This window comes from Microtus oregoni, unplaced genomic scaffold (assembly GCF_018167655.1).
Source record: "Microtus oregoni isolate MIOR12 unplaced genomic scaffold, Mior012 000079F_ref0000094, whole genome shotgun sequence".
Taxonomy (NCBI): Eukaryota; Metazoa; Chordata; class Mammalia; order Rodentia; family Cricetidae; genus Microtus; species Microtus oregoni.
The window spans coordinates 3,905,618-4,049,796 of record NW_024544537.1 but is presented as its reverse complement, the minus strand read 5'-3'; the positions used below and the strand labels follow the sequence as shown (position 1 = coordinate 4,049,796).

General features: G+C 37.3%; 1 pseudogene; it reads left to right on the top strand.

Moving 5' to 3' along the window:
* The first annotated feature begins 38,726 nt into the window (after window positions 1-38,726).
* LOC121441595 lies at window positions 38,727-141,744 on the top strand (annotated as a pseudogene).
* Window positions 141,745-144,179: the final 2,435 nt, after the last annotated feature.

Here is a 144,179-nt window from a genome sequence, read left to right as displayed (position 1 = left end):
TGGTAATGAACTTAATACTGTCACAGTGGTTATTCTTTGCTCATAATGTTAAACAGTACATTTATAAAATGTATAAGTTCAGAAAAGCATAGTAAATACAAGCAGGAGATTGTATAGTAATTACAATTCATTAAAGTAACATATTTTAAATATTCATATCTGACTCATGATTTCCTGCAGCTTGTTTATGAATTTAGAAGTTGATCCTACACCCACAATTTCCTTGCCATATTGCTTAAAAATTCCACGGATGTCCTAACTTTAATAACTTTCCCATGGGCTCCCAGAATATTTTATAAAATTCATGTAGGAAATTGTTTCATGATCCTTGTAGTGTACTATGTTCCTGTTGTTTTTCACAAAAAAATGCATTAGTCAAAGATTTAGTGGAAAAAGATAATTTAAAGTTGTTTTTATTTAATACTATGATAAAGGGAGAAGAAAATACATTCTGTGGGTTGGTGGAAATGTAATACTTTATTTTTTCCTATTTTATCAGTAGAGTCTTGTACTATGATAAAAATGTTAATAGCTCAGAAGACTTTCCTCACATTGGCCTAATGTCACTACTGAAGTCAAACTAATCTATTATTGATGACTTTTGGTGCTTTATTATTTGTCTATGTTTCAGTACTTCTGAAACGTTGAGTAAAGCCTATTGATTCATGCAGCTTTGGCTTTTATAGTAATTTACAAAAAGAGACCATTGAAGAAAGCATACAGAAGGAGTGAACATTTTTCAGTTCTTTACTAACTGGAATGAAAGAAACATAAAAGGTCTATTTTCTATCGATGAATTATTTTATCTGGGTTTAGTTTACTATGGGTGGTAAGGGTTCATAGAAAGGAAAGAGAGTGAGAAATAGAGTGTCTCTTCAATTATTTAACATTTAATGCAAAAACTAAGGTGTTCACTTTAAAAGATAAAAGCATTAAACATAAAAAATAAGATTCAAATTAGTTCTTCATTACCTGTAAAAAAATCCTTTTAAGATGAATTTGTGTGTTACCTTCAGGGTTTATTAAGTGGCTTATATTATAAAATATATTGTGATTAATAATTCTCCTATTTTGTATCAGAAACATCTAAAATTAAAAGAAAATATCTTATTTATCTACCGTGGCTTTTCAGGTAATTTGGTAATTTATTTTGAATGACTCTAAATTGTTGAGCACAGGGAACACATGCCCCTCATGAGACACCAAATTGAATTTTTATGTGTGTTGTTATAGATTGACTACATTTGTCTGTTTTTATCTCTGCTATGAAAAAAAAAATTACTTAGTTTTATCTTCCCCGTGGGAAATAGAAGAAACAATATTTTCTTCCATATTGATATGTTTCTTCCAGAAAAAAATGCAAAGAAATACGTTAATTTTAGGCATCAGATAAGAGAATATTGAACATTGAATAAAATTGATGCCCAGTGAAGAATAATCTGAAAACTGGATAGACTACCATGATGTATCAGATTGTGGATTAAAGAAAAAATTATTGTTGTTTGATGAGAAACAATTGAATAATGACAAAAATCAGAAAGATTTTGATTTTATCCATTATCTGGTGCAAGTTCTCTAAATTTTGTTACTATAAATCTAGTCCTTAGGTTTCTTACAGAAAAAGAGCAAATCACTGGAATATCAAAGTATTTCTGGGAGTTAACTTACTGAAACAAATTCTTGTATGCTTTACAAGTATTGTGGTACATTTGAACCCTTAAATTCACCTTTAATTTTAATAATGTGAGATGATCTGAAAATTAAGAACAGATAGAGAAAGGGGATAAAACACATTACAATGCCAGAAGTATTACTTTAGTGGATAATGAAACTTGTGGGTAAAATATTTAGAAAATATTTCCTTTATTAAAGATGGAAAAACAGCATAGGTTCATAGGGAAGCTATGTAACTCATTTCTGAGAGATGTCAAGTTTTACTTTTATTTTATGTATGCAATTATCAATGTGGAGTTAAGAAATTGATAATGCATTGTTTACAAGTGATGAGAATTATTGTAGGGTTAAGCCCAGCCTTAGGGGGGGCGTGTCCGCCTCAGGCGAATATTTACCTATAAATCTGCTGGGCTTGCGCACAGCTGGCCCTTCTGTTTCCTGTTCTCCTCGGGAACCATGGTAATGTAAGTCTAATTTCACCATTAAAGCTGTGTAATTTTTTTTACAATCTGTCTGCATTCATTTACGCCGCTACAAATTATTAAGACATAAAGGCATATGTTAGAAAAAAAAATTAAAGAACCATCTCATCAAGACAACCTGGCAAAGTAAAAGAGGAACAAAACTATGCACAAGAATCAGAGACACACTCAGGAGTTCCATAAAAATACTAACATGAAAGTTTTAACATACACAGAAGACATGGTTTTGTATAGGCTCTGTTCTTGCTGTCTTCTGTCTTTGTAAATTTGCATAATTCTTGATTGGTTTTGCATGTACGATCTCTGCAGTAGCCATTTTAAATGGATGGCATTAGGGCATGAAAATTATGTCTCAATAAAAGTATTAAAATATACTCTGAGCTTTTAAAAACTAACTTTCATTCTAAAGCAAACATTTTTCATTTGGATCAATGTTAACTAGTAAGTACTAAAATGAATGGTTTGGATATACTACTCACATGTAAAATCTTTTCTTAAAAATGTTAGATAGTTCAAGGCATTCAAATTCTTACCAGTCTTAGTCATATTTCAGCTGTTCATTGGCCACACATTTCCACAGAATACAATATTGAACAGTGAATCTATGAAATATTATCTATTCTCAAAGTTTCATCAGATAGAACTTAGTGTGGATGAATTTTTTTTTTTCTATTGTGATACAGATTTGATGAAATCTTCCCACAATTGAATGGGAAAGGCTGAGGCCAGTTTTAGGAAGCAATCTCTCACTTCTCGTTTAAACAGGAACCTTCAGCAGTATATCCAGGTTTGTACTGATTGTATATATTGCTTTGCCTTTTGCTTTATGTGTGAGAAAGCTCACTTGCTGGTCTTAGTGCAGACAGCAATTTGCCAGCAAGAAATCCAAGGGTAGAGAAACTGTCATTACAGGGAGGTAGGAGAGATGTATCTAAAGAAAACAAATAGAAATCATCCATGAAATAAAGAAAAATGTCATCATTTTGTTTTTAACCTCTTATTCTGGTCACTTTTTGTCATATGGTAAAGGAAGCAAGATATTCTGTATTATTCCTACTCCAATACTGACACAAAACAGAAAATATATCTGATTGTTCTATCTATTCTCATAATAAGTTCAATGGGTTTGTTCTCAATTGCAAAATTCTGTTGAAGATTACATGTGCAAACAGAGAGACACACCACAGTAAGCATAAAAGTACTTAACATAATTTCATTGTTATTCAGAAATTGTATTGAATTAAATATTTTGATATCTTTTTCAAGTACATTTCCTCAAAAATATTTTTCAATATTTTTATATTTGAATTTTAAATATTTTAAAAATTAAAATATTCAATTACCTTATTTTGTTATGAATAACATGGTAAATCTATTAGTTACAATTGAAATAAAATATTATTGCCAGAAATAAGTATATATTTATTTTTATAAAGCCATTATAGTTGCAAATGATAATCACCCTTAAAAATGCTCTTTGAATACAATTTTACCCTTAGGATATTCGTAGTTTGTAATGATAAATGACTTCCTGACATTGACAAGCCATTTAGAAATGTTAATTTATTCATGATTCAAAATATGTTTATACATAGACATTTTCTTTTAACAAAGCCTTATTAGCTTTATTAACTGGAGTGACTCTCAAAAGTCAAAATGCATTCCAAATTACTTTCTTCTCATACTCGGTTCAAGAAATTGAAAGCACATCTCAGTTCAAGGATGTAAATTCATATGGAATTCTAGTTGATATTTGACAGTTATATCACAACCTGCACTCTTAAAACTGTTGCACTCCATCTAGTATCCAATGTTAACATGACATGACCTGTAATCACATTTGACATTGCAGATGGAAGCTGCTGGGCAAAAGAAATGAGAAACTCAGTTATAATTTGCTATATCTTGTCAGCATGGATCTGTGTTCAGATCTGTGAGGTGAATATTTACAAAAGTATATTTACCATACCTGAGTATGAATAATTAATTTGGCTAGACTGTATTCTCTTGGCTATTATTCAGAAAGAGTTTGGGATGCACAAATACTTAAATTGAATACTTTTATCCAGTCTGTGCAACCCTTGGGTGTGTGTCATGCCTAGTAAATCAATCACACTCTAGGAAGGCCACAATTAGTAATCTTATATATAAGGTTATGGTTGCATTTTATTTTTTTTAATTAGTACCAATTTGGGGGTCAAATTACTTTTACAAATTTATTTTATATTTTTTTACTTTTATAAGCATGAGTAATTAGCATGGAAATAAATGTAAAACATGAAATTTGGTATATTGGGACAGGAGATATGGCTTAGAGGTTAAAAACACTTGCTGTTCATGCAGAGGATCCAGATTCACTTCCCATCAACTCCATGCTGGTTTACCACCATCCACAACTCCAGTTATTCACAATACAACCCCTCTTCTATATCTTCAGGTAGCAGGGCTGCATATAGTATACATAAATGCAGGCAAGAAAACATAAACTAAAATAAATCTAAATGTTTAAAAGATGAACAATATATTTGCAGCTATTTTAGTATAATCTGTTGCCCTCAATCACTGAGAATGATTTCAGTTTAAAATGCATAACTAATATTTAGTATTAGTATTCACTTTCTTAAATCATATTAATAACTAATAGTGATATGTTGTATAATAACACTCATATATTGTTGGACTGGATTAATGTGTTAGACCTGGGATAACAATAGAAGAAAATTTCCCATCCATATTTTATAAAGAAAAATTCTATAAAGTTTTGACTGAAGTAAGATATAGAATGAGTAAAACAATCTTAACAAATAAATAGAGGTGATTTGACCAATCTAATATTTCTTTCATATCTTGTACCAGTGTTTGACCAGGAGGCCTATCACTGATACCTATAATCTTAGAAAGCATAATTATAGTTGTAAGTAATACAGACATTATGAAAACCTAGGTTTCAGATCTTATCATTGTCATATAAATGAAATTTTATCCTTTCTCTGGTTATTGAATAGAAATGCAAATTAAACACACCAACAAAATTATTTTATTCTAAAAATATTAAGGCTCAATATCTATAAAGTTTTTGGCTTTATGGACCTCATTTATATCCACTATCAATGGAGAAAACAAGACATTCCAGGATAAGAACAAATTTAAACAATACGTAGCCACAAATCCAGCCCTACAGAAAGTAATAGAAGGAAAATCGCAACCCAAGGAATCCAACACTACCAACACTGCCTACAATAACCCAGGCATCTAGTGACCCTTCACCAGCACATCTCAAAGAAGGGAGACACACAATCTCTACTACCAAAAGCAATAAGAATAAATGGAGTAAACAACCACTGGTCATTAATATCACTTAATATTAATGGTCTCAATTCACCTATAAAAAGGCACAGGCTAAAAGATTGGATACGAAAACAGGATCCAACATTCTGCTGTTTGCAAGAAACACATCTCAACCACAAAGACAGGCACCTACTCAGAGTAAAGGGTTGGGAAAAGGTGTTTCAAGCAAATGGTCCTAAGAAAAAAGCAGGTGTGGCCATACTAATTTCTAACAAAACTGACTTCAAACTAAAATCAATCAGAAGAGACCAAGATGGTCACTTTATATTCATAACAGGAACAATTCATCAGGATGACGTCTCAATCCTGAATATCTATGCCCCCAATATAAAAGCACCTACTTATGTAAAAGAAATTTTACTAGAACTCAAGGCAGACATCAAACCACACACACTAGTAGTAGGAGATTTCAACACACCTCTCTCTCCAAGGGACAGGTCAATCAGACAGAAACCTAATAGAGAATTAAAAGAATTATTGGAGGTAATGAAGCAAATGGACTTAACAGACATCTATAGAACATTCCATCCAAATAGGAAAGAATAAACTTTTATATCTATTTTATCCTTTATCATAACTAAGAAAAACTATAATTATAGCTATCTATTCTTCAACTCCATCAAGAACCCCAGAGGGAAATACCTAAGTAAAGAGGAAGTACATTGTAAGCAACTTCCAAAGCTCTAGACATCTCATTGCTTGAATAGTAACCCAGAAATCTTTTGTAACATTGGGACATCCATTTTAGGGTATACGTCCATGGTATCTGACATTTTTCTATGAAGCAAAAAATTCAAAAAAACCTATTCTGCCTTGGACTGGCAAAGTTCATTAGTTGTTTTTTCTGTATCCTGCAGAATGTCTGGCTGTTTCTACTGTAAAGCAGGAAACCCGAAGGACAAACCATTAGGTTTTTTTTTTGTTTGTTTGTTTTGTTTTGTTTTTTTATTGAGAAAAGGAAAAAAAAGTATCCGCCTCCTCCTAGCCTCCCATTTCCCTCCCCCTCCTCCCACCTTTCTCCTCCTCCCCCAAACTCCTCTCCCCCTCCCTCTCCAGTCCAAAGAGCAGTCAGGGTTCCCTGCCCTGTGGAAAGTCCAAGGTCCGCCCCCCTCCATCCATGTCTAGGAAGGTGAACATCCAAACTGGCTAGGCTCCCACAAAGCCAGAACATGAAGTAGGGGCAAAACCCCGTGCCATTTTCCTTGGCTTCTCATCAGTCCTCATTGTTCGCCATGTTCAGAGAGTCCGGTTTTATCCCATGCATTTTCAGTCACAGTCCAGATGGCCTTGGTGAGCTCCCAATAGATCAGCCCCACTGCCTCAGTGGGTGGGTGCACCCCTCGTCGTCCTGACTTCCTTGCTCATCTTCTCCCTCCTTCCGCTCCTCATTGGGACCTTGGGAACTCAGTCCAGTGCTCCAGTGTGGGTCTCTGTCTCCATCCCCATCCATCACCAGATGAAGGTTCCATGGTGATATGCAAGACATTTGTCAGTATTGCTATAGGATAGGGTCATCGTTGAGATATCATCTTACACCTGTCAGAATGGCTAAAGTCAAAAACACCAAGGATAGCCTTTGCTGGAGAGGCTGTGGAGGAAGGGGTACCCTCATTCATTGCTGGTGGGAATGCAATCTTGTGCAACCACTGTGGAAAGCAGTGTTTCGGTTTCTCAGGAAATTCCGGATCAACCTACCCCTGGACCCAGCAATACCACTCTTGGGAATATACCCAAGAGATGCCCTATCATGTGACAAAAACATTTGTTCAACTATGTTCATAGCAGTATTATTTGTAATAGCCAGAACCTGGAAACAACCTAGATGCCCTTCAATGGAAAAATGGATGAAGAAAGTATGGAATATATACATATTAGAGTACTATGCTGCGGTAAAAAACAATGACTTCTCGAATTTTGCATGCAAATGGGTGGAAATAGAAAATACTATCCTGAGTGAGGTATCCCAGACCCAAAAAGATGAACATGGGATGTACTCACTCATAATTGGTTTCTAGCCATAAATAAGGGTCACAGAGACTACAATTGGTGAACCTAAAGAAGCTAAGTAAGAAGGTGATCCCAAGGAAAAACATATAGTTATCCTCTTGGCTATGGGAAGTAGACAAAATTGCCGGGGAGAAAATTGGGATCTTGGGGGTGGGGTGGGAGGGGAGTAAGGGGAGATGGGGAGAGAAAAGTGAGAAGGGAAGGGGGGGGGAACTTGGGGAAACAGGAGGATTGGGATAAAGGAAGGTTGGACAGGGGAGCACGGAAGCACAATTCTTAGTTAAGAGATCCACCTTAGGGTTGGCAAGAGACTTGACCCTAGAGAGGCTCCCAGGAGCCCATGGTGATGTCCCCAGTTAGTCCATTAGTTTTTTTGAAATGTTCAGCAGTCACTTTTCTGTTGATCCTGCATGTCCACTTCATACAGCATTCCATTTGGTCTATGAATTCTTAAACACAGCAGCATGATGCTTTGATAGATATTTTCATTTAATTTCAACTGAAGAAATTTAAAGATTTCAGCCTTGTTTCTAATCAATATTACATTGGTTTTTAATATTCTTTTTAAGTTTTATTTTTAATTACTTGTTTTTATGCTACATGACAGAATACATACCATGTCTACGTGGGTGACGTTATAGGCCAGAAGATGGTGTCATGTCTTTTGAATATGGAGTTACAAGTAGCTTACACAAGTGCTGGAAATTAAACTAGATTTTCTGGTAAACTAGTATCTTATTTACTATTCTATTTGCCATGAGAGACACTATTACCAAGGCAACTCTTTTTTATTTTGTAAATCTCTTTTATTAGTTTATATACAAGGTCAGAATGAAGATTTTCATTCTCTTTAGCATGATTGTCTGGGGTGTGTCTCTGAAACATATGAGGGACTATTCTCTCTAATTCTGGTGTCTAATGTAACATAACTTGATTTTCTTCACTTAAGTTTGGACACACTTAAAATTATTCATGATGCTCCCCATGCTGCCTGAAAATATGAAAAACCTTTTAAAATATAAAAATAAATAAAAGAAAATTGTATTTTATATGATCAAAAGAATAATAAAAATTGTTTATTGGGTATGTCTTTTTAAAATTTTCTTTCTTTTTTTAGCCAGGACAAACCTTTCAACTTTTTAATTTTTGCAAAGCATAATTTTTTTTCTTGTCTGTGTCTCCCTTTGATAGTATCTATTACCCTATTTGCTTCCCTGTAAACCTGCAACTCTTATAAAGAGATAGATTTAATTGTGTAGAAAGAAGTTTCTGCCCACACAGTCTCTCAGTCATTCAGTCCCCAAGAAACACACAGATGCTTATTTTAATGATAAAGTGTTTGGCCTATTCGTCCGAGCTTACTATTAACTAGCACTTACAACTTAAATTAACCCATAACGCCTTTGTGTAGCCACATGGCTTGGTACTTTTTTCTCAGTGAGACTTATTTTGCTTCCTCTGGGTTTGGCTGGTGACTGACTCTCTGCCTTTCCTCTTCCCAGAATTTGTTTATTCTGGTTACCCCACTTATTTGGCCTGTCTGTCTACTGGCCTATCAGTGTTTATTAAAATAATATGCATGGCAAATTATCCCACATCTTAATTGGGGCTTGCTTGTAGTTTTAGAGGTCTAGTTCATTATCATGATGGAGAAACGTATGGCACCAGGCAGACAGCCATGCTGCTAGAGAAGTTGCAGAACTTTACATCCTGATCTACAGGAAAAGAAACAGTGAGAAAGAGAGAGCGAGAGCAAGAGAGAGAGGGAGAGAGAGAGAGAGAGAGAGAGAGAGAGAGAGAAGGGGTTTGGGTGGACTTTTCAAACAGCAAAGCCTGCCTCTAAGTGACACACATCCTTCAATAAGGTCACACCACCTCCAATAAATACTTCATACACAAAGTTATTGGGGAATAAGCATGTAAATATATGAGTCTATGTGGGGGCATTCTCATTCAAATCATCACAAGTAGGCAAGTGGTTTTAACTGGTAAGCCATCCCTCTATCCCTCATTTTATGTTTATATGAATTAAAAATTAACTTTTTAAAAATATAATTTATATAATAGAATATACAATAATATTAGAAGTCTTTACACCTTCACCTTCATAATAATTTCTATTATAAGTTATTTGAAGATTTATATATTTCCTTCTAATTATATATAGATAAATATTTTATGTAAATTACATAGAAATACCAAAATTAGCATATTTGTTATTGGAACATGCTATAGAAATACCAAAACTCTAAAATCATTGGAGAGGTGGCTCAGCTCTTAAAAGTTAAGTTCACAACAAATGTTTCTGTTGATGGAGATCTGTAATACTACATTTTAAAATTTTTGAGTGCTTAGAATCATTGTCTATGCATGTAAAAGAGGTCAGAAATTAGGTAAAATATTAACAACTCAAAAGAAGATTGAATTAGCACATAGCTTATTATTCTTGAAAAATTCAAGTGGCTTTTTTCTAGAACCATCAGAACTATACAGAGAAACCCTGTCTTGAAAAAAACAAAACAAAAAATAGATAAATTAAATTCTCAATCCTTTTTATATCTCTTACTACTCAAATTGTTAATTTCAGAAATCCATTTTTGAATATAAAATAATTTTCTAGATTCAGTCCATTTTCTTTGAACCATCTACATAGATGAAATTTACTTCCCTCCTAGAATATATTTTCAGGTAAGAGGCAATGTGGTACTTAAAACCATAACTAACAAGAAAACTCTCTTCTTTCAGAGAAGGAAATGTGACAATTTAGGGGTTCACTTAACGCAATTACTTTTTATGATCATGTCAAATTACCCAAATGTTAGACATATTAAGCCAGAGTGGCATTGCTCCATGCTTTTTAAATTTTGTTTTACTTCAGTGTTGTTAGAACAAATTCCCACCCAAGGTGTATTTTTAAATGCATTCTTCTGAAAAAAGTGCATATAAGTTTATGCAGATGAATGTTTGGGAGTATCATCCCAGGAAAGTGACAATAATTGTTGTAGAATATTATTTAAGTTGTGTTCCTTTTGTTGATTCATTATAACATTTGATGGTGCGAAGACTTCTTTGATTAAATAAAATTCACCTTTGGTCAGGGGGTTGAGTCAGCAACTAGCTGACAGGAAGTGGTAGGAAGGAGCCAGGTAGAGAAGGGATTTTAAAGAGGGGTGAAGAGAACAATCACAAGGTCGTTTGGAGAGAGGCAAGAGAGGGGGTGAGTTACTTCCTATTCAGCCTCTCCAAGGAGCAGAATTCCACCTCAAACCTTGAATATTATTATTATTATCATCATTATTATTATTATTACAAATTTTCGCCTCCTTCCTTCTTCCCATTTCCCTCCCCCTCCCCCCCCCTCCGTCTCCAGTCCAAAGAGTAGTCAGGGTTCCCTGCCCTGTGGGCAGTCCAAGGTCTTCCCCCCACCATCCAGATCTAGGAAGTTGAGGATCCAAACAGACTAGGTTCCCACAAAGCCAATACGTGGAGTAGAATCAAAACCTAGTGCCTTTGTCCTTGGTTTCTCAGTCAGCCCTCCATGTCAGCCACATTCAGAGAGTCAGGCTTGACCACATGCTCCATCAGTCTCAGCCCAGCTGGCCTTGGTGAGTTCCCATTAGATTGGCCCCACCGTCACAGTGGATGGGTGCACCCCTTGCGGCCCTGACTTCCTTGCTCGTGTTCTCTCTCCTTCTTCTCCTCATTTGGACCTTGGGAGCGCAGTCCAGTGCTCCAATGTGGTTCTGTGTCTCTATCTCCATCCATCGCCAGATGAATGTTCTATTATGTCCTTCAATAGAAGAAGAGATATAGAAAGTGTGGAATATATACACATTAGAGTACTACTCAGTGGTAAAAAACAATGACATTTTGAATTTTGCATGCAAATGGATGGAAATAGAGAACACTATCCTGAGTGAGGTAACCCAGACCCAAAAAGATGAATTTGGTTATATACTCACTCATTGGTGGATTCTAGCCATAAATAAAGGACATTGAGCCTATAATACATGATCTTAGAGATGCTAAATAGGAAGGTGTACCCCCTCAAAAAAACTCGTAGTTATCCTCCTGGATATTGGAAATATACAAGATTTCCAGGCAAAAATTGAGAGCTTGGGGGTGGGGGCGGGACAGGTGTAAGGGGAGATGGGAAAAGAGAAGTGAGAAGGGGAGGATGGGGAGAGCTTGGGGAAATGGGACAGTTGGGATGGAGGAGGAGTGGATATGGGAGCAGGGAAATATATATCCTAATTAAGGGAGCCATTTGAGGGTTGGCAAGAGACTGGACTCTAGAGGGGTTCCCAGGTGTCCAAAGAGATGTCCCCAGCTTGTTCCTTGAGCAGCTGAGGAGAGGGCACCTGAACTGGCCCTATACTATAGCCACTCTGATGAATATCTTGCATATCAAACCTTGAATCTTGAGTTCTTCAGTGGGACAGAGATTTAGTTAATTCGCTTCATAGCTTTGAAGGAGTTATTTCTTGGGGGAACAGAATTCCCTCAGGCTGCAGTCCTCATGACCTAAGCACTGCTGAGAGCAGCAGCATTGCAGTTGCTGATTCGGACAGCTATGAATTAAAAGGCTGCAACAAATTTAAAAAAGTAAAACAAATAATTATTAAATTACAGCATGAAGCCGGGTGGTGGTGGCACATGCCTTTAATCCTAGCATTAAAGAATGAGTCCTACAGTATGAGTTCCAGGCCAGGCATCAAAGCTACACAGAAAAACTCTGTTTCAAAACAACAACAACAACAACAAAATTACAGAGTACCAAATATATTTACAAAGCATGATGAGTTAGTTGAATTGCAAATAAGAAAGCTGAGTTATATTATGGAAAAATCTAAGAAGATCCTAGGATAAAATTATACTGTTTCATTATTTTAAAAATCCAAAGACTATGTTTATTTATTCATTTCCCTTCAAATTAGAACATTTATGAGTTAAATCTGATTTTATTTGGAAATATTATGTTACCATTAATCATCATAATCACAAACACATTAGCATCTCAATTTGTGCTAAAAATTGTTCTAAACACAGTTTCTGAATTGCATCATGTACTTCATACCATTGCCCTGTGACAAATAGGCATCATTTGTGAAGAATAAATTTCCAAAGAGACAAAGAATGAGAAAAGTATATAGGTACATATTTCATTGAGGTATAGTAAGATTAAACAAAAAAGGAAAAATATTTGACAATGACAGTTGCTTCTCAGGGTACTTTGGGAGTGGTCTCAAGAAAATGATACAGATTACTCACACTAAGAGTTTGCTAAAGTATACTTCAGAAGCAAGTTTATCTTTGCAGTTGGATTCAATATATCTTGTGTTCATTCTGAGAATTTGCAATGTTTTCTAAATAGATGTAAAACTTGATCTAAGGACCAAACTTTGGAAATATTTGAATGAGTTGTGCCATCTGATGGAAATATGGTTGTAGTATGACTTTACAGATTCATTTCATCATCATTTCTGGATGAAAGTTGTTCTGTGGAACATATTATTTTATTTTTGTTTTTTAGAAGAAGACAAGGCATAAACTGTCATTTCTAGACTGGATGAGTTAACCCGGTAGGAAGAAAAAGCTTCCAAGAGCAGGTAAAAGAGTCAGAGACACGCACACAGCCTTAGTTAGGAGTCCCACAAAACCACCAAGCTAACAGTCCTCACATATATGCAAAGAACCAGGTGCAGATCATGCAGGCTCTGAGTGGAGGGACCCAATGAGAACCTCCAATGTATGCTTGCCAAGTAATGTTTGACTGTGGGTCAGGTCTCAGCTGCACCTTCTCCCATCTGCTGATGGAGGAAGGCTCTCTGATGATAGTTGGGCAGGTTACAGATATCTGAGTATAGGGAAATATCATTAGGAATCATTTGGTTGATTTTTTTGACCAGTTGGGTTTGGTTCTACCCTAGGTCTCTAGGCTATTCTGTCTCTGGTTCTTGGACATCTAAGTGGTATCTTGTATGAGCTCTCTCTTATGGTATGGGACCCAAATTAAACCAGTCCTTAGTTGGACACTCCCCTAAGTTCTATGCCACCATTGCCACAGAAATCTTAGCGGTAGGACACATTGTAGGTAGAAGGTTTTGTGGGTACATTGGTCTTCCTGTCACACCACTGGGAAGCCTTGCCTTGAATCAAAAGATGGCTGCTTCATGTTTCTTATCCTCCAATAGTAGAAGTCCTCATTTCTATCGCCCTTATAGATTCATGGAAATTTCTACTGCACTAGGTTTCCATATTGTCCCCCAATTCCATCTGTCTCTCCCCAGACTCTGTCGCTCCATGCCCCCCACAAGATGCCTTATGTTCCCTGTCAACCCCCAGTCCACCCACAAAAATCTATTCTATTTCCTTCGCCCGCAGAGATGGATGCATCCCTCTAGAAACCTCCTTGTTACTTGGCTTCTCAGGGATTGTGGATTGTACTATGATTATTCTTCACTTAACAGCTAATATCCATACATACCATGTTTGTCTTTCTGAGCCTGAATTGCCTCAATCAGGGTGATTATTTTCTTTTTATTTATTTTTCTCTCATATAATATATCCTAATTGCAGTTTCCCCTCCCTCCACTGTCCAGTCACTCCATTTCCCCTTCCCAAAGATCTACTGCTCCTCCATGTCAATTTCAATTTAGAAAAAAAAAAACAGGCCACCCAGGAATATAAGACAAACAAGATGGCAACAAGACAAGGTAAAAAGCCTCATATCAAAGCTGGATGAGCCAACTCAGTGGGAAGGAACACGTCCCAAGAGCAGCCAAAAGAGTCAGTCATGAACCTCCCAGGGCTAGGAGTTCCACAAGAACCCCAAGGTCAAAAACCATAATATATCTGCAGAGTACATAGTGAAGCCCCATGGAAGCTCCATGATAGAGGCTTCAGTCTCTGTGAGCCCCTATGAGCTGTTTAGTTGATATTATGAACCATGTTTTTTTCTGGTGTTCTTGACCCCAGTGTCTGTAGGTTCCCTTCTATAGAAGATACCTCAACTAAAATCATAGAGCAGTTGTCAGCACAACAGCCATGCCACTTATGCACATTTGGCATATCTTGATTCAGGAGTAGGGCTCAAGGCTTAAAGAGACCAATAAAGCCTTTTCTCCTGCCGGTAAAGCACATTCTGGCACTATTTAATCTAGCCAGGAGGGGGCAGCAGTCAGCCCAGTTTCAGTTTGAATTTTCAGTTTCTTGTAATCATACATGATATGTGGTTTCAGCAACAGGTTCTGTCTTAATCTGATTTTTACTGCTGTGATAAAGACCATGAACCAAAGGATCTTAAGATGCAAGGTTTGTTTCATCTTATAGCTTATAGTAAATTATCAGAGACAATCATGGCAGGAACCTGGAGTCTGGAACCAAAGCAGAGACCATTGAGAAGCACTGTGTACTGACTTGTTGTCTATGGTTTGCTCAGCCTTATGTCTTATTCAAGCCAAGATTGCCTTCCCAGGGATAGCACAACCTATGGATAAATGTGACCTCCCACATTAATCAATCAAGAAAATGCTCCATATACTATTTGCATATAGGCCAATGTGAGAGTCATTTTCTCAATTGAGGTATACTTTCTTCCCAAATGATCCTAGCTTTTGTCAAATTGACAAAAAACTAACCAATATAATTATCCACATGTAAATTTAATACACAAAGACATCACTACAAAACTATAAACTTTTTTCTAGTATGTCCTCAAGTTGTAATGTTATAATATTAATATCATAAAATAAAAGATGATGAGAGTTTAAAAGTCCAAATCTTTAATTTTTCTCAACAGTTTAAAAGTTCAAGTTCTCCCTAAAACACATGTCTCTTTAAAACTCCAAATTTCTCTAAAATATCCAAGATCTCATAACTATAGGTTTCTGTAAAATCAAAAATCAATTTAAACATTTTTTTCACTATAAAAGGAAAGAACCATGTCATATTCACAATGAAATCAAATCAGAATCAACATGTAGCTGTATATATCTAATTCTATAAATGAATGTCTGTAATCTGGGATTTTCTTACAGTATTTTGGACTCCAGTGGGCCTCTTTATATTTCCATCTTTTTGATCTTGCCATTCATAGCATACATAGCTGGTCTTAAATATGCAAATTGGCTCCAATCCAGAGCTGTTGCTATCCTTGGCAGTTGTCTCACATTCTTCACATCCCTAATATACTAGGGTCTCTTCCGGCTGATCCTTTACCAACTTCTCTCCTGCTGTCTCATTATGCCCTCTCCATATCACGTTCAACAGTTGGTTTACCCAGAGCAAATGCAGATGCATCTTCACTAATGGACTCTCACTGTGCCAAGTATCAGCTGTTGTCCATGATCCTTTCATTCTTTCAAAACCGTTACCACTCGAGAAATTCTTACACATATCCAAGTTTGACTGTCAGCTTGAAATGAAGCCTCGGCATCCTCTGAACAGTATCTTCTTTGTTCTGACCCTGAAGATTTCACCACCATGATACAGCTCCCCCCTTATTTACAAGTGATTTCCCCGCTTCTGTGCATCCTTGTCAATTGTCCCAGGAAAATAAATATTTCACTTCAGTGGTTTTTTTGTTTTTGTTAATCAGACCTGATTTCTCCAACCACAGCTGACTAGACACCATAAATTCTTAATTCAATATATCACACAAGCAACACTGATAGTCTTTGAGTAGCATTCAAACTTCCCTCTGAACCTTCCCAAGCCAGACTTCCAGGAAAGATGGTCTTTCCTGCTCTCAACAAGCTCACACAAAAGAATTCACTGAGCTCTGAATATTCTACAACTTTTGCAGCCTGAAATTTCAAATGCCTCTGCAACCCTCCCAAAAACAGGTGGCCAAGTCTGTCACAACATTACACTCCATGAATCTGGTAGCAGCTTATTAGTATGTTTTATATTTTTAAAAATAATTTGACCAAAAGCAACTTGGGAAGAAAAGGTTTTTTCAGCTTACAGCTCATATCTGTTGTGAAAGAATATCAATGCAGGAGCTGAGGGCTACAACCTGGAGTAATTGAAGCAGAGACCTTAGGGAAAACCTCTTATTGGTTTGCTCCCAATGATTTTTTCAGCCTGATTTCTTATACAGCCCAGGTCCACCTGCCAGGAGTAGGTAACACCAACCATGGTGAACTGTGCCCCCCCCATATTAATAACTAATCAAGAAAATATTTTAGTTTGTCTTGTCTAAATCTCCCTAATAGTCAACTATATGAAATCACTGCATATTTTAATTTTCTTAACTTTCTGAAAACTTTCAAAGTGTATACAAAAATCACATAAAAGCTAGACAATAAGCTGAGTGGTAAACTGTGTCCTTAGCACATATGAGGCTAACAATTCATCAGTAGAAGCAAATATAACAATGTGTGTAAAGGCAGGCAATAAAAAGTAAATGCAGGCATTTGTGAGCAACATACAATGATCTATTCACATGAAAATGGCATCATGAAACCTATTAATCTGTATATGAACTAAAAAGAAGGAAAGAAAAACGTTTGTACCTTAAGTATATCTAATTTAAAGATAAAATGCTTAATATTGAGAACTGACAGGATTGTGCAGTACATAAGGGTACTTGTAACCAAACCTGATGCCCTGAATTCATTAACCAGGAACTAGATGTTAGAGGGAGATAAATAATGGCTAAAACTTGTATAATTTTTTCACATTTGCTGTGGCATATAAATGCCACTATACACATAACAAATAATGTCTATAATACACAATATAAACTAGTGACTTTGTGTGACATATATTAATTAAAAACATGATTACAAAACTCAATAATGCAGTGATGGAGGAAATGACAATCTGTCTGTGTTACTTTCATTGGTTAATAAAGAAACTACCTTGGCCCATTTGATAGGCCAGCCCTTAGGTGGGTGGAGTAGACAGAACAGAATGCTGGGAGGGAGGGAGGCAATCGCCATGCCTCTCCTCTCTGGGTCAGATGCGATGAAGCTCCAGCCCAAGATGGACCCAGTTCAGACATGCTGAATTCTTCCAGTAAGACACCACCTCGTGGTGCTATACAGATTATTAAATATGGGTTAAGCAAGATATGAAAGTTAGCCAAGAAGACGCTAGATATAATGGGCCAGGCAGTGTTTAAAAGAATACAATTTGTGTGCTGTTATTTCAGGTGTAAAGCTAGCCATGCGGGAACCGGGCAGGACAAAAAAGCAGGCCTGCCCTCTGCTCCTTCTACAGTGCAGTATCTCATATTTGACAATTAAACTTACATATCTTCTAGTTACTGAAATTTACTACAGTACCAGAAAAGGGTGCTCCAAACTAGAGGATTAGGGCAAACTAGTAAACCACTAAAAATTTAATAACACAATAGGTAAATTGCCTGACCATTAGCAGCACCAACATAAAGATCTGGGTGCAGTGATATATACTTGCAGTCCCTTTATTCCACAATAGGAGACAGTACTTCCCTGGTACTCACCATGCAGCAAGTCTAGCTCATTTTGCAAGTTTTAGATTAGTAAGAATCCATGTTTAAAAGAAGCAAGGTAGACACTACCCGTGAAACAACATTCAAACACAAATTTGATTTCTGACCTATATCTGTATACCCACATAAACATGTGCACGCTCCCATACATGTATAAGCATATTCCCTGGAAAATAGTGTTTCAAAATATCTGTAAGTGCTACTGAAATACTTTCTGATGTAGCATATATATATACACATATATATATATGATATTCTATCATATAATTGCAATAAAATTCAGTAATTTTAGAAGCGATGTTGAAAATTCAGCTATTTTCTATTAAAGTAAAAAATACAGAGATCTTTGGGGAAAAGGGTGAAACAATTATCTGTATTCTAAATAATTTTATTTTGTTTTAAAAATGTATCTCTTTTTCTACAGCTATGATATTAATGCTAAAGCATTATTATATTTACTAGACTAATATGCCATTTTATTTTTATTCATAGAAATTGCTCAATCTGCTGTCACACTTATCAAAGTACAGCAGATAGCCTGTTTCTTATATTCCCTATTCTAATATGTGTTCCTTTCTGTTTTCTAATTAGCAATTTTTTTCCATTCATCAAGGGTCAGACAAAACATTTAGATTTAGGCCTTTTCTACACCTCCATAATTTACTGGATTCAATTTCTGACTTTTAGTACATGGTTTCTGGAAATTTCAGCTTTGTACCATATCTGGTATCTTGCCTTTTCCTAGGTATGTACCTTAGAGAGAGAAAATTTGGCCTTAAGCAACTTTGAATCTACACAATAGAGGTGTGTCCATGGAAATTACCAAAAGGTATGCCTAATGAGAGTTTTATAGTAATTTATATTCAAAGTGAAATAACTCAATAAAGAATTCACATATTTTCTTATCATTGTTGAAATGTCATCACATTTCTGTAAGCAATACAGGAAGCATTACTTCTTTACTGTAACATTATTCTCTAACACATTTGTTAATTTCTTTTGTCTTCTTGAAAGCTGAAAGCCATCAAACAAACATTTTCAGTATACTTGAGCTTGCTTTATATTAGTCTGGAAAATCTTCATCAGTAGTTTGCATTACTGCATCAGATATTGTCGACCTTAAGCACTTTATGTGAAAGGTGATATCCAACAGAAAGACTCTGTTTCTACACAGTCAACTTGAACTTCATTTTGTCAGTCTGGCATAATATTTCATGGGAACAACATATTTTCCAAGTAAACTGTCATTGACCACATCACATAATCCTTAAATTTTTCTCAATGCTTGGTCTCTGTTTTATATATTCCAATAGTTTGCTACTCATTTGCCAAGTGATATAGTTTATATCATACTTGTTTTGATTATTAATATGGGTTATAATGACCATCACAGCTATAAATCACAAGAGAAGTAGCAATGTATGACCTCCCAGAAAAAGTCAGAAGGAATAATACAGCATCTCCCTGACTCTCTCTGTTGATACCCCTGGCCTTGCTATCTAGTCATTATGCTGTGAGGAAGAAGAACCAAAGGTTTCACCTAATCCTCAACATCCCATGAGTCAACAACAAGCAAAAATTTGTGAGCCTTGTAAAACTACACTCTCTTGAAGTAGATTATCTATTACCCTGTCTCTCAATTCAGCCCCTTCAACTGATACCAAGTGAACTGCCATTAGCCTTCTGTACCAATCTCTGCTCTAACAATAGAATTATGATCATAGTAATAATTATCATTTTAAGCTATTAGGTTTTTGATTATTTGACACTCACGAATAAATAACAGGAAACATATTCAAATAGACAACAATATTCAATAATAACACTATGGGATAATGAAAGGATTTATTCTGTTTATTGTCAGAAGAGAAAATACTGTTTAACTTAATGTCTGTTTCCTCTTCCTCTTTCTCTTTTCTATTTTTTTTTTGTTTTGTTTTTTTGAGGCAGGGTTTCTCTGTAGCTTTCATACCTGTCCTGGAACTAGCTCTTGTATACCAGGAAGCCGCAAACTCAGAGATCCACCTGTCTCTGCCTCCTGAGTGCTGGGATTAAAGGCATGTGCCACCACCACCTGACTATTTCTCTTCTTTACTATGAAAAAAAAATGTATGAATTTTTAAAGGATTATATTCAATATTTTTCCTTTACGTATTATTTTCTAAACTTAGATTCCATTTCTTTCTAGTCTTACTGACTGTTGGCCTTTATTGACCTTTGTTTTACTGTTTGTCAGCTCTTATGCCACCTTGGTTTTCTGTCCTTTCCCAAACAACATATCCTTATAACCAGGGCATAGAAAACATTGAAGTAGAAGTAGTGAAAAAAAATATTGTAATCCAAAAATGCTGTACTTTTATGAAATATACTGCCTTTTTCTTCATGTAATGTGCAGTATTGTTGGTTAACACTAAGTATCAGAAAAGTCTGACTTCCTCTTTGCTTTATACAATGGATAGTGAGCATAAATATTGAATGATTAGCTGAGTATATTTGCTTGAAGAGTCAAAAAAATAAAGAGCCAAGATAAATAAAAAGACAGGAATAAGACAGGCATGGTGTTGGAGCAGTATCTGAGAGCTTTGCATCCTGATCCACAGGCAGCAGGCAGAAGACTTGGCTTCATAATATATCTCATCCACCAATACTTCCTAATTCTTGCCAAGGAGTTTACCAGCTGAGTACAAAGAATTCAAATGTATGAGCCTATGGGGATCATTCTCAATCAAAGCACCACACACAGATATGTATTAAATACAGATTGCTAAATAAATCCTATTCAGGGCTAGTTATATGTATGTTTTCAGGGATGTCTGGCCCTGGACAACCAATTGATAAGTGTTTTCCTAAAGAATACTAACTCTCCCACTGCAAGTTTTCATTAGTTGTCTATATTTCTTTGTGTAGAGTTGAGAATTCATGTTCTTTTCTCTGCTTTGCCACATACGTTGATATTGTCTTTGTACAGCCAAATTTAAGTACTCATGTTGGTAAGACTTCATATGTATAGATTCTGATTATTTTTTCCTTTTATTATTACTTGCACTTTATTTTTTTTTAGTGTGGAATAGGGTGTCATGATACAGTAATGGCTACCCTGATATTCACTATAGAACTCAGGCTTCCAAACTGACTATCAGCATTCATCTGACTCTAGATTGTATAAATATGCTACCAGGCCTCAGCAAAGATTACACATTTTAAAACTAAATGATCATACTCTTTTTGGGAAGAAGTCAGGTGGATAGGCTGAGAGAAAATATAGTCACAAAATTATTGATAGTAGCATAAAATCTACTTATTATGACAATAATTGAAACTATGTATTAATTATTTTCATAATTAATTACAAACAATATTATGATCTACACCTTAGGGTTCTTTGAATATAGTGGAAAGAATTAACTTTTATCATTTGCTTTCAGTTTGATTGTAAAAGGGAAAAGTTGGAATATAAATAATTCAGACACTGTGAAATGTTAAAGGAACTCTTAAATATACATTACACTAGCTTTTGTTGGTTTAACTGAGGAGCATATTGACATAGTGATAGCATACTCTATTTCATTGAATTATTCAAAAAATTCAGTAGTCTTTTCAAAAGTTGTGTCTTCTGTCAGGATGGAGCTAAGAATTTTCGAATTTGCTGATTTTATGAATATTGATTTGTGTTTTCAATTTTATTATCTACATTTGAATTTTTTAAATATTGAAGAATATGATTCTCATAATCTGGATTTGAGTGAAACCCTCTTTCATTATAATCAGATATGTACATGTTTTAAAAACTTTTCATACAATAATTTTGTTATTGTATTTTGAGACAGGGTTTCTCTGTAGCTTTTGAGCCTGTTCTGGAACTAGCTCTTGTAGACCAGGATGGTCTCAAACTCACAGAGATCCACCTGCCTCTGCCTCCCTAGTGCTGGGATTAAAGGGGCATGCCACCATCAACCAGCTTCATACAATACTTTTCTTTTTTGTGATTGTTTTGTTTTGTTTGAGGATTATTTTCTTTTATCTTCTTTATATTTTTATTATTTAAAACAATTTTTAAACTTAAGTATATTTTGATCATATTCTTCCCCTCCCCCAAGTCCATTGAGATCCTCTACATCTTAACCACCTAAGTGCAAGTTCACTTTTCTTTCTTTCTTTCTTTCTTTCTTTCTTTCTTTCTTTCTTTCTTTCTTTCTTTCTTTCTTTCTTTCTTTCTTTCTCTTTCTTCCTTCCTTCCTTCCCCCCTCCTCTCTCTTTTTCTTTCTCTTTTCCTTTTTCTTGGTTTTCCAAGACAAAGTTTCTCTGTGTAGCTTTGGTGCCTGTCCTGGAACTAGCTCTTGTAGACCAAGCTGGTCGTGAACTCACAAACATCCCCCTGTGCCTCTGCCTCCTGAGCACTAGAATGAAAGGTATGCACCACAAAAAAACTCCAAAACAATAAAAAAATGACCCAAACCTAGAAAACAAATTATATTACCTCCCCCTTCAAAAAATACCTCCAAACTGTAATTAAATAAAAAGCACACAAAAATGTGGAGTCCATTACATGTTGCTTAACTTCTCCCGAACATAAGGCCTGCCCTGGAAAGGTTGATATACTCAGTGTGACTCCATTGTCAAAAATGGATGTTTCCAATCACAGGAGGTAAAAGTGACAGTTCAGTTACTATAGGTTTTCATTCATTCATTTTTAATATAACAAAATAAAACATAATAAGGTAAAACACAAAATACCACATTGAAGTTGAAGAGAAAGCAACAACAGGAAATCAGCCAATGAGAAACACAAGAATCAAAGCCCCACTCATTCACATTCTTCAAAATCCCATAAACTCACAAACTAGATGCAATAAAATAAACACAGAGGACCCAGAGCAGACCCATGAAAACCCTGTACATGCTGCTTCAGTCTCTGTGAGTTCATATGAGCTTTGTTCATGTTGATTTAGAAGGCCTTGTTTTCTTGGTGTTCACCAACCTCTGGTGTTTAACCTATTTCTGTCTTCTCTTCCATGGGATTCCTTTAGCTTTGAGGGGGTGGATATAATGGAGATATCCCATTTACGGCTGAGTGTCACAAAGTTTCTCAACTAACTGGGTAATGTCTGAATTTCAGTCTCTATATTTGTTGCCATCTGCTGCAGGAGGAAGCATCTCTGATGATGAATAAAATGGGCACAGATCTCATATAATATGTTTTGATTATGTTTTTTTCTCCCCCAGCTGCTCTCAGATCTTCCCCATCTACCCATCCACCCAAAACCATACTTTCTTTCTCTTTCTCATTTGAAACTAAAAAGGAAACTAATGTTTGAGACACCACAAGGAGAGATATAAGTTCAGAACTATATAGTCCATCAATAAGTAATTAGTGCTCAGAAATTGTTTGTGCCTAGTTATGTGGCTATCTTTACAACACAGAGACAATTTCTGAGAGAATTTATGTAATGTGAAATCGCATCACCAGAACTACTTTCTAAAAATTTTTTATTTTTTATATTTTTTAAAAAGTAAACAAACTTTTTTCATTTTACAAACCCATCCCAGTTTCCATTTCCTTTCCTCCTCTCATTCCCTCCATTTCCCCTGCACTCCACCCCCTATCCACTCCTCAAAGAGGGTAAGGCTTATTGCTTTGAGGAAGGTCCAATGCCCTCCCTACTATATCTAAGCTGAGCAAGATATCCATCTACAGAGAATGGTTTCCAAAAAGGGAGTTCAAACAGTAGGGATAAATCCTGGTCCCACTACCAGTGACCCTGCAGTCTGTCTCAGCCATGCAACTGTCACCCATAGTCAGAGGGTCTAGTTTGGTCCTATGCTGGTTCCTTCCCTTTCTGTCTGGAGTTAGTAGGCTCCCATTAGCGCAGGCAAACTGTTTCAGTGAGATTCCTCAACATGGTCTTGACCAATTTGCTCATAGTCACACTCCTTCCACTCTCCAACTGGACTTTGGGAGCTCATTCCAGTGCTCTCCTGTGGGTCTCTGCCTGTTTCTGTCAGTTGCTGGATGAAGGTTCTACGGTGACATTTAAGATAGTTAACAGTTTGACTACAGGGCAAGGCCAGTTCCGACACCCTCTCCACTATTGCTTAGAGTCTTAGCTGGCATTATCCTCATGGATTCCTGGGAATTTCTCTAGTGGCAGGTTTCTTGCTAGCCCCATAATGGCTCCTTCAATCAAAGTATCTCTTTCCTTGATCTCCATCTCAACTATCCCATTCCCTCAAGTTCTCCTCCCCCTCCCCTTCTTTCCTCCTCCTCTTCTGCTCTCCCTTCTTGCCCCACCCCCATGATCCCGATTTTGTCAGGCAATGTTATCTATTTTCCCTTTCCTGGAGAATCTGTATGTTTCTCTTAGTGTTCATCTTGTTACTTGGCTTCTCTGGGATCGTGGTCTATAGGTTCATTATCCTTTGCTTTAGAACTAGTATCTATGAGTGAGTACATACCATGTTCATCTTCTTGGACTGGGTTACCTAACTTAGGATGGTATATTTCTAGTTCCATCCATTTGCATTCAAATTTCAAGATATCATTGTTTCTTTTAATCACTGAGTAGTTCTCCATTGTGTAAATGTAACGCATATTTTTAAATTCATTCTTCAGTTGAGAGACATATAGCTTATTTCCAGGCTCTGGTTATTACAAATAATGCTGCTATGAACATAGTTGAACAAATGTCCTTGTAGTATGACTGAACATCCTTTGAGTATATGCCCAAGAATGGTATTTCTGGGTCCTAATGTAGGTTGATCCCAATTTTCTGAGGAACTGTCATACTAATTTCCAGAGTGGGTTTTACAAGTTTACATTCTAACCAGCAATGAAAGAGTGTTCCCCTCACTCCATACATCATTTCCAGCATAAGCTATCATTAGTGTTTTTGATCTTAGCCATTCTGACAGGTGTAAGATGGTATCTCAGAGTTGTTTTGATTTGCATTTCCCTGATAGCTAAGAATGTTGAATATTTCCTTAAGTGTATGTCAGCCATTTGAGATTCTTCTGTCTAAGATTTTGTATTTAGATCTTTTTCGGGATTTAATGAGATGACTATGTTTTTTTTTTCTTTCAGTTTATTTATATGTTGGATTACATTGATAGATTTTCATATGTTAAACCAGCCCTACATCTCTGGGATGAAGCCTACTTGATCATGGTGGATTATTTTTTTTTTTTGATGTGTTCTTGGATTCAGTTTGCAAGAATTTTATTGAGTATTTTTGCATCCATGTTCATGAGTGAGATTGGTCTGTAATTCTTTCTTGGTTGAGTCTTTGTGTGGTTTTATTATCAGGGTTACTGTAGCCTCATAAAAAGAGTTTGGCAATGTTCCTGTTGTTTCTATTTTGTGGAACATGGTAAGGAGTATTAGTTCTTCTTGGAAGTTCTGGTAGAATTCTGCACTGAAACCATCTGGCCCTGGGATTTTTATGGTTGGGAGGCTTTGGTTGACAGCTTCTATTTCCTAGCAGGTTATCGGTCTATTTATATTGTCCACCTGGTCTTGATTTAATTTTGGTATGTGGTACCCTATCCAGAAAATTGTCCATTTCTTTTACATTTACCAATTTTGTGGAGTACAGGTTTTTGTAGTATAACCTAATGATCATCTGTATTTCCTCAGTGTCTGTTGCTTTGTCCCACTTTTCATTTCTGATTTTGTTAATTTGGATGTTCTCTCTCTGCCTTTGATTAGATTGGATAAGGGTTTGTCTATCTTGTTGATTTTCTCAAAGAACCAGCTCCTTGTTTCTTTGATTTTTGTGTTGTTTTGTTTCTATTTTATTGATTTCAGTCTTCAACTTGATTATTACGTCTTCTGCTTCTCCTAGGTGAGTCTGCTTCTTTTTGTTCTAGAGCTTTCAGGTGTGCTGTGAAATCTCTAGTTTGAGATTTCTCCACTTTCATTATGTAGGCACTTAGTGCTGTGAACTTCCCTGTTAGCACTGTTTTCATAGTGTCCCATAGGTTTGGGTATATTGTACCTTCATTTTCATTGAATTCTAGGCAGGCATGCAGGGTCTGATGGTTGTCATGGTGGTAATAGGGCAGCCTATGTGCAAGAAACTCTCCTGCTGATGGCTAGAGAAGCCAAGGCAGGAGGGGCTCAGGGTTTTGCTCAGGTATAGAGGGCCTAGAGAGTGGCATGTCCTGCCTGTTGAAGGGGGCAGGCCACTCACATCTTGGTCCTCTTTGTGTAGTAGTAAGCTGTGTGTCAAACTTTTTTTGAGGTTGCAGAAGATAGAATGGTTTGGGGTCAGAGTGAAACTTATAGCTTAAAGGGTCTAGTGAATGAGATTGGGGTGTTGGAGCACCTTGTCTGCAGGAAAATTGTCTGCCTGCTTGCTGGCTAGAGACACTGGTGGGGTAGGGGCCCTGATTTTCCCCTGGTTTGGAGGGTCTAGAGAGTGGAGTGCCCTCTGGGTAGGTAGTCACCTTTTGGTCCTCTGTTTATTTGCAGCCTGTGTTTTAGAATTTCTCTGAGGTTGCAGGAGATAGGAGTGTTTGGGGGTAGAGTGGGACTTGTAGCTTACAGGGTCCGATCAATGGGATGGGGGTGTTGGAGAAGCTTGCCTGCAGGAAGCTTGCCTTCTGGCTGGCTAGAGAAGTTGAGGCAGGTAGGGGAGGGACCCTGGGTTTTGTCCTAGTATGGAGGACCTAGAGAGTGTGGTGCTCTACTGGGTGGGTGGTCACTCACCTCTTGGTTCTCTCTGTGTAGTTGCCGCCTGCGTTTCAGAGTTCCTCTGAGGTCAAAGTGGATAGGAATATTTATGGGTAGAGTGGGACTTGTAGAATGGTCCAATTGATGGGTTGGGGTATTGAAGCAGCCGACTTGCAGGAAGCTTGCCTGCTAATTGGCTAGAGAAGTTGAGGTAGATGGAGGAGGGGCATGGAATTTTGCCCTCCTATGGAGGACTTAGAGAGTGGGGTGTCCTGCTGGGTGGGTGGTCGCTCACCTGTTTGTCCTCTCTGTGTAGTTCTAAAACTACTTTTTTATTTTTCTGCTTATCTTAGAAATGTATGTGAATCCAAATGAAATAATAAATCTGCTCTATACATTTTTATAGTATTCAGAACTTTTTCTTATTCTACCATTTAGTTATCCTTATTCATTTTGGAATTATAGAGAAATTTCATATTCTCACGTTCAGAATAGCATGTGATAAAGCAAAGAAATAAAATATGTTTAGCATTCTTCAAGAACTAGTTCATGGTCTAGAATTTGTACCCACAGTATTAAGGGCATTATGGCAGGTTTCCAATAGTCAGGGAAATCAAGATTTATGAAATGACAGAGCTCATAGTTTTCTGTAAACTAACAGTAATTTTTGCAGCTCACAGCTATCTTATTTTAAGTTCAGAAGTACCTCTCTTTTTTAGTGATATGTCAATTTGATTTGATCTGGCATCCTAGTACTCTGAAATTAGAACTGAACATTTTCATGTTGACACTAAAAATGGCACTAGAAAGGAAACACCTGTTCTTACGTAAAATATATTTATTTTTAGAACATCTGTTCTCTTTTCCCTCTGTAACTCTGTGTTGTTGTAGACAGTAAAAATAAATTTAACTTCACTGGTGTCAAAGTATTTTATATAGAAAGATTTTTTAATCACCCACATTGAACTGAACCCTCCCATATGAGTCAATCAAAAATGCACCACAAGATTTCTTATAAGCCAATTGATGAGAACATTTTTTCAGTTTCGGTTCCTTCTTCCAAAATGATTCTAGCTTGTATAAAGTTGATAAGAAAAAAAAAAAAACAGGAACAACAGTAAAACCCCAAACAAAACAAAACAAAATGAACCAGTACCACCACCTTCTCAAGATTTCCCAAGCTACCTTTTTTGTAAAAAAGAAAAAAAGAAAAGAAAAAAGAAAATGTTCCTCTCTCATATATTATATGCTAACAACTGTTTCTCCTTCCTGCATTCCTCCAAGCTCCCCCGACACCCCCCTCTCCACCAGATCCACTCCTCCTCCATTTCCCTTCAAGAAAGGGCAGGCCTCCAAGGGATAGTCACCAAGAGCAAATCAACCTCCATTGCATATCAAGTTGCAATAAGAGTAGGCACAAACCCTCATATAAAAACTGGAAAAGGTGACCAATAGGAGGAAAATGGTTCCCAAGAGCAGGCAAAAGTGTCAGGGACACCCCCCTTCTTGCACTGTGTATGAGTCCCACAAAGTGCTAAACTAACAACCATAATATATATTCAGAAGATGTAGATTAGACCCATACAGGGTTCATGATTGTCATTCCAGTCTCTAGGAGACCCCATGAGCCCTTGTTAGTTGATTCTCTGAACTTTTTTCTCATGGTGTCCTCAATACCTGTAGTTCCTATAATTCTTTCCCCTCTTCTCCAAGTTACCTTCTTAATGGCAAATATTTATAGTTCCTTGAATGACCCCAGTGAAAACTAAAAGAACCATGTCATTGACCAAGAGACAAATAAATATATCTTTTAAGCCACTGAGTTTGAACGACTTTTTAATTTTGGTTTTATTTTACTTTATTTTTAAATATCTTTTTTTAGGTTGAAATTGCATAATTTTCCCCTCTCTGAAACCTCTTATATACTTGAAATTTACTATAAAGTATATTCGCAGTCATGTACATGAAGATAGCATTTTCAAGACAAATGCATTATGACACATAACAGTTATAATGGTAAGTTGTTGACTTGGCTGAGGGAGTGTAGCATGCTGAGGAGAAAATCCAGAGTATTTTACCTCCTAGGTAAGCACTCTGCCACCAAAGCACATCCTGGCCTACATCATCTAGTTCTACTTCTATAATTAGCACATTAAAATTGTATTCCATATGTGGATCCTCTGTAGTATATGAGAGGAATTTAGTCTTTGGAGTCATAAAAATATAATTCAATACTCAGTTCTAGTCACATTCATTTTTCTATTGTTATGTTTGTTAGTGATTGTTGCATCAAAAATTACTTCACGCATAGCAGCAATTAATGAAGAAAAAGGCCATGAATTGGAAAGAAGGCAAAGAGGAATATAGAAAGACTTTTAATGGCGATTTAAATTTGAAAAGTAAACACTGGTAATTAGGAAAAGTAACTAAACTAACTCTATGGGATCTATTAGTGTTAGGAAACAGACAAATATAGATTTATATGAGTTGAAGGGAATATATGAAGCAATAACTAGATAGAAAAGGAAGGAGGAGTGGATGGAGAAAAGAGAGTGAAACAAAAAAAAAACCAAAAATAACAAAAGAATGAGACTGAGTACAGAGAATGCACCAATTCACTTATTAAGTGCATTTATTTCTCCATGAATTTATTTATTTTGGAATGTAGACAATGACTCAAATGATCATATATGCAGGAGCTGAAACTAATCTTGGAGCTCTTTTAAGATTATTATCAATTAAAGGCTGCACCATATTATTTAAAATTTCTACACAAAATAGCATCATTTAAAAGTGAATAAAATAATATCTGTGTTGCACACAAGAGAATATGAAGAAATTGACAATATCCCAATATCTATATTGAAACTTTAAGATGTTGAAAAAGTACACTTTCTGTGTCTTAGATGCATGACTGTTGTAATACATCTGTCACTGAAGAACTATATCTAATATGGGAATGACATACTGTAATAAGTTCGTGACATGCAGAGAAGACAGGAGAGTTTATCAATGACACAGACAGATAAATAATGAAACAGAAGGTGATAGAAATAGACAAGAAAAACAAGGAATACTGATGAAACAGGTTTATTAAAGAAGACACCCAGAAATTGAAAACTGCAGACCCAGCTGCTCAAGGTGATGCTAACACATCTTTGGATTAGATATGGTTCATACTATTGAGCTCTTTAAAAATTCCTTGTATACAAATTGGAACAAACAAAATGGTTTTTTAACTGTTAAATATAGAGGATAATGTTAGAAATAAATAATCTGAGTAGAAATCTTATAGCACTGAAGACCCTCCACTCCATAACTTCAGGCTCAAATATGGACAGCAGTAATATTCACTAGCTCAATTGCCTAGTCTGACCCAGGACTCTCCACATAGCTTCTGCAGGCTCTAGTATGAGTCACATGTACAAACACTTTTTGAGAGCTTAATGAAGTTCCTTCCTCCCACATCAGCACCCTCAAGGTCCATGCCTAGCCAGTAGTTGCATACTCATGCCCTACTTACTGCTGAAACTTACTCAGGATCCTCAATCTTTGCTATCACCTCCCTGACAGAGTCCCCATTCAGAAACAAATTTAAGCAGGAGCCAATAGGGAACACATTGTTACCTATTCTGACTGAAAGCCCTCACCTCAAACTACCTTTCCAGCTCCGGGTAACATATACTTTTCATCCAGGATCAGCCAGAAGCCACATCCATATGCCATCATGTGGACTCTGACCTTTTGCTGTTCTCCAAGCACAGCCTGGAAACACATTAGGATGCTTTTTCAAAAGTTTTCCTAATCCATTTTTCCATAGTGCCTTTCCACACTTAGGACCAGTTAGGAACTAAATAAGGGGACTTAACCTGTAGTTCACCCAAGCAGTATCAAAGAAACTACCTCACACCTGTTACCAATGAATTGGAATGACAGTCTCTCCAATCAATAAGCAACACTGGATATCTGAAGCACTGACCTGTTTAATTCTTCCCCCAGTCATAAAATCATCCAGATTCAGAGGCAAAACAGAAACAATCTTCCACTCAACATAGACTAGAACTTTAGACATACAATGAAGTAAATAAATCCATATGCCTAACTCCCATCCCAACAGCACAAACAAAGCCTGGCGGTGGTAGCACACGCCTTTAATCCTAGCACTTGGGAGGCAGAGGCAGGTGGATCTCTGTGAGTTCGAGACCAGCCTGGTCTACAAGAACTAGTTCCAGGACAGGCTCCAAAACCACAGAGAAACCCTGTCTCAAAAAACCAAAAAAAAAAAAAAAAAGCACAAACAATATTATGGACCAATATGTTATATCCTCCCTCTACAAAAGGCCACCAGTCATATGAAAATTTTCTTCAGTGAGAATTACTTACATAAATTTCAGAATAAAGAATTGAAGAGGACAATTATAAACCTTATCAAAGAATTCAAGGAATTCAAAGGGGACATAAACACACACCTGCATGAACTTTATAAGTACAGAAACAAACTCTAAAATGAAGTCCAAGATAAAAATTGAAAAGATTATCACAGACAACACAGAAATTCAGAATATTATAGGAGAAATAATAATAATAAAAGTGATCTGATATAATTAGGGAAAGCTAGGTTTTAATTAGAGAAGGGATAGGGAGATAAATACAGTATAAGGGTAGAGACAAGTAACATAACAGTAAGAATGTCTGAAAAAGTCATAAGTAATCATAATATTAATTATATACCTAAATGAACAAACCCTAAAGTACATAAATTTATGCATAAATATATTTATATAGTTTAAATTAAACTTTCTCATCAAGATTGACAATGCCTCTTCCAAGAGCCAAAGATCCTATGACGGCCAAGGCAGTTTCTTTATTTAACCAATGACCTTCCTCCATAACAGCATATGAAAATCTATCAATGTAATCCAACATATAAATAAACTGAAGGAAAAAAAAATCATATGATCATTTCACTAGATGCTGAAAAAGCATTTGACAAAATTCAACATCCCTTTATGATAAAGGTCTTGGAGAGATTAGGGATACAAGGGTCATACCTAAATATAATAAAAGCTATTTACAGCAAGCTGACAGCTAACATCAAATTAAACAAAGAGAAACTCAAAGCCATCCCACTAAAATCAGGAACACGACAAGGCTGTCCACTCTCTCCATAACTCTCCAATATAGTGCTTGAAGTTCTAGCAATAGCAATAAGAAAACATAAGGGGATCAAGGGGATTCAAATTAGAAAGAAAGAAGTTAAACTTTCATTTTTGCAGATGATATGATAGTGTATATAAGCAACCCCCAAAAACTCCACCAAAGAACTCCTACAGCTGATAAACACCTTTAGTAATGTGGCAGGATACAAGATCAACTCCAAAAAATCAGTTGCCCTCCTATACACAAAGGATAAGGAAGAAGAGAGGGAAATCAGAGAAGTATCACCTTTCGCCATAGCAACAAATAGCATAAAATATCTTGGGGTACCTCTAACCAAGGAAGTGAAAAATCTATTCGAAAAGAACTTTAAGTCTTTGAAGAAAGAAACTGAAGAGGATACCAGAAAATGGAAGGATCTCCCTTGCTCTTGGATTGGGAGGATCAAAATAATAAAAATGGCAATTCTACCAAAGACAATCTATAGATTCAATGCAATCCCCATCAAGGTCCCTTCAAAATTATTCACAGATCTTGAGAGGACAGTAATCAATTTTATATGGAACAACAAAAAACCCAATATAGCCAAAACAATCATATACAATAAAGGATCTTCTGGAGGCATTACCATCCCTGACTTCAAACTCAATTACAGAGCTACAGTAATGAAAACAGTGTGGTACTGGCATAAAAACAGAGATATCAACCAATGGAATCTAATAGAAGACACGAATTTTAACCCACAATCCTATGAACACCTGATTGTTTGATAAAGGAGCTAAAAGTATACAATGGAAGAAAGAAAGCATCTTCAACAAATGGTGCTGGCACAACTGGATGTCAACCTGTAGAAGAATGAAAATAGACCATATCTATCACCATGCACAAACCTCAAGTCCAAATCGATCAAATACCTCAATATCAATCTGAACACACTGAACCTGATAAAAGAGAAAGTGGGAAGTACTCTACAATATATGGGCACAGGAGATCGCTTCCTATGTATTACCCCAGTAGCACAGGCATTAAGGGCAACATTGAACAAGGACTTCCTGAAACTGAGAAGCTTCTGGAAAGCAAAGGACACTGTCACTAAGACAAAAAGGCAACCTACTGGCTGGGAGAAGATCTTTACCAACCCGGCAACAGAAAAAGGTCTGATCTCCAAAATATATAAAGAACTCAAGAAACTAGACTTTAAAATGCTAATTAACTTAATTAAAAAAATGGGGAACTGAACTGAACAGAGAATCCTCTTCAGAAGAAGTTCAAATGGCAAAAAGACACTTAAGGTCATGTTCAACATCCTTAGCAATCAGGGAAATGCAAATCAAAACAACTTTGAGATACCGTCTTACACCTGTCAGAATGGCTAAAATAAAAAACTCCAATGATAGCCTCTGCTGGAGAGGTTGTGGAGGAAGGGGTACACTCATCCATTACTGGTGGGAATGCAAACTTGTGCAACCACATTGGAAATCAGTGTGGCAATTTCTCAAGAAATTCGGGATTAACCTATCCAAAGATCCAGCAATACCACTCTTGGGAATATACCAAGAGATGCCCTATCATATGACAAAAATATTTGTTCAACTATGTTCATAGCAGCATTAATTGTAATAGCCAGGATCTGGAAACAACCTAGATGCCCTTCAATTGAAGAATGGATGAAGAAAGTATGGAATATATAAATATTAGATTACTACTCAGCAGTAAAAAACAATGACATCTTGAATTTTGCATGCAAATGGATGGAAATAGAAAACACTATCCTGAGTGAGGTAACCCTGACCCAGAAAGATGAACATGGGATGTACTCACTCATAATTGGTTTCTAGCCATAAATAAAGGACATTGAGCCTATAATTTGTGATTCTAGAGAAGCTAAATAAGAAGGTGAATCCAAAGAAAAACATAGTTATCCACCTGGATATTGTAAGTAGACAAGATTGCCAGGCAAAAATTGGCAACTTGGGGGTGGGGTTGGATGGGGGTAAGGGGAATTGGGGAAAGAAAAGTGGGAAGGGGAGGATGGGGAGAGCTTGGGGGAATGGGATGGTTGGGATAAAGGAAGGGTAGATATGGGAACAGGGAGGTATATTTCTTAATTAAGGGAGACATCTTAGGGTTGGCAAGAGACTTGACTCTAGAGGGGCTCCCAGGTGTCCAGGAAGATGTCCCCAGTTAGTTCCTTGATAGTTGAGGAGAGGGAACCTGAAATGGCCCTATCCTATAGCCATACTGCTGAATATCTTGCATATCACCATAGAACCTTCATCTGGTGATGGATGGGGATAGAGACAGAGACCGACATTGGAGCACTGGACTGAGCTCCCAAGGTCCCAATGAAGAGCAGAAGGAGGGATAACATGAGCAAGGAAGTCAGGACCGCGATTGATGCACCTACCCACTGAGACAATGGGTCTGATCTATTGGGAGCTCACCAAGGCCAACGTGAGTGAGACTTAAAAGGCATGGGATAAAGCCAAACTTTCTGAACATGGCAGGCAATGAGGGCTGATGAGAAGCCAAGGACAATGGCACTGGTTTATTATTATTATTATTATTATTATTATTAATTATTATTATATTATTGTTGCTGTTATTTATTTATTTAAGATTTCTGCCTCCTCTCTGCCACCGCCTCCCATTTCCCTCCCCCTTAACCAATCAAGTCCCCCTCCCTTGTCCGCCCAAAGAGCAATCAGGGTTCCCTGCCCTATGGGAAGTCCAAGGACCATGCACCTCCATCCAGCACTGGGTTTTGATCCTACTGCATGCACTGGCTTTGTGGGAGCCTAGCCTGTTTGGATGCTCACCTTCCTAGACCTGGACTGAGGGGGGAGGACCTTGGACTTCCCACAGGGCAGGGAACCCTGACTGCTCTTTGGACTGGAGAGTGAGGGGGAGAGATGTGGGGGAGGGGGAGAGGAGTGGAGAAGGGGGGAAATGGGAGGCGGGGAGGAGGTGGAAATTTTTTCAATAAAAAAAAAATGACTGAACATTACAAGAACATTACTAAAACATTTCAGACTATTGATGATACTCTTCGATGTTCCCAAGATGTGGAAGGTCCCTACTTCTGAAGAAAACAGGTACTTCAGACACAGGGCACAAAGGTGTCTATGCTGAACATGACCTGAATATCTCCTCCCTGAGCACTAACTCTCATGATACCAGAAAGTGTCATGTAAGCTTCTAAAGATGGGAAACAAACAGGAGTCCTACCTAGCTATGACATCTATGAAATACATCAAATAACTCTAAGTGTGCATTAGTGATACTCATATCTTGGAGGTAATCAACAGCTATTAATTTTAGTAAAGGCCCACGCAACAACAGGAACATCAAGCCTAGCATCCTTGGCAACTACCCATAAATAGTGAAGTCATAAATCTTGGAGGAGAAATCTACCAGAATTTATAAGAAGGAAACTACCAATACTTCACGAAGTCAAGGAAGGAAGGAAGGAAGGAAGGAAGGAAGAAAGACAAGAGAAACAAGCAGAAAGAACCCTTTCAAACTCCATCTGCAAAGCTAGTATTACTCCAATACTAAGCCCATGTAAAGATACAATAACAGCAAAACCTGTAGGTCTGTATCCCTGATGAACATAAATGCTAAAATTCTTGCAACAGAATTTAGCTGGAAAGATTACCCACCACAATGAAGTTGATTTTATCCTGAAAATGATGAGAAAGTTCAACACAATGAATTGAATAAACCATAAATGGTCTTAAAGACAAAGGACACAGAATCATCTGAAGAGAAACAGAGAAGGCTTTTGAGAAACTCCAATATGCCTACATTTTAAAATTCTTAGAGAGAGTAAGAACATACCTCAACATAACTTAAGCTGTACATGAGAAAACCACAGCCTACATTATCTGAATTAAGAGAGGAATGCAATCCAATTTAAATAAGAAACGAGTGGGGGCTATCCACTCCTTTCCCTCTTGAAGCCATAGCTAGAGTAATAAGGCAAGAGAAGGAAATTAAAAAGGTACAAATATGAATAGAAGTCAAATTATTCATTTATATTATATTTTATATGTAAAAGGTCACAAAATTTCTTCAGAAAATGTCCAGAAATAATCAATAATTTCAAAGAAGGATCAATCTACAAAAATCAACTTATAAAAATCAGTATATTTTTTGTATACCAATCACATAAAAGTTAAATAATAGCCAAATATCTATCCTTCTTTCCCTTTATAGAAGCCACATGAAAAAGGTATCATGCTGACTGTTGCAACAGCTGGTAAATGTTACAGAAGAAGATTGTGGGTTCATCACCTTGGTGACCAAGCTTAGAGGCAAAATGAAAAAAAAAAAAAAACCTAGGATGTCAACAGATATAGGCTTTTGTGAGCCCAGCAAAAGATTCTAGTGGACTTTGACTTGGCATTTTAAAACTTTTTTTAAACACCAATCAAATACTTCCATTTATCTCAACATTTGATATTTGGGGTCTTTTAGATTGGCTCTCTGGGCAGATACCCAAATATTGCAACATCTGCTACTCCAATTTCTCCTGGTAAAAGCCTTATCAGTTGTCCTCCTAATCAAACAGTGGAAATTAGAGTTACCTCTTCAGAAGCAAGAGAGATGCTAAGAGTAAGGATAGTTCTGGAATAACCACTCTGCAACAATGAGAGTGAAAGAGAGGATGTCTCCCTGCTGGACAAAAGAGCTCCTGAAAATGTCTTGGGCTTAGGTTCAGTTTGCATTCTCATTTTATACTTTAAAATCACAAGGTGGGAAAGGCAAGCAAGCAAGATTTTACAGTAACCGATATGGTAGTCAGCAGGTTCAGGGCAATGACTCATTGTTTCAGGCATTTCTCCACCTCACTCTGTTTTAGGTATCAAATGAAGTCATTTTTAGCAAATAGGAGTACAAGCAGTGATTTAAGTCAATCACAAATAAAGCAATAAATCAACATCTGCTAATTGTTATTTGTACTTGATTCTACTTCAGCAGGAGATAGAAAGTAGCTAAGCTGTTTAGGATAAAAACTCCCCAAAGAAAAGTAATCAGTTTCTATCTTGACTAAAAAGCCAGAAATATTCTTGAGACTCTAAGCAGTTTTGTTTTTGTTTGTTTTTGTTATTTTTTTTCCTGTCAGAGGCCAAATATGCCAAGAGTTTTGGGATCTCTGATCTCTTATCTAAAGTGATTCTACAGGGTTTAGAAAGATAGAATGTCAAAGTAGCAGTGAAGGCCTGTTAAAAGAATGTGCCTCCTGGTCACAAAAATAGAAATTTGTGACCTATGTAGAGCTATAACATTCCAGGGGAGCCAGGCCAAACTCCTGGCCAAAGAGTCACCTTTAGGAAGGCTTGCTTACCTTAAACCATGCTAATGAAATCGGTCAAATAAATAAATCTTTTTAGTGAGAGTTTAACTCAGGATTATAGGGTCAGCTATGACTAGACAAGGACTCCCTCTCTACTGCAACTTCTTACTCAAAGATAAAACAGAAAAAGATAGATAACATCTTGATGAGTTTGAGGAAAAAGTGTTTAAAAATCAGAAGGGATTTGTAACAAATATCAATTATGAATCTTTTCTATCAAATACTGTAAAACATATTTAGAACAATTAATTTTTTTTTATTTCCTCTGTCTTGTAAGATTTTTATTCAAATGTTTTAATCCTCTCCACCCAGTAAAAGGTTTGCACAAAGGTCCACTTCTCGTTCCCGGAATTTGATGGCCTGGACAGTGGCCCCTTTCCCCTTCGTCCTTCATGTTCTGTGCACCAGTTCTTTGCAGAGTAATCAATTGAATAAGACTGTAAATCTGGACCCCAGTAAATGGGAAAAAGACACAGTCACCACGACTGTTATACTTTAAAAAAAGGGGAGAGGGATCATGCAACAGGGCTCATTGGGAGGGTTTTTTTCTATGGGGGAAGGGAATGGGGACAGGAAGGGGTTGAAGGGGTGGCCTCTGGAGACAGGAGCAATGGAGGAAAAGAGGAGGAAAGAGGAGGAAGAGGAGGGGGAGTGAGAGAGGCTGCCTGATTCGCCTGCTTTGACACGGCCTAGCACGTGTGCTGTAGTGACATAGTGGATGATGTTGTCAGGACCCCAAACAGGTCGCAGTATTGTCAGAGTACCACCTAAGCACAACCTGCCAGGTCCCCAGGGCGAAGGCTAGCATAATGCCTAAGTGCTAACAACCACACTTCCTAAATCCCAGTGTTTTCTCTTCCAATCACATCTTCTTGATCAAGAGTAAGATTTGCCTCATCCAGACACTGAAAAAACACAAACAAAAGGAAGGAAGACAGAGAGAGAATACATACTTTTTTTTAAGTGCACAGATAGAATATGGAGCAGGGTGGCTGGAAGGATGGGAAGAATAATTAAAGATTGCTTGAGAAAATCTTCCATAGATTTTTAAGATCAGAAGCCAAACTAGGTATAACATAGGCATTTCCAAAATGATGGGAAAATTTTAGTACTTATTTTTGGTTTTTGAGCAGATAATTAGCCATAAACAAAATGTTCTCTTATGTCTAGTGTAGTATATGCTTTCTGAATTTTATTACCTAACTTCAGTCAAGGCTAGGATTGCCAAGAATGGTGGTATTGATCTGTGGAAATTGAGTTATAAGCTAAGGATGATATAAGTTATACTTATTTAAGATTTGATTGAGGAAAAAGCAGGTATCACTGAAGCAGATTAATGCACTAAATTTAGTCCATGGCTTATAACAAGAAATAATTCTATATAAAAAATGTAATGCATTATAACTTCTAATCCTTAGAAAGAACTGGGGTAAATGTATATATTTCTTATTTTTACCAACTGTTCTTTGCTGTATAATTTCAGCAAAGGTAACATTATTTTTGCAATCCTTAATATTTAAGCTATATATGTAAGGACTGGGAGGCGTACCTATGGGCAAATGGAAGAGCAACCCCACCACCACAGTGGCTTTATTCAGGTAAAGAGCAGAAAAGTGGGAAAGGAACTGAAATTTTCCATTATTTGTCACAAATTGGCCGTAAATAGGGGAAACTAGGGAAAAAGAATGAGGGTTAAGTTAAAAACTGCCAGGTGATCAATAAATATCTTTCATTGTAAAGTGTTACTGGGAGGGGTGTATAGATCAGAGAGACAGAAAAAAATCTACACAATTTACATCAGTTCCAAAAATTATTTAATCCTTTCAACTAGTTGTTCATTATTAGTCCATAAAGATTCTATCGTTCTTAGGAGTGTCATATTCTTCCTTAATGATAGAATATGGAAAAGAAAACTGAAACCTAGTAACAAGTAAATTAAGGTATCCCCATGATCATATAAACCTTGCATGATATAATCCATTGTATTAGTTAAAAAAAAAAAAGCAGTAAAATTTGCAATGGAAACAAAAACTGCCATATTACCTATTATCCAGCAGGTGGCATTGTTGCGGAGTCACGACTAGAACTGCTGCAAAAGTGACGAAAACGGGGTCCTGTTTCATTGTCAGCCTTAGTAGTTGTTAAAAACTGGGAAATGTGAGTTTCTCAGCAAAGTAAATGTAATTAAATCAATTCCATCCATGGAACCAGAAACCCAGAATCCAGGGGTAGAGAAGAGCAACCAAGAAGCGGCCTATGCCTCCACATGACAGAGTCGCCCTGAGGGGTTGCAGCTCTGGTTCACGCCACTTAAGCACTGCTTGCAAGGGAGATTTAAAAATGACTCAGAAAAGAGCAAACCAGGCAGGCAGAGACAATGCGGGCCTGGGGAGTTTAAATCCACGAGGGGAGGCAGGGCACAGGCCATGGCTGAGGAAGGGCTCGTGTCAAACCAAGCTGGCGGCAGCCAGCCCAGGGGGGGAGGGGAAGGAGGGGTCCTAAAATCAAACATTTGGGCGCCAGATGAAGGCGTAAATCACAAACAATCCCACACCAGTTTGGAATTATGATTAATCGAATGGTTATTTATTTAAAGGGGAAAACTTACAGATCACTGTCCCAGACAACAGCCCTCTGCACAGTCAGGAAAGGAGCCTAGTTGCTGGAAGTGGAGCCGGAAGCCAGAGAGAGAGCAGAGGGAAGTGGTCACTTTTTTAAAGGGAGAGAGACCACACCCCAATGGGCTGGTATCTCAGTGGCTATTGGCTAAAGGAGCTGAAGGAGCTCTCGCAATACCACCCCACCCCTATCCAATCCTCAGAGAGGGTAAGGCACATTGCTTTGTGGAAGGTCCAAAGCACTCCCTACTATGTCTAGGCTGAGAGCAACGTATACATCTGAAGAAAACAGGCTCCCAGAAAGCCAGTACATGCAGTAGGGATAAATCCTGGATTCGGTTTGGCAGTATTTTATTGAGTATTTTTGCATCATGTTCATCAGTGAGATTGGTCCATAATTCTCTTTCTTGGTTGAGTTTTTGTGTGGTTTTGTTATCAAGGTAACTGTAACTTCATAAAACAGATTTTGGCAATGTCCTTTCTGTTTCTATTATGTGGAACACTTTGAAGAGTATAGGTATTAGCTCTTCTTGGAAGTTCTGGTAGCATTCTGCACTGAAACCATCTGACCATGGGCTGTCTGTGGTTGGGAGATTTTTTGGTGAAAACTCCTATTTCCTTGAAGTTTATAGGTCTATTTCAATTGTTCACTTGGCCTTGATTTAATTTCGGTATATGTTATCTATCTAACAAAATTGTCCATTTCTGTTACAATTTCCAATTTTGTGGAGTACAGGTTTTTGTAGCATGACCTAATGATTCTCTGAATTTCCTCAGTGTCTGTTGTTATGCCCACCTTTTCATTTCTGATTTTGTTAATTTGGATGTTATCTCTCTGTCTTTTGATTAGATTGGATAAGGGTTTGTCTATCTTGTTGATTTTCTCAAAGAACCAGCTCTTTGTTTCATTGATTTTTTGTGTTGTTTTCTTTGTTTCTATTTTGTTGATTTCAGCCCTCCATTTGATTATTTCCTGACTTTTACTCCTCCTGGGTGAGTCTGCTTCTTTTTGTTCTAGAGCTTTCAGGTGTGCTGTTAAGTCAGTAATGTCTGCTTTCTCTGTTTACTTTATGTGGGCACTTAGTGCTATGAACTTTCCTCTTAACACTGTTTTCATAGTGTCCCATAGGTTTGGATATGTTTTGCCTTAATGTTCGTTGAATTCAAGGAAGTCTTAATTTTCTTTATTTATTTCTTCGTTGACTCAGGGATGGTTCAGTAGTTCACCTTTCAATTTCCATGAGTTTGTAGGCTTTCTGAGAGTAGTATTGTTGTTACATTCTAACTTAAATTCATAGTGATCTGATAAGACACAGTGGGTTAGTCCAACTTTTTTGTATCTGTGGAGGATTACTTTGTTACCAAGTATGTAATCAATTTAGAGAAGGTTCCATGAGGTGCTGAGAAGAAGGTATATTCAGTTGTGTTTGGTTGGAATGTTCTATAGATGCCTATTAAATCCATTTGATTCATGACATCTGTTAGTTCTCTTATTTCTTTGTTTTGTTTTTGTCTGGATGACCTGTCCATTGGTGAGAGAGGAGTGTTGAAGTCTTCTACTAGTAGTGTGTGGGGTTTAATGTATTATTTACGTTTTAATAATGTTTTTTTTTTTTTCGTTTTTTTGAGACAGGGTTTCTCTGTGGTTTTTGGAGCCTGTCCTGGAACTAGCTCTTGTAGACCAGGCTGGTCTCGAACTCACAGAGATCCGCCTGCCTCTGCCTCCCGAGTGCTGGGATTAAATGCATGCGCCACCACCACCCGGCCCTGTTTTTTGTTTTTTGTTTTTTTACATATGTGGGTGCTCTTCAATTAGGAGCATAGATTGTTAAGTCTGGAGGATAGTCCCAGCCCCTTGGCATCCAGCCCAGCCCCCTGGCCTGTGGGTTGCATTAGTCTAGACTCCAAACCCCAGCATTCCATGTCCTGACCCCTCCCTGGGGTCAGGACCACACCCACAGGGTATTTAAGTGGGCTCCCAGAGGAGAAACACGTGGTTCTGGGTTTGTATGTTCTCCTTGCTTTCCTGTCTCCCTGCCATGTGTTCAACCACCTGAGAGTGCTGTAATTTAAAAAAAAAAAACAATGGGCATTTTAATTTGTTTTTATCTGACCTAACTGTATTTCTTGGGGCCAGTGGAGCCGCCTGTCTTAGGAATTTTTCTTAACATATGGAGGTTTCCCACAGAGAGGCCTCAATTTTTCTTAAGGGCCCAGGACCCAGGACCCGGGGTCCAGAGCCATGCTGGAAAAATGGGCCTTCCTACACACGTGCTCTGACAGGCAAGTTCGGCTTCACTTGGTGAGTTCCGTTTTTTTTTTTTATTTAAATTTATTTATTTATTAAGGATTTCTGCCTCGTCCCCACAACCGCTTCCCATTTCCCTCCCCCTCCCCCGATCAAGTCCCCCTCCCTCATGTGCTCGAAGAGCAATCAGGGTTCCCTGACCTATGGGAAGCCCAAGGACTGCCCACCTCTATCCAGGTCTCGTAAGGTGAGCATCCAAACTGCCTAGGCTCCAAAACACTATCCTGAGTGAGGTAAGCCAGACCCAAAAAGAGGAACATGGGATGTACTCACTCATATTTGGTTTCTAGCCATAAATAAAGGACATTGAGCTTATAATTCATGTTCCTAGAGAAGCTAAATAAGAAGGTGAATCCAAAGACAAACACATAGGCATCCTCATGAATATTAACCTTCATCAGGCGATGAAAGGAGACAGAGACAGAGACCCACATGAGAGCACCGGACAGAAATCTCAAGGTCCAAATCAGGAGCAGAAGGAGACGGAGCACGAGCAAGGAACTCAGGACCACGAGGGGTGCACCCACACACTAAGACAATGGGGATGATCTATTGGGATCTCACCAAGGCCAGCTGGCCTAGGTCTGAAAAAGCATGGGATAAATCCGGACTAGCTGAACATAGCGGACAATGAGTTCCGTTTTTTAAATTGCATGTGGGTAGGGTTTTGAGGTGACCCATTAGCTTTTTGTGCTTTCATTGAAGTCACGGGCTGTGCCAAAAGCTTGACACCTGTGCGGCAGAGGCTGGGCCTCCTGCTGAGATGAAATTTTGGTTGCTGGCATACATTCCCAGCCAATTTCTCATGTACCCCCCCTGCCCCCCCCTCCCCGTTTCCTAACTCAGTGCCATTCTGGTGGATCCACTGCAAGGGGCTCGTGTCAGAGGCATGCATTTAAAGTGGGTTTCTTGAGAGTCCTAGCCAATTTCAAATGCCCTTATGTGGGCACGTAAAAACCTTTTTTAAATTGCAACAATCTAACTTAAAGCAAATTACATTCAAAGTCTGTTTTTTTTTTTATGTATGGTGTTTCTGTCCCTCCTCTTCTGCTTTTCTTTCTTTGTTCATTTGCGACTGCGCTTTGTCCTGCCTCCATTTTCATCTCTCTCTATGTTTTCCCTTGCTGACCGCTCTTTTGTCCCACCCCCACTTCCATTGCAAAGTGCTCCAAAGCTGCGTGCAAGTGCACGCACAAAAACGTGGTGGATTCCTAGTAAGCACCTTGTCGTGACAATGGAGACATGGTGCGGCAGGTTCATGGAGCGGCATTTGCCCATCAGTTTCACTAGCCTGCATCAATACAGGTTCCTATCTGGGCCCCAGCACAGGCTGGGTGCTTAGCCTTACATTCTTCATAGCTGTTTCCCTGGTCTCTGTCGTCCGCACTCAGAACACTCTGGCATCTCTGCTGCTGCCCCGCCCTTCCCTGCTAACAACAAATCCACTTTTTTCCCCATTCTTCCACTCTAAAACTCTACAAATATGTTTCATCCTTATGTTTCTGTTCTCTCTTTCAACGTCTATTCAGCTGACACAGGTCCCTAAGGCTGTTCTGTCTCTCTGTTAATAATGTGGCCACGGTGTGTTTATGTAAGTGTGTAACAATGTTTCATGATGTGAATTTAAGTTTTGTGTATATATGTGCTTCCAGATTACAACAGCTCTAAAAATTTAATTTTTATGCCCAGTTTAAAATACCAGGTAATGGTACCTGGCTCTCAAGTGCCTTAAAGATCTGAGATCATGGCATTTTAACAATAATAGCACTTCTAACACAAAGACATGCCAGTCTTGCAGCACCCTATGACTCCTCCAAGAAGACTGAAGACCCGCCATCTCCAGGCTTGCTCTGAGATTGCAAAGCCACCAACACAAAAACAAAAGACAATCTTATTGCTCAAAAATCTTTGGGCCTCTCACACTCAACAGCTAATGGCAAATATTGCTTCTACAAGGAGAGGACTTAAGAGTGCTTGCTAGCCAAAAGCTGTCTCGTTTTTGGCACATCTATTCCTACCATATACGTCTAAAGGCATTTGACAACTCAAGGTACTGTTCGTTAACAGGCTTCATAGTCCAAGATTAACAGGTTTTAACCTTCAAAGGTTCAGAGTTCCCAATTTCCTCTAATAGCATTCTAATATTTACGTTATTAGAACGTAAATAAATAGGTTTATTCTAACCTAAAATAATAGCCTTTTGCTATGACACCAAAATATAAAATCTGTTCCAGTTCTCTTACGGGTTCCTGGAAAAGTTCTATTGCTGCACCAAAATAGGTCTGGTAAAAACCAAGGCTTTTAATTTTAATCCCAGCCAGTTTGAAGCATATTTTGTATGTTACTCCTGCTGCCTAAGTCAAGGCAAATCTACGAAATGCTCCCAGGACAACACCAAGAACACCTGTACCAGCTCCTGAGACTTCATTGGTATCAGCTCTCCTGGATCAAGGACACCTACTGACTCTTCTTGATCAAGGACACCTGCCAACTAAAATATGATTTCATCTGCTATTGTGTCTCATATCCCGTTGCTAGCCCCATTTTATAGGACCAATGATAACAATATTTTTTCCTCCTAAACACCTGCCTTATTACCTCCCTCAAGAAACAAATGTCTGGTATTTCTGGGATGACAGTGAACAGAAGGCCTTTCCAGCCACACATCCTGCTGAACGTGTACCCACCAACACCCAGCTCTTCCCTCCCCCACATCACCCCATACCCACAGGCGTTTACAAGACTTGAGTCTATGTCATTTTTCCAAAGAGAGCTTAAAATGTTGGTCATAATTATCACTTCAACTTCCTGTCACCCCTATATCCAAAGAGTCTGGAATGTTAAATCTGGAGCATAGCCCCAGCCACTGGCATTCATTCCAGCCCCTGGCCTGGGAGTTGCATTGGTCTGGACTCCAAATCCCAGCACACCAGTGTATTAAAATGGACTCACAGAGGACAAATATGTGGTTCAGGTTTGCATGTGCTCCCAATGCTTTCCTGTCTCCCTACCATATGCTTGGCCACCTGAGAGCACCGTATTTAATAAAACGATGGGCATTTTAATTTGATTTGATCTGACCTAATTGGATTTCTTGGAACCGGTGGAGCTGCCCATTAAAGATTTTTTTTCCTAACATAGATAGATTTTCACGATTGAGACTACATCTTGATGGATTGTTCCTGTTATGAGTATAAAGTGTTGTTCTTCATCTGTTCTGACTGATTTTATTTTGAAATCAATTTTGTTAGATATTAGGATAGCTACACCCACTTGTTTCTTAGGTCCATTTGATTGGAAAACCTTTTCCCAACCCTTTACTTTGAGGTAGTGTCAATCTTTCTTTCTTGTATATATTAGAAAGCTGGATCCTGTTTTTGTTTACAATCTCTTAGCCTGTGTCTTTTTATAGGTGAGTTGTGTCCATTGACATTAAGCGATATTAATGTCCAGTGGTTGTTAATTCCAGTTATTTTTCAGTAGTAGTGTTTATGTGTTGCCCTTCTTTCAGTTATGCTGATGGGGGTTTATCAGATGCCTGTGTTTTTGTGGGTGTAAAACTTCCTTGTGTTGGGATTTTTCTTCTAGTACTCTCTGTAGGTCTGGATTTGTGAATATGTATTGTTTAAATGTTTTTGCAAAGGCATATTTTGTTTTCTCCATCGATGGTGATTGAAACCTTTGCTGGGTATAGTTATCTGGGCTTGCATCTGTGGTCTGTTAGGGTCTGCAGCACATCTATCCAGGACCTTATGGCTTTCATGCTTTCTATTAAGAAGTCAGGTGTAATTCTGATTGGTTTACATTTACTTATTACTTGACCGTTTTGTGCAGCTCTTAATATTCTTTCTTCATTCTGTATGTTTTGTGTTTGGATTATTATATGGCAAGGGGATTTTTTTATCCAGTCTATTTGGTGTTCTGTAAGCTTCTTGTACCTTCATAGGAATAGCCTTTTTTGGTTTGGAAAGGTTTCTTCTATGGTTTTGTTGAATATATTTTCTGTGTCTTTGAGCTGGAGTTATTCTCCCTCTTATGCCTATTATTCTTAGGTTTGGTCTTTTCATGTTGTCCCAGATTTCCTGGATGTTTTGTGCTAGGCATTTGTTGGATTTAATGTTTTCTTTGACCAATGAGTCTATTTCCTCTTTATCTTCAGCACCTGAGATTCTTTCTTCTATCTTTTGTACTCTGTTGATTATACTTGTCTCTGTAGTTCCTATTAATTTACCCAGATTTTCCATATCCAGAATTCCCTCAGTTTGTGTTTTCTTTATTACCTCTATTTCAGTCTTCAAGTCTTGAACTGTTTGCTTCACTTGTTTGATTGATTTTTCTTGGTTTTCTTGGGTTTCTTTGAGGGATTTATTAATTTCTTCCAATTTTTTGTTTGTCTTTTCCTCCATTTTTAAGGGAGTTTTTTTTTATTTCCTCTTTAAAGTTCTCCATCATTTTCATAAAGTTACTTGTAAAGTTGTTTTCTTCTACTTCTGGGTTAGGATGATTGAGTCCTCCTGTTTGTGTGACCAATGGGTTCTTGTTTTACCATATTGCTTTTTAAGTTTTTGGAGGAATTATTGCATTGGCGCCTTCTTATCTTTTCCTTCAAATGAGACGAGCAGTGTCTTTGCCTCTTGATCCAATCCTTGCAGTGGCTCTCTGATTATTTGGGAGATTTTCTTGGTCTTCCCTGTACTGTCAATATCTGTCTCAGAAAGCCTCTAAGGTCTCTGTAAGACTTCTCTCTTGGTCTTCTCTCCTGGTTTGCTCTCTTGGTGCTCTTTCTTAATCCCCTTAGTGTTCTAGCAAGCTCTTGTTCCTATTATTGCCAGCTCTTAGGCAGGGTGTGTCTAGTAGTTTGAGTGGTCCAATGCATAGGTTTGGGTTTGGGGAGAGCCTATCCACGGGAAAATCCCTACTGGTTGGCTAGAAAAGCCTAGGAAGTGGGGGGAGGGGCCCAGAGTTTTGTCCCATTGTGGAGGTCCTATAGAGTGGGGTGTCCTGCTGTGTGGCTGTCCACTAACCTCTTAAGTCCTCTCTGTATTAAAAAAAAAAAAAGACTTCTTGAATAAAATCCTGCTTTCTCTGGATTTAAGGCCAACAATTGACAAATGGGATCTTTTAAAACTAAGGAGTTTCTGTATAGTCAAGTAAATACTTGAGTGTAAAGAAGTCCACAAATGAGACAGATTATTAGCCAGCTACACATTGGATGGAGGATTAATATTCAAAATATAAAAAACTCAAAAAATGAATAATAAGGAAGACAAATACCCTAATCCAAAATAGCCTATATATATGATCAGTGTTCTTTAAATAAAATGATACATTTTAAATGCCAAATATAAAGCAGCTTAAAAAAAGAGCAAGAAAAGGGTGTTCTGCCATCATAAGATTTACCAGGAGTGTGGAGGCCTAGAAATGCAGCCCTATTCTCACCTTATCTTATGGTCAGAGCAACTGGAGACTGACAGGCGTAATGGCACCTTCTAACTCACAAGTTGATTGCCTGGCCCCCTTTTGAGGTTAAGATAGCTTGATGCCAGCCGGGCAGTGGTGGCGCACGCCTTTAATCCCAGCACTCGGGAGGCGGATCTCTGTGAGTTCGAGACCAGCCTGGTCTACAAGAGCTAGTTCCAGGACAGGCTCCAAAGCCACAGAGAAACCTTGTCTCGAAAAACCAAAAAAAAAAAAAAAAAAAAAAGATAGCTTGATGCCATACTGACAGATGGATGGGATATGCAAATGTGCTTCTCCTTTTTTAGTTGTGAGGTCACCTGGGAAAGGACTGTCTTTCAGGTATGTGACTCAGTGTAAATGATTTGGGGCATCACGCTAGGCAATAAAATGCTGATGATGGGAAGTCTCAGAGCTGACTGTGTGAGTTAACCTCTTTGTATCATCTTAATGAATCATTTTTTTTACCTTCTCCCCCAGTTTATATTGGGTGTAAATTTGTGGAAAAAAACAACACAAGGGGATTTTAGGATCTCTGTAATCCTTAAAACTTCATCCTTACTGTGTGGTGTTTTTCTTAGTATTTTCATGCATCTTCATATAATTTTTATTCCCATGCCCCTATCCAGGCAAGAAATATTTTTGTTGAAGCCTGTCCTCAAAACAGGAGATAGAGGATATTTACTTAAAAAAAAAAATGATGGAGGAAGGTCATTGGCTAATAAAGGAACTGCCTTGGCCCATTTTATTGGTTAGAAGATAGGTGGGAGGAGTAAACAGAACAAAACGCTGGGAGGAAGAGGAAGTAAGCTCAGACTCCACAGCTCTCCTTTCGGGAGCAGACGCCTCAGAGAGAGGCCATGCTCCTGGCTCCTGGGCAGACACTCACCATGAAGCTCCGATCCAGGATGGACTAGGCTAGAATCTTCCTGGTAAGACCGGTTCTCACAGATTATTAGAGATGGGTTGATCGGAATATCAGAATTAGCCAGTAAGGGCTAGAGCTAATGGGCCAAGCAGAATGGGCCAAGCAGTGTTTAAATGAATACAGTTTGTGTGTTGTTATTTCGGGCATAAGCTAGCAGGCGGCTGGGATGTTGGGGACGCAGCCCCGCCACGCCCCCTATTACTACAAACACAAAATAAAGAAGTATTTTAAGGGTAATCACCATCCTAGCTGCTACTTAGAAGTATAAGTTTATTCAGATATATCAACAAATGAACATCTTGGAAGACAGACTCCACAATAGCAAAGACAAAAGGAAAGAATTAATAAAAATATATCTTAAATTGCTGGAGCAAAACAATTTTTCCCTATAGCTATCAAGAGAATTTTCTGTTTTATTGGTCCTGTAGTACACATATTGTCATCTGTAATGGTGACCTACCAACATTTTTTCTTTGATAGTAGAAAAACTGTGAGTAGGCTCCTAAATTTAGACCCTTTCTTATCCATTCTGACCTCAGGGGATAGTGAGAACTAGAACTACTACCTTGTGTCTGTAAATGTAAACTGTGTTGATCCATACTGCCTACATCTCCATAAAAATATTTATGAGTAAGCCAAAACAAACACAAACTGTTAACACATTTCAGAAACCCTATTTTCTAACTAACTTTATGTTTTAACTAACATAATGTCCTCTATTTACTAGCTGCTAATTTTTCTATTATCTCAAGTTTTCCTACTACTAAAACTAAGATTAACAATGAAACAAAGTGATCATCAAAGAAAATATTTCCCTGAAAAAGAGATAACTGATCTTTAACAGAAATGAGTTCATGTTGCTCTCACTAAAAAATGAAAATTATGATTTACTGAAAGAATTTAGCATTACTAATTGTTATGAATGTTTGTCACTTTAAGATACAAGCCATGCCCACTCCCTGCAGCTCTGTTCCCTTTCTTGTTCCCCTTCTTTTTTTCTCTTTCTGTCCTCTTCTTTTTCTTCCCCCACCCTCTCTCTTTCTATCTCTCTCTCTCTTTTCCCCCTTCTCTCTTCCCCCTCCATAACACCCTGAATAAATATTCAACCTCATTCTACATGCCATGTCTATCCATGTCTCTGTCTCCTGCTTGCCCACCATGTATCTCCCTGCCTGGGACCAGCAACTGCTATGGGACTGACAGCCCTCTCTGCCTGGGACTGGCTGTTCCCAGGGCCCGCTGCCTGTCACCACATGGCCCGCTACCACCATTTGGGGACCTACAGCATTTCTGCTGCCTACTGCCGCCAGGGACCTTGTAGCATTTTTTTTTTTTTAGTCATAACACTAATGAATGAAGAACCTGAAATAAAAGGAGGACATGACTAATCCTAAAGTAGGGAAATAATTTTTCTTGTAGATTTAAAAGAAAAAGCAGGCAGAGTGAAGTGTCCGGGTTGAACATGGCTGACATATTAACTGGACCAAAAGAGGAGGGTTTGTGGTAAGAAAGGAATGAACAACCAAAAAAGGCCCAGGTCTAGATAATGGCATAGCCAAAATAATTGGTTTATTATATAAGGATCAGGCTTGGGAAAGACAAGCAAAAGCCTAGCCCTTAGTAGTAAGAGTTTTGGGGTAGGGTGTAAAGTATACCTGCCATATTCTGTAACAGATAGGGACTGAGGGATAATGGGAGAACCTGACAGCCAGGCTTGCTTTGATATAATAAATAGGCACCTTAGTCATTTGCACAGGGTTTGACACCTAGAAATTGGATTACCAAAGAAGGCTTGCAAGCTTGCTGTATTCATCAGGATGCTGGACAATGGATACTCTCTGTAATTGTTGGTTAGAGCATAAAACATGAAATCCACATATACAATCTCTTTCAAGTAATTCTGCTTCAAGTAATTCATGTAAAAATATGTACTGGCATACATAAAGAGTTATTTATTTAGATATTATAAGTTTCAGTAAAAGATCAGAAATCAACTAAATATTCTATTCAATTTTTGGACTCTTATCTAATTATTAAATATTAAGGTAAATGCTAGATATCAATATATAATGAGATAATCCCTTAAAAGTAATACAAAATCACTATGAACTCATATTTTAATAGAATAATATCACATATAAAATAAAGCTTAAATTTTATATAAAATTATGGAATTTCTAAGTTATTAATGATTATTTTTATACTTGATGTTACATGACCTCCTCCCCAGAAGTCCTCTCCTGAATTTCATGGTAGTTTGTTAGTTTTGCTTGTTTGTTGCTGATGTTTGATTTGACTTTCTTTTTGATTTTGTTTTGAGGTTCACTCACTTTCACCAGAATCAATTGTTTGATTACAAGTTTGAAACTATACATTGAAGTCTACTGGATTCCTCAGTGGATACACAACTGAAAACAAATATTTTCACTGCCCCAGAATCCATCAGTAACCAATCAGCTCACCCTTTTCTATGACTGAAGGTTGATAAACTCAGTATTGTGTGACTGCAGAAGTCACAGCTGATAAGATGTCATAATTGCTTTCACCATGCCATACTAGAGAAAAACTGTTGTTAACATTCCTCCCTATGTTCCAGCTCTTATTTTCTTTCTGTCCCATCTTCTATAATGATCCCCGAGCCTTGGAGAGTATGGTATAAATGTTATATTTATGGCTGTTATATTAATGGCTGTTAAAAATAAATGGATGCCAATTATTCTTAGCAGCTTGAGCACCTAAGTATCTAAGTAGCCACTGAAATTAATTGTAAGGAGATTCCCCTGGGAATTGCATTTAACTGTAAACACAAATACTTAAAAGACAGCTTGGATGTATAATGACAGTTTAGCTAAACAGCAGCATTAAGTTCATCCACAGGGCCAAAGACATTCTCAGCCATTCATGTTTTCTGTTTTGTTTTTGTTTGTTTTTTAATCATGCTTACTGTATTAAGTATGAATATACTTTGGGGAATAGGGCACAGATTCAGGAGAGATCTGTAACATCCTAAACAGTCATGCCTCTATTTTGCCAGTAGGCATATCTTGTCTGACAGGGTAGTATTATAGTTCATAGCGGTCACAACTGAGTTTTATCATTGATATCTTGTCTTGCCTAGCAGCATGCACAACACCTTCTGAGACTGTGAACACTAGTCATGACGAAAGAAACTTCTAACTTAGCTCCAAATTATTTCCGTATTTTTTAGCTAAGGTGTGTTTGTCTTTAGCAGCAGATTATACTTCCATCAAGTATAAGTTAGGGTTCCCTGTATCCTCACCAGTTCTTTCACTTTATTTCTCTTTTTTAAATATGTGTTTTTTTTTATTTTCACTCATATATAAGAGTCGCTATGTATATATGCCACATGCATGTTGGTATTCACAGAGGTCACATGACAGTGTTAGATTCCTGAGATTTGGAGCTACAGAAAGCTGAAGGCTACCCAGTGAGGGTGTTGAGAACTGAACTCAGATTCTCAAGAAGAGTAGCAAACTCTTTTAAGCTCTGGGCCATCTGTCCAGCCCTACCATTTGGTTCATTGACTACAGCCATTTTGAGTGTGCTAAGATGGAAGGAATCTCAATGTAATTTTAATTTGCATTTTTATGAGTAATAATATTGAATACCATTTTCAATGTTTATTATCCATTTTTATTTCTTCTTTTTGAGAATTGTGTTCAGAATCATGGACTTTTTTAAATTTTGGTTTTTGCTTTCTTGATTTTTATTTTGGAATTTTTTGTTTATTGTTTGTTTGATTTCTTTTGTTTGTTGTGTATTATATCTATTAATCTTCTGTCAATGGTATAGCTTGGAAACATTTTGCCCACTTTTCTCATTATGTGGGATCCATTTTTATTCAGCTAATGATTTCCTTTGATACACTAAAGCTTTTGAGTTTGATGATATCCTATTTATCAAGCAACAGTCTTATTATCTATGCTACTAGAGTCTTCTTCAAAATCTTCTTTTCGGTGTCTGTCTATATTAGGGAATTAATGTGATTTGTTTTCCTCTAGCAATTTTAAAGTAGCTAATTGTACTTTGGGCTTCTTGGTCCATTTGGAGTAATATTTTATTCAGTATAAGATAGATGGTTTTTTTCTACTAGATGTTGATATGCTGTTTTCCTAGAATGATTGTTTGAATATGTTTTTTTTCTTTCATTGTGTATTTTTGGCATCTTTATAAAAAATCATATCAAGTTGTGAGTGAACTTCTGGTTGGAGTCTCCATTCTATTCCTCTGCTCTATGTGACTGTCTTCTGCAGTATCATGCTATACTGTAACTCTGTAGTGTAACTCGATGTTAGATATGGAGATGCCTTTTGTGGTATTTTTTATTAAGTATTATTTTGACTGTTCTTAGACTTTTGTGAGTCTAAATAAATTTTAAGTTATTCTCTTCATATATAAAAAATTTCCTTAGAATTTTGAATGGGGATCACACTGAACTTGTAAATTGATTTTAATAGAATAACAATTTAATCAAGATTAATTCTATAAATCCATGAGAATGATATCTGCATTTTATGTCCTGGCATTTAACATAGAATGTTGTTGAATGCCTATAACTGTAGCAACTTTAAGGTCTCCATAGGGAGCATATGGAAATCAAGGAAGGTTGGGTTATATAGGTAGAGTATATTCAATTTAAACAATAATGATATGGTTTAATAATGATATAGCCATCTATCTCAATGGCACATAATGCATTTAGCATGTGCAAGGTGCAAGGTCCTAAGTTCAGTAAAAGTGTGAATATTTACACATAGATATAATAATTGCATTTTGTAAAGTTGCTCCAAATATCATGAAGATTATTCTCTTTGGAAGTATATTTTTAGAAAATGGAGACTTCCAAAATGTACCTTTTACTTTGAGGAGAACACATTTATCTAATCAATAATAATAATTTAAGATACTATCTCTGGGGGGCTGGAGAGATGGCTCAGAGGTTAAGAGCATTGGCTGCTCTTCCAGAGGTCCTGAGTTCAATTCCCAGCAACCACATGGTGGCTCACAACCATCTATACTGAGATCTGGCGCCCTCTTCTGGCGTGTGGGCTTACATCAAGGCAGAATGTTGTATACATAATAAATAAATAATAAATCTTAAAAAAAGATACTATCTCTGTTGTACTTGAAATTATAGAAAATAAATATGAGAATATTATAGTAAAATACTTAAAATGGTCATGTACAGGTTAGAAATCCATTAATCATATTTCTTTTTTGTCAGTAAGCTACTGTAACACTATTTTGTCATTGCCATTCCTGCTCTATCATTTCTTTATATGTATAATCATTCTGTCTTCCTTATTCTTAATATTTCTACATTTCCCCACCATTTTCCTCTTCTTTCTATTTGTGAATCTGGTTTTTAAGTGTTATTCCACTCCTAGTTTCCTCTAAGTTGTTCTATCATTATCTTTCATCCTACAATAATATCATGAACTAGAGTTTAAAATATTGGCACTAAGAATATGGATCTATGGTAAAGTACTTGTATATGCAAAGCCCTAGTGTTCATACTATTTTCTAATATTTAGTTCACAACTATTTTTAGTTCATTTTTTCTTCTTTCATGCAGTGAGGGTTACATGACCGAGATATTTGTTACCCCATTGTTCACCAGGGTTCTATTCACTAATCTGGCTACCCAGATGGATGTCCACTTCTACCATCACCATCCCATATGAGTCTCTCCTGAAGCTCTGTGCTTTGTGGAAGAGGAAATAGTTTCCTGAAGAGAAGAGAACTGGTCTCTGATCAAGAGTATGTAAGTAGCTCTGTTCTCCAGTTAGAACCTTCAAACAAGATCTCAAGATCCTTTTGTTCACATATTAAAGTACATTTCTCCATGTTTCCAACTCTGAACCTAAAGTATAAATTTGAGAAAACATTTGTGATTTTTGATATGCAGTCTAGGTTTAGCTATATAATGCTCCTGGAGTGTTATCTGCTTTAAAAATCTTCATTTGTTTCTTATTATGGTAGTTTGAAAAAAATACTCCCAAAGATAATGCCATTAATAGGAGTTGTAGCATTATGAGAATAGGTGTGATCTTGTTGGAGAAAGTGTGTCACTGTGGAGATGGGGTTTGAGATCTCATATAGGCTCAAGCCACACACACTGTCTCAGATTATTTTCTGTTGCCTATAATTCAAGATATAAAAACTCTCAGCTCCTTCTCTAGCACCATATCTGCCTGTATTCTGCCTTGCTTCCCACTATGACTATTATGGACTAAACTTCTGAAATATCAGTAAGTCACCACAATAAAATGTTTTCTTTTAAAAGAGTTGTCAAAGTTATTGTGTATCTTTACAGCAATAGAAACCCTAAAAAAAAAAACCACAAAATTGGTACCAGGGACTGGAGTATTGCTATAAAACGACTGACTGTGCTTTTGTTTAGTGGAATTTTAACTTTGGTACTTTGGGTTAGAAAAAGAGTGGAACACTTTAAGCACTGATTAGTGTGTCATACCAGTAGGAGCATGAAAGACATTGGTGCCAAGTGATTTGAATTAGGGGAGGGAGGTTGGCTCATGGGTTTGGCTCATAATCTTAGTATGGTCCTAGAAATCATTCTTGTGATATTTTGGTGAATAAAGTTGCTAATTTTTTTTTTGCCCTTGTCTTAAGTTTGAATTAATTCACTTGGTAGAGGAAATCTCCACATAGCCTAGTATAGACTCTGTTATGTGGTTACTAGTTTTAACTCGAATAAAGGTACATAATAAAAATGAGTAAGCTCAGCAAGCAAAATATTTGAGAAGAAAAGGAACACCATAATGTGAAATGGAGCCAAATCATGTATGCAAGGGAATAACAAGATTAAGTAATGGGATAAAGTAGTGGTGACACCAGGGCAAGATCCCACCCAGCTAAGTTTACAATTTGTGAGGAATTAAAGAAAAACTTAGAGTTAGTTAGGTATTATGATTTACAACTTTAATCTCACTACTGGGACAGTAGAGGATGATGGATCTTTGAGATTGAGACGTGCCTGGTCTGCAGAGCAAGTAATAGAACAGTCAAGCTTAAGCAGTGAAGAAAATTATTGAAAATAAACAGCTGTTGAAGATTCAATTAAAGATATTTTATTTCAAAACCAGTCTGGTCTACAGAGCCAGTTTAATGACAGTCAAGCTAACTGTCTTGGGAGTGAAGTTAACCATCCAAAGCAGAAAGTTGGTGAAAATATAATTGAGTGAGGGGACCATGTTCCAGCCCCAGCAAGCTACAGTACATGGCAGCTTTGGCCATGTGGTTCTGATTTAGGATAGAAGAAAAGGGGTAAGGATTTTCCTCTCTGATCAAGCAAAGCTTCTTGGGGCAGGCATATGTCAGTGGTGTTCCTGAATGACCTAGAAAGGTCATTGCATGTGGTTTCAAGTTGAAGACTAGATTATCTTGAAGCCCCCAAATGTTGGAGATTCCAGAACTTTGAGAAACTTGTTGATGAAAGAGGCTAACAGGAAGCAGAACCAGTCCAAGAAAAAAAAAAGTATGTTGCAGTCAACAAAGCTGAATGGAGTTGGATATCTGAAGAGCACTTTGACATCAGACATGGTGATGCAGAGTTTAGTGTTTCCTACTTGAATTTTGGTCTTGATTTGTTCTATTTTTTCCTCTCTATGCTCCCTTCCATATGTTTTGGAATGATAGATTATATCCTATGCCATTATATGATGGAGGCATGTAATTTGCTTTTTTATTTTAATTTTATAGGGGATTACAGTTAAGAGACTGCATGAATCTCAAGAGACCAAACTTTAGACTTTGAAACAAGGTTGAGACTGTGGTAGAGTATCAGAACTTTTGACATTAGAATAAATGTACTTTGCATTATCATATTGTTACAAGCTTTGCAGAGGCAGGGAGTGGAATGTGGTGTTTTGAAGGAAAATGCCCCTAAACGTGAATGGAATTATTAGGAGGTGTGGCATTGTTGTAGTATGTATGGTCTTGTTGGAGGAAGTGAGTCACTGTGGAGGTAGGCTTTGAGATCTTATATATCCTCAAGACATGTTCAATATCTCAGACCACTTACTACTGTCTATGAGTCAGGATATAAGAACTCTCTTTTCCTCCTCTAGCTCCATGTCTGCCCACATGATACTTGCTTCCTACCCTAAGGATAATGGACTTAACCTCTGCAATGTAAGTGAGCGCACAAAATTAAATGTTTTCCTTTATGAGTTGCCATGGTCATAGTGTCTCTTCACAGCAATAGAAATGCTAACTATGACACTCTTACTCAAATTTATTCCCATCATATTCAATATATACCACAAAAATACTGGGTATATACATTAACTCAAATTGCTAGGCACAAAATTAATATAAGAAGCCACAGACATGAGGAATGGAATATTATGTCTTTTTTTTGCTACCTATTAGTTTAAACTCTGCTTTATATGGACATTTCATCTTGAAAAATGTTCTGTTTTTTTTTTTCTGGACAAAGATGGTATCAAAAGAAGTTAGTTAAAGCATACTTTTTATTTTTTTATTTTTGCCACATCCTCTTTTACTTTAAATAATTCATGCAAAATATCTTAATCATATTCTTTCCTTTTCCCAAAGTCCTCCCAGATCCTTTCCATCTCCCTACTCACACAACTTCCTGTACTTAATTATCTCTATCTCTCTGGCTATCTCTGTCTCTCTGCCTCTTTCAAAAAATGAAGCAAAACAAACAAAAATACTCCAATAAGACAAAAAATAGCAAAAAGAAACCACTCAAAAAGTATGGGGTATATTTTTTGTTGGGCAACTATTCTTGGGCCTGAGACTTGTCCTGGAATGTAGCTGATAAATCCAATGGCAGTTCATTGCAGAAAACTGATTGTTCCTTTTTAAGTAGGTATCAGTTGCAAACAACTTCCTTTGAAGTGGGACTTTTGTCCTCTTTTTCGCTATGCTGGACTTTTGTCTCATTTAAATTTGCACAAGTCTTGTGCATGATGTCACAGTGTCTGTGAGTTCATATGTGCATCAGTTCTGCTGTACCTGAAGGATGCTATTTCCTTAGAGTCATCCACAGTCTCTCACTCTCAGAATCTCTCCACTTCCTTATCTGAGTCTTGAGGAGAGGAATTTGGTAAAGACATAATTAAGGTAAAAAGTGCCAAAATTTTCTCACCCTTTATACATTTTTCAGTCGTGAATTTATGTGCTAATGACAAACAATGACAAGAAAAAGCTTTTCTGATGAGGGTTGAGTGATATACTGATCTTTGAGTATAGCAGCATATATTCAGGACTCATTTTCTGTGTCCCTTGCTTCTATATATGTATTTCCAATTTTTTGTATTGGGATTTCCATTTATAAGTTCAATAATAATACTACTCACATATTCCCACCCCAAATAAAACTATAAATCTATATTATATTTAACTAAAATAATATATATAATTTTAGTTGTCTATATAATTACTATTGTAAATATCAATAGCATTTTATGTTATTAATGATATTAGTGTTATTAATATTTTCTATTTATATAATTACATGTGATATATAGGTGAAATTAACAGGAAGTACAGAGGTAAAAATAAAAATCACTAAGTTCAGACCCTTATTTTTCACAAATAGAATGGATAACAGCATATAAATTTTGTGAGAAGTCCAGAAATGTTGTCGCTTCTTCACCTATGAATAGTATGCACCCAGGCAATCATTGTTTCCCCCCTTTGTTATGGCTCCATGTGACAGAAATCTCAGCTACAATGCTTTCCTTAGGGAAATAAAATGTTGTCCTAAATCCAGGAAGATTATTCATGAGTTTGATATCCTCCTAATCTCTAGTGTAGTATTCATGAGAGCAGGGATATTCGACATGCCTAGAGGTTTGTAACAGCCAAAAGTGACCAGATGACATGTTGTTGTTCCAGAGTAATCATGTTGTGACAGGCTAAAGTATATAGAGTTCAGTGAATTTTTTCTTTGTGGGGAAATAAGAGTGGAATATATACATATAAATGTGTGTGTGTGCCCAGTGTTTGATTTTTTCGCAGACTTGTTGATGGATAGGATTCTGTGTTGTCTGTCTCAGAATACAATCGGGTTCTGGCATATTTCCCCCTTAGGAACTGCTGAGAACATAGTGTGCTTTTGTCCCAGTGAACCTGCAATGCAGCAAAAAGGCACCAGAGGGAGGTAGAGATCACAGGTGTAAGATGAAAAGAAACAAACAAATGCTTGAGACTAGGAATCAATGTGCCTATATGTGAAAATGATTCACTCACAGGAAAGTTTAGATGACAAATTTGTAAAGGATTTTATTTTATGCAGTGAGTATCTAAAGATTGTTAGGGGATGAGATTTTCCCAAAGATACAGGAAAAATTAGCTCATGATGAATACAAAAAATACCCACAGAAACTGAATCTAAAAGACTGGTTAAATTATTATATCTTCCCTTTATCCAATCAATAGTCACTCAAAATATTTATCCCAATGCTTTGTTGAACTAAATCAGATGGAAAGAATTGCAACAAATTAAAAATAACATAGTAAGCTTAAACAAAATATTATCAAGTCACATGAACAAAATAAAACTATAAACAAAATTATAGTTTATAAAATAATCTAACAAAACTCTCAAGATGTATTATTTGCTTTATGAACTGAAAAAAACCCATAAAGAATTTGAACAGCAAATCTGATTAAGCACAGTTATAAAACAGTAGACTTATAACAAAGAAATATAATCTATAAGAAAGAAAAAGTATTTAAGATAACACAAGACTCAGAATACTAAAAACACAATCACAAAAGTCAACATAAGACTTAACGGAAGTCTCAGGAGAAGAAGACAAAAAGAAAGGGTGAGAAGCTTATATAATATGAGAATGAACAAATCTACAAATGTGGAGTGGATAGAGAAAGAAGAAAACCAAAGGATCTTTTATAACATGGAACTGCAAGAAGTTCAAATTAAGATGCATTATAATAAAATAATCAAGTTAAAGACAGAAGGAATTTTGAACAATGAATAAGAGAGGTGATATCCCATACAGGGGCATTCCATGATACAGTTAGAGAATTTCGCAGAGAATCTTTTAGGACAGAAGAAATAAAGGACAACAATTGCCCACAAATAATAAATATCATCTTTTAGAAGATATTTTAAGATGAAGAAAAGGTAAAAATTTTACCTATCAACAAAAGTCAAACGCAATATTAACCATTAAAATAAACAGATTTTTCAAGTTAAAAGGGAAAAGTATTAATCAACATGTTGAAAGCATAGAAAATATTAAACAGCATATGATTGAGGCAAATGAAAGTATAAAACTTACATTTAAAAATGGAAAGACGGATGGATGTATAAATGAGTACAAAATATGCTAATACTGGGTCACCAGAAAATAAATCACAATTGCTTCTAATATAGATAAAATACAAAACAACAGAAATAGCAATTATAAAATATGGTAATAAATACACCATAATAATATGAAATTAAAATATTTGTACACAAATGAAGTTATCAGTTATGAATTATTTAATATTTCCTCTATTTCTTATCTTATGTTTGATATTATGAAATAATTACAACATTTCTTTCCTCCTTTTCCCCTCACCAAATTCTCCATATACCCCATCCCACTCTCCTTCAAATTCATGGCCTCTTTTTTTTTTTTGGTTAATTGTTACTTTATACAAATATCAATGACTGAAAACTTTTTTTGTAATGTGGGGATGAAATTTTGATTTCTACACATATTAGCCAGTTGGGCTGCTCCCTGAAAGCAGGAATGGGGGTTGTCATTCATTGGATATGGTTTCATTTTAAGAAAATGAAAAAGTTATAGACATCTACTATATAGCAATGTGGTGATAGAATTCTCTACTGTACGTGCAAGTTTAAAAATAGATTTCATTTTGTGTATGTAGCAGAGAAAAAGGAAAATGAAATAATAAAAGAAACTAGTAATAAAAATAGTAATGTGTCTATGACTCCTAGTGCCCTGACCTGAGTTAGTACAAACATTTTACACTATTAAGGTACTAGCTCTTGCTCTGAAATTAAAATTAAACACATTTGCTCCCAAATCTCCCTGACAGTGGTCTCTTTAGTTTGCTGATACTTCAGTAAAGATAGATAAAACAGTCCTTAAAATAGCAGGTGGGCTGAAATACAATTTATAATAAAACTCACATAATACAATAGTAAAAAACACAAAGGACCACAATTTTACCTAAAAATAATCATTTATTTCTGCATAAGCTAAGGAAGTTTAAACCCAAGGGGCTCTTCATGTCACATTAGTGTAATTAGTTACTTTCTTTATTTTCCTGTGTAAATGGTTGGAAAAATCAGATACTAACTCTAGAATAAAGTTATTATGTAAATAAAAATCAACAGTAAAATATTACAATCCAATTACATTAAAAAATCAAAATTTTTAATTTTGAATTAATTTATTATAGAAGCATGTTTTGTCTTAAAATTGTGATATAGGAGTTTAATAAGATTATTAACACAAAGAATAGTGAAAATAATTTGAAGAATAAGATAATTTAAGGAAGAGAACAAAATTAAGGAAATATGAGAAAAGAAAAGACCAAAACAATGAAAATGTGATCTTTAAATTTCTGTTATTTTCCTTCTATCATATCTTTAAAAAAAAACTGTATTTAATTTTTATTATATCAATTTTTGGTAAGAACCTTGCAAATATATTTGAAATTAGAACTTTTAAAAATTAAAGTTGAGACCTTTACTGTTCTCTCACAAAACATAGTGTATAACATTGAAATCCATAATACAAAATATTTATTTCTATTACAGACTTTTGTTTGTAAATCCACATCAGTACATATGTATTAGTTTTCTTTTTATATTCCAAAACTTCCATGTAGAGAAAACTTTTCTCATATTTGTTTAGCTATTTTTCTGGAATATCTTTAAATGATCTTTAGGGTAGTCAGAAGAAGAATCATCTGTAGAACAAAGGGAATTCTGGATATAAGAGACATCAGGTCAGACTGAGTCCTGGGTTTACAGATACATTGGTCTGAAAGTGGTCATCGAATCCCTTTTTCAAGAGAAAGTATAATTCTTCAGTTGGGTATCTTGTATTTTTTGACAAAATAAAATGTAATAAGATAAAGCAAAAGCCAACATATAGATGTTGGACAAGGCAATTCAGCAGATGTAAAAGAGGCCCACAAGCAGATATAGGAAGCAGAGGTCCCCTCATTCTTACACTCAGGAGTCCTATAAAAATGTTAAGTTAAAAGATATACTATGTAGTCAGAGGAACTGGTACAGACCTAGGTAGGCCCTGTGCTTGCTGATTCATTCTCTGTGAATTCATATGCACCACCTTAGTTGTTGTGCCTGTGTGCCCCAACTTCTCTGGCTCTTTCACTCTTTCTGACTCTTCTTCCATGGGAATTCCCTGAGTTCTGAGGGGAGGGGTATAAATTAGATATCTCTTTTAGATTCTCACCCTGCATAATGTCTGACTATGGGATTCTACATCTCTTCCCATCTACTGCCAGAGGATGCTTTTCTGAAGATAACTGATGAAGGCAGTGATCATATTGGCTATTTCATAGGTATTATGGATCTGGACTACCTCACTTAGGATTATTTTTATCTAGTTCCATCCATTTGCCTTAAAATTTCATGATGTCATAGTTTTAACAGCTGAGTAATATTCCAATATGTAAATTTGCCAAACTTTTCCATTCATTCATCTGTTGAGGTCTATCTAGGTTATTTCCTGTTTCTGGCCATTATGAGTTCATAAGTTCACAATAAATATGTTTGAGCAAGTGTTCTTGGGATAGGATGGAATATTTGATTATATAGCCAAGACTGATAAAACTGGATCCTGAAGAAAATAAATTCCTAACTTTCTGAGGAAACACCATATTGATTTCTTAGTGACTGTAAAAGTTTGCACTTCCACAACCAATGGATGAGTATATCCCTCATGACCCCTCTTTACCAGCATGAGCTGTCACTTATGTTATTGATCTTAGCCATTCTGACAAATGTACGATAGAATCTCAGATTAGTTTTGATTTTTTGTTTCCCTGATGACTACGGATATTGAAAATTTATTTAAGTGTGTGTCATTTGTTTATGGGAGGGATTGTCATTTTGTATAAAGGAGAGATACTGTTATTTATTGCTTTTATTAAGCTATATATTTTTCTCTGCTCTCCGCCATTCCTTCCCCTCCTCTTCTACCCTTTCCCATGAACCTCATGTTCCCAATTTACTCAGGAGATCTTGTCTTTTTCTACTTCCCGTGTAGATTAGATCTGTGTATGTCTCTTTTAGGGTCCTCTTTGTTGTCTAGATTCTCTGGAATGGTGAATTGTTGGCTTTTTTTCTTTGTTTTATGTCTAAAAGCCACTTATGAGTGAGTACATATGATATTTGTATTTCTGAGTCTGGATTCCCTCACTCAATATGATGTTTTCTAGATCCATCCATTTTACTACAAATTTCAAGATGTCATTATTGTTTTCTGCTGTGTAGTACTCCATTGTGTAAATGTACCATATCGTCTTTACCCATTCTTCAGTTCAGGGCATTTAGATTGTTTCCAGGTTCTGGTTGTGATAAATAATGCTCCTATGAACATAGTTGAGCACATGTCCTTGTGGTATGATTACGCATCCCTTGGGTATATACCCAAATGTAATTATTCTGGGTCTTGAAGTACGTTGCTTCCTAATTTTTTTGAGAACTCACCATACTGATTTCCAAAGCAACTGTATCAGTTTGCATTCCCCCCAGCAATGGAGGGGAGTTCCCTTTATGCCACATCCTCTCCAGAATAATGTCATCAGAGCTTTTAATCTTAGCCATTCTGACAGGTGTAAGATGGAATCTCAGAGTTGTTTTTATTTGCATTTCTCTAATGGCTAAGGATGCTGAGCATTTCCTTAAGTGTCTTTCAGTCATTTTTGATTCATTGTTGGGAGTTTCCTCTTTAGGTCTGTACCCTATTTCATTATTGGATTACTTGTTCTTTTGATGAACAATTTTTTGAGTTTGTATATTTTTGAGATCAGCCCTCTGTCTGATGTGGGGTTGGTGAAAATCTTTTATTAAATTGATTTTTATTGAGCTCTACATTTTTTCTCTGCGCCTCTCCCTGTCTCTTCCCTCTCCTTCAACCCTCTCCCAAGGTCTTTTCCCATTCAGTATGCTGCCATTTTGTCTTGTTCACAAAGTCCCTAGCTTTACAGAAGCTTCTCAGTTTCAGGAGGTTCCATTTATTAATTATTCAGTGTCTGTGCTTTGAGGGTTACATTTAGTAAGTAGTATCCTGTGCCAATATGTTCAAGAGTACTTACTACTTTCTCTTCTATAATGTTCAGTATGGTTGGTTTTATGGTGATGTCTTCGATCCATTTGGACATGAGTTTTATGTATGGTGATAGATGTTGATATGTTTTCACTCTTCTACATGTTGATATCCAGTTATGCCAGCACCACATGTTGAATATACTTTCTTTTTTCAATTTATATTTTTTGCTTCTTTGTCAAAAATCAGGTGTTCATTGTTGCGGGAGGTTCTCCCACTCCTCCAGCCTATAACCGCTGAGATACCAGCCCATTGGGGCGTAGTCTCTCTCCCTTTAAAGAAGCGGCCACTTCCCTCTCCTCTCTCTCTTCACTTCCTGCTCCACCAGCAACTAGACTCCCTTCCTGGTTGCGCAGAGGGCTGTGATCTGTAAGTTTTTCCCCTTTAAATAAATACCACCCTATTAATCATAATTCCAAACTGGTGTGGCATTGTTTGTGACTTACGCCTTCAGTTCATCAGTGTGTGGAATGATATTTGGTTCTTCTATTTGCTTCCATTTGTCCTCTAGTCTCCTTTTTATGCCAATACAAGGCTGTTATCAGTACTATAGCTCTGTAGGAGTATTTGAACTCAGGTACAGTGATGCCTCCAGAAGTTCCTTTATTGTACAGGATTGTTTTGGCTATCGTGAATTATTTTTGCTTTTCCATATGAAGTTAAGGATTGTTCTTTCGAGGTCTGTGAAGAATTTTGCTGGGAAATTGATGGGCACTGCATTGAATCTGTAGATTGCTTTTGGTAAGATTGCCATTTTTTTCCTATTTTAGTTCTACCTACCTAAGAACATGGGCAATCTTTCCATTTTCTGGTATTTTCTTCAATATCTTTCTTCAAAGATTTAAAGTTCTTGTCATACAGGACGTCCACTTGTTTGGTTAGCATTACTCCAAATATTTAATATATTTTGTGGCTATTTTGAAGGGTGATGTTTCTCTGATTTATTTCTCAGCCCATTTATCATCCTTGATTTTTATTGTTGTTTGTTTTGTTTTGTTTTTCAAAACAAGGTTTCTCTGTAGACTTGGAGCCTGTCCTGGAACTAGCTCTTACAGACCAGGCTGGTCTCGAAGTCACAGAAATCCTCCTGCCTCTGCCTCCCAAGAGCTGGGATTAAAGGTGTGCGCCACCACTGCCTGGCTATTTATCATCTTTTAAGAGGAGGGCTACTGGTTTTTTTGACTTAATCTTATATCCTTCTACTGTACTGAAGGTGTTTATGAGTTGTAGAAGTCCCTTGGTAGAGTTTTGGGGGTCACATATCATTAGCAAATAGTGAGAGTTTGACTTCCTTTATGATTTGGATCCTCTTGATCTCCTGTTGTTTTCTTATTGTTCTAGCTAAAACCTCAACTACTATACTGAAGATATGTGGAGAGAGTGGATCACCTTGTTTCTGATTTCAGTGGGGTCACTTTGAACTTCCCTGCATTTAATTTGATGTGGTTGCTGCCTTGATGTATATTGCCTTTTTTATGTTTATGTGTGTTCTTTATATCACTTCTCTTTCCAAGACTTTTATCATGAAGTGAGGTTGTATTTTGTCAAAGGCTTTTTTGGCATCTAATGAGATGATCATGTATCATTTTTTTTCAATTTGTTTACATGGTGCATTTCACTGATAGATTTTTTTTTATGTTCAACCATCCCTGCATCTCTGAGATAAAGCCTAGTTTATCATGGTGGATGATTTCTCTCACGTGTTCTTGGATTCTGTTTGCCAATATTATATTGAGCATTTTTGCATCAATGTTCATGAAGGAGACTGGTCTGTAATCTCTTTCTTAGTAATGTCTTGGTGTGGTTTGGGTATCAGGGTAATTGTAGCCTCGTCAAGAGTTTGGTAATGTTCCTTCTCTTTCTATCATGTGGAGCAATTTGAAGAGCATTTGGTATTCTTTGAAAATCTTTTAGAATTCTACACTGAAACTATCTGGTCGTGGGCATTTTTTGGGTGGAAGACTTTTGATGAATGTTTCTATTTCTTTAGCAGTATGTGTTCATTGAGAATTCAGGTGATATTCTGATAGGATTGCCTTTATATGTTACTTATTATTTTTCCTTTGCAGCTATTAATATTCTTTCTTTATACCGAATGTTTAGTGTTTTTATTACTATGTAGTGAAGAGACATTTTTTTGTTCTCTTTGGTCTTCTGTAACCTTCTTGTATCTTCATATGCATATCTTTCTTTTGGGAAAGTTTTCTTCTATGATTTTGTTGAATATATTTTATGTGCTTTTGAGTTGGACTTCTTTTATGCCTATTATTCTTAGTTTGCTCTTTTCATAGTGCCCCATATTTCCTGGTATTTTGTGTTAAGGTTTTGTTAGATTTAACATGTTTTTCACCATTGAATCTATTTCCTCTATAGTACTTTCAACATGTAAGATTCTCTCTTCTATCTTGTATTCTGCAGTTTTTGCATGCAGTTGTGGTTTCTGATCATTTTCTCATATTTTCCATTTCCAGTATTTCTTCAATTTCTGTTTTCTTTATTGTCTCTAGTTTGGTTTTCACATCTTGAATCATTTCTTTAAACTGTTTGATTATTTTGTCTTGGTTTTCTTTAAGGGACTTGTTGATTTCTTTCAATTATTTTTGTTTGCCTTTTCCTCCATTTCTTTGAGAGAATTTTCTATTTCCCCTCTAAAGGTCTCAAGCGTTCTCCTAATATTACTTTTTAGGTCATTTTCTTCTGCCTCATCTGTATTGGGGTGTTCAAGTCTTGCTGTTTTAGAGCGACTAGCTTTTGTTGGTGTTGTGTTACTCTTTGTGGTGTTGAGTGTGTTCTTACCTTATTTACCCATCTTTTCCTCTAATTGATATTGCTGTGGCCATGTCTCTGGTGATCTCTCCTCCAGGTGCCATTGGATCCAAGGCTCAGATAGCTTATCCTTATGGTGGAGTTGAGGTCCCCGGTTCTAGTCACACTGGAGGTCACTCAGCTTTTCCGGGTTCTTTTTTCCCCACTGTCTTTTTTTTTTTTATTGATTTTTATTGAGCTCTACATTTTCTCTGCTCCCCTCCCTGCCTCTCTCCTCCCCACTTCTGCCATCCCCCAGTTCCCTATGCTCTCAATTCTAGAGGTTTTTAGGTACTCCTGGATGTCTCTCTTTAATCCTGGGGTTTGTTCGGGCCTGTTTCCATGAAGATTTCTTGCTTGGACCTACACTCACAGAGTTTGCTGTCTTGGGCCTGTTCCCATGGAGGTCACTGGCTTAGGCTAGGTCCCACAGAGGTAGATGGCTCAGGCTTGTTCCTGTGGAGGTAGGTGGCTCTGGCCTGTTTTTGTGGAGATAGGTGGCTCCTTTCTGCTCAGGAGGAGGTCACTGATTGGTCCTGCTCACTCAGGCCTGCTTCAGAGAAGGTCGCTGGCTCTTGTCTGCTCTGACAGAGGTTGCTAGCCTGGGTATGGTCCCATGGAGGTTGCTGGCTAAGGCCTGTTCCCACTGGGGCCTCTGACTTGGCCCAGTCCCACAGAGATCCTATTTTATTTTTAGTTAATCTTGTATCCAGCTTCTTTGCTGAAATTCCCAGTGAAATTTTTATGTTCATTTGTGTATATCATCTGCAAATAGTGATACTTTGACTTTTTACTTTCCAAATTGTATCTACTGGTTCTCCTTTAGTTGTTTTTATTGTGCTAAGTCTTCAAGTACAATATTTAGTAGACATCAAGAGAGTGGACAACCTTGTCTTGCTCCTGAATTTATTAGAATTTCTTTGAGTTTCTTTCCATTTAATTTGATTCTGGCTATGGGCTTGCTGCAAACTGAATTTTTGTGTTTAGGTTCATTTGGTGTATCCCTAATATCTCTAGAACTTTTATCATGAGGGGTGTAGGATTTTGTTAAAGGCTTTATTTTGCATCTAAGGAGAATATCATGTTGTTTTCATCTTTCAGTTTGGTTATATGGTGGATTAAATTTATTGACTTTTGTATATTGAGCTATCCCTGCATCTCGGAATAAAGCCAACTTGCTTATGGTGGATGATAATTTTAATGTTTTGGATTAAGATTGCTGAATATTTTTGCATCTATGTTCATAAGGGAAATTACTTTACAATTCCATTTCTCTGTTGGTCTTATGTGGTCTGGGTATCATGTTAACCATGGCATCATAAAATGAATTGGGCAATGTTCTTTCTGTTTATATTTTGTGGAATAATTTGAAGAACATTGGTATTAACTCTTTTTTGACTGTTCCATAGAATTCTATGTTAAAATCATCTGGCCCAGGATCTTTTTACTTATTTATTTGTTGGTTAGGAGACTTTTAGTTACTATTCACATTGCACTAGGGATTATGGGTCTATTTGCATTTTTCAAATGTTATTGATTTAACTTTAGTAAGTGATACTTATTGAGGAGTTATCCACTTCTTTTAGCTTTTCCAATTTGGTGGAGTACAGGTCTGTAATATATGCATTAATGACTCTCAGGATTTCCTTAGAGTATGTTATTATGTTAGCCTTTTTTTTCTGATTTTGTTATTCTTTATCTGCTTTTTAGTTGGTTTTGCTAAGTTTTGTTATCATGTTCATTTTTCCAAAGAATAAACTCTTTGTTTCATTCATTCTTTTATTGATCTCTTTGTTTCTATTTTACTGATTTCAGCCCTCAGTTTGATTATTTCTTGTGATCTACTCTTCTTTCATATACTTACTATTTTTGTTCTAGAGCTTTCAGCATGTTAACATGTTAGTATGAGATCTCCCTATTTTTTTACATAGGCACTAAGTGCTGTGTACTTGACTGATAGAACCACTTTTGTTGTGTCCAATAATCTTGGGTATGCTATGCACTCAATTTCATTGAATCTAGGAAGTCTCTATTTTCTTTCTTTATGTCTTGACTCATTTTTTTTCCATTCAGTAGAGAGTTGTTCAGTTTCTATGACTTTGTAAGCTTTCTGTTGCTTTTGTTTTTGTTGATATCCAACTTTAGTCTATGGTGGTGTGATACAATTTTCTTGTATATGTTGAGACTTGCTTTGTGGCAGAATATGTGGCCAATTTTGAAGAAAGTTCTGTGAGTTGCAGAGAAGAAATAATATTTTTTTATGTTGGGAGTGTGAAATGTTCTGTCAATATCTATTTGGTCCATTTGATTTGTAATATCTATTTGCTTCAGTATTTCTCTTCTTAGTTTTTGTCTGGATGACCTCCCTGTTGGAGAGAGTGGTTTACTGAAGTATTCCACTATCAGTGTGTGAAAGTAATATGTTATTTGAGCTGTAATAGTATTTCTTATATAAAATTTTATGCCCTTGTGTTTGGGGCTCAGATATTAATAATTAAAAATCATCTTTGTGAATTTTTCCTTTGATTAATATGCAGTGTCTTATACTATCTCTTCTTGTTAATTTTTATATGAAGTCTTTTGTTATATATTAAAATGGCTATACCAGCTTGCTTCTTAGGTCTATTTGTTGGAAATATTTTTTCCAACAATTTTCCTTGAAATAATGACATTTTTGATGATGAGATGTGTTTCTTGGATACAGCACTATGATGGACCCCATTTTCACATCCACTCAGTTAGTCCTTGTATTTTTATTGGAGAATTGACCAATAAATGTTCATTCCTGTTATTTTGGTGGGGTTTATCTTAGTGGTGGTTGTGGATGGTTGTGGTGGTTGTATTGTGTGAGTCTCCATGTGTGTATGTGTGCTAGTGTGTTTCTGAGTGTTTGTCCCTTCTTTTGATATTACTAATCTGAGAGTATATGTTCCCTGTGTCTTCATGGGTATACTTATATTCTTTACGTAGTAATTTTCCTTCTAAAACCTTTTGTTGGACTGTATTTGTGGAGAGATAATGTTTAAATTTGGCATTACCATGGAATGTCTTATTTTATCCATTATGGTGACTAAAAGATCTTCTGGGTATAGTAGTATGACCTACCACCTGTTGTCTCTAAGAGTCTGTAGCACATCTGTCTGGGTTCTTCTGGATTTTTGTGTCTTCGTTGAGAAGTCAGGAGTAATTCCAATAGTTTTGCGTTTATATGCTAGTCTTTTTCCTTTGAAGATTTTAATATCCTTTCTTTGTTCTATAAATTCAGTGTTTAGATTATTATGTGCTGACGAAATTTTCTTAACATTGTCCAATCTATTTGATATTGTGAGTTTCTTGTACATTTACAGGCAGCTCCTATTTTATGTTAGATAAATTTTCTTATAAGATTTTGTGAAATATATTTTCTAGGCTTTTGAGCTAGATTTATTCTACTTCCTTGATTCCTATTATTCTTATATTTGATCTTTTTAACATTTCCTAGATTTCTTGTATGTTTCATGTAAGGAGATTTTTAGATTTAACATTTTCTTTTACTCACATGTCCATTTCTTCTATAGTATCTGCAATACTTGATATGAAATTTTTCATCACTTGTATTATGTTGGAGTAACTTGCCTCTACAGTTCCTGTTTGAATTCCTCAGTGCCCTCTCTTTTTGTTTTTTGTCTGTTTAGTTTTGGTTTTGGTTTTGGAGTTTTGTAGCCAGAGATTATCTCTATAGCCTTGGATGTCCTGGAACTAGACCATCCTGGCCTTAGACTCAGAGATCTGCCTATTTCTGCTTCCCGAGTTCTGAAATTAAAGGAATACACCACCACCATCCAGCTAATTTGTAGTTTCTTTATTATTTATTGTTTTTTTCTTATTTTGGCCTCAAACAGTTTTATTCTTTTCTTTCCACATTTGTTTTGTGCCTTCTTCAATTTCTTTAAGAATTTTTTGCATTTCTTTAAATTATTTATTTATTTATTCATCTTTAAAGACCTCTGTCATTTTCATATATTTGGATTTAGTGTCATTTTCCCTGACTATTCCAACATAGCAGAAGGAAAGGAAAATGACAATAAATAATAAAGAAACTACAAACTAGCTCGATGGTGTGTGTTTCCTATCTTTCTGGCCTACTCATCTGGTATGTTCACAAGAAATGCCTGTTTGCCTATTTGACTCAGCTGGTATATTCTCAGTGAATGCCTGCTGGTGTTGGAGGATCAGATGATGGAATGAATTTGGCAAGCAAGCTGAAATAGAAGATCCTTGTGGTCTGATGTGTGATTCCCCTCTGTATGCTGTGAATACCATTGGTTAATAAAGAAACTGGCTTGGCATGATAGGGTAGAACAAAGCTAGGTGGGGAAAACTAAACTGAATGCTGGGAGGAAGAAGACAGAGTCAGAGAAACCATGGAGCTGCCACCAGAGACAGATGCACTGAAAATTTGCCGGTATGCCACAACCTTGTTATGCTGCACAGATCAATAGAGATGGGTTAAATTAAGATGTAAGAGTTAGAAAATAAGAATCTAGAGCTAATGGGCCAAGCACTGATTTATATAATATAGTTTCTGGGTGATTATTCTGGGAGTCTGAGCAACTGGGAAACAAACAAGCAGCCTCCTTAAAACAAATTTTCACTGCAACAAGGTCGACTAAATCCACATAAAACCCGAAAAAGCTTAAAAAGAAATCCTAGACACTGAAGAACAGAGATAAGCATAGTTTGGTAGCAGTATTTTCTTGAGTGGGCTCCATTAGCTAGAAGCAAGCAGAGGCATGGCTCCTTAAAGAGAGGTTTTCCTGATTCATTGGTAGCAGAAAAAGTCACTGTTTTGAAACTGCAGCTTCCTGGGTCATGCTGCCAGTGCGAACTCTGAAGGAGGTCTGGTTATGGACCATTTAAATGGGTTTTATGAGCAGAGTGCTATAACTTGCTTAAAGACAACATAGACCTTCTGTGTGCCTGAAAATGGGGCAGTGTGCATGGCTCTCAGAAACAGCAAACATGTCTCCACCATGTTAGAGTGCCTGGAACAAGCAGGCAGGACTGTGGAGTTGGTCTTAGCCATGCCCACTTAGCATTAAAAAAAGTTCTTCTGATCAAAAGATAATTACAGATATGCAATAAAAACAAACTCAAATATAAAAGACTTCTAAGTGGGTCACAGTGTTGAATAAATGTACATAGGCTTGGGAGAGAAGAAAAGGAGTATAGATAGTTGGCAAAGAAGTAAATGTTTTTTTTTAAATAAAACAAAGTCTTAAAAGAGACAGAGTACAGACAGCCATATATTAAAAAATAAAAAAAAATCATGTAAATATTAAAAATACATAGAGAGTCTGTATTATGTATATTATTATATTTTCTTTGATTCTTTGACTGCAAACAGACATTTGATTCTAGGGATTGCTAATCTAAACCAACATATATACCTCAAAGGTATCTTGATTTGAAAATATGGATCTAAGGCTATGTTGCTTTGGAAAAGCAGATCTGTTTTTGTTTCCATAGAGGATGAGAACCTATGGAATCCCTCCAGACTTATGTGGTTTGATAGACGAAGACCCCAGGACAGGTCACCTTAAACATGCCTAAAAAATTACTTCACCCAAAAACAGCAAGTTTAGAGAGAACTAAGCCCATATTCCCAAATATTTCTTGTAAATATTTGTTTACATTTAAAGGGGAATATGCTATAGAGATTTGCTGTGGTATGGATCTTGGTTTATTTATACAAATTAAAGGACAATTTTGTTACATCATATATATATATATATATATATATATGCTCTTGATTAAGATATTGAAATTTATGCAGCTCATTTAAAAACTATATTGTGCCAGGCGATGGTGACACATGCCTTTAATCCCAGCACTCGGGAGGCAGAGGCAGGCGGATCTCTATGAGTTCGAGACCAGCCTGGTCTACAGAGCTAGTTCCAGGACAGGCTCCAAAGCCACAGAGAAACCCTGTCTCGAAAAGACCAAAAACAAAAAAAAATAAAAACTGTAATGTATAATTAATAAATATAGTTTAGTAGATAATCATCTATAATAGTAAAGCTTATAGTTATGTTACTTAAGTTTCCTAGATATATAGACGTATATTTCAGTTAGATAGGTATTTTTTCAAATCTTTCAGAGACCTTCAGAATATGGCATTTAAAATGTTTCAATAAATTAGAACTTTTCATGACAGTGAGACACATCTGCTCCTGGCAGCACCAATAACTTCAAGAGGAAGATGGGCATCGAAGAGATTTCTTATGGAGTTGGTTAGTCATTTGAGCAAGAAACTGCTGTTGCCTGAACAGTTTGATGAACTGGACATGCAGGACCCAGAGAGAAATGACTGTTGAACTTGCCTAGAGGTGAGACAATCCTTCAGGGTTCCTGCTTCATGAAAGAGTATGCTAGATATTCTGAAGGACACAGAAGAAGGTGACTGCTCATATAGGTGGAAATGTCTTCAAAATTTCCTACTTCATGGAAAAGTCTGCCAGATGCTATGGGCCTGAAGGTTGATGATGGATTCCCCAATATTACAGAGCTTTGGATGACTGAACAGGCAGAGAGATGTCTCTGACAATTGTAGAGCTTTGGAAGTTGCTTAAAATGTATTTCCTGTTTACTTAGGTAATATTATATCCTGCTGGAGTCCTTGATAGAGATGAAGAATATATAGTTATAGTTTTCCTTTTATGATTAAAGATGATGTAGATATAAATATTGTACCTGTAATTCTTGTTTGATACCTGTTTTGTTATATGTAATTTTACTATGTTAAACTTAAAACCTTCCTTTTTATTTAAACATAAAAGGGGAGGTGATATAGGATTCCCCTCTCTATGCTGTGAATACCATTGGTTAATAAAGAAACGGGCTTGGCATGATACGGTAGAGCAGAGATAGGCAGGAAAAACTAAACTGAATGCTAGGAGGAAGAAGGCAGCATCAGAAAGAAGCCATGGAACCACCACCAAAGACAGATTCTGAAACCTTGCCAGTTGGCCATAATCCTCATGATAAATATAAAGTAATGGAGATGGGATAATTCTAGATGTAAGAGCTAGCTAGAAATACTGTCAAGTAATTGACCAAGCAGTGATTTAAATAATATAGTTTCTGTGTAGTTATCTCAGGGCTGAGAAGCCAGGAAACAACAAGCGGTCTCCTTACAACTGTGGTCCACTGGTACTGATGACATAGAGAAGAGGAAGACTTGTAACAAGTGTTCTGCCACAGGGAGGCTCTAGAATTATTTTGGAAAGCTGATGTGCACACCAAAAAAGTCTATAAAATAATTTGTCAATTAATTATATGACAAACGCCATTTTCTCTTCAACTCTACCTAAATAATCTGATATTTTATACAATGCAAAATTATTCATTATTTCCTAAAAATAATAGATAGATAACAGACTATTCATACATCTTCTAGCAAAAATTTCAATTCGTGGAGTAAGATGATATAATTCACACTGGGTGTGTTATTAAAGATGTACATAGAATTTTTGAAAAATATGTGAGACCACTTTGACTCTAGTTTCTCCTATTCTACAAGTGATTCTACATTCTCATTCAACTAATGGTGCTAATTAAAAAGTCAAATATATGACACATTCACTTTGTCAACATAAGAATAACTACACAGAATCCATTTAGAAAATCTAAAATATAGATAAAATATATGCCCATCAATGGATAAATAGATAAAGAAAATATTAAGCATATTTTCAATTGGATCTCAATCAGTTGGCAAAGAAGAACAAGTTTATACTATTGGTTGGATATATGGACAGAAATGGATGTTTATTTAATTTCATACTTCCTGGTTTCAGACTGATTCTCATGAACGGAAGTAGCTTCCCTGTATACTCAATTCAAGAGAGCAGACCTATGAAAATCTAATCCTTGGTAATCAGGTAGTATTGATACTTTTAATTGGTTACATGAGTTAATAAATTGCATATTGACTGAAAGCAAAATGTTGGATGTGATTGTATATCCCATTTTGTAAGTGAAAACCATGAAGGATATAGAAAATCATGTCCAAAGTCATGAAGCATTTGGTTAATAGTAGAGTCATCTTTATAGTGTAAGCCCAGGAAGGATCAGACTCCAGATCCTGTAATCAGTAACTAAGTTATACTTAAATAAGAATATAAAAGTAATTGACAAAACACATTTGAAGAGGAGCCAAAAACTACACAAAAAAATAGAAATGAAGAATTCTTTATTTTGTTAATGTATATATGGAAATGATTTGGAATGATAACATGGCAAGAAAATAAGAGGACTGAGGATAGATTAAGTGATGAACCAAGTCAAAGGTCAGGATATCTATATTTTACTGTGGTCAGACAAACACATTGAGCTTTCCAGGTACATCTGTGCTTTTCTGGTTTCAGATGGCATCAGGTAGCTCTCAGCATAGGGAGTCAATTATTTTTGACACATCACCTTGTTATATCTCTGATTTCAGCTACTATTTTTATTTTACTTCTCTTCTTCTAACAATCTCAAACTTCTAAATGTATTGTCAAAATACCTCACTTTAACTTGTGTTTGTAAATGGAATAAACATAGAAGGGGTGAGAAGTTTTAAGATATGTGTCAGGTTTAGGTGTCTAATTCATCTTTAATGTTCACTTCTAACCTTGATGTGGGAGTGATTTCTTATTAATAAAGAAACTGCCTAGACCCATTTGATAGGCCAACCCTTAGGTAGACAGAGTAAACAGAACGGAATGCTGGGAGAAAGAAGCTGAGTCAGGGAGTCGCCATGATTCTTCCACTCCAGGCAGATGCAGGTTAAGATCATTCCTGGTAAGCCAGCTCATGGGCTACATAGATTATTAGAAATGGGCTAGTCCAGGTGCGAGAGTTAGCCAAGAAAAGGCTGGAACTAATGGGCCAAGCGGTGTTTAAAAGAATATAGTTTCCGTGTAATTATTTCGGGTAAAGCTAGCCGGTGGTGGGACACAGCCCACTGCTGCTCCTATTTCAACAGAGTGGCACCCAACGTGCTAATGAACTCCACGTAAAACCTGAGAGGGCTTAAAAAGGAGAGAGAGAGAACTTAAGACAGCTTTTTGCTGTTTGTGGGTTGCATGTCGCAAAGAAATTGTCCTGACTCAGCAGCAGGAAAAAACTGGCTATTTTAAAATGCCGGCTTTCTGGGCTGTGCCGCCATTGCGATCTCTGTTTGGCTCCTGTGGGAGACAGAGCTTTTGAAAGGAGCATTTGGAGTAAAGCTCTACGGCTTGCTTGATGGCAATGTGGACTGCTGTGTGCCTGGAACTGTGTGTGGCTCAGAGGCACCAAATGGCTCTGAGGCAGGAGCGGCTTGGCTCAGCTCTGCCATGCTGAACTGTGCTGGTTTCAGGCAGGAACTACCGTAATTACCATAAAAACAGCGCAGTTAAGGTTTCAACTGGGCAGGACACAGGTGGTACCGTATTACCTGTACATGGCGCAACTTAAGTTTTTAAGAACTGCTTAACATTTTAAGAAATGCTCCTGGATAGTAAAAAAATGTTACAGATTCAAACATAAAAGACCACACTGTTGGATGAATGTACATAGGCTTGAGAGAGAGAAGAAAAAAATATAGAGAATAAAGTTAATGGTTTAAAAAAAAAGGTAAAGTCTTTAAAAAGACAGAATACAGATAGTTAAGAGATTAAAAGAAATAAAGAAAAATAAGCCACGTAAAAATGGAAAATTCACAGAGAGTCTGGATTATGTACATTGTGTTTTCTTTAAAATTTTTGACTGTGAAGGAGCTAAGTACAGAGAGACATTTCATTCTATGGGCTGCCAAGTGGAACCAAAACGGATATCATGAGGGTATGACTTCAGAATTTGGGTCTAAGGATATGATGCTTTGGAAAGGGTCTTCTTTTGTTTTCACAGAGGACCAGACCCTGTGGATTGCATCTATCCCGATATGGTATGATAGACCACGACCTCCGGAAAAGTTCCTGTGAACACCCTCAAAAAAATTACTTCACTCAACTGGCAACTGAGATAAACCTGGCACACAGGTTACACCCTAAATGATCTGGTTAACAGCGCCCCCATTCAGCAGGAAGCAGTTTGGAGAGAAAAAACTGTGCCCATGTTCCCAAAATATTGTTTGTAAATGTTCCTTCACATTTAAAGGGGGAAATGATATAGGTATGAGTAATTTGCATTGGTGTGGATTTTACAGTCAATTTTGTTATATGTATATGTATTTCTGATCTTGATTAAGGTATTGCGATTGTGTAGTTCATTTAAAAATGTAATGTATAATTAAGAAATATAGGTTAATGGTTAATCATCAATAATAGTCAAGCTTGTAGTCATGTTAGTTAGATTTTCTAGATATATAGAGATACATTTCAGTTAGATAGACATTCTTCATATCTTTCAAAGACTGCAGAATATGGCATTTAATGTTTTAATAACTTAGGACTTTTCATGACAATGAGACATATCTGCTCCTGGTGGCACCAATCTACTTCGAGAGGAAGATGGGCATCGAAGAGGATCCTTATGGAGTTGGATAGCTATTTGGGCAAGAAACTGCTCTTGCCTGGACTGTTGCATAAAATGGACACAGAGAACCCACAGAGAGAGGACTGCTGAACTTGCCTAAAGGTGAGACGGTCTTTTGGGGTTCATGACTCATGAAAGAGTCTGCAAGACATTCTGCAGGACACAGCAGATAGTGACTGAACTGTCTTTGAAATTTCCTGCTTCATGGAAATGTCTGCTGGATACTATGGGCCTGAAGGCTAAAGATGGATGCCCCAACGGTACAGAGGAACTTTGGGTGACTGTCCAGGCAGCAAGATGTCTCTGTCATTTCTAGAGTTTTCTTATTTCTTGTTTACTTAGGTAGTATTATATCCTTCTGGAGTCTTTGATGGAGTTGAAGAATGAATAGTTATAGTTTTCCTTAGTTATGATAAAAGATAAAATAGATATAAATATTGTAACTGTAATTCTTGCTTGATAACTGTTTTGCTATATGTAATTTTACTATGTTAAAGTTAAAGGCTTTCTTTTTTGTTTAAACAGAAAAAGGGGAAATGATGTGGGAGTGATTTCTTATTAATAAAGAAACTGCCTAGACCCATTTGATAGGCCAGCCCTTAGGTAGGCGGAGTAAACAGAACGGAATGCTGGGAGAAAGAAGCTGAGTCAGGGAGTCGCCATGATTCTCCCACTCCAGACAGACGCAGGTTAAGATCATTCCTGGTAAGCCAGCTCTTGGGCTACACAGATTAATAGAAATGGGTTAGATCAATATGTAAAAGCTAGCCAATAAGAAACTGAAACTAATGGGTCAGGCAGTGTTTAAAAGAATACAGTTTCCGTGTAATTATTTTGGGTAAAGCTAGCCGGGTGGCGGGACACAGCCCGCCGCTCCGTATTTCAACATAACCTGATGTTGATTTCCTTCTCAGATCTTTCCAAGAAAGCCCTTCTTTATGAAGTCAAACCACAGAATTGCTCAGTAAGGTATTTAAAAACAATGAGTCAAAATAGAGAAGGAGTTATGCCCGAAACTGTCAATAGTCATAAGACGGAGCACCATTCATACACCAACAGCCATAGAACCAAAGAGAATCAAATATTAGAAGCCAGAGAGTCAGTTACAGAATTGTATATGGTGTTTGTTTTCATTTAAAATTCTTATTCATATATCATAAACACCCTTTTGTTTGTAGTATATTTTTAGAGATATACAAGAATCATCAACTCTCATCTTCTAACATATGTATACATCCAAAGCAATCTCCTATCTACTACCAGTAAGTCTTTTGTCTTTCCCAATTCTGAGGCTTAGGAAGCTACTAGTTCCTCTCTGTGTAGTAGGAGGCTGTTTAAGCATATTGCTAGCTAGCTCTTATATCCTTAGTTAACCCATTTCTATTATTTTATATTTTACCACAAGGGCTTACTGGCAAGGTTGCACCTGGCAGTTCATGTCTTTCCCCTCTGGCAGGTCCATTGCATCTCCTTGACTCCACTTTCTTTCTCCCAGCATTCAGTTTAGTTTTGCCTGTTTAGCTCTATTCTGCTCTATGCAGTCCCAAAACAACTTCTTTATTAACCAATGGTATTTACAACATGCAGAAGGGTATCTCTCATCATTTCTTTATGGAATTACTGACCTGTATAAAATTACCTAACTTAGACATTCCAAATAACAAAAGAAATTGCTCAATGTGAGGTCATTTGTGATCAACTTCATTAAACATGTTTTCACTGGTGACCTATATATTGATGTGCTGGCTTTCTGGGCTGTCCTGCCAGGGCAAACTCCGACTCTTTTACGCAGGCGGTTCGTGCGGTTTGCAAGCACAGGCTGCTGAAGCTCGCTTGCTGGCAGGGACCTTGAAATGCCATAGAGTTGTGGCAGTAAACATGGCCACAGCCAGTACCTCAGCCATGAGGCTGGAAAGCTAAGGAATGGGCTGGATTCAGCCGTCAAAGCCACGGCTTTAGTCCTACTGATATTGCTTGGTAAATTAAAGACTCATGTGGTCAGAAAAAGAGAGATATACAGTAAAGAGAGATTCAAAGACAAAGAAAATTTCTAAATGGTTTACTGTGTGTTAAAAATATATGCAGGCTAAAAGTTAAAAGTTCTTAAAAGTAAAAAAAAAAGGAAGAAAGAGGGTAGTTGGGTGTGGTAGTACACACCTTTAATTCCAACACTTGGGAGGCAGAGGGAGATTGACCTCTGTGACTTCAAGGTGTGGTAGCACATGCCTTTAATCCCAGTGCCTAGAAGGCAGAGACAAACAGATCTCTGTGAGTTCAAGGTGTAGTAGCTTACACCTTTAATCCCAATGCCTGGGAGGCAGAGACAGGCGGATATCTGAGAGTTCAAGGACAGCCTGCTCTACAGAGTTATTCCAGGACAAAGATATACAGAAAATATAAAATCAAAGTAAAAATAAACAAAATAGAGGTTAAAATAAAACGCACAAAGATGAAAAATACACAGAGATTTTGATACTGTATGCTATTATGCTCTGTTTGAATTGTTTGAATGCTGAGAAAAGAGCAACAGCTGCTAAAAGATATTTGTTTATAAATGCTGCTGAATTAATCCAACATAGATATTTTGAAAATGCCTTGACTTTGAAATTTGGATCTAAGGACATGATGCTTTGGAAAGGAGTTTCTTATTTTGTTTTCACAAAGGGTGAGAGTCTGTGGATTGTTTCTATTCCAGTATGGTATGATGTACCACGCCCTCCTGAAGGGTTGCTGTGAACACCTTCAGAAAATTGCTTCGTTCAACTGCCAACTGAGATGAAACTAGCACACAGGTTATACCATGAAAGACCTAATTAACGACAGCTCCATTCAGCAGGAAGCAGTTTGGAGAGAAATAACTGCGCCCATATTCCCAAAAATTGTTTATAAATGTTCTTTTACATTTAAAGGGGTATATGATATAGGTATGAATAATTTGCATTAGTATAGATTTTGCTTTATTGATAGAGATTTAAGGTCAATTTTGTTATATGTATATGTATTTCTGATCTTTATTAAGGTATTGTGATTGTGTAGTTCACTTAAAAATGTAATGTATATAGGTTGTTAATAGATAATCATAATAGTCAAGTTTGTAGTCACGTTAGTTAAGATTTTCTAGATGTGCATAGATATATTTTAGATAGGCATTCTTCATATTTTTCAAAGATTATAGAATATAGCATTTTAAATGTTTTAATAACTTAGCAATTTTCATGACAATGAGACACTCTGCTCCTGGCAGCACCAATCTACTTCAAGAGGAAGACTGGCATCGAAGAGGATCCTTATGGTGTTTGATAGCCATTTGGCCAAGAAACTGCTCTTGCCTGGACTATTGCATAAACTGGACACAGAGAACCCACAGAGAGAGGACTACTGAACTTGTCTAAAGGTGATATGATCTTTCGGGGTTCCTGATTCATGAAAGAGTCTGCGAGACATTCTGCAGGACACAACATATAGTGACTGAACTGACTTTGAAATGTCCTGCTTCATGGAAATGTCTCTGGATACCATGGGCCTGTAGGCCGAAGATGGATGCCCCAACGGTACAGAGGAACTTTGGGTGACTGTCCAGGCAGCAAAATGTCTCTGTCATTTCTAGAGTTTGAAAGTTGCTTATTTCTTATTTGCTTAGGTAATATTGTATCTTTCTGTAGTCTTTGATGGAGTTGAAGAATAGTTAGTTATAGTTATAGTTTTCCTTAGTTATGATAAAGATAAAATAGATGTAAATATTGTAATTTTTACTTGATAACTGTTTTATTATATGTAATTTTGCTATGTTAAAGTTAAAGCCTTCCTTTTTTTTTTTGTTTAAACAGAAAAAGTGGAAATGATGGAGGAAGGTCATTGGTTAATTATAAATAAGAAACTGCTTGGCCTCATAGGTTAAAACATAGGTGGGTGGAATAAACAGAACAGAATACTGGGAAAAAGAGGAAGTGAGCTCAGACTCGACAGCTCTGCTCTCTGAAGCAGAGGCCATGCTCCCTTCTCCCGGGCAGACACACGCGATGAAGCAAGCCACCAGGTCAGACATGCTGAATATTTCCCGGTAAGACTGGTGCTACACAGTTTATTAGAGATGGGTTGATTGGGATATCAGAATTAGCCAGTAAGGGCTTGAGCTAGTGGGCCAAGCAGTGTTTAAAAGAATACAGTGTCCATGTAATTATTTTTGGGGCATAAGCTAGCAGGCGTCCGGGGTGCTGGGGTCGCAGCCCCGCCACTCTTACCACTACAAACATATATATTATTTATATTATGTATATATATATATTTATTTATATATTATATATATATAAATGTATAAGAGTGTTTTGCCCTCAGGTATATATGTGAAATGAGTGTGTGCTTGGTGATGACAAAGGCCAGAAGACAAGGTCAGATCTTCAAGCAATGTAGTTACAGACAGAGAGTTATGAGCCACTATGGGAGTTGAGAATTCAACACTGGTCCTTTGTAAGTGCAGCAAGTAATCTTAATTGCTGAGCCATCATTCTAGCCCCCAAATTCAATATTATATTAGGGATATTACCAAATCTATGTACTTATTGGAAAGTACTGTAATTTTAGTTAAACTAATCTAGTATATAAATAAGGATTTTCCTTTATTTATTTATCTTTAATTTAAATTTATTTATAACAAAAATTTTCACTCTTTAATGCTCAAGTATTACACTTAGTGGCTAAATTAATTCATCTATAGTTTTTTTTCTGAGATGAAGTATGATGATATGGCCTAGGATTATCTTTAAATTATAATGTTCCTGCCTCTGCTTCCTTAGTGCTGGGATTACAGAAATATGCTATCATTCATAATATTTAAATTCAATAAATTTGTAAATTAAAAGTTTGTTGAAGCTTTTTTTTTGTTTTTTCTTGATTATTATCTTCTTTATTTGTCAATGTTGTCTGATGGACTGAGTAGACTGCAACATGAACAGCCATACAGCACCACATTGATTGTTTCATAAAGTAGTTCCTCATACCGAGGTTTTGAACTTAATTTTGCATGTCTTTTTTTTATTGCGAAAAGAAGAAAAAAAAACATAAACAAAAAACAAGTTTCCACCTCCTCCCAGCCTCCCATTGTCCTTCCCCTCCTCCCACCCTTCTCCCCCTCCTCCCAAACTTCTCCCCCTCCTCCCACCTTTCTCCCCCTCCCCCCACTCCTCTCCCCCTCCCTCTCCAGTCCACAGAGCAGTCCGGGTTCCATGCCCAGTGTTAAGTCCTAGGTCCTCCCCCCTCCGTCCATATCTAGGAAGGTGAACATCCAAACTGGCTAGGCTCCCACAAAGCCAGCACATTAAGTAGGATCAAAACCCCGCGCCATTATCCTTGGCATCTCATCAGCCCTCATTGTTCGCCATGTTCAGAGAGTCCGGTTTTATCCCCTGCTTTTTCGGTCACAGTCCAGCTGGCCTTGGTGAGCTCCCCGTAGATCAGCTCCACTGTCTCAGTGGGTGGATGCACGCCTCGTGGTCCCGAATTCTTTGCTCATGTTCTCCCTCCTTCTGCTCCTCCTTGGGACCTTGGGAGCTCAGTCCAGTGCTCCTGTGTGGGTCTCTGTCTCTATCTCTATCCATCACCAGATGAAGATTCTATGATGATATGCAAGATATTCGTCAGTATTGCTCTAGGATAGGGTCATTTCAGGTTCCCAATCCTCAGCTTACCAAGGAACTAACTGGGAACCTCATCTTGGGCACTAGGGAACCCCTCTAGGGTCAAGTCTCTTGCCCACCCTAAAGTGGCTGCCTTAACTAAGAATTGTGGTTCCGTGCTCCCCTATCCACCTTTCCTTTATCCCAATTCTCCTGTTTCCCCAGGTCCCCCCTCCTTCCCTTCTACCTTTTATCTCCCCATCTCCCCTTACCCCCATCCCACCCCACCCCACGATCCCATTTTCTCCCCGGAAATTTGGTCTACTTCCCTTAGCCAAGAGGATAACTATATGTTTTTCCTTGGGTTCACCTTCTTCCTTAGCTTCTTTAGGTTCACCAATTGTAGACTCCGTGACCCTTATTTATGGCTAGAAACCAATTATGAGTGAGTACAATCCATATTCATCTTTTTGGGTCTGGGACACCTCACTCAGGATAGTGTTTTCTATTTCCATCCATTTGCATGCAAAATTTGAGAAGTCATTGTTTTTTACCGCAGCGTAGTACTCTAGCGTGTATATATTCCATACTTTCTTCATCCATTCTTCCATTGAAGGGCATCTAGGTTGTTTCCAGGTTCTGGCAATTACAAATAATACTGCTATGAACATAGTTGAACAAATGCTTTTGTCATTTGATAGAGCATCTCTTGGGTATATTCCCAAGAGTGGTATTGCTGGGTCCAGGGGTAAGTTGATCCCGACGTTCCTGAGAAACCGAAACACTGACTTCCACAGTGGTTGCACAAGATTGCATTCCCACCAGCAATGGGTGAGGGTACCCGTTCCTCCACAGCCTCTCCAGCAAAGGTTATCCTTGGTGTTTTTGACTTTAGCCATTCTGACAGGTGTAAGATGATATCTCAAAGTTGTTTTGATTTGCATTTCCCTGATTGCTAAGGAAGTTGAGCATGACCTTAAGTGTCTTTTGGCCATTTGAACTTCTGTTGAGAATTCTCTGTTCAGTTCAGTGCCCCATTTTTTAATTGGGTTAATTAGCATTTTAAAGTCTAGTTTCTTGAATTCTCTATATATTTTGGAGATCAGACCTTTGTCTGTTGCGGGGTTGGTGAAGATCTTCTCCCAGTCAGTAGGTTGCCTTTGTGTCTTAGTGACCATGTCCTTTGCTTTACAGAAGCTTCTCAGTTTAAGTAGGTCCCATTTATTCAATGTTGCCCTTAATGTCTGTGCTTCTGGGGTTATACATAGGAAGCGATCTCCTGTGCCCATCTGTTGTAGGGTATTTCCCACTTTCTCTTCTATCCTTTTCAGTGTGTTCGGGCTGGTATTGAGGTCTTTAATCCATTTGGACTTGAGTTTTGTGCACGGTGAGAGATATGGGTCTATTTTCATTCTTCTACAGGTTGACATCCAGTTGTGCCAGCACCATTTGTTGAAGATGCTTTCTTTCTTCCATTGTATACTTTTAGCTCCTTTATCGAAAATGAGGTGTTCATAGGTTTGTGGGATAAAATTCGGGTCTTCTATACGATTCCATTAGTCGACTTCTCTGTTTTTATGCCAGTACCACACTGTTTTCATTACTGTAGCTCTGTAATAGAGTTTGAAGTCAGGGATGGTAATGCCTCCAGAAGATCCTTTATTGTATAGGATTGTTTTGGCTATCCTGGGTTTTTTGTTTTTCCTTATAAAGTTGATTATTGTCTTCTCCAGATCTGTGAAGAATTTTGATGGGATCTTGATGGGGATTGCATTGAATCTATAAATTGCCTTTGGTAGAATTGCCATTTTTACTATGTTGATCCTCCCAATCCAAGAGCAAGGGAGGTCCATCCATTTTTTGGTATCCTCTTCAATTTCTTTCTTCAATGCCTTAAAGTTCTTGTCAAATAGATCTTTCACTTCCTTGGTTAGATTTATCCCAAGATATTTTATGCTGTTTGTGGCTATCGTGAAAGGTGAAGCTTCCCTGATTTCCCTCTCTGCTTCCATATCCTTTGTGTATAAGAGGGCGACTGATTTTTTGGAGTTGATCTTGTATCCTGCCACATTACTAAAGCTGTTTATCAGCTGTATAAGTTCTTTGGTGGAGTTTTGGGGGTCGCCTATGTACACTATCATATCATCTGCAAATAATGAAAGTTTAACTTCTTCCTTTCCAATTCGAATCCCCTTGATCCCACTATGTTGTCTTGTTGCTATTGCTAGAACTTCAAGCACTATATTGAAGAGGTATTGCGAGAGTGGACAGCCTTGCCGTGTTCCTAAGTTAAGTGGGATGGCTTTGAGTTTCTCTCCGTTTAATTTGATGTTAGCTGTCGGCTTGCTGTATATAGCTTTTATTATATTTAGGTATGACCCTTGTATCCCTAATCTCTCCAAGACTTTTAACATAAATGGATGTTGAATTTTGTCAAATGCTTTTTCAGCATCTAATGAAATGATCATTTTTTTTTCTTTCAGTTTATTTATATGCTGGATTACATTGATAGATTTTCGTATGTTGAACCAGCCCTGCATCTCAGGAATGAAGCCTACTTGATCTTAATGGATAATTTTTCGGATGTGTTCTTGGATTCGATTTGCCAGTATTTTGTTGAGGATTTTTGTGTCGATATTCATGAGTGAGATTGGCCTGTAGTTCTCTTTCCTGGTTGAGTCTTTAAGTGGTTTTGGTATCAGAGTAACTGTGGCTTCATAAAAGGAATTTGGTAATGACCCTTCTGTTTCTATATTGTGGAATACATTAAGGAGTATAGGTATTAGGTCTTCTTGGAAGTTCTGGTAGAATTCTGCATTGAAACCATCTGGTCCTGGGCTTTTTTTTGGTAGGGAGGTTTTTGATAACAGCTTCTAATTCTTCGCGATTTACAGGTCTGTTTAGATTGTTCACCTGGTCCTGGTTTAGTTTTGGTAAATGGTATTTATCTAAAAAAGCGTCCATTTCTTTTACATTTTCCAGTTTTGTGGCATATATGCTTTTGTAGTAAGATCTAATGACTCTCTGAATTTCCTCTGTGTCTGTGGTTGTGTCCCCCTTTTCATTTCTGATCTTATTAATTTGCATGTTCTCTCTCTGTCGTTTGATTAGTTTGGATAGGGGTTTATCAATCTTGTTGATTTTCTCCAGGAACCAGCTTTCTGTTTCATTGATTCTTTGGATTGTTTTCTGTGTTTCTATTTTGTTGATTTCAGCCCTCAATTTGATTATTTCCAGTCTTCTACTCCTCCTAGGTGAGTCTACTTCTTTTTTTTTCTAGAGCTTTCAGGTGGGCTGTTAAGTCTCCAATATGTGCTTTCTCTGTTTTCTTTAGGTGGGCACTTAGTGCTATGAACTTTCCTCTCAGGACTGCTTTCATAGTGTCCCATAAGTTCGAGTATGTTGCTTCTTTATTTTCATTGAATTCAAGGAAGACTTTAATTTCTTTCTTGATTTCTTCCTTAATCCAGGTATGGTTCAGTAGTTGACTGTTCAGTTTCCATGAGTTTGTAGGCTTTCTGGGGGTAGCATTGTTGTTGAATTCTAACTTTAATCCATGGTGATCTGATAAGACACAGGTGGTTACTAATATTTTTTGTAACTGTGTAAGTTAGCTTTGTTACCAAGTATGTGGTCAATTTTCGAGAAGGTTCCATGAGCTGCAGAGAAGAAGGTATATTCTTTCCTCTTTGGGTGGAATAATCTATAGATGTCTGTTAAGTCCATTTGCTTCATTACCTCCATTAATTCTCTAATTTCTCTGTTAGGTTTCTGTCTGATTGACCTGTCCATTGGTGAGAGAGGAGTGTTGAAGTCTCCTACTATTAGTGTGTGCGGTTTGATGGCTGCCTTGAGTTTTAGTAATGTTTCTTTTACGTACATGGGTGCTTTTATATTAGGGGCATAGATATTCAGGATTGAGACTTCTTCCTGATGAATTGTTCCTGTTATGAGTATAAAATGTCCCTCTCCATCTCTTCTGATTGATTTAAATTTGAAGTCAACTTTGTTAGAAATTAGTATGGCCACACCTGCTTGTTTCTTAGGTCCATTTGCTTGATAAGCCTTTTCCCAGCCCTTTACTCTGAGTAGGTGCCTGTCTTTGTGGTTGAGGTGTGTTTCTTGTAGACAGCAGAATGTTGGATCCTGTTTTCTTATCCAATCGCTTAGCCTGTGCCTTTTTATAGGTGACTTGAGCCCATTGACCAGTGGTTGTTAACTCCGGTCACTTTTTTAGTAGTAGGGTTTGTGTGTTTTCCTTCTTTGATTTGCGCTGGTGAAGAGTCTCTAGATGTCTGAGTTATTGTGGTCATTGTTGGACTCCTTGGTTAGTGATTTTCCTTCTATTATTTTCTGTAAGGCTGGATTTGTGGCTACGTATTGTTTAAATTTGTTTTTATCCTGGAAAATTTTGTTTTCTCCATTTATAGTGAATGAAAGTTTGGCTGGATATAGTAGTCTGGGCCTGTATCCGTGGTCTCTTAGTTTTTGGAGAACATCTATCCAGGACCTTCTGGCTTTCATGGTTTCCATAGAGAAGTCAGGTGTAAGTCTGATAGGTTTACCTTTATAAGTAACTTGGCCTTTTTCCTTTGCGGCTCTTAATATTCTTTCTTTATTCGGTATATTTTGTGTGTTGATTATTATATGGCTAGGGGATGTTTTCTTTTGATCCAGCCTATTTGGTGTTTTGTATGCTTCTTGGACCTTCATAGGTACATCTGTCTTCAGGTTGGGAAAGTTTTCTTCTATAATTTTATTAAGTATATTTTCTGTACCATTGAGCTGCACTTCTTCTCCTTCTTCTACTCCAATTATTCTTAGGTTTGGTCTTTTTATTGTGTCCCATATTTCCTGAATGTTTTGTGATGAGAGTTTGTTGGACTTGCTGTTTTCTTTGATCAGAGTGTTTATTTTCTCTATGTTATCCTCAGAATCTGAGATTCTTTCTTCTATCTCTTGTATTCTGCTGGTTATACTTGATTCTGTAGTCTCTATTCGTTTACCTAGATTTTCCATGTCCAGCCGGCCCTCTGTTTGTGTTTTCTTCTTTGCCTCCATTTCAGTTTTCAAGTCATGAACTGTTTCCTTTATCTGCTTGATTGTTTTTCCTTGGTTTCCTAGGGTATCATTCACTGATTTACTCAATTCCTCGAACTTTCTATTATTCTTCTCTCCCATTTCTATAAGGGCGTTTTTTATATGCTGTTTAAGGGTGTCAATCACTTTCATGAAGTCAGTTTTTTCTACTTCTTCTTGATTAAGGTGTTTATGTCCTCCTGTTGTGGGGTCACTGGCTTCTGGTGGTTTCGTGTTGTTTTTCAGATTGTTGGGAGAATTCCTGCATTGGCGTCTGCCCATCTCTTCCTCCCAATACTCCCCTTTGGATCTTCTTTTACAGGATCAGGTCTTCTTGCCCACTGATGTACCTTCCCAGTGATGTCACTCCCCAGAGATGTTTCTCCACAATGATGTTTCACTCGGTGCCCAGATCGAAACTCCGCGCTGCTTGGTTAGCTCGCGAACAAAGGGCCCACCCCGCTCGCTGCGGGCAGGCTATGGGAACAAAGGAGCTACAGGCCACCCCTTTGTCCTCCCGGTCCGGATTCGGTCCCAGCGCCCTAGCAGGCTGGGCATGTTGAAGCGTTTCTTTCACTCACTTCCATGGTCAAGGCAATAATTAGAGTATTAGATGTGGAACTGGGTGCCACATCAACTCCAGTGTCGTCTGTGTGACATGACATGTCATTATGCCGGACGGGAGCTATGTGTCCCATGGTACTAGGCTGCCTGGAGGTCAATGGCAGACAGCCTGGAATTAGCCACAGCTGAGGCATAGACGGGTTTCTCAATTAGATGGCTATGCGGGATATGAGCTTTGCACAATCTCTTTTATAATAATGATATTCTATGTTTATATACAAGACAAGGATAATTCTCTTCAGAAACACCTCTGGGATAAGGAAGCACAGTATGGAAATGTATAAGACTACAGCAGAACCTTTGTCATATACAGGGTGTATGATGAGCAAGGGAATAGATGGGTTAATGTCGATGGACAAAGACTGTTATATTATACTTTATACTTTATGGATAGGCTTGCTGGACCCCAACCCCCATGATGTCTGCTGCATAAGAAGGTACTAAAAAGTATAGTTCAACAAGTGCAGAGAACTGATTGGGTATATTTGGTCACTAGATGAAATAAAAGGTTAGGAAGAGGAAGGGCCATGATAGCGATAATGAGACAGAAACTTTCTATTCATAAGATGAAACCACTTGCCTGAGGTTTACATTCCCAAGGACAAGATTTCCTCTTCTAAGGATGTTTTATGTCTAACACCTGTTCCTGATAATGTACTTTTCTTAAATATTGCTGATGTGACTAAAAGAAGCTTTCATACTGTGCCAACTAATGATGCATGACCTTCTGATTTGTTCTTTGTTTGAATACTATATAATGAAAACATAAATTCAGTAAAATTACAGGAGATTCCAACAACTCTCTTGTGTGTTGTGTCTGTCTGTCATTCGCTAAACTTGTGCCTTCCTGTTACCAAGACCCTGCTTCTCCCACGGTCTAAGTGGTTCCCCTGAGCCAGTCCGTGGCAACTGGGTGTCATACAGCTTCTGCTAAACATATAGTATAACATTTATGTAGCACATATATGTAAATATTGTATTCCCCAGTTATTGAAATTACTCTGAAAGGCTAAATCATTCCCATGTGCTGGGGGAGATTGTAACTGCTACCAATCCACCAGACCTGCTGTAACAGTAAAGAATTTGGCAAGAAAAATTAAATTCTAGAACCTCCACACTTCTTAGCCATTTTCTATGGATTTTCTTACTAAAATTCTTCAATTTTTTGTCATAATTTTGTTGAATCTCCAAAGATACTGACTGATTAATTTTGTTGCTATTGAATTTATATGTATATTCCCTAAGCTGCTTTTGCCATTACAGAAATTTTACTCAAAACTTATTTTAAAATAGATATGTATGTATATTTATGTGTATATATGCATATACATAAACTATTTATATTTCTTGGTTGTTTGTTGTTGATGTTTATGTATCAAATCTGTAAATCTTTATTGAGAAAGGTTAAAAATCATGTTGCATTTGCCAAAGCAGGTTTATCCATACATTTTAAAAACTACATATACTATTCCATAATCACTAGGTTCATGAAATATATCTTCTTAAATAAAATCTAGGCAAAATATATTCGTAACATTGCTTCAAAATCATACCCTGAGTTACCTTTTGCAACAATCATATGAAATGCCAGAATTCATTAAAATTATATCATTCTTTATTCTTTATAAATATTTTCTCATCCATTACAACAAAGGGCAGAGTAGCAGTCTTCTTTTCTCCCAAAGAAAAAAATAAAGAAAATAAAGAAGAAAGGAAGGAAGAAACGAAAGAAGGATGGAAGAAAAAAGAACAGAAAAGAAAAAGAAAAAAGGAAAGACAGCAAATGAAGGAAAGGGGAGGTAGGAGAGGTGAAGACAGGAGTGAGAGCGAAGAGAAAGGAAGAAGGGAGAAATGTAAAGTGAAGGTATGAGAGAACGGTGAGAATGGAGGCAGAGGGGAAGAAGAAAGGGAAGGGGAAGGGGAGAGGATATAGAGATAGCTGAGAAGGGAGAGAGAAAAAAGAGGGAAGCTTTTGAAAATTCCTTTAGATATAAATTTCATGCAATCCTTCATTATATGCTAAGGCTTTTTCTTAATTTGTAAGCACATTTTTTTCTATACAGCTGTTCGCCAGTTTAAAAGGAATCAAATTTTTCCTTAAACCTAACATTTTATTAAGTCATTCACAACTTTGTATGATGAATTTCGATCATATTCACCATCCACTTTTGCCTGTAACTCTTCCTAAAATTACCTGCTTCTGTACTTTTTAATCTTTTTTAAAACAAACAAATGAAACCATGGAATCAAATTTGTGCTGACCATATAAACTCATGGGTTTTGGGCCATCTGTCAGAGAATTATATCTCAGAGCTGCATCAATCTCTGGATAAGGAAATATGAATTTAGAGGGCAGACTGTTACTATGTCTATTTAGAAAAATATTAGGTTTATTTCTGGGGCAAGTGAACTCTCCTACCTTGTGTTCTTGGGCAGTTTTATAGTACTAGGCATGTGTTCCTTTCTGTGAAGCAGAAAGCTCTTTGATACTTTCTCAATAATTTTGCCATTATCTCAACCATGGACATATTTTTCCAAGGAAATTATAATTGTTGCAAACACCTGGGTTAAACTGTAAATTACTTTTCTACAAAAAGCCTAGTACTAACTAGCAGAGAGAAAGTTATTGGTCAGTACTAACTTGTTTTTTTTTTCCTATTTCCTGTGATCCAAGTATGTGGTGTCTTCACCAGTATGTACTTACTATCTTCTTTTGGACAATCAAGAGCAATTGGTTCATCTTGTATTGTTTACGGGCTCTATAACAGCTGTGGCCAGAATCCTACATCCATCATCTGGCTTTTCATTTGACAATCTATGATTTCTGGAAGAGCACTATGCTTTGTGAAAAGTAACTCCAATTAAACTCATACACATACATACATACATGCTAGGAATATTTTCCTAAAGTGAGCTCTCCACCAATGCATAATTCCCAATCAAACCAAATCAAAACAAGCCAAATTAAGAAATATCTAGGTTTAATGGGAGCTCTGCACTCTCAGGTGGTCCTGAGGGGCTATGAACACTACCACAGGGAGGAAGGAAAAGAGACCACGTGTTCCTCTTTTGGGAGTTCACTTAATGTTCCGTGAGAGTGATCCTGAGCCACCCCCAGGGATGGGTTAGGACCTGGCCTGCTAGGATTTTGAGTTCAGAGTGCTAACTCTCAGGGTCAGGGGGCTAGGATAGATGCAAGAGGCTGGGGCCTAAGCTCCCAACTTAACACTCCAGACTCTTTGGATAAAGGGGTGACAGAAAATTGAGTGATAATTCTGACAAACATTTAGGCTCTCTTTGGAAAAAAAGGGCATAGAATCAAATCTGACTACTTCCTGTGGGCATGGGGCGATGTGTGGAAGGGGAAAGCTAGGTGTCCATGTTCAGCAAGAGGTGTGACTGGAAAGGCGTCCCATGTACTATCATCCCAGAGACAGCAGGCATCTGTTCCTTGGGGGATATGAGAAGGCAGGTGTCTAGGGAAAAAATGTTATCACCAAAGATGAGTGTGCTAGAATGAGGGGCAGGTAGGCCCTTCTTCATTGTGACATCCTGGAAAACAAGAGGGTGGAAGGTCCTGAATGCTGGGCAGACCAAGTATATTGAATAGGCACCCACTTGATCCTGGAGAGATGGTAACAGCATGGGTGTCCCAAGAGCTTGGCAGCTGAGGGGGTGGTGAGGATTACCATGTGAGGTCCTGTCCATCAAGGTTTGAGAGACCTAGGAGTTAACTGTTTGAGGAGTACTCTGTCCCCTGGTGTGGTTGCAGGGAGACAACTGTCGGCATGTGAATGGAGAATGGACCTTAAAAAGGAGAGGTAGGGTAGTTACCTCCCAGTGGAGGAATTTGAACTGGGAGGTGATGGTTAAGGAGAAAGGTCCTGCCATAAAGCGGCTCAAAAGGGCTCAGGACCATAGGGAAATGTGGGGTGGCCCCGAGGCAAGTCAGGGCAATTGGGAGAAGGGAGAGCCAAGATAACTGAGTTCAATGGAGAGCATGGTTAGTTGTTGTTTGATGAGTCTATTGTTGGTCTGGATGGTTTTTGGGACACCAAACTGAGGAATGATATGGTTCAAGAGTACCTGAGCCACCACATCTGCTCTTTCCTTGGAGGCCTGAAACACTTCTATCCATCCTGTAAAAGTGCCCAAAAGTGTTAAGAGATAACAGAGTTTTTTATGAGTAGGAATATGGGTAAAATTAACCTGCCAATCTTTGCCCAGAAACAATCTTTTGTCCAGGAAACTGGTGTAGAGATTGACGTATGTAGAGAGCCCCTTGTGGGTTGGCCTGGCACACGTCTGGCAGGAGGATTGAACCTGTAAAATAGAATCTTGGAGATGGGTGGGGTCAAAAGGGGGCTCCAAGAAGCTGAAGAAAGATTTGGTGTAGCTACTAAGGATATCTCTACCCAGTAAAGGTGCTGGGCAAGCCAGCATCACTAAGAAAGAATGAGAGAAATAATTGTCCTGCAAGAATGCAGGAAGTGGCAGAATTTTAAGTGGGGAGGAATGGGTTCTGCCTACCCCCCATAGCTGAAATTGGTGAGGGAAGCTGAAGGACTGTGTGAGAATAAAAGTAATGGACTTACCCACTACCTGCAGCTTTACCTTAGGCTTGGATAGGGTTACGGGATAAACCAAGTCTGGGCAGTAAAAATCTTCTGCAAGGCTCTCACAGTTTCACTTGCTGATGGTGATGAGGCCAGAGCTTCATGGCTTGGCATAGAGGACAAGCCCGCAAGGGGACATTGTGATTTCCAGTGTCTAGGCTGCTGACAGATAGGGCATAACCTCAGAGGAGGCATAGTGCAATATAGTGGCACATGACCATTTAGGCCACACTTGAAACAGTTTGCCTGTGAGGCTGACTTAGGCTGGGCTCTATCAGGGTAGAGCCTTGTGACTGGTTTCCCTTGTCTCCATTCCTGTGACAGCTGCTAAGGCCTGGGCCTGTAGATTGTTGTAGCTTTGTCTGTCAGGAAGAGTCAGCTGACTTTTTTGGGGCATTAAAAACTTTAATGGCCATTTTCACCAATTCCTGCATAGAGGTTTGGGGACCATTCTCACCCCTTCTTAACTCATTCATAATATCTGATACTGACTGAGGAAAAAAAATGGGTAAGTAGAAGGATTAGTAGAAAAGGAGCCTAGCTGTTTTTCTATCTGAGAGAGATCTGGAAGAGAAAAGAGAACACTTGGGAGGATTGGGAGGGCTAGCCTAGTGCTCATAGAGGGTCCAGGAGTGGAGAGATGAGGTAGGAGGGGTGGGGAATGTGGGTAAGGTGGGAGCTGACCTTGAACCTCTGTATTGGGAAGGGAGGGGGAGGAATGTTGCTCCACAGGAGGGGGTTGGGTAGTGTAGGCTTGAGGGAGTTGGGGAGGGGCCAGTTCCTCTGCCAGCATGGTGCCCTGAGACACTGGCTACTAAGGGTGGGGGCTAGAGCACAGAGCCTAAAAACCATGGACATATCTAAGCTCTGTCTGTGTGTCCTTAAGGCAACAAAATTTTTTTTAGGTCCTAGAGGATGGTAAGCTCAAGACTTAGTACATAGTGAAATTAGTCATTTGAGACAGATTGTATTTAGGACGGGCTCAGTTTAAACGATTTGGTAAGGGGAATTACAATGGCAACAGCGGATCTGGCTTTGAACTGTAAGGGCCCATTTTAATGTCTATGCCCAATCATGTGACCTAAGTCCACTCCAGTGCATCGGCCAAAATGGCTCTAAGGTCCAAATGGGGCTGTGGTAATTGCATGCCTGGTGTCCCAAAACAAACAGATCTCCATCTCAGCCAAGACCGTCCAGCCAGTCTCACCACTGCTGGGGATCCAACCCCGGGCACGGGCCACGATTTCAACAGGAATCCAAAAAAAGACAAAAATAAGTATAAATGGGTTCCCCCAAAACCCTATAGCATAAACAAGAAAAGGGACTCACCAAGACGCAGCCGCTGTAGCCCAGAAGCTGGTTTTAGTGTGGCATAGAGAACTCAGAATGTAGACTAGGGAGCTTTCAACTTGTGGCCTGCCACATGGAAAGGGTCTGCCCTATCTCGGTGGGACCTCCAAGATGTTAGGTATATTTTCCTAAGGTAAGCTCTCTGTCAATGCAAAATTCCCAATCAAACAATGCTGCTATGAATATAGTTGAGCATATACTTTTGTTGTATGATAGGGCAATGGCACTGGATTTTGATCCTACTGCACATACTGGCTTTGTGGGAGCCTAGGCTGTTTGGATGCTCACCTTACTAGACCTGGAAGGAGGTGGGAGGGCCTTGGACTTCTCACAGGGCAGGGAACCCTGACTGCTCTTCGGGCTGATGAGGGAGGGGGAGATGTTTGGGGGAGAGGGAGGGAAATCTTTAATAAATAAATAAATAAATAAGACAATAAAAAATATCTCCATCAAGCCAAATCAAAACAAGCCAAATTAAGAGATGTCCAGGTTTAATGGGAGTTCTGCACTCTCAGGTGGCCCCAAGGAGTCGTGAATGCCACCACTGGGAGGAAGAAAAAGAGACCACATGTTCCTCTTTTGGGAGTTCACTTAAATATTCTGTGGGAGTGGTCCTGAGCGCCCCCCCCCCACGGAGGGGTCAGAAGGACCAGGACTGCAGGGATTTTGAGTCCAGAGTGCTAACTCTCAGGGTCAGGCGGGGCTAAGATAGATGCAAAGAGCTGGGGCTTAAGCTCCCAACTTAACAATACACACACATACATATATATGTATATGAATCTTATAAAATAAATTTTCATATGGGATTATAAAAATTGACTTTTACCATGCAAAGTCCACTTTAGTAGGAAATAATTAAAATATTGAACTTGAATGAAAATCTTTATAAATATTTTTAAATAACCTTGATAATCTCAACTTAAGTAGGAGAATAGAACATCACAAAACTTCCTTTGGGTAATTCTGATGCTAATGGTATTTGCTGAAACTAGTAAAGATTCTATGTATCTACTTGTTAAATAAAATTTCTGCACTGTGGATATGGTTCATGTTTTTCTGACTTTACAGTTGACAACTAAGTTAAATGGAGAATTTGCTGTTCTGGTATAAGTGATGTCACTAGCAAGTAAGGAATATACTTTTGATTTTAAGGAAGAGTAAGTCTTTTTTTCACATTTGGAATTTGATTTTGAGATGACTTGTTTTCTTGACTATATAGCAGTACTAACAAGGAAAAATGTTCTTCAGTGTATCTGGATCAGTCTAGTCATAGCTGCACATGGGCAAGTATTAGAAATGGTATACTTCTAAATGTGGATAATCATAATTAAATCATGTAATGAAAGGGAGCCCAAACTATGATAACTCTGTGTTGAATCAAATATTATTGTTTTTCAAATTTTCCTTGAACAACATTATGAAAGATCTTTTTAAACTGAAAAACAAAAGCATAATTCAATGGCTATTTACATAAGAATCACTAAAGAAAGAAAGAAATTTTTTTGTAAATTATGGCTTTTGTGGTTGCTACAAAGCATCTTTTTTCTCCTCTTTACATCCTGCACTTTTTCATATTAAATTTTTCTCGTAAAACAATTATTTCATAAAATGCAGTTAGTAATTGTGATTAGTAAAATATAAGTTGCATGAAACACATTTAAATGTTATGAAATATTCTATTTGTAAAAAAGCATATACATTTTAAAAATAAATTTTATTAATTCTTTGCAAATTTCATAAAACATATTTTGGTCATATTCTCCCCTGATCCTTACTTAAACACCTCTTCAACCCAACCCTCATCTCACTATTCACTTCAAACTTTGTGTCCTCTTTGTTTTGTTCTATTTTTCTTCATAATACGACTAGGCCAGCTTGTACTAACCATATACTCATAAGGGTGGGGTTTTCTACCGGATCATGGTCTTCCTAAGAGAGGCCAAACCCTTAAAAATTAACTATCCTTTTCTTTGAATCCATCAGCTGTCAATATCTCTTTAGTTTCTGAGGTCTTCTAAGGCCTTTTACAGCCATGTTAGAATGTTGACTAGCTTGATCTTATTTAGGTCTTGGACTGACAATCACTGTTGCTGTGAATTCATGAGTATACCAGATATAACAGGTCCAGAAAACATTGTTCTGCTCCAGTCTTTCCTGATGTCTATCTCTCATTCTTTCTGCCACCCTTTCTAAAATGATATCTGAACCTTGGGTGCATCTCTTCCAGCCATATAACTATCACCCACATTCAGAGGGACTAGCTTGGTCTTATGTTCGTTCCTTTCCTGTCAGGACAGAGTTGGTAGGCTCCCAATAGCTCAAATAAGCTGTTTCAATGGGTATCCCCTTGATGGTTATAACCTCCTTGCTCATATTCTCATTCCTCCCACTCTTCAACTGGACTTTGGAAGCTCAACCCAGGGTTTGGCTGTGATTCTGCCACTGCTTCCATCAGTTGCTGGATGAAGATTCTACGGCAACAGTTAAAATAGTAATCAATCTGAATACAGGAAAAAGCCAGTTCAGACACCCTCTCCACTATTATTTAGGGTCTTAGTTGGGGTCATCCTTGTGAATTCCTGGGTATTTTTCTAGTGGTGGTTTTCTTGCTAACCCCATAATGCCTCTCAATAAAGATATCTCTTTTCTTGCTCTCTGTCTCTGTCCTTCCCCATCTTGAATATTCAGTTCCTTCAAGTTGATCATGTATCCTGCCACATTACTGAAGGTAATTATCAGCTTTAGGAGTTCTCTGGTAGAGTTTTTTGGATCACTTATTTATAGTATCATATCATCTGCAAGTAGCAAACATTTGACTTCTTCCTTTCCAATTGAATCCTATTGATCTCCTTTTGTTGTTTTATTGCTCTAGCTAAAACTTCAAGAACTATGTTGAACAGGTATGAGAGAGTTAACAGCCTTGTCTTGTTCCTGCTTTTAGTGGAATTGCTTTGAGTCTCTCTCCATTTAATTTGATGATGGCTGTCGGCTTGCTGTAAGTTGATTTTATTATTTTTAGATATGTTCCTTGTATCCTTGATATCTTCACGACCTTTACAAGAAAAGGTGTTGGATTTTGTCAAATGCTTTTTCAGCATCTAATGAGATGATTCTATTTTTTCTTGTAGTTTATACAGATGATTACATTGATAGATTTTTCATATGTTGAACCACCCCTGAATTTCTAGGATGAAGCCAACTTGATCATGGTGGATAATTTTTTTTGTGTGCTTTGATTCAGTTTGCCAATATTTTATTGCGTATATTTGTATCAATGTTCATGAGGGAAATTGGTTAGTAATTCTCTTTCTTGGTTGAATCTTTATGTGACTTCAGTATCATGGTAACTGTAGCCTCATAAAAAAGAGTATGGCAATGTTCCTTCTCTTTCTATATGTGGAACAATTTGAGCTGTACAGGTGTTAGCTCTTCTTTGAAGTTGTGGTAGAATTCTGCACTGAAACCATCCGTCTTTGGGCTTTTTTTGGTTGGGAAGCTTTTGATGACTGCTTCTATTTCCTTGCATCGTATAGTTCTATTTAAATTGTTCACCTGGTCTTGATTTAATTTTTGTATGTGGTATCTATCCAGAAAAATGTCCATTTCTTTTACATTTTCCAATTTCGTATAGTACAGGTTTTTGTAGTATGAGTAATTACTCTCTGAGTTTCCTGGATATCTGTTCTTATGCCGCCCTTTTCATTGCTGATTTTGTTCATTTGGATGTTCTCTCTCTGTCTTTTGATTAGTGGGGATAAGGGTTTATATATCTTGTTGATTTTCCAAGAACAAGCTCTTTTTTTTTTTTTTCGAGACAGGGTTTCTCCGTAGCTTTTGGTTCCTGTCCTGGAACTAGCTTTTGTAGACCAGGCTGGCCTTGAACTCACAGAGATCTGCCTGCCTCTGCCTCCCCAGTGCTGGGATTAAAGGTGTGTGCCACCTCTGCCAGGCGAGCTCTTTGTGTCATTGTTTATTTGTATTGTTTTCTTTGTTTTTATTTTATTAAGTTCAGCTTTCAATTTATTTCCTGTCCTCTACTACTCCTGGGTGAGTCTGCTTCCTTTTGTTCTAGAGCTTGCAAGTGTACTGCTAAGTCACTAGTGTGAGATTTCTCCACTTTCTTTATGTAGGCACTTAGTGCTATAAACTTTCGGGTTAGCACTGAACCCATCGTGTCCTGTAGGTTTGGGTATGATGTGCCTTCATTTTTGTTGAGTTCTACAAAGTCATTTATTTCTTTATTTCTTCTTTGACCCACGGGTGATTCAGCTGAGTATGTTCAATTTCCATAAGTTTGTAGGTTTTCTGCAAATAGTGTTGTTGTTGAATTCTACCTTTAAAACATGTTGATACATAAGATACAGGGAGTTTTCCCAGTTTTTTTTTTTTAGTATCTGTTGAAGATTGTTTTGTTACCAAGTATGTGGTCAATTTTAGAGAAGGTTACATGAAGGGTTGAGAAGAAGGTATATTCTTTTGGTTTGGGGTGAAATGTTCTATAAATGTCTGTAAAGTCCATTTGAGTCATGACATATGTTAGATCTCTTATTTCTCTGTCAAAAGTGGGTAGGGTGTTGAAGTCTCCTACTATTAGTGTGTGGAGTTAGGTGTACAATTTAAGCTTTAGAAATGTTTCTTTAACATATGAGGGTGTTCTTTTATTTGGGGCATAGATACTCAGGATTGAGACTTCATCTTGATGGATTGTTCCTGTGATGAGTATGACGTGTACTTCTCCATCTTTTCTGATTAATTTTAGTTTCAAGTCTATTATAGGTCCATTTGATTGAAAAATCTTTTTTCAACCCTTCAATGTTTGTCTTTGAGATTGAGGTGTGTTTCTTATATACAACAGAAGGCTTTCATATCTATTCTCCTCATCTGTGTCTTTTTATAGGTGAATTGATTCCACTAATATTATGAGATATTAATGAACAGTGATTGTTAATTTCTGCCATTTTTTGGTGGTAGTATTTGTGTGTTTCCCTTCATTGGGATTTGTGGGGTGAGATTATCTTTCTGTAGGTCTGGATTAGTGTATATAGGTATTGTTTAAATCTGATTTTGTACTGAAGTAACTTGTTTTCTCCACCAATGGTGATTGAAAGCTTTGCTGGGTATAGTCTGGACTTGCTTCTGTGGTCTCTTAGTTAGTATCTGCAGCAATCTGACCAGGACCTTTTGGCTCCCATGGCTTCCATTGAGAAGATGGGTATGATTCTGCTAGGTCTGCATTTATATGTTACTTGGCCTTTTTCCTTTGCAGTCTTTAGTATTCTTCCTTATTCTGTATGTTTTGCATTTTGATTATTATAATCAAATGGTGGTGAGGGACATTTTGAGGGGCAGTCTATCGGGTGCTCTGTAAGCTTCTTGTACCTTCATAGGAATTTCCTTTAGGTTGGGAAGGTTTTCTTCTATGATTTTGTTGAATATATTTTCTGTGCTTTAAGATGGAGTTCTTCTCCTTCTTCCACCCCTATTTTTCTTAGGTTGGTCTTTTCATTGTTTCCCAGATTTCCTGAGTGTTTTGTGTTAAGAATTTGTTGTATTTATTGTTTTCTTTGACTGATGAATCTATTTTCTCTATAGTATCTTCAACACCTGATATTCTCTCCTCCATCTCTTATATTATGTTGGTTATGCTCATCTCCTTAGTTCCCATTCATTTACCTAGATTTTCCATTTTCAGCATCCCCTCGCTTTGTGATTTCTTTATTGCCTCTATTTCAGTTTTCATGTCTTGAGCTGTTTGACCTGTTTGCTTCACCTCTTTGATTGTTTTTCTTAATTCTTGGGTTTATTTAAGATATTTAATATTTTTTTCCAATTTTTTATTTGTCTTTTCCTCCAATTCTTTGAGAGATTTTTTTTAATTTCCTCTTTAAATGTATCTATCGTCTTCATAAAGTTACATTTAAAATCATTTTCTTCTGTTTCTTCTGGGTTAGGATAATCAAGTCTTTCTGTTGTATGACCACTGGGTTCTGTTGTTACCATGCAGTTTTTTAGGTTGTTGAATGAATTCCTGCATTGGCACCTACTCATCCTCCATTTGGTGCCTGCAGTGTCTTTGCATCTTGGTCCAATCCTTGCAGTTGCTGTCTGTATCTCAGGTCTCTCTTGGCCCACTGTCTTTGTCCATTTACTTTGTTTGCCCTATTGGTCCTCTCTGTGCAGTTGCAGTCATACTTCAGAGTTCCTATGAGGTCTCTGTGGACAGGCAGGTGTGGGAGAGCAAAGTGGGACTTGTAGCTTACAGGGTCCAATCGATGGGGATGTTGGACCAGCCTACCTGTAGTAAGATTGCTTGCTAGCTGGCTAGGTAAGGGACGGACCCAGGTTTTTTGCCTCAGTATGGATGGCCTAGAGAGTGGGGTTCTAAGCTGTGTGGGTAATTACTCACCTCTTGGTCCACTCTGTACAATCCAGTTTGTAGACTTTTAAGAGTGTTTATTTTTAAAATTACTGAATAGATTATAAATAATTAGTTTAATGACTCTAAAGTATCATGTATTCTTTGTAGTTGAAACAATTTTTAAAGAAATAATTTTTAATTAGATTTTTCAACAATGACCACATTATAAAATTATATTGCTACTTGATATTTCTAAACATCAAGGAAAGTATAGCAGGATATACATATTTATTCCTTCAGTTCTGTCACTTAAAAACAAAAGTCTCTATGTCCTCCAAGTTTGACTATTCTCATCTAGGAGTTAATCTTGCTTCAATTTTAATGTACTTACCAAGATATAAATCAAAATGTGTCACTGTACTACTCTTATTTCTTCCATATCAGTATTTCTTCTCTGTATAATTCCTTTTGCAAGTTGACATGAGACATAAAGCTTTTCTCAAGTGCCAGTGCTGTAGTCTTGAATTTGGCATGTTCCAGAACTGCAATAAATAAACCACTTTTTTAAAGGCATCTAGTAAGATTCAAATAATAACTTAAAAGGAACCAAGTGAATATCAATTCCCAAATAAGTGTGTGAATTCATGCAATAAATATGCTTTCTTTCAATATCGTGTATATTCAAAGAAATTAATTTAAAATGTTTTTTTGATTTTATAAATAGGAACTTAATTTGATATAAGGGGACTGGAGAGATAGAGCCATAGGTAATATCACTGGATGTCCTTTCAGAGAATCAAAGTTCAATTCACACCCCACTCAGCAGCTAACAACCACTTCCTTTCATTAGTTTTTATATATTTTGTACTGGTGAGGATCAACTTAAGAGCCTCTTGCATGTTTCATGCATCCTCTACCTTTGAACTACATCCCCAATATAAGATTTTTAATTACATTTTTATTATTTCTAAAATTTTTCATACAGCATATTTTGATTATTTTCCTTCTTCCTGAGGTCCTCACAGACCCACCCCACCTCTCTATCCATTCACATAAAAAGGAAAGAAAGAAAACCAAATCGACAAAAACACCAAACAGTAATACAATAAAAATTCAAACACACACAAACACACACACACACACACACACAAACACACACACACACACACACACACACACACACAGAGAGAGAGAGAGAGAGAGAGAGAGAGAGAGAGAGAGAGAGAGAATATGTTTCTTTTGTTGATGTTGTTGTTGGTCAACTACTTCTGAGTATGAGATTTACCCTGGAATGTGATCATTCTAATAGAGACGACTCATTTTGCCTATCCCATCAGGTACCCATTATAAATAGCTTCTCTCTAAGGAGTACAACATTGTACCCGCTTCTCATTATCCATGCTGGGCCTTGATCTCTTTTAAACATGTACAGGACTTGTGCATGTCCTCCTAGTCTCTGTGATTTCATATGGGCTTTTAGCACTGTTGTGTATGGAAGATGTATTATCTTTTTTTTTAATTTTTTATTGAGAAAAAAAGTTTCTGCCTCCTCCCTACTTCCCATTTACCTCCCCCTCCTCCCGCCCTTCTCCACCTCCCCTCACTCCTCTCCCCCTCCCTCTACAGTCCAAAGAGCAGTCAGGGTTCCCTGCCCTGTGGAAAGTCCAAGGTCCTCCCCGCTCCATCCAGGTCTAGGAAGGTGAACATCCATACTGGCTAGGCGCCCACAAAGCCAGAACATGAAGTAGGATCAAAACCCCGTGCCATTGTCCTTGGCTTCTCATCAGCCCTCATTGTTCGCCATGTTCAGAGAGTCCAGTTTTATCCCATGCTTTTTCAGTCACAGTCCAGCTGGCCTTGGTGAGATCCCAATAGATCAGCCCCACTGTCTCAGTGGGTGGGTGCACCCCTCATGGTCCTGACTTCATTGCTCATGTTCTCCCTCCTTCTGCTCCTCATTGGGACCTTGGGAGCTCAGGCCGGTGCTCCAGTGTGGGTCTATGTCTCTATCTCCATCCATCACCAGATGAAGGTTCTATGGTGATATGCAAGATATTTGTCAGTATGGCTATAGGATAGGGTCATTTCAGGTTCCCTATCCTCAGCTGCCCAAGGAACTAACTGGGGATATCACCTTGGGCACCTGGGAGCCATTCTAGGTTCAAGTCTCTTGCCAACCCTCAGGTGGCTCCCTTAACTAAGAATTGTGCTTTCGTGCTCCCCTATCCAACCTTCCTTTATCCCAATCATCCTGTTTCCCCAAGTTCCCCCCATCCTCCCCTTCTCACTTTTCTCTCCCCATCTCCCCTTACCCCCATCCCACCCCACCCCCAAGATCCCAATTTTCTACCCGGCAATTCTATCTACTTCCAATAGCCAGGAGGATAACTATGTTTTTCTTTGGGTTCACCTTCTTATTTAGCTTCTTTAGGATCACAAATTATAGACTCCGTGACCTTTATTTATGGCTAGAACCCAATAATGAGTGAGTACATCCCATGTTCAACTTTTTGGGTCTGGGTTACCTCACTCAGGATAGTGTTTTCTATTTCCATCCATTTGCATGCAAAATTTGAGAAGTCATTGTTTTTTACCGCAGCGTAGTACTCTAATGTGTATATATTCCATACTTTCTTCATCCATTCTTCCACTGAAGGACATCTCGGTTGTTTCCAGGTTCTGGCTATTACAAAAAATGGTGCTATGACCACAGCTGAACAAATGCTTTTGTCATATGATAGGGCATCTCTTGGGTATATTCCCAAGGGTGGAATTGCTGGGTCCAGGGGTAGGTTGATCCCGAATTTCCTAAGAAACCAACACACTGATTTCCAAAGTGGTTGCACAAGTTTGCATTCCCACCAGCAATGGATGAGTGTATCCCTTCCTCCACAACCTCTCCAGCAAAGGCTATCATTGGTGTTCTTGATTTTAGCCATTCTGACAGGTGTAAGATGATATCTCAAAGTTGTTTTGATTTGCATTTCCCTGATCGCTAAGGAGGTTGAGCATGACTTTAAGTATCTTTTTGCCTTTTGAACTTCTGTTGAGAATTCTCTGTTCAATTCAGTGCCCCATTTATAATTGGGTTAATTAGCATTTTAAATTCTAGTTTCTTGAATTCTCTATATATTTTGGAGATCAGACCTTTGTCTGTTGCAGGGTTGGTGAAGATCTTCTCCCAGTCAGTAGGTTGCCTTTTTGTCTTAGTGACAGTGTCCTTTGCTTTACAGAAGCTTCTCAGTTTCAGGAGGTCCCATTTATTCAATGTTGCCCTTAATGTCTGTGCTGCTGGGGTTATACATAGGAAGCGATCTCCTGTGCCCATATGTTATAGGGTACTTCCCACTTTCTCTTCTATCAGGTTCAGTGTGTTCAGATTGATATTGAGGTATTTGATCCATTTGGACTTGAGTTTTGTGCATGGTGATAGATATGGGTCTATTTTCATTCTTCTAAAGGTTGACATCTAGTTGTGCCAGCACGATTTGTTGAAGATGCTTTCTTTCTTCCATTGTATACTTATAGCTCCTTTATTGAAAATGAAATGTTCATAGGTTTGTGGGTTAAAATCCGGGTCGTCTATGATTCCTTTGATCAACTTCTCTGTTTTTATGCCAGTACCACACTGTTTTCATTACTGTAGCTCTGTAATAGAGTTTGAAGTCAGGGATGGTAATGCCTCCAGAAGTCCTTTATTGTATAAGATTGTTTTGGCTATCCTGGGTTTTTGTTTTTCCATATAAAGTTGATTATTGTCCTCTCAAGATCTGTGAAGAATTTTGATGGGACCTTGATGGGGATTGCGTTGAATCTATAAATTGCCTTTGGTTGAATTGCCATTTTTACTATGATGATCCTCCCAATCCAAGAGCAAGGGAGATCCTTCCATTTTCTGGTATCCTCTTCAATTTTTTTCTTCAATGCCTTAAAGTTCTTGTCAAATAGAACTTTCACTTCCTTGGTCAGAGTTACCCCAAGATATTTTATGCTGTTTGTGGCTATCGTGAAAGGTGATGCTTCTCTGATTTCCCTTTCTGCTTCCATTTCCTTTGTGTATAGGAGGGCGAGTGATTTTTTGGAGTTGATCTTGTATCCTGCCACATTACTAAAAGTGTTTATCAGCTGTAGGAGTTCTTTGGTGGAGTTTTTGGGATTGCTCATGTACACTATCATATCATCTGCAAATAATGCAAGTTTAACTTCTTCCTTTCCAATTCGAATCCCCTTGATCCCATTATGTTGTCTTATTGCTATTGCTAAAACTTCAAGCACTATATTGAAGAGGTGTGGAGAGAGTGGACAGCCCTGTCGTGTTCCTGATTTTAGTGGGATGGTTTTGAGTTTCTCTCCGTTTAATTTGATGTTAGCTGTCGGCTTGCTGTAAATAGCTTTTATTATATTTAGGTATGACCCTTGTATCCCTAATCTCTCCAAGACTTTTATCATAAAGGGATGTTGAATTTTGTCAAATGCTTTTTCAGCATCTAATGAAATGATCATATGGTTTTTTTCTAACTTTAATCCATGGTGATATGATAAGACACAGGTGGTTACTAATATTTTTTTGTAACTGTGCAGGTTTGCTTTGTTACCTAGTATGTTTTCAATTTTCGAGAAGGTTCCATGAGCTGCAGAGAAGAAGGTATATTCTTTCCTCTTTGGATGGAATAATCTATAGATGTCTGTTAAGTCCATTTGATTCATTACCTCCATTAATTCTTGTATTTCTCTGTTAGGTTTCTGTCTGATTGACCTGTCCATTGGTGAGAGAGGATTGTTGAAGTATCCTACTATTAGTGTGTGTGGTTTGATGGCTGCCTTGAGTTTTAGTAATGTTTCTTTTACGTACATGGGTGCTTTTATATTAGGGGCATAGATATTTAGGATTGAGACTTCATCCTGATGAATTGTTCCTGTTATGAGTATAAAATATCCCTCTCCATCTCTTCTGATTGATTTAAGTTTGAAGTCAACTTTGTTAGAAATTATTATGGCCAAACCTGCTTTTTTCTTAGGTCCATTTGCTTGATAAGCCTTTTCCCAGCCCTTTACTCTGAGTAGGTGCCTGTCTTTGTGGTTGAGGTGTGTTTCTTGTAAACAACAGAATGTTGGATTCTGTTTTTGTATCCAATCTCTTAGCCTGTGCCTTTTTATAGGTGAGTTGAGTCCATTGACATTAAATGATATTAATGACCAGTGGTTTGTTAACTCCAGTCACTTTATTGTAGTAGAGTTTGTGTGTTTCCCTTCTTTGAGTTGCGCTGGTGAAGGGTCTCTAGATGTCTGAGTTATTGTGGTCATTGTTGGACTCCTTGGTTAGTAATTTTGCTTCTATTACTATCTGTAAGGCTGTATTTGTGGCTACTATGTATTGTTTAAATTTGTTTTTATCCTGGAAAATTTTGTTTTTTCCATTTATAGTGAATGAAAGCTTGGCTGGGTATAGTAGTCTGGGCTTGCATCCATGGCCTCTTAGTTACTGCCATACATCTATCCAGGACCTTCTGGCTTTCATGGTTTCCATAGGGAAGTCAGGTGTAAGTCTGATAGGTTTACCTTTATAAGTTACTTGGCCTTTTTCCTTTGCAGCTCTTAATAGTCTTTCTTTATTCTGTATGCTTTGTGTTTTGATTATTATATGGCGAGGGGATTTTTTTTTTAAGCCAGCCTATTCGGTGTTCTGTATGCTTCTTGAACCTTCATAGGTACATCTTTCTTTAGGTTGGGAAAGTTTTCTTCTATAACTTTATTAAATATATTTTCTGGACCGTTGAGGTGCACTTCTTCTCCTTCTTCTACTCCTATTATTCTTAGGTTGGTCTTTTTATTGTGTCCCATATTTCCTGAATGTTTTGTGATGAGAGTTTGTTGGACTTGCTGTTTTCTTTGATCAGTGTGTTTATTTTCTCTATGGTATCTTGAGAATCCGAGATTCTTCTATCTCTTGTATTCTGCTGGTTATGCTTGTTTCTGTAGTCTCTATTCATTTACCTAGATTTTCTATGTCCAGCCGGCCCTCTGTTTGTGTTTTCTTCTTTGCCTCCATTTCAGTTTTCAAGTCTTGAACTGTTTCCATTATCTGTTTGATTGTTTTTCCTTGTTTTCCTAGGGTATCTTTCACTGATTTATTCAATCCTTCAAACTTTCTGTTATACTTCTCATGCATTTCTATAAGGACATATTTTACATGCTGTTTAAGGGTGTCAATCACTTTCTTCTTGATTAAGGTGTTCATGTCCTCCTGTTGTGAGGTCACTGGGTTCTGGTGATTTCATGTTGTTTTTCAGATTGTTGGGTGAATTCTTGCATTGGTGCCTGCCCATCTCTTTTTCCGCATCCTCCCCTATGGATCTTCTTTTACAGGATCTGGTCTCCTTGACTACTGATGTACCTTCCCAGTGATGGCACTCTACAGTGATGGCTCCCCTGGTGCTCCATTGATCTGGTGCCAGATCAGACCTCCATGCTGGTTGGGTAGCACATAAACAAAGTGCCTACCTTGCTTGGTGCAGGCAGGCTGGCTATTGAAACAAAGGAACTCCCGCCCACCCAGTTGCCCTCAGGATTTGGCCCCAGTGCCCAGACAGGCTGAGCTGTCCCGAAGAGGGAAGGGAGGTACAAGGGGGGAGGGTTCTGGATGCAAGCTTGGTGGGATAGGAAGAGAGAGGCAGTATGCAGGGAGTAGAGTCCCTGCAGGAAGCCCAGGAAGTATAGGGGGGATGAGGAACTTCTGAGTTCCATGTCTTGGGCTACTGCTGTGGGTCAGAAACTCACCCCAATGATGGCTCTCCTGGTGCCGAGATCAGATCTCCGTGCTGGTTGGGTAGCTCTTAAACAAAGCGCCTACCTTGCTTGCTGCAGGCAGGCTATTGAAACAAAGGAGCTTCCACCTGCTCAGTTGCCCTCTGGATTTGGCTAAGATGTATTATGTTGACATCACCTACTACCTCTGGCTCTTACACAGACTCACAACCAATTGTAACTCTAGTCCAAGGAAATACAATGCCCTTTTTTGTCCTCTATAGTCACTAAGGATATATGTACACAAAATGCTCATGCTCATAGAATAAGTAAATCTTAATAATAATAATGACATGTAAAAACTATTTTGCCTACTTAGTATGCAAAAAATAGATTGTAGTCTAAGCCTAAAATCTGTTACAGAATAAATAAAATCATAGTTGAAAATGAAATTCACTTAAATTGTTTTTTGTCTATATGTACCAAATTTTTTAAGAATTGATTAAATTACATTCTACCTTTAAAAGACAAACTTCAGCAATTGAATTGAAATTTTATTTTACATACACATTATAATATGGCCTATGAAATACTAAGACTATACTTGTTTCTAAATTTTATCCAAAAGAGTCTACAAAAGGAAAGGGAAGATGAAAAAAGTATGTGTAGATTTCAGATTGTTTACTATACAATGTTTTACTTTTTATAAAAAAAATGGTTTTGAATACTAACAGTCCAAAATATTTATACATTGAGAGTAGATTTAAATTTTTAAAGTGAAAATCATTCAAAGATTGCAGAATATGAATGATGAGGTCAGGTAATGTATAATCAACATAATTTATAGTCAAGGGCTTATTTTTCTTATATATATATAAAATTATTCAAAAATAGTTTTAGTGGACAAGAATCCAGAATTATTGAATTATTTTACACTAATGAAAGAAACATAGTGTTCTAAGAAAGCAGTTTGGAATAGCATGATTCAAAAACTTACACTACTAGAATGGTTTAATAAATGGACATTGATTTATCATTTTAATTTCATTTGTATTATACCTACAATGAAGATTATTATCATTGCTAAATTAATTTCTGAATAAATCATTTTATATGTGCATTCTGTGGAAGACTCTCTGCAATTGAGACAAGCTTTAGTCACATTCAAGTGCAACTACTGAACCTATTTCTGTATTTCCATCTGTTTCTAAAAGACATACCTAAACTTAAAAATGTTTCAGCATCACTGTGCACTCCATAGTGAATAGGAGTTTTCATTTTGCATACCAAAGTACTAACTGGTATCTCATATGCAAAGGCATGTTTGAGTGTTCGTTTGAATGTTTAGAGATTTTTCTTTATAAAACCCACAAAAATCATACTAAATGTTTGCCATTCTTACTCAAATAATTCCACATTCATTTGCCTAGGATAATTTATAAAGAATAAGAAATTCATGAGGATATTTTCCTCCTCCCTACCTAATATTTCTGGTTTACTATAGCTGAAAACAGTTCTTTCTCATTTTTAGTTAGCTAGGCTAAATTCCACACAAACATATGGGTGTTGAGTCACCCATTTCAGTGAAAATCACTTCAGAGCTCAGTTACCATTTTCATCTAGATAAGATCCTCTTTCTTATATGAATCCTCCAAAAGAACTTTCCATCGTTATTTTGTTGTTTTTGTTGCTTTTATAAATATGTGTACTACTTGATGCATTTTTTTAATTTGGGTATTTTTTCTTTTTTTTTATTGAGAAAAGGATAAAAAAAAACAAGTTTCCACCTCCTCCCAGCCTCCCATTTCCCTCCCCCTCCTCCCAACCTTCTCCCCCTCCTCCGACCCTTCTCCCCCTCCCCCGACTCCTTTCCCCCTCCTTCTCCAGTCCAAAGAGCCCTCAGGGTTTTCTGCCCTGTGGTAAGCCCTAGGTCCTCCCCCCTCCATCCATATCTAGGAAGGTGAACATCCAAACTGGCTAGGCTCCCACAAAGCCAGCACATTAAGCAGAATCAAAACCCCGTGACATTGTCCTTTGCGTCTCATCAACCCTCATTGTTCGCCATGTTCAGAGAGTCCAGTTATATCCCATGCTTTTTCAGTCACAGTCCAGCTGGCCTTGGTGAGATCCCAATAGATCAGCTCCACTGTCTCAGTGGGTGGGTGCACCCCTTGTGGTCCCGACTTCTTTGTTCATGTTCTCCCTCCTTCTGCTCCTCATTGGGACCTTGGGAGCTCAGTCCAGTGCTCCAGTGTGGGTCTCTGTCTCTATCTCCATCCATCACCAGATGAAGGTTCTATGATGATATGCAAGATATTTGTCATTATTGCTCTAGGATAGGGTCATTTCAGGTTCCCTATCCTCAGCTGCCCAAGGAACTAACTGGGGACCTCGGCTTGGGCACCTGGGAGCCCCTCTAGGGTCAGGTCTCTTGCCAACCCTAAAGTGGCTCCCTTAATTAAGAATTCTGGTTCTGTGCTCCCCTGTCCAACCTTCCTTTATCCCAATCCTCCTGTTTCCCCAAGGCCCCCCCTCCTTCCCTTCTCACTTTTCTCTCCCCATCTCCCCTTACCCCCATCCCACCCCACCCCCAAGATCCCAATTTTCTCCCCTGCAATTTTGTCTACTTCCCTTAGCCAAGAGGATAACTCTATGTTTTTCCTTGGGTTCACCTTCTTACTTAGCTTCTTTAGGATCACCAATTGTAGACTCCGTGACCCTTATTTATGGCTAGAAACCAATTATGAGTGAGTACATTCCATGTTCATCTTTTTGGGTCTGGGATACCTCACTCGGGATAGTGTTTTCTATTTCCATCCATTTGCATGCAAAATTTGAGAAGTCATTGTTTTTTACCGCAGCGTAGTACTCTAGCGTGTATATATTCCATACTTTCTTCATCCACTCTTCCATTGAAGGGCATCTAGGTTGTTTCCAGGTTCTGGCTATTACAAATAATACTGCTATGAACATAGTTGAACAAATGCTTTTGTCATATGATAGGGCATCTCTTGCGTATATTCCCAAGAGTGGTATTGCTGGGTCCAGGGGTAGGTTGATCCCGAATTTCCTGAGAAACTGAAACACTGCTTTCCAGAGTGGTTGCACAAGATTGCATTCCCACCAGCAATGGATGAGGGTACCTGTTCCTCCACAGCCTCTCCAGCAAAGGCTATCCTTGGTGTTTTTGACTTTAGCCATTCTGACAGGTTTAAGATGATATCTCAAAGTTGTTTTGATTTGCATTTCCCTGATTGCTAAGGAAGTTGAGGACGACCTTAAGTGTCTTTTGGCCATTTGAACTTCTTCTGTTGAGAATTCTCTGTTCAGTTCAGTGCCCCATTTTTTAATTGGGTTAATTAGCATTTTAAAGTCTAGTTTCTTGAGTTCTCTATATATTTTGGAGATCAGACCTTTGTCTGTTGCGGGGTTGCGGTTTTTTTTTTTTCTTGGTTCAACTTAATGATGTTGGCAATGTATGAAATTTAACCTCTTAATTCTATCTCACATATATCAAGGAGGGAGGACAATAAAGTATAACATGTATATAACAAGATAACATGTATAATAATTTAAGTGGATGTGTGCTCCTATAAAGTTGGAACATAGGGTTTTTGTTTCAGAAAAGAAAATATTTGTTTTCATAATCTGATGAAGTATATTTTGTTAAGATAGAATGAGAAAAAATAATTAGCTGTTATATTTGTAATAATAGAAAATACATGAGCTTGTGTTTGCTTATGTGAGTCTTGTGTGTGTACATGCATGATTTTGGAAAATTGAAGAGCTTATGATAGCAGGCAACAGGGGAGTCATGTACAAGTCAGAGAAGCTACCAAAATAATTACTGTCATTACTCTACCTTGGCTACTGAAGGAGATCCAAACTGACATACATCTTTGAGAACACCAAAATGAGACTATAAATATTCCCAATATGAGTACAGAAACTATGATTCTAGATAAAAAATAAACATAAATGCCAGGACAGAATGCAAGGAAAGAGGAATTCTGCACAGAGAAAAACACTGGAGATTATTACAGTATTATTTATGTATTCTCTTGAAACCTGAACAACAGAAAAAATAATGCAGCCATTAGAAAGAGTACCCCAAAAACTATCAGAGAAAATAATTCTCATTTTTTTTATTGAGCTAGAAATAACTCCTGTTCTTGCCAAGTAAAGTATAAAATCTCAGAAATGACAGGCATCAAGCAGAGTACTCAGCAGGATTTTGCATGGCTTATGAAGCAAAATCAGCCATTGACAAAAGGCTGCTCTAGTCTTCTATAGCAATGATTGGTATCTGTACAAAAGGGATGAAGCAGAAACAATTTGTCTGTGATATAGTAAACAGCTAAGAAAATTTGTATGTGTCTTTGTCAGTTTGGATTGTGCCTTAGTCTATCTTGTATTTTTGTAATAGAATACTAACAAATGAAGCATAATTAACGTGTTTTTCATGTTCTGGAGCCTAAAAGTAAAAGTTTATAAAACTTAATATGGTGAAGTCCCTAATGATGAATCATATCATGGCAATGTCATCGTAAGGTAAGTGAACATGCAAGAGACAGATAGTGAGCAAGAGGGAGAAATATTCATTTTTATAACTAGCATAGTTCCCTTAGAATTATATTAGCAAATTTCTAGACAAAAATATTTATCTATTAATTGCCCTGCTTATCAACAATATTAAAATGACTCTTTAATGTTAATATCATTTTGAAGGATGCAGTTAAATGCTAGCAGATTGCTATAACAAATCTGCAATATTGAGTGTCCCAATCAATTTTTCAACTGTCCCAATTTCTTTCTCATAGTCTAGAACTTTGCAATGCTGAGATATAGGTGCCAATATGAGATATTTCTTTTCTGTTTTCTTCTCCCTTCCCCCGTATTGAAAATAGGCTATTTTCTCATACACTATATCTTGATTACAGTTTTCCCTCCCTCTACTTTTTCCAATTCTTCCCAATCTCCATTCCCATCCAGGTGCATTCCACTTCTGTTTCTAATTAGAAAAGAACAAGACTCTAAGAATAATAACCAAGCATAATAAAATAAAATATAGTAAAATAAAATAAGAATCATCACATCAAGACTGGACAAGGCAACCCAACAGAAGTAAAAAAGTCCCAAGATTGTGCATGAGAATCAGATACCTTGTTTACACACTTGGAATTCCCACCAAGTACTAAGCTAAAAGCTGTAAGATATACACAGAAGACCAGGTGCAGATCCGTGTAGGTCTTATGCTTGATGCTTCAGTCTCTGTGAGTTCGAATGAGCCTTGCTCCATTGATTTAGAGAGCCTTATTCTCCTGGGTTCTTCCATTCCTTCTGGCTCTTACATTCTTTCTACCTCCTTTTACATGGGGTTTCGTGAACTCTTAAAGGAGGAATTTGATAGCAAGATTCCTTTTATGGTTATGTGTTCCAAGGCCTTATGTCTGTCTGTGGGTCTCTGTATCTGTTCTCACCTGCTACACAAAGAAGTTTTTCTGATGATGAAGAAAGTATGGAATATATACATATTAGAGTATTACTCAGCAGTAAAAAACAAGGACTTCCTGAATTTTGCATACAAATGGATGGAAATAGAAAACACTATCCTGAGTGAGGTAAGTCAGACCCAAAAAGAGGAACATGGGATGTACTCACTCATATTTGGTTTCTAGCCATAAATAAAGGACATTGAGCCTATTGTTAGAGATCCTAGAGAAGCTAAATAAAAAGGAGAACCCAAAGAAAAACATATAGGCATCCTCCTGAATATTAACCTTCATCAGGCGATGAAAGGAGACAGAGACAGAGACCCACATTGGAGCACCAGATAGAAATCTCAAGGTCCAAATCAGGAGCAGAAGGAGAGAGAGCACGAGCAAGGAACTCAGGGCTGCGACGGGTGCACCCACACACTGAGACAATGGGGATGTTCTATCGGGAACTCACCAAGGCCAGCTGGCCTGGGTCTGAAAAAACCTGGGATAAAACCGGACTCGCTGAACATAGCGGACAATGAGGACTACTGAGAACTCAAGAACAATGGCAATGGGTTTTTGATCCTACTGCACGTACTGGCTTTGTGGGAGTCTAGGCAGTTTGGATGCTCACTTTACTAGACCTGGATGGAGGTTGGTGGTCCTCGGACTTCTCACAGGGCAAGGAACCCTGATTGCTCTTTGGGCTGACGAGGGAGGGGGACTTGATTGGGGGGGGGAGGTAGAGGCGGGGAAGAGACAGAAATCTTTAATAAATAAAAAAAAAAGTCTGGAAGACATCTGCCCAGGCCCGTCTGCCTATTAGGCTATCCATGGAGAAGTCAGGTGTAAGTCCTGTAGATCTGACTTTATATTCTAGTTTCCCTGGAAATTTTTGACATTCTTTGTTCTTTACATTGAATATTGTAATTATTATGTGCTTAAGGGATGTTTTTTCTTGTCCAAACAATTTGGTGTTCTGTAAGCTTCTTCTACTTTAATAGGCATCTCCTTTCTTAGGTTATAAAATTTTCTTCTATGATTTTGTTGAATAAATTTTATGGATCTTTGAGCTTGGTTTCATCTCCTTATATTCTTATTGTTCTTAGGTTTGGTCTCATCATAGTGTTCAAGATGTACTGGATATTTTGTGCCTGGAAATTTTTTTTTTGATTTAAATTTTTCTTTGACCAGTTTATCCATTTCTTTTATCATGTCTTCAATGCCTGTGATTCCCTCATCCATCTCTTGTGTTTTGCCTCCGAAGTTACTGTTTGAATTAATAAGTTTTTATTTCCAGAATTCCCCTAGTTTGAATTTTCTATTGATTCTATCTCTAATTTCACATTTTAAACAGTTTTACTTATTTCCTGTCACTGTTTGTTTCTACCTCCCTACATTTCTTTAAGAGATTTATTTATTTCCCTTTTAAGGATCCTATCATATTCATAAATGTTGTTTTAAGGTCTTTTTCTAGTGGTTCAGTTATGTTGAAATATTCAGAGCTTTCTCTTGTAAGGTAGCTAGACTGTAGAAGAGATATTTTGCTCCAACTGTTTTGATTGTCTTTATAAGCTGACCTCTGGGTTTCTTAGCTTCAGATGATTAAAATTCTAGATGTTGATTCTGGATTTGTCTTGTTGAGTGAGTATTTTGTTCTTTGATTTACCTTTTCTCCTTTTATTTTCATAGGGTGTGTTGGCTGTTTGTCTGACCTATTCAGCTTGTGTGTTCACAGGGAATGAATACCTGCTTGTGTTGGATGCTGGGTTTATGTGATGAGCTGGGAGAAGGAAGACTGGGGGAGATCTTTGTGATCCTTTACTGGTAGGTTCAGAGAAGAAAGAAAGACCATAGTATGTTTTCTGTTTCCGAGCTGGTGAAAAGACATGGGGGTCTTGAGGAGAAAAAGAGTGTGAATCCACCTTTAGCCTATTTGTTTTCCTAAAGGAGAGGTCCTTGAGTTAGTAGGGAGTGCCTGTTAGCACTGGGACTAGGGCAAAGTGATGGATTGGGAAAGGGAGGTTGGGAAGGGAACAACAGTGAGATCCACAGAAGATGGGACCAGCATGGCAGGGCAGGGTTCCATAGTTGTTCTACTGCAGAACTGGGAATAAGACTGGAGGATTGATTGGGGGAACACTGGGAGAAGAGATCTGCACAGAGCTTACCTGATTTCCTGGCAGGTGTGGCCTGAAGTTGGGGGCTGGAATAAATCATCAAATAGGAAGAGTGAGGTTAGGAAGTGATGTTTCTGGATAGAGAGGAAATGTGGGAAGGGAGAGAGAGGCTGCAGCCAGTGTTCCGTTGCAGTCTGAGAATGACTCTGGGGGGTTGGATTTCGAAGGAGAAGGGAGTTAGTTGTGAAGGTCTTCAGTTAACTTGCCTGTTTTCCTGGCATTCTCAGTTTATATGTTCCCAGGTAATTCCTACTGTTTTTAGAGGCTGGGATAGTGGGATAATTTGCAGATGGGAAGTTTAGGAGAGAACTTATTTGTGATACTTTGGGCATAGATTCATAGAGGAAAGAGAGACTACAGCAGGATTTCTGCTATATGGCTGGAGATGAGACTGGGAGAATTGGATCTGCTGAAGCAGAAAGAGAGTTGTGGATCTCCAGGCAACCTACCTGTTTTTTGGCAAAAGTGGTCTGTGAGTTACTGTTTGGTACCTGCTGGAGTCAGGGATGAGTGGGAGGAGGAAGATTAGGAAGTTAAGATCTATGTGATCCACAGGAGATGGGAACAGTGGTGATGGAGGAAGGTCATTGGCTAATAAAGGAACTGCCCTGGCCCATTTTATTGGTTAGAAGATAGGTGGGAGGAGAAAACAGAACAGGATACTGGGAGGAAGAGGAAGTGAGCTCAGAGACTCCACAGCTCTCTCGGGAGCAGACGCCTCAGAGAGAGACGCCATGCCCCGCTCCCGGGATGAAGCTCCGACCCAGGATGGACTAGGCTAGAATCTCCCCGGTAAGCGCACCTTGGGGTGCTACACACAGATTATTAGAGATGGGTTGATCGGGATGTGAGAATTAGCCTGTAAGTGCTAGAGCTAAAGGGCCAAGCAGTGCTTAAAAGAATACAGTGTCTGTGTAATTATTTCGGGGCATAAGCTAGCCGGGCAGGCGGCTGGGGTGTTGGGGACGCAGCCCCGCCGCCGCCCCTTATTACTTCAACAGTGGGGCTGATAAGGCTGCCACAGGTGTTCTTCTGTGGCAGATCTGTGGTAAGGCTGAGCATGGGCTCTTTCAAGTGAGAACTCTACTTTTGATGTCCTCACATGAACAAAATAGAGGAAACAAAGTCTTTGGTATCTTTTCTTAAAAGAACAGTAATACCATCATGACATTTCCACCCTCGTTATTCCAAGATCCTCCCTCTTTATATATTGCCACATTAAGGATTAATGTTTGAATTTTGACTATTGAGAGAAAACATTTTGCCTTGGCAACCTGAACACAAAAGTATATGGCATCCAACATGATGAAAATGACCTATATGTTAAAACCAATTAAAAATTTAAAAGTCAAGCCTTGAAAGAGGTAAGAATTATGTCAAGAGAAAATGGGATTGATTACAACTAAGGAGAAATAACACAGGTGATGAAATACTTAATCAATATATCAAGATATTAACTAACAAAAAACTAAAAATAGGCACCGTACAATTTAGCTATACCACTCCTAGGAATATATATATAAAAGAATCTGTGTCAGTGTGTTACAAAGATAATGCACATTCATTTTAATTCTACCACTATTTATAATTCTCAAGTTACAGGATCATCAATCAACACATAAATTTTTAAAGAAAATGTGAGACACATACAAAGGGAGTTTTTTTTTCAGTCATAAATACAATATGTCATTTACAGAAAAAATATATAAAATTGGAGATCCTCATAGGAATCTAAACCTCAGACAAACAATAGAAGGCTACTGGTCAGAAGAAATGGTAAGTAAAGTGGGTAAGGCAGGAGAATGAATCTAATCAAATCATATGATATTTTTTTCATGGAAAAGTCACAGTGGAACTCAACTGGCACAGTAAATAGACTCTAATATTAACTTTTAAAAATGTAGCTAGAATGACTGCCATTAAAGTGCATGGAGATTTAAAACTTAAATTGAGAGTGAGAGGAAAATTAATAAAATTGCACTTGAACCACACCAATAAAATGTATCAAGATGAAGAAAACAGTTCATTAGAAAAGGACATGGTTTGGGGACTCCTTAGCAGAATATGATTAAATGTACAAAATATTTGGAAAAACGTGAAAGTCAAAGTAGAAAATAAAATTGACAAATACAATTAATGCATTACCTTTATCAAAACTAAGCGCAAGAAACAAAGAATAGCTAAAACAACAAATATCCAAAGTGGGGTGCATCTTAATGGATCCCAATGACTTAAAATAATGATAAAGAGAAATATTTTCTCTGTGCTCATTGATTTATTGTGTGGATGTGTTTGAGGTGTGCATGCTGGAGAACAAACTCCAGTAATCGGGTCTTTCCCTTTACCATGGGAGTTGAAACTTCAGATGGTCAGGCTTGGTTGAAAGCATTTTTATCCAGTGACCCATTTTTGATGGCATAGGATAATAGTTAGCCTGAAGTGATGGTGCAAGCCTTTAATCCCAGCAATGGTGGAGTCAGAGACAGGTGGATCTCTGAATTCAAGGCAAGTATGGGCTACAGAAAACGTTCCAGGACATTTGGGGCTAAACAGAAAAACTCTGTCTCAGGAAAGAAATTTAGAAAGTAAGAAAGCAATTAAGGAAGGAAGGAAGGAAGGAAGGAAGGAAGGAAGGAAGGAAGGAAGGAAGGAAGGAAGGAAGGAAGGAAAAGGAAAGAAGGAAAAAAGGAAGGCAGTTTAAGATTTTTCTTTTTTTATTTGTATATATTTATTTATTATTTATTCATTTTACATACCAACCAGTTTTCCTTCCCTCCCCTCTTCTTGCTCTCCCCCATCTTCCCTCAACCCACTCCCATCCACTCCTCAGAAAAGGTAAAGTCTCCCATGGGGAGTAAACTGACCTGGCACATTCAGTTGAAGAAGGACCGAGCCCCTTCCTACCCATATCAAAGCAGAGCAAGGCATCCCACCATATAGAATGCGCTCCAAAAAAACAAGCTTATGCATCAGGGATAGATCCTGGTCCCACTGCCAGGGGTCTCACAAACAGACAAGGATACAAAACTATCGACCACATGCAGAGCGCCAAGTTTGGTGTCAAACAGGCTTCCCAGCTCTTAGTATATAGTCCATGAGTTGTGACAAATTTGGGTCAAATGTCTCTTATCTAAGCAGAGAATACTCAACAGAAAAATCTCAAATGGCTGAAAGACCTTAACGAATTTCTCAACCTCATTAGTCAGCAAGGAAATGCAAATCAAAACAACTCTCATATATCATCTTACACCTGTCAGAATGGTTGAGTTAAAGAACATTGACCTCAGCCTATTTTACAGAGAATGTAGAGTAAGGGCAACACGCCTCTACTGCAGATGGGAATGCAAACTTGTACAGTCACTTTGGAAATTAGTATGGTGGTTTCTCAGATAACTGGGAATCAATCTACCTCAAGAGCCAGCACTACTACTCTTGGAATATACCCAAAGGATGCTCAACAAACAGTTTAAAACAAACACCAAACAAATGATATCTTGTAGGTAAGGAAATAATATATGACAAATAAATGCGAAAATTTAAGTGTAACAAGATATTTTTACTGTTCCTAGAAATTAAAAATAGTAAAGAAAATAGTTTTGTAAAAGATAAATGTTGCTGAGATGAAATATGGCTGTAAACAAATAAGAAAACACAAAATAATCATATGTCCAAAATATAAAATAAGTATAATTTGTTATTTTTCAAAAAAGTTTAGTCTTTGATATTAAAATATTTAATTATAATATTTTAATGTCGATCTTAGACATTTGTAAAGACATGTGCACTTACCCTCTTTTACATACACAGACACACACACAGACACACACACACACACACACACACACAGACATAGTCACACCAAAACATGAAAAAGTCAAGTAAGACTAAAAAGACAATAGAAAATGTATACTGTATAAAATCTTTTAGAATCTTGATTAAGTAATGGCAAAAATATGATGGAATAATTTTCCTCCTCTGAAGAAAATAAACAAAGAACAGAAAATTGTACCAAATACTAGTTAATATTTTTGAATGATTGAACAATAATGTAGTTGTCGTAACTTTACTTCAATGAAGAAAAAAAAACATAGTTACCGAAAAGAAAAAAGACAAATTAAAGTCGAAAATCTAGAACCAAATAATACAGTAATTTTTATTGAAAATTTTTATTAACTAATCAAGAAGATGTCAGAAAAAATACAAGTAAAGTTTGAAGATCAATGCCAATTATAATTATTTACATATAATCATAAACTATATAAATAATATATCTTAATACAAAAAGTTGAAAATAAAGAAAAAATAGACATATAGTTTAACCTAAAGTAATATAATTGCAATTACAGAAGAAAATAAATAAATAAGGTATAAAAACCTGGAGTAATACTTTCCTAAAGTTTTGTACACTTGATTAAAAATAAAGATTTGCAAACATGCAATGTATAAAGAACACAAAACTTATTTTAAAAGATGTAGTAGGAACAACCAATCTTGAAATCAAAAAAAAAAAAAAGACAGTCTACTGATATACTTGAGAATCTGCCTTGTAATGTGGACCAGGGGCTCTCCTAGTTCTTCCTTGTTATCCCACTTCAGCCCATCCTCCTAGCTCATTTCCACTCCTTTGTGACTCCCTACTGACCCAATGAACTGTGTTCTACTGGGGACTCCATAACCTCCACACATGGCTGGGACTCAGGTAGAATATGAGTGCCCTCCTTTGCCTTATCCCTTTTCTACTCTCTAGGTTACTCTTACTTTGATATGACTGATATTCTCAAACCCTTCTCCAAGTTCATCTCCATTCCCTCCAGACCATACCATTCACATATGAACACAGGGTACCCCTAGTTCTGTCTCTTGTTCCCTTTGTGGAGCTGAATACCACTTCCTACTTATGAGACTTTCCAGAACCTTTTTCAGGCCCGCTTGCCTGTTACCAACTACATCTACTGTATTGATCTGGTAGTGTTTGTAGTCTGAACCGAAATCTGGAACTATTCAGAGTCTAAACCTTAAAACCAAGAAATGCCTCAAGACTGAAATACAAGCATCTGTATTCTCATTCACAATCTTTCATTCTTGGATAACAGTATATAAAGAACTGGAGATATACTTAACAATGGTGAGACCAGAAATTCACAAGAAACACCACATGCCTAGATCCATTCACAAAACCATAAACAAGAACAAATAAGAAAGTGTTCATCCTTAAGAAGCCAGTAATCCTATTTTAGCATGTCTTGAGAAAAAAACAATTTACCTGAATTGAAGGACTTCAAAACAGGAATTGTGATATGTTCAAGTACCTAGAAGAGGATGCGAATATATGTGTTATTGAAGATCATAATATGTCATGGTGAAGTCAAATGAAAACAGAATTTAACACAGATATGATATAACAAAGAAGAAGAAGAATCACTAAAAAAATGCAAACTGAGCATGGGCACCTGGGGGAAGGTTGAAGGGGAGGGGAGAGGCAGGGAGGGGAGCAGACAAAAATGTAGAGCTCAATGAAAATCAATAAAAAACAAACAAACATAGGCAAAGCAAGGCATCAAAAAATTGAAACTATAGAAAATATTCAAACTCATGGATGCTGAACAACACACTAGTAAATAAAAAGTGGTTCAAGTCAGAAATCGAGAATTTTTTTTTTAATTGGGTGAACATAAAAAAAAAAACAGCATAGCCAAACCTATTTAACAGAATGAAGGCAACTTCATAGAACTAAGTGCCTACAACAAAAAGCTGGAGAGACCTCATACTGTTAACAATACACTATAAATATATATACAAAAGAAATAACAACCCAAAGAAATTGATGGAAAGAAATATTAAGACTTGGATCTGGAATAAATGAAATGGAAAACACAACAACAAAAAAATCAAATAATTAATGAATCACGGAACTAAGTATTTGAAAAATAACAAGACATTGAAGAAAACATTAGAAAAATGGAAAGACCAATCATGCTTCTTGATCAGATTAGTATTGTAAAATCACCATCCTACCAAAAACAATCTACAGATTCAATGCAATCCCTATCAAAATTCCAACACAATTTCTTATTAAAAAAAAAACTTAAAATGCCATTATATCCACACATACATACGCACAATAAGAACAACAATAAAAAAGACAAATGAGGAGCAGAAGAAGGGAGAACATGAGCAAGGAAGTCAGGACCACGAGGGATGCGTCCACCCACTGAGACTAATGGGAGATCACCAAGGCCAGTTGGACTGGAACTGATGGAGCATATGGTCAAACCAGACTCTCTGAACATGTTGGATGAGGAGGGATGACTGAGAAGCCAAGGACAATGGCACTGGGTTTTGATTGTACTTCATGGACGCGCTTTGTGGGAGCCTAGTCTGTTTGAATGCTCACCTTCCTGGACCTGGGGTGAGCGAGGAGGACCTTGGACTTCCCATAGGGTAGGGAACCCTGACTGCTCCTTGGACTGGAGAGGGAGGGGGAGTGGAGGAAGGGGAGGGAAGTGGGAGGAGGGGAAGAGGTGGAAATTTTCAATAAAAAAATAAAGTAAAAAAAAAAAAATAAAGACCAGGTAGCTAAAACAACCCTGAATAAAACAACTTTCCGAGGTCTACCACCCCAGATTTCAAGCTGTATTATAGTACCGTAAAAATAAACAATCACGGTATTGGCTAAAAATGAAAATGTTAATCAAAATAGTTCACCTGAAGATCTAGCAATCACTTTACACACCTACATACATCTAATATTTTAAAAAGAAGCCAAAAATACACAAAGAAAAGAGAACTTCTTGAATAAAAGGTGCTGGTCATACTGGATGGCTGCATGCAAAGGAATGAAAATGTATCTGTAACTATGACCCTTCAGAAAACTCAACTCCATACAAATCAAGGACCTCAATATAAGACCATATTATTCTTTTTCTCATAGGAGAGAAAATACAGAATGGGCTAAAATTCATTGGCACAAGAAAGGACTTTCTGAACATAATGCATTAAGACATTAGGAACAAAAATTAATAAATGTGACATTATGAAGCTAAATAGCTTCTGTAGAGCAAAGAACACCATCATCCAGGTAAAATGTCAGTCAGTATAAAGATATTTTACAAAATTACATATAAAATAGTGTTATTATCTAGAATAAACAGTAAGAGAATTGAACATCAGAAAAAGCAATTAAAAATGGGGTGTAGAACCAAACAGTGTGTTCTCAAAAGATGAAACACAAATGACTGGGAAACACTTAGCCGTTAGGGAAATGAAGATTAAATCTACTTTGAGATTCCATCTAACTCCAATTAGAAAGAAATCGAAAGAAATTGCAGCATTCTGGCAAGGGGAAGGAGAATGCATATTTATTGCTGGTGGGAGTGTAACCTAGTACAATCACTATGGAGAACAGTGCAGATGTTCCTCAAAAGGATGAAAATAGATGTATGACAAGATCCAACGGAATTACTCTTGAACATATATCCAAAGGACTCCAAAGATATTTGCCCATCCATGTTCATTGCTATTCTATTCAAAATAGCTAGAAATTTAAAATGGCCTAAACATCAACTGAAGAGTGGGTCATAAGAATGAGGTAATTGTTCACCTATTTATTAAAAATGAAATTGTGGAATTTGTTAGTAAATGGAGAAAACTAGAAATAGTCATCATGAGTAAAGTAACCCAGATCCAGAAAGTTTTGTGTTTTCTCGTAAATGTCTAATGGAATAAGGGATCAGGAGCAATGCAATTTATTTCTGTGTACCTCAGTAATATGGTTAATAATCTTCTTCCGTCCCTTATTTACTTTCTCCTGCCCACATCCAGACTTCCTTCTTCACTTATTCAATATTCAATTTTTCTATTTTTTAAAAACATATTGATGTATAATGTATAATACATATTATGTATAACAAATTATATATATACATATATATATATCTTTCCCAAGTTTAATGCATAGTGTTTGATGAATTTTAAGGTATGTACACAAACCTGTGATATAATCATAATAATCAAGATGTCAAATATACCTATCATTTGCAAAATTTTCCTGACAAATTTATTGATCAAAATAATGAGTTTCACGGTTACATTTTCATATAGATTGTATACTTCGATCAGGTTTACCTGTGATGTACTCTCCCTCTTTTTTTTTGTTCCTTTCCTCTTCTCATATTATCCCCTTTGAATTTAGCTGTCTTAATTGTTTTTGAAATCTAACTTCTAAGGACAAGAAAATATATGTGTTATTTGTCTTTGTGTTTTTGGATTATCCTTTCTTGTATGTTTTTGCTTATCTGTTTGCTTGAGTAAGTGTGGTTAGGAACAATGAACATGAGGTGTATGATTTTAACATGTTATAGTATACAATATTTTTATTATTAACTGTATATACCGTGCCATAGAATAAACTTCTAGAATGTATTCACTTGATACAACTGAAATTTTTATAATTACCGAGGGTCATTTTCTTATATCCTTCCCACAACTGCAGACAATGCCATAATAACTGAAACAATGAGAAAAATAAATGTTTCTTTTCTTAACTTGCTTTTGTGGATTATTTCAAAGCACTGAGAAAAGTAATTTATATAATGTCCCAATGTAAAGGTGATATTACAATATATTACAAAAGTTACTTACACAGAAAATAAACTAATAGTATTACAAAAATCAAATATCCAAATGATACATCAAATAATAGAAATTGTATAATACCTCCTCAGAGCGTTTAGACTTGAATAGAGCTAGACAATATTCAATAGTGCTTTCAGATTGATTAACTGAGTCTCTCTGGCTAAGCATGAATTAGTAACTATTTTTCCCACTATATTACACCTCTATGAAGAAATATCTCCACAGCTCATCAACTGAGCAATAAAAATTTTCAAATACTCATTTAGACATAATACTAAATATGTAGTGGGGTACAAAATGCCTAGGACCTGAAACAGTTTATTCTGTTTTCAATCAAGTACATGTTAATCACTAATTTGGGCATTTGTTAGGAATTTTTGCCATAACTCGAAGACAACAAAACTTGCTAATGCCTTCCTGTCAGCATCTGTTAGTTATAAGAGACCTTTGACTATTCATTAAGTACTAATTATGTACGAAGTCAATTTAAAAAACATAGGTCTTGCTAAGATTGTAAATATGTTTGAATGAAAGAAATAAAAATGAAATGTTTTGTAGAATGACAAAGAATGTAACAAAGATGACCTTATAAAATTGTGCTCTAAATGTCTGTTGGAAGTTTAATTTGAATTAGATTTATTTAAATTATTTATTCCATTTAATTTATTTTAGTTAGTCATATATATTTAAAATTCATCAGTTACTTTAAGATATTCCAGTTTTGTGGACTATGGAATTTAAAACAATGTTCCTATGATTCCCCAAATTTCTTCAGTATCTGTTGGAATGTTTTTGATTTTGTCTTTGATTTTAAATAGTTTGGGTCCTCTCTCTCTTATGGTTAATATAGTTAAATGCTTGTCAGATCTCTTAATTTTTCCAAGGAACCAAGTCTTCTTTTCATTGATTTGTTGTATTTTTCATGAATTTTTTTCATTCCTGTTTCATTAATTTCAGTCATAATTTCAATTACCCTTTCCCATCTATTCTTTTCAGTTGTTCCTTTTGATTTTTGCCGAGGCCTTCAGGATCATCATTAAGTTATGTATTTCAGATCATTACAATTTTTTTTATGTGGGTACTTAGTGCTACAAAGATTCCTCTTATATCTGCCTTCATTGCATCCCATAGATTTATGATATATTTGTTTTAATTTTTATTAAATTATATGAATATTTTAATTTCCTTCTTTATTTCTCCCTTGATGCAATTTTTTTTATTAGCGTGTTCTTTGGCCTTTATATTTTATGTGCTCTCTGCCTTTTCTATTGTTGTTGGTATCTAACTTTATTCCTTGAGGCCATAAAGAATAAAGGATGTCACTTCAGTTATCCTAAATCTGTTGATACTTGCTTTATGTTCTAACACGTAGGAAATTTTCAAAAAAGTTCATGAAACGCTAAGAAGGAAGTATACTCTTTAGTATTTTGGCAGAATGTTCTGTAAATGCTTATTTAAGCATTTTGATTCATTGTTTCACTTAACTTAAAACGTAGTTCTGTTTAGTTTTTGTCTGTTAGTGATAGTAGAGTACTGAAGTCACCCAAGATGACTTAATTTGATTCAATCTGTGGTTTTTATTTAATAGTGTGCCTCATAAAATTTCGTGCACCTGTTTATAATGCATAAATATTTATAAATTTATGTCCTTCTCTATTGCTTCTGACTAGTTTTTAAGTTCATTTTTACCAAACATTGGAATAGGTTTTGCCTATGTGTTTTTCAAAATGTGGTGGCTAATATTAGTTGTCAACTTGACTACATCAGAAATTATGTAAAATCTAAAAAGCTGGACACATCTATGCAGGGTTTTGTCTTTGATTGGATTACTTGAGGTGGGAAGACTCATTTAAATGTAAACCATTAGAAATCAGAAAACTCATCTTAAATATTGTCCACATTTTCTGGTGGCTGCCTACATAAAAGACGTGAAAAAAACGAAGCTTTCTTTTGTTTCCTGCATTCCTTTATTCTCACTCACTAGTTCATCTATCTTGATGCTGGGGCATTTCTTCACTGATATTAGGAACTACATCTTCAGTATTACAATAAAAATCAAAAGATGACTAAGACATCCAGCCTCATTGGCTTAACAACTACCAGATATCCGGTGTTCCTTTCAGGAGATATCTATTATTGTAAAAGCTAGACCAGAGCCTGTAAGACAATCTAAAAATCATATATATATATATATATATATATATATATATATATATATATATACATGCATTCATTCATTATATTAGTTCTATTCCTCTAGAGCAGTGGTTCTAAACTTTCCTAATGCTGTACCCCTTCCTCATATTGAGCTAACCCCTAGCCACAAAATATTTTGTTGCTACTTCATAACTGTAATTTTGCTACTGTTGTGAATCATAATGTAAATAGATGATATGCAGGATATTTGATATGTGACAACCAAGAGTATTACAATGAAGAGATTGAAAACTGCTACTCTAGAGATTCTTGACTAACATTGACTGTGAAAGCAGAAATGGGTTTAGGTAGTGGTGCTGCTAGTCCAACAATGAAGGATGAGAAATGATATCATTTGTTTTGAATAGTATGCGATATACTGTGTGTAGAATAAAAATTACAAGCACACTTCCCTTTTCACCCAGCATAAATATTAATGTTACAAACAGAAAATCCACAACCATATGTTGAACATTGGAAAAGAATGGCAGAAGTAATTAAAGTAAATACTTGATCATAACTGAAATGATGGGTTCAGTGGAGTAGGACTTTTATCTTAGAAGTTGCCAATTGAGAAAGAGTAGTCCTCAGAGCTAGTTCCAGGACAGTCAGGGATACATAAAGAAACTTTTTTTTTTGCTAACAAAAGCCAAAATAAAGAATGAGTCAGGCATGGCTGAAAAAGAATAGTAGATAAAAAGCATAATTTAAAATCTTTTGGAAGATATTTTTCACAAATACAAGATATTTTCTTTTCAAAACATGTTCTAAATGATGCTTATTCTTCCATGTGCCATACATGAATGTACAGTCCTGTAAGCTTGGTCAACAGAGGAATAGAGGCAGAAAGAGATTTTCATCACTCTATATTATTTTTACTCATGCAAAGTTAGACATGTGTAAAAAACAACATACGTTGTCCTCAGTCTATGGATAAAGGTAGTATGAATAATAGTTAAGCCAAAGAATTAAAAAAAAATCTTCCAAAATTACATCTGTTGACATTTTAGCAAAACATATGCTAAAATCTGTTCATAAAACTTATAGCTCCTTTCCTCCATTGAATATTCTCTCCTTATCATATTTAGCTTAGTATTGGATTAATATCAATCTTTTGACACTTTCTGTACATATCCCTTTGTGATGAATATTTATAGATTAAACACTATACACTACATTCTCCCACATTTTGGAGGTCTCATGAAGGCAGTGATAAGAAAGCCTGCCTTTGCCTTGAAAGCCATCTTGTAGTAAAGAAAGCTAGCTTCATTGCTGTTTATGATTAAAACTCCATTTTTCAACCATACCTTTATTTCAAAGGTTATTAGGACCACCTCTTTTTATGAATACCTTCTGACCACCTTGTAATCATGTCTTTGTTTCACAAGGTTGTTATAACAAATTTATGTTTATTTTCTGTTTCTGTAACATTACCTACCTCTTTGCCCCCTAAATATCCTACTTGGAAATACTGTATTCCTGATCTGTAAAAGCCCTTATCATCCCTATGTCCAATACTGACCTCTTGTATCCCTGCTTAGGAGGACATAGCCCATTTACCCAAATAAAAAAGCTTGCTTTAATTAATTGCTCACTTTAATTAAATTGGCCATGATGACTTGGGTCAGTGGTTTTTCTCCTTGCATCTTTGGGATTAACAATAGGAACTGGATACTAATCTTAGAAAGAAAGGCACTGACTTACTATTTCATATTTTTAATGCTAACCACCCATAAATGTTTGTTTATGTGCAATAAAATGCACAGAAAACCAAACATGTATCAATAAAAGTTATTTGTAGAATACAGTAGCTTGTAATAAAGGGGAGTCCATCTCTAAAATTTCACCAGAAGTCAATTTTCATGCTCATTTCTTTCACAAAAATGGAAACTGGGTTCTTCTACTTTTTGTTTCCTTTTGCTGTTACCATTTAGGAAGATAGAAAATGTACATCTGTTCTCACTTACGCTGTCAAAGTGATTTGGCTTTTCTCTGTGGAGTTGACAAGAGAAACTATTCTTGTCTTGATTACCATTAATAGCAAAGTTAGTTATGTACATTAACTATGAATGAATCCCAACTGTTCTCAATAGATCTATGCAAAGGAATGTATGAAACAAAGGATGTAAAGAAAGTGCTTCCAAGGGAAGTAAGGTACCAGTTTTGTGTTGTTAGGTTCTTAAGTACCTATAAATATTCAGATTTTTCATGACTTTTCAAAATGTAGCTAAAACACATCTCTTTAGCATCTGAACTCTTAAATTACTTTAATACTTCATTTGTAATCAGAAAATTTGAAATATACTAAGAATGAAAATTTATATGACTATCTTATTTAATTTAATGTTGGCCATAGGCATTCTATAAATTGAATTTATTATGTTTAGGTATGTCTCCTGTATTGCTAATCTCTCCCAATATTTTTATCGTGAAGGATGTTGGATTTTTTTCAGAGATATTTTTAACATCTAATGAGATGATTATGTGTTATTAGTAATCATAACTTTATAAAATTATTCAGAAGTGGTTCTTAACTTCGATGGCATTATCCAAATATCATATTTTCTCTTTCACTTCCATTGATTTCTCTGACTTATACTCTTTCACCATTTCTACATTCTCATCAGGCCCAGTAGAATCAATGTTCTGCTCTGGGCTCATGACATTGTTCTGCTGAATGCTTTTTTGTGATCCATTATTCCATACTTAAAAAATTGAATTTAATATCATGAATAATAATGATTATTTATTTATTTACATCCTGACCACAGCTTCCAGTCCCTCTCTCCTCCTCCCTTCTATGCCCCCTCAATCCTCCCATGGTTATCAATAAAACATAGAATATCAAGTTGCAGTAAGACTAAGCACCTCCTCTTGTGCTTAGTCTGGACAGGCTGGACAAGGCAACCCTGTATGAGAAATAGGGTCCCAAAAGCCAGAAAAAGTTTCAAAGCTAGGACTGGAGAGATGTGTATATAATATATAAATCAATTTTTTTTAATTGAGAAAAGGAGAAAAAAAAACAAGTTTCCACCTCCTCCCAGCCTCCCATTTCCCTCCCCCTCCTCCCCCCCTACGCCCCCTCATCCCACCCTTCTCCCCCTCCCCCCACTCCTTTCCCCCTCCCTCTCCAGTCCAAAGAGCAGTCAGGGTTTTCTGCCCTGTGGTAAGACCTAGGAGGACCTCCCACCTCCGTCCATATCTAGGAAGGTGAACATCCAAACTGGCTGGGCTCCCACGAAACCATCACATTACGTAGGATCAAACCCCCGTGCCATTGTCCTTTGCATCTCATCAGCCCTCATAGCTCGCCATGTTCAGAGAGTCCAGTTTTATCCCATGCTTTTTCAGTCACAGTCCAGCTGGTCTTGGTGAGCTCTCAATAGATCAGCTCCACTGTCTCAGTGGGTGGGTGCATCCCTCCTGGTCCCGACTTCTTTGCTCATGTTCTCCCTCCTTCTGCTCCTCATTGGGACTTTGGGAGCTCAGTCCAGTGCTCCAGTGTGGGTCTCTGTCTCTATCTCCATCCATCACCAGATGAAGGTTCTATGATGATATGCAAGATATTCGTCAGTATTGCTCAAGGATAGGGTCATTTCAGGTTCCCTATTCTCAACTGCCCAAGGAACTAACTGGGGACCTCAGCTTGGGCACCTGGGAGCCCCTCTAGGGTCAGGTCTCTTGCCAACCCTAAAGTGGTTCCCTTAACTAAGAATTGTGGTTCCGTGCTCCCCTGTCCAACCTTCCTTTATCCCAATCCTCCTGCTTTCCCAAGGCCAGACCTCCTTCCCTTCTAACTTTTCTCTCCCCATCTCCCCTTACCCCCAACCCACCCCACCCCAAGATCCCAATTTTCTCCCCGGCAATTTTGTCTACTTCCCTTAGCCAAGAGGATAACTATATGTTTTTCCTTGAGTTCCCCTTCTTACTTAGCTTCTTTAGATTCACCTATTGTAGACTCCGTGACCCTTATTTATGGCTAGAAACCAATTATGAGTGAGTACATCCCATGTTCATCTTTTTGGGTCTGGGATACCTCACTCAGGATAGTGTTTTCTATTTCCATCCATTTGCATGCAAAATTCGAGAAGTCATTGTTTTTTACCGCTGAGTAGTACTCTAATGTGTAGATATTCCATACTTTCTTCATCCATTCTTCCATTGAAGGGCATCTAGGTTGTTTCCAGGTTCTGGCTATTACAAATAATACTGCTATGAACATAGTTGAACAAATGCTTTTGTCATATGATAGGGCATTTCTTGGGTATATTCCCAAGAGTGGTATTGCTGGGTCCAGGGGTAGGTTGATCCCGAATTTCCTAAGAAACCGAAACACTGACTTCCATAGTGGTTGCACAAGATTGCATTCCCACCAGCAATGGATGAGGGTTCCCCTTCCTCCACAACCTCTCCAGCAAAGGTTATCGTTGGTGTTTTTGACTTTAGCCATTCTCACAGGTGTAAGATGATATCTCAAAGTTGTTTTGATTTGCATTTCCCTGATTGCTAAGGAAGTTGAGCATGACCTTAAGTGTCTTTTGGCCATTTGAACTTCTTCTGTTGAGAATTCTCTGTTCAGATCAGTGCCCCAGTTTTTAATTGGGTTAATTAGCATTTTAAAGTCTAGTTTCTTGAGTTCTCTATATATTTTGGAGATCAGACCTTTGTCTGTTGCGGGGTTGGTGAAGATCTTCTCCCAGTCAGTAGGTTGCCTTTGTGTCTTAGTGACAGTGTCCTTTGCTTTGCAGAAGCTTCTCAGTTTTAGTAGGTCCCATTTATTCAATGTTGCCCTTAATGTCTGTGCTTCTGGGGTTATACATAGGAAGCGATCTCCTGTGCCCATCTGTTGTAGGGTATTTCCCACTTTCTCTTCTATCCTTTTCAGTGTGTTCGGGCTGATATTGAGGTCTTTAATCCATTTGGACTTGAGTTTTGTGCACGGTGAAAGATGTGGGTCTATTTTCATTCTTCTACAGGTTGACATCCAGTTGTGCCAGCACCATTTGTTGAAGATGCTTTCTTTCTTCCATTGTATACTTTTAGCTCCTTTATCAAAAATGAGGTGTTCATAGGTTTGTGGGTTAAAATCCGGGTCTTCTATACGATTCCATTGGTCGACTTCTCTGTTTTTATGCCAGTACAACACTGTTTTCATTATTGTAGCTCTGTAATAGAGTTTGAAGTCAGGGATGGTAATGCCTCCAGAAGATCCTTTATTGTATAGGATTGTTTTGGCTATCCTGGGTTTTTTGTTTTTCCATATAAAGTTGATTATTGTCCTCTCCAGATCTGTGAAGAATTTTGATGGGATCTTGATGGGGATTGCATTGAATCTATAAATTGCCTTAGGTAGAATTGCCATTTTTACTATGTTGATCCTCCCAATCCAAGAGCAAGGTAGATCCATCCATTTTTTGGTATCCTCTTCAATTTCTTTCTTCAATGCCTTAAAGTTCTTGTCAAATAGATCTTTCACTTCCTTGGTTAGATTTACCCCAAGATATTTTATGCTGTTTGTGGCTATTGTGAATGGTGAAGCTTCTCTGATTTCCCTCTCTGCTTCCATATCCTTTGTGTATAAGAGGGCGACTGATTTTTTGGAGTTGATCTTGTATCCTGCCACATTACTAAAGCTGTTTATCAGCTGTAAAAGTTCTTTGGTGGAGTTTTGGGGGTTGCTTAAGTACACTATCATATCATCTGCGAATAACGAAAGTTTAACTTCTTCCTTTCCAATTCGAATCCCCTTGATCCCATTATGTTGTCTTATTGCTATTGCTAGAACTTCAAGCACTATATTGAGGAGGTATGGAGAGAGTGGACATCCTTGTCGTGTTCCTGAGTTAAGCGGGATGGCTTTGAGTTTCTCTCCGTTTAATTTGATGTTAGCTGTCGGCTTGCTGTATATAGCTTTTATTATATTTAGTTATGACCCTTGTATCCCTAATCTCTCCAAGACTTTTAACATAAATGGATGTTGAATTTTGTCGAATGCTTTTTCAGCATCTAATGAGATGATCATATGGTTATTTTCCTTCAGTTTATTTATATGCTGGATTACATTGATAGATTTTCGTATGTTGAACCAGCCCTGCATCTCAGGAATGAAGCCTACTTGATCATAATGGATAATTTTCCTAATGTGTTCTTGGATTCGGTTTGCCAGTATTTTGTTGAGGATTTTTGCGTCGATGTTCATGAGTGAGATTGGCCTGTAATTCTCTTTCCTGGTTGAGTCTTTGTGTGGTTTTGGTATCAGAGTAACTGTAGCTTCATAAAAGGAATTAGGTAATGACCCTTCTGTTTCTATATTGTGCAATACATTAAGGAGTATGGGTATTAGCTCTTCTTGGAAGTTCTGGTAGAATTCCGCATTGAAACCATCTGGTCCTGGGCTTTTTTTGGTAGGGAGGTTTTTGATAACAGCTTCTAATTCTTCGCGACCAACAGGTCTGTTTAGATTGTTCACCTGGTCCTGGTGTAACTTTGGTATATGGTATTTATCTAAAAAAGTGTCCATTTCTTTTACATTTTCCAGTTTTGTGTTATACAGGCTTTTGTAATATGATCTGATGATTCTCTGAATTTCCTCTGTGTCTGTGGTGATGCCCCCCTTTTCATTTCTGATCTTATTAATTTGCGTATTCTCTCTCTGCCGTTTGATTAGTTTGGATAGGGGTTTATCAATCTTGTTGATTTTCTCCAGGAACCAGCTTTTTGATTCATTGATTCTTTGGATTGTTTTCTGTGTTTCTATTTTGTTGATTTCAGCCCTCAGTTTGATTATTTCCAATCTTCTACTCCTCCTAGGTGAGTCTGCTTCTTTTTTTTCTAGAGCTTTCAGGTGGGCTGTTAAGTCTTCAATATGTGCTTTCTCTGTTTTCTTTAAGTGGGCACTTAGTGCGATGAACTTTCCTCTTAGCACTGCTTTCATAGTGTCCCATAAGTTCGAGTATGTTGTTTCTTTATTTTCATTGAATTCAAGGAAGACTTTAATTTCTTTCTTTATTTCTTCCTTAATCCAGGTATGGTTCAGAAGTTGACTGTTCAGTTTCCATGAGTTTGTAGGCTTTCTGGGGGTAGCATTGTTGTTGAATTCTAACTTTAATCCATGGTGATCTGATAAGACACAGGTGGTTACTAATATTTTTTTGTAACTGTGTAAGTTAGCTTTGTTACCGAGTATGTGGTCAATTTTCGAGAAGGATCCATGAGCTGCAGAGAAGAAGGTATATTCTTTCCTCTTTGGGTGGAATAATCTATAGATGTCTGTTAAGTCCATTTGCTTCATTACCTCCATTAATTCTCTAATTTCTCTGTTAGGTTTCTGTTTGATTGACCTGTCCATTGGTGAGAGAGGAGTGTTGAAGTCTCCTACTATTAGTGTGTGTGGTTTGATGGCTGCCTTGAGTTTTAGTAATGTTTCTTTTACATACGTGGGCGCTTTTATATTCGGAGCATAGATATTCAGGATTGAGACTTCATCCTGATGAATTGTTCCTGTTATGAGTATAAAATGTCCCTCTCCATCTCTTCTGATTGATTTAAGTTTGAAGTCAACTTTGTTAGAAATTAGTATGGCCACACCTGCTTGTTTCTTAGGACCATTTGCTTGATAAGCCTTTTCCCAGCCCTTTACTCTGAGTAGGTGCCTGTCTTTGTGGTTGAGGTGTGTTTCTTGTATACAGCAGAACGTTGGATCCTGTTTTCGTATCCAATCCCTTAGCCTGTGCCTTTTTATAGGTGAGTTGAGCCCATTGACATTAAGTGATATTAATGACCAGTGGTTGTTAACTCCGGTCACTTTTTTAGTAGTAGGGTTTGTGTGTTTCCCTTCTTTGAGTTGCACTGGTGAAAGGTCTCTAGATGACTGAGTTATTGTGGGCATTGTTGGACTCCTTGGTTAGTGATTTTCCTTCTATAATTTTCTGTATGTCTGGATTTGTGGCTACGTATTGTTTGAATTTGTTTTTATCCTGGAAAATTTTGTTTTCTCCATTTATAGTGAACGAAAGCTTGGCTGGATATAGTAGTCTGGGCTTGCATCCATGATCTCTTAGTTTTTGCAGTACATCTATCCAGGACCTTCTGGCTTTCATGGTTTCCATAGAGAAGTCAGGTGTAAGTCTGATAGGTTTACCTTTATAAGTAACTTGGCCTTTTTCCTTTGCGGCTCTTAATATTCTTTCTTTATTCTGTGTATTTTGTGTTTTGATTATTATATGGCGAGGGGATAGGGGATGTTTTTTTTTTGATTCAGCCTATTTGGTGTTCTGTATGCTTCTTGAACCTTCATAGGTACCTCTTTCTTCAGGTTGGGAAAGTTTTCTCTATAATTTTATTATGTATATTTTCTGTACCGTTGAGCTGCACTTCTTCTCCTTCTTCTACTCCAATTATTCTTAGGTTTGGTCTTTTTATTGTGTCCCAAATTTCCTGAATGTTTTGTGATGAGAATTTGTTGGTATTGCTGTTTTCTTTTATCAATGTGTTTATTTTTTCTGTGGTATCTTCAGTGTCTGATATTCTCTCTTCTATCTCTTGTAATCTGTTGTTAGTACTTGTTTCTGTCATTCCTGTTCGTTTACCCAGATTTTCCATCTCCATTCTTCCCTCGGTTTGTGCTTTCTTCATTGCTTCCATTTCATTCTTCATGTCTTGAACCGCTTCCCTAACCTGTTTGATTGCTTTTTCTTGTTTCTCTTGGTTTTCTTGCGTGTCTTTGAGCGATTTATTCATTTCCTCTACCTTTTTGTTTGTAATCTCTAATTGTTTATGGCAGTTTTTCACCTCCTGTTTAAGGTCCTCTATTATTTTCATATAGTTCACTTTTGAGTCGATTTCTTCTATTTCTTCAGGAGTAGGGTGTACAATTCTTCTTATTTCGGGATCCCTGGTTTCTGGTGGTGTCATGTTGCCTTTCAGATTGTTGGAGGAATTCTTGTATTGGCGCCTTCCCATCTCTTCCTTCAAATGGAGCCAGGAGAGGCCTGGTCTCTTGGTCCAGACTTTGCTGTGATTGACTCTCAGGGTATATCTCTTCAGTGTAGAAGCAGGAACCGTTCCCGTCCAGATGGGATTCCTCCGCAACCATCCCGTCCTGATGGGATTCCTCAGCAACTAAACAGGGCCGCTGGTAGCCCAATGATCCAGGGCCAACAGGATGAATGGAGCAAGTGGGGGGGGGGGTGGTATCCAGGAGCGCACAGGAAGCCTGGTGCCGGAGCTGAAGGTGCCCGACTCCCTTACAGGGGACCCTGAGGCCTGCCCTGCTGGCAGGCACTCACCGCTCTGGGTGGGTCGCCTTAGTTTAGGAGCTTAAGACTGTAGTTCTATAAATCAATTTTTAAAAAAATTCAAATATAGCCCCTGTTCTGATAGTGAAGAGTTTCTCTAAGCTGTACAATTGTCACATATATGTAGAGAAACTAAGCCAGATCCATGTAGGCTCAGTGGTTGTCATTTCAGTCTCTGTGATTCCTTATGAGTCCAGGCTAGTTGATTCTGTAGGTTTTCTTGTGATTTCGTTGATCCCTCTGGCTCTTCCTATCCTTCTTCTCTCTCTCTTCAGCAGGATTTTCCAAGCCTGGCCTAATGTTTGACTATGTCCATCAGTTGCTGCCTAATGTTTGACTATGTCCATCAGTTGCTGCTTCAAAACAATCTAGTGACCATTGGACTAGGCACCAATCTATGAGTCTAGAAGAATATCAATAGGAATCATTCAATTTGTTTTCTCCAGTCATGTTTGGTTCTATTCTACTTCTCTGGGTCATCCATCCTGTAAGTCTTGGTGCTCCAGGTAGTGTCAGAGGTGTACTTACCCTCCTGGTATGGGTTTTAAGCTAGTCGGGTTATTGGTTGGGCACTCCCTCAATCTCTAATATACCTCTACCCCAGCACATCCTGTAAGCAGGACAAACATTAGGTCAAAAGTTATGTGGCTGTATTGGTGTCCCAATCCCTCTATTTGTAGTCTTGCTTGATTGTGGGAGATGGCCAGTTCAGGTTAAGTGCTAATGTTAGAAGTCTAAGTTAGGGTCCTCTTTGTAGATTTACTTGAGCTAGGTTTACATATGAGCCCAAAATACTCTGCCTTTCCAGTAGTCTGTTTCAGTAATCTCCCCTTTCATCTCCTGCAACCTGCTTGTTCATGTTCCTATCTCCATACAACATCTCTTCTATTTCTCCTTCTGAGGGAGATCTGGGAATTACCCAGAAACCTCCTTGTTATCTAGTATATCTGGGTGTATAGTTTGTAGAAGGGTTCTCCTTTGTTTTACAGCTATTATCCACTTATGAATACTTTGTCTTTCTATGTCTGATTTACCTCACTCAGGATGATTTTCTTTCTAATTCTATCCATTTGCCTGAAAATTTCAAAACATATTTTTTTTTCTAATATCTGAGTGGTACTCTATTGTGTAAATGTACCACATTTTCTTTGTCCATGTCTTGAGAGACATCTAGGCTGTTTCTAGGTTCTGGCTATTACAAATAATTCTGCAATGAACATAGCTAAGCAAATATCCTTGTGTAATGATTGAGTATTCTTTGGGTATATACCCAAAAGTCATATAGATGGGTCTTATGATAGAGTGATTCCCAGTGATTTTTTTTCTTTTTTTGAGAAGCAGCCATATTGATCTCCAAAGTACAAGTTTGCACTTCCATCAACAACTAGGAAATGTTCTTGTGCCACATCCTCTCCAGCAGAAGCTGTCATATGGGTTTGTTCTTTTAGCCATTATAGCATGTGTTAGATGAATTTCAAAGTCGTTTTGATTTGTATTTCCCTGTTGGTTAAAACTGTTGAACATTTCTTTAAGTGTTTCTCAGGCATTTGAGATTTTTCTGTTGCAAATTCTCTATTTAGGTCTATACCACGTTTTTAAATTGGATTGATTTCTTTCATCTATTCATATAACATAAAAGTGAGGAATTTCCAAATCAAAATGTTTTGTAATATATTATGCTAATAAATGTTAGGTGAAAATATGAAAATAAAACCATATATTGCTTTGAACACTTAGTTGAGCATATCTTCAGAATTATCAATAATTAAATTATGCAATACTCTTAATTTAGAAAAAGTTGTTTTTTATTTATTTGATGTGAGCAATAAATATTTTCCAAAAATGCTGTATTATTGCCATGTTTGTAAACTTATGAAATTTCTAACATCAAATAATAATTATTATTTCTCAAAAATTTTATTATGAAAAATATGCAAATTCTTCAACCTGATTATTTCACCATTACTTCTTTACATAATGTTTTTATCTGCTAAATACATTTCTCAAAGTAGCAAATGATTTTCTATTTTTCATTTACAACAGGACTGAATTGTAAAGTAAGTATGATTTCATAAAAATTTCTTAGACACTTATAGATGACTACATCTATCTAAATTACTAGACCATAAAGTATCAAATATATGATAATAATTCTAGTGAAGAAATTGAATAGGAATGTTAATGTGTACTACTTTTCTATATCAGACAGTATAGAAGTAAATGTTCATATACTTTGTAATATATATGTTTGATTTAATTCCATTTAGACATAAGGAAACTGGGTTCACTGTCATTAATCCAAAAAAGGTATGGAAACCTACTGCATTCAGATACTACACCATGTCATTGGCCTAGTTAACCTCTTCAAGGAAAAGCTATTGTAGTTAGATATTGCTTAATTTTTAAATACTTGGCTTCCAATAAAGAACACAGGGTGAATAACTAAATGATCTGGAAGGAGGGTACCATTTATTGATTCCCATCCACCTAGCCTTGAAATAATCACACAGAAACAGTATTATTTAAATCACTGCTTGGCCCATTAGTTCTAGCTTCTTATTGGCTAACTCTTACATATTAATTTAACCTAATTCTATACCTCTGCATATCACCATGTGGCTGTGGCTTACCTGGTAAAATTCTCAGTGTCTGTCTTTGGAAGCTCCATGTCATCTCTGACTCTGTCTTTCTTTCTGCCAACATTCAGCCTAGTTTTCCCTGCCTACCTCTTTTTTTTTTTTTTTTTTTTTTTTTTTTTTTTTGATTTTCGAGACAGGGTTTCTCTGTGGCTTTGGAGCCTGTCCTGGAACTAGCTCTGTAGACCAGGCTTGTCTCGAACTCACAGAGATCCACCTGCCTCTGCCTTCCGACTGCTGGGATTAAAAGCGTGTGCCACCATCGCCCGGCTCCTGCCCAACTGATTAATGGTAATCACAGTACACAGAGGGGACTCCCTCCCCTTTTCAGTTAAAATAAAAAGTAAAGATTTTACTTTAACCTAGTAAAATTTCATATAACAAAAATGGTATCAAATAAGAATTACAGTTACAATATTTATATCTATTTATATTTTATCATAACTAAGGGAAACTATAACTATAAATTCTTCAATGCCATCAAACACTCCAGAAGGATATAATATTACCTAAGTAAACAATAAGTTCATTGTAGGCAACTTCCAAAACTCTAGAATTGACAGAGACATCTCACTGCCTGGACAGTCACCCAAATTTCTTCTGTACCATTGGAGCATTGATCTTCAGCCTGCACTATTACTAGGGGAAATACAACAGTGTCTGCTTGCCATGCCCAGTTCAGCATGGTGGAGCCACTTGCCCCTGAGCTGTATACACTGCCCCACTTCCAGGCACATAGCCAGTCCATGTCGCCATTAATCAAGCTGCAGCAGTCTGCTCACAATTCCCACTCAAATCCTCTGTAGCCAGACCCACTTTCTGAAAGAGTCAGAGTTTGCACTGGCAGCAAAGCCCAGAAAACTGGCACTTCAAAAACAGCATGGCTTTTTTTTTTCTTTTGCTACTCTTGAATCAGGAAATTCTCTCTTAAAGGAGCTGCTGTACGCTGCCAGCAAACTGCAAGAAGCTGTGTTAAACTCTGTATTTTTGTGTCCAGAATTCTTTTTCAAACTCTATCAGGTTTTAAGTGATTTTAGTTGGCTACATGGGCACCAATCTGTTGCAAGTGGCAACTTGTTGGTTCCAAGCTGCTTAGCCCCGAAATAACCACACAGAAACTGTATTATTTAAAATAACTTCTTGGCCCATTAGCTTTAGTTTCTTATTAGCTAACTCTTACATATTAATTAAACCCATTTCTATTAATCTATATATTGCCACTTGGCTGTCACTTACCAGGTAAAATACCCAGCATCTGTCTTTGATGGCTTCATGGCATCTCTGACTCAGCCCTTCTTTCTCCCAGAATTCAGCCTAACTTTCCCTGCCTACCTAAGTTCTGCCTTGCTATTGGTCCAAAGAAGTTTCTTTATTCATTAATAGTAGCCACAATACAGAGAGGGAAATCCCACATCAAATCTGGCTGGATACGGTATTCTTTGAGGTATCAAGGAAATGTTTATTTTTGGTTGAAGGTGACTTCTACTAGTTTGTTGTAATGATGTCTTTAGTGAAAGGACATAATGATTCATACTAATTATCTTGTTACCTGTCTGTCATGTGATTCTAAAATGATTTGCTGTAACTTAAAATATTAAGTATCATTTAACTTATTTAATTAATATTTAACAATATTAGCTTGTAGATGTTGATTATACTAATGGTTTAGATCATTATATTCTATCAATTTGAACATATACCATTTTTGAAATAATAAAATTCTCTTCATTATTCATGTGTTGTGACCATACCTTGTTATATAGTCTGTGCTTTTATTACTTTTTCAGACAAAATACTGTAATTTCTGTGTTTTCCTGTCCTGGGACCTTAGATTTCTGTAATTTCCCCCTACATCTCTGACAGTAGTAGTCCTTAATCTTGTTGAATGATTCTTCTAGTCTACATTTCATGCTCTACCACTCAAGACTGATTCATAGCCAAGATGAGTTTAGTGCTTTGGAATTCTTATCAAAAGAGAGACTTAATATATAGTATACTTATTATTATATTCTATTTTCCTTGATAGAATATATTTAGTTATTAAGGGACTGGCCAGGAATACATTTTCTCAAAATACATGATAAGACAGTAAAGTTCACTGACTCTTTGAAGGTCCATATTTCAACTCTGATATAAGAGAGCTTCTGTGGATTTGTTAAGATAAATTATTCTTCAGTTTATAAGAAAGACAGTCATTACTATGAGGATTTTTCAGTCACATTGGAGAGTTCTGTAACACTGTAAGAAAGATAAATTATCCATAATATATAATAAAACACATGGAAAAACAGTGGGATACATTATAAGCAAGTCACTTTGCATGATATAAGATTATGTGAACTTAGATGACTATTTTTCTGGTACATTATATTAAATCCTCATAGTTTTGCCTCATAAACACATCATATTTGCATATGTCCTTTTGTCTGTTGCTTAATAATTTAATCATAACTAGTTGAACTAAAGAGCATGATATGACAGATATAAAGATCTACACATATTATAATTACTACTTTCTGCATAAAAAACTTACATTTTAAATTTTTGTATCTAAAGTGGCAACTAGTTCAGTCAGTAGCCTAAGTGCTTCTTGTGGAGGTTTGAGGACCATTGTTCAGACCTCCAAATCCCAAGTAAATTCCAAGTAGAAGTTATGAAATGTCTGTAATTTTAGCTGGGGAAGAGAATGACAGGTGTCCACAGAACAAGCAGACTAGAGAGTCTAGCCATATATCTGATTTCTGAATTTGATTGACAGATTGTGCCTTAAAAATCAGAAAGGAGAGAAACTCAGCAGGATTTTTGGCATTAATTATTTCTGTGATCCACATAGAGCTATACACCCAAACACATACACTCTTACACATATGCACCACACATCAAAACACACACATAAACACACACACACACACACACGAAAATGAAAAAAGAAACTATCGTTAATCATGATGGCCATATTATAACTAGTTGACTGAATATGTACTGTCTTATAGTTTTATAAACATAGTCTTACTGGCTCATAACCATATCCACATGTTAATGCATTTTTCTTGCTTTTATCATGCTATCAGTATGAGCAGATCATTTCTCTTAAATTATACAGTGCTTTATATACCAAAAAAATACATCTTGTAATGATTATGCCTTGCCATTTACTATGTCATCTTATTCCAAACAGAAAATGTCAGGTGATTATTTAGTAAACTAATGTTCAGTCAAAGATAATATATTAATATGCATCTTCCCAGTCATTCAATAGCTTAAGTGTATTGCTAACGAGCTCTTACATCTAGAATTAACCCATTTTCATTCTTTTATATTTTACCATGAGGCTTGTGGCCTTCTGGCAAGGTTTTGACTGGCAGCTCACGTCTTTCCCCTCTTGGGGGATCGATGGCATCTCAATGACTCTGCCTTCTTGCTCCCAGCATTCAGTTTAGTTTTTCCCACCTAGCTCTGTTTCTCTATAGCTCTGCTATATTTCCAATGCAATACAACCCATGTGCGGTCATGGTTTTCTTCCAAAACCAACATATCACGATTGTTTTGGGTACTAGTAATAATAACAAGATAAACTGGGCCATGGAAGACAAGCAATAAACAGTTGACATCATAGAGATGATGTACTATGGCAGCTGCAAAGACAGGGGTCTGGTGGTGTCTGCCAAGGATTACTTTACAAAGTACAGATACCAAGATTTACCCTCACAAGCTGGGCATGGGACAATGGGATCCTCTTTCACATGAAAACACTCAGATCTTCATAACCTTTGGAAAGGCCTGCAGTGGAACATGACTGTGGGTATGGAGAATTCTTGAGATGACAGAAACAGGCTCTTAGCTAGCTGAAGCAAATAAATATATCATGATGGAATAGTAAAATGAAAATGTAGTTTGATTTGAAGGGTTTTACAAACTGAAGAAGACAGACAGAAATATGAAGGGTATATTTTAATAAGACAGAAACTCCACAGAAATGTTTAAAAAGGAATTGTTCATGCTGTCGAGCTGAGCAGGGATGCACAAAATAGAGAGTACTTGATCTGAGTAATGAATAATTATCGGTGATCATTTAATACAGAAGGGATGAGGATGGAAAGAGCGGGTAAAAGGCAAAGAACTTGAAGTAGCATTTTATTTATTTATTTATTTATTTATTTATTTATTTATTTATTTATTTATTTATTATAGATTTCTGCCTACTCCCCGCCACCGCCTCCCATTTCCCTCCCCCTCCCCCAATCAATTCCCACTCCCTCATCAGCCCAAAGAGCAGTCAGGGTTCCCTGTCTTGTGGGAAGTCCAAGGATCTCCCACCTCCATCCAGGTCTAGTAAGGTGAGCATCCAAACAGCCTAGGCTCCCACAAAGCCAGTACGTGCAGTAGGATCAAAACCCAGTGCCACTGTTTTTGACTTCTCAGCAGCCCTCATAGCCCGCTATGTTCAGCGAGTCCGGTTTTATCCCAGGTATTTTTTAGACCCAGTCCAGCTGACCTTGGTGAGTTCCCGGTAGACCATCCCCATTGTCTCAGTGTGTGGTGCACCCCTCTCGGTCCTGAGTTCCTTGCTCGTGCTCTCTCTCCTTCTGCTCCTCATTGGGGCCTTGGGATTTCAGTCTGGTGCTCCAATGTGGGTCTTTGTCTGTGTCTCCTTTCATCGCCTGATGAAGGTTAATATCCAGGAGGATAACTATATGTTTTTCTTTGGGTTCACCTTCTTATTTAGCTTCTCTAAGATCACGAATTATAGGCGCAATGTCCTTTATTTATGGCTAAAAACCCATTATGAGTGAGTACATCCCATGTTCCTCTTTTTGGGTCTGGCTTACCTCACTCAGGATAGTGTTTTCTATTTCCATCCATTTGCATGCAAAATTCAAGCAGTCATTGTTTTTTACTGCTGAGTAGTACACTAATATGTATATATTCCATACTTTCTGCATCCATTCTTCCATTGAAGGGCATCTAGGTTGTTTCCAGGTTCTGGCTATTACAAACAATGCTGCTATGAACATAGTTGAGCATATACTTTTGTCGTATGATAGGGCATCTCTTGGGTATATTCCCAAGAGTGGTATTGCTGGGTCCTAGGGTATGTTTACCCTAAATTTCCTGAGAAACCGCCACACTGCTTTCCATAGTGGTTGCACAAGTTTGCATTCCCACCAGCAATAGATGAGTGTACCCCTTACTCCACATCCTCTCCAGCAAAGGCTATCGTTGGTGGACCTAAAAGTATGCCATGGAAGAAAGAGAGCATCTTCAACAAATGGTGCTGGCAGAACTGTTTGTCAACCTGTAGAAGAATGAAAATAGATCATATCTATCACCATGCACAAAACTCAAGTCCAAATGGATTAAAGACCTCAACATCAGTCTGAACACAATGAAGCTGATAGAAGAGAAATTGGGAAGTACTCTACAACATATGGGCACAGGAGACCACTCCCTACATATAACCCCAGCAGCACAAACATTAAGGGCGACAGTGAATAAATGAAGTAGCATATTGTACACTGATCAGTGAGACATTTAGTCAGTTATTAAAATGTTAAATCACTTACATCATGATGAATCCTGATGCCATCAGAAAAAAGAGACTGAAGGTAAAGAGATCACTGTATACAAAGTAAGCTAAGATTATAAAAGAAATGTTGTTAGAAAATAGAAGTTATTTGTCAAACACATATACTGAAAGTAAAGAGAACTTTGTACAAAAACTATGATTAAAAAATAAGTGATGATAGAAAACAGAAATGATTTCTCAAAAACATTATACTGAATCTGTTAGCATATTACCTGTAAAAACTACACAGGAAACGCAGTAGTTGAGCTAATGAACTTTGTAGAGTTGAAAATGTTTTTAACTATGAGGAAAAATGATTGTGTCTAAATGATGCATTGCTTTCAGAAAATTACAGTAAAAATGTAGTCACTCAAAGGATAAGCTAGAGGAAAGAAATACAGTAATTCTTCTATCAGAAACCTAACCTGGTAGCTCTAATATTGGAAAACTTCTGCTTGGTCAATAGCAATATGCTTTCCCTCTTATACTCTGTTTGTGAATGCTTATATGTATAGATGATGTACATCAGCTCAAATAGTAACTGGCGAAGTTTGGAGAGAGAGAGAGAGAGAGAGAGAGAGAGAGAGAGAGAGAGAGAGAGAGAGAGAGAGAGAGA